Below are 110,425 nucleotides of genomic sequence, written 5' to 3' on the forward strand. Positions count from 1 at the left end.
ACTAGCTGAGGTAGAGATGGGGAAGGGCCAGCAGTATGAGTCTGGATCTCACAGTGCCCAATTCCAGTTCCATGGAGCCCACAAAGGAGATGACCCCGTATACTTTTGGCAAGGTTCCAGGCTAAAAGCAAAGTGTTGGAGTCAGGAAATGAGAGGTGAGGGGTGTACTGTGTGGAAGCAAGTGTCTGAGCCCTCCCACCACCGCCAGTCCATCTGCTGACGTAATTCCCTTGTGAGGGAGAGGTCCATTTCAGAAGAGAGCTCCTGGATGCCTCAGCCCCTAGACTAAGAGAAGCTGGGGCCAGGATACTGGGTCCTTCAAGAAAGGGGAACTTGCCGAGGTGCCAGCTATGCCTTAGCTGCTCACTCTCCTAGGTCAACCTCTTCCAGCTCAGGATTGCCCTGCTCAGGGTGCTTCAAGTCCCATCTTGTCCTGCCGACTCAGTACTCCTAGTGCCCACAGGTGTCTGTCCAAAAAGACCTGCCCCGTGTCCTCTACACCCATCTCTTGCACTGGCCCAACTTGCAGGGTAGTGAACTAAGACCAGGTTGGGGCTGCTGTTTCTAGCACCTGTGTGATCTTTACTAACTACAAAAATGTCAAGCAGATCTAGTGGTCAGGGGACCCTGAAGCATCCTTGGGGGGTGGGGGGGCGTTACTTTGTGGGTCCCAGTAAAGATGGGCAGTGAGGCAACCACTGGAGCTTAAGACCCCTTCCCTTTCTGCCTCCTCTATATCCCTCCTACCAGTTGAAGAATTCCTCCCCAACAGTGGGCAAAGGAACTTCCCTACCAGCCATGGACCCTCCAGCTCCACTCACTGCTCACTGGAGTTCCCAGAGTCTCCTTGAGGCCTGTGTCCACCCCTGCCATCCTCGATCTTTCGTGAGTGTCCCGGGTAGAGCAGAGTGGGACAAAGAGAGTCAGCCTGGCTCCGGGTCAGCCTTTCACTCATTCAGCCACCATATGCCAAGGGCTTGCCATACAGACACGAACAAGGCATTGTTAGGCATTGGGAGTACAGAGAAGAGGTTGATGAGCTAGAATATGAAAGTCAAGGGAAAGTTTAACAGAGAAGGGGGGAAGAATATTCGAAGGAGAGGGAACGAATAAAAAGGTGCAGGGAAAGTGTGTTCAGTGGTCCTTCAAAGTAGGGTGGGAGACACAACTGATAAGATTGGGTAGCCTGGAGCCTGTCTGCTAAAGACCTTGGGCATTATGCTCTGGGTAGTGGGGAGTGATTGAGGACTTTAAGTAGGAGAGTACCATGGATGATTTATTCAGAAGGGTGGTAGGAAGTGAAAACGGGCTAGAGGGAGGACCATGGAGACTGGGAAACTATTAGGTTAGTCTAAAACAAAACAGAGTTGGCCTGAACCTGGGCAGGCCACACCCTCAGCCGTTTCCTAGCTATCTGAAGTCTGGGATGCCTGTCAGCACAAGAGACAGGAGTCAGGGGTGGCCTGAGCAACCCCAGTGGAGAAAGCACATGGCATATGCCTCTCCCTGGCCTGCTCTTGTTTGTCTCCCTAGTGTCCCCGTGTGGTGGCCCCATGATGCCTGATCTGCCACCCAACCCAGCCTCCACCACAGCTACCCACTCCCTATGACCTCATACCCTGGAGAGAGCTAAGCTTCCAGGCAAGGGGCTGGCAGAGGACAGGCCTCCAGCCCCCATAAGTCCAAATGACAGCACTTTCCTCCCCTCCTCCAGGCCCCCTGCGGCCTTGTCAGGTAGTTTCAGCTAATACCCACCCACCAGCAGTGAACAGCACCCAGACCAGCACTGTAAATGGGGCAGGCCTAAGGGTTGGCTCCTAGAAGGGAGGCAAAGGGCCCAGAGGGGCTGGGACCTGGGAGGAGACCTGGCCTGGCCTCTGTGTCCCCTCTCCTCTTCCCGTGGGCTGTCCTGTCCGTCCCACTGCAACCTCAGCCCTCCCACTACCTCTCGCGCTGATTCTGCAGGCAATGTTGTTAACGAAAGCTCGGTCTCTCTGTACACCGGTGCCAAATCCAATCTCGGAGACAGAGTTTTGGGTGAAATTAAAAAGACAGCTTTACTACTTTGCTAGGCAAAGGGGACACACTGGAATTCTGCCTCAAAAAACTATGTGTCCCAACCCGGGAGGATTTTATTAGGGTCTTATATGGTTCAGAGGGGGGAGTCTCTGCCAAGATTAGGGTGTGAGCAGGACTGGCACTCCCTTAATCTCCTCTCAGGTGGTCGGTCTCCTAATATTGATGAGCTTCTCTGGTCCCTTTAATCTTGCCTCAGGTGATTTCTTGGCAGCCCCCCCCCCCCCCTTGATTAGCAACTGTTCAAATCTGGAACTCAGGGAAGGACATGGAGGCTGAAGTCTTTTTTTTTTTTTTTTTTTTTTTTTTGCGGTACGCGGGCCTCTCACTGTTGTGGCCTCTCCCGTTGCCTGGCACAGGCTCCGGACGTGCAGGCTCAGCGGCCATGGCTCACGGGTCTAGCCGCTCCGCGGCATGTGGGATCTTCCCAGACCGGGGCACGAACCCGTGTCCCCTGCATCGGCAGGCGGACTCTCAACCACTGCGCCACCAGGGAAGCCCGAGGCTGAAGTCTTGCCTACAAGAAATGGGGGACGAAAGGGCCTCCGTGGCTGGGAGCCCCACAGGGCCCCACTCGGTTTCAATGTGAGAAGGGCAAGGGTGCCCAAGCCTCCAGTTCCCTGGGTTCCGGGCACCTTTAAAGACTCACCTCCAGCTCTCTCCCTCCCCACAAATACACATATAGACACAGTTGTCACAGTGGAGGCATGAGAAATGGAATATTTCCTGCCATATCAGTAAACAAATGATGTCACAGTCGTCAGCTTGCAGCCCTCCAACGTGAGCTGGTGAGCCCTGAGGAAACTCAGAGCTGAAAAGAATACCTGCCATCTAGCAGCCATCAGACTGCAGCCACTCCCTACGGTGAGCACGGAGGAAACTCAGGATGCGAAAATACAGGATACTGGCCCCAGATAGCTGAGGTGCATATCAAAGGAATGATTTCAGTGAGCCCAGAACTCTTGCATCTTCCCATACATAGAAAAGCACTAAACTCCTTAACTTGGGTTATCTGGTTTTCTTTAACCATAATCTTTTGATGTTCCTAGCTACCTGCCCTTTGTTGCAAAATATCTGTATAACCTGGCTCCCCCCTTCGCCTCCACTGAGCAGTTCTCTCAGGGTTACTTGAGATGTTGCCTCTCAGGCTTGAAGTCCTAAAAATTCCCGCTGAATAAAACATAACTCTCAACTTTTAGGTTGTGAATAATTTTTTAAATCCACAGGCATATCATCTCGTTTCTGACCCTGGACCTTCCCCAGGCACCACCTCCAGCCTCTTATCAGGAAATCACATCTCCAGACTCCTTATGTTCTGTCTCGAAGTTTTAGCTGGTAGTGTTAGGGTTAGAGTAGGATAATCAAACAGTTAGCTCAGAAACCCCATTAGGGGATTGTAGATAGAGAGAAAACTTCAGGGGGCTTTGGCAGACCACAGAAAGATTAATGATCACTCAAGAAATGAATGGGAAAATCTTGCAACAATGTGGGCTTACTTGACTCATAAACCAGAGCAAATCATTTAGCATCAAAGCCAGATTGGCTCGCTTAACAAAACCAAGCTAACTTGATTAGCAACAAAAGCATACAACAGGAGAATGTCAAAACAATTAAACAATGGTGACATGAGACCCACATCCTTCCCAGTGAGCTCAGTAAGTTAATGACCCACAAGACATGCTCTTTGGCCCCTAGGACATGCTCTTTGCACACAAAAAAGCAATCATGGAAAGGGAAAGACCCTCATTGTACTGAGACCTGAAATAATTTTTCCAAAGTGCCATGGCAGTCCTGGCCTGACCATGTAGGGACAAAACTCCCCTGCCCAAACTGGAGGAGGAGCTGATGATGGAAGCATGACACCTACTCAAGAAAGACAAAGAAGGTCTTCTCCCCCTCCCCTCTCTTCCTTTGATTAATTAGAAAAATGTAACCCACTAAGTACTTGGGCAGCACAACGCTCGCCTGCCTGCTTGTTAGCCTCACAGGCATCCTATTCTAATAAATCACTTCTTATCACTTTGCCTCTCACTGAATTCTTTCTGCATTGAGACATAAAGGACCGGACCTCTTCAGAGCCCCCTGAAACACCACCTATCTGTTTCAGTAGTGCCAGTGGGAGAGGTGTTGCAGGTGACCTCTGGCTGCCCTATTCTCCTGCCTGGGTGGGCTCTCTGACCTTACCACACCCCTTCTAGTGACTTGGCCAGGCAGGATGACGGCCAAGGGTGGAGGCTGAGGCCCAGGATGGCTCTGGAACCTGTGATGGTGGCAGCAGTCTACCACCACTAATCCCCAGACAAGGGCCTCTTACTGTGTAGGGTAGGCAGGCCAGTAGACCTGGGGCAGCTATGGCTCCATGAGCCCTCTTTAAAGGATTCTCTTAATTCTCCATTTAGGCTTGATTTATTTAATTTCTTTACCCTTTAGTGTAAGGTGATTATCAATTTAAGATTTAAACACATCTTTGGTGTGATATTATGAGGTATAAGAAATATATATTAGGGGCTTCCCTGGTGGTGCAGTGGATAAGAATCCGCCTGCCATTGCAGGGGACACAGGTTCGATCCCTGGTCCGGGAAGACACCACATGCCGCGGAGCAACTAAGCCTGTGCGCCACAACTACTGAGCCTTCGCTCTAGAGCCCGCGAGCCACAACTACTGAAGCCCACGTGCCTAGAGCCCGTGCTCCGCAACAAGAGAAGCCACCACCCGCACACCACAACAAAGAGTAGCCCCCCCTCGCTGCAACTAGAGAAAGCCCATGCGCAGCAACAAAGACCCAACACAACCAAAAATAAATAAATTAAAAAAAAATTTTTTTTTTTAATTTATTATTTATTTTATTTATTTATTTTTGGCTGCATTGCATTCCCGTTGCTGCGCGCGGGCTCTCTCCAGCTGCGGCTCGTGGGCTGTAGGCACGCAGGCTTCAGTAGCTGTGGCGCACGGGCTTCGTTGCTCCGCGGCACGTGGGATCCTCCCGGACCAGGGCTTGAACCCGTGTCCCCTGCACTGGCAGGCGGACTCCCAACCACTGCGCCACCAGGGAAGCCCTAAAAAAATTTTTTAAAAAGGAAATATATATATTTGGTCGTCAGCCCCAGTTCCTGGCACAGAACTCCTAAAACCCTTAGAATTTCCTGTGATAAGAGCAATAAAGGTGTCTTTTGTTACATTAATAAGGTGACTTTTGGAAAGCTCCAGGTAACCTAAGGGGGGAGGGGGGGTAGTTGTCAGGGGAATCAAGTGGTAGAGGGGCTGGAGATAGAGTTATGTTAATGCGGTGGTTTGGACCTCACCAAAGGATGGGAGCTGCCGGGAGAGCCAACCTTGTGATTAGACGGATGGAATTTTCAATCCCACCCCCAATCTCCATGGAGGGGAGAGGGGCTGGAGGTTGAGTTCAATCGATGGCCAATGATTCATGCCTATGTAATGAAGACCTCACAAAACCCCAAAAGTGTTGCAGGAAGGGGGACCCCTTTCAGGGCAAGACAAGGGTGGGCTCTTGTCTTACACTGAGAAATGAATTGTCCAAGGAGACACAGGTGCTGACAAAGCAAGAGACTTTATAGAGAAAGGGTGCCCGGGCAGAGAGCAGCAGGGTAAGGGAACCCAGGAGAACTGCTCTGCCACGTGGTTCGCAGTCTCAGGTTTTATGGTGATGCGGTTAGTTTCCGGGTTGTCTCCGGCCAATCATTCTGACTCAGGGTCCTTCCTGGTGAGGCACGTATCTCTCAGCCAAGATGGATTCCAGCGAGAAGGATTTTGAGAGGTTGGTAGGACATCTGAACTGGAGTCTCCTCTCTCCTTTTGACCTTTCCTGAATTCTTCCCGTTGGTGGGTAGCTTGTTAGTTCCGCATTCCTTACCAGGACCTCCTGTTTAAGATAATTCATGCAAGTGGTTACTACAGTGCCTGGCCAGGGCGGGCGGTTTCAGTCAGTCGTTCCCCTAACAAAAGGACTGAGAGCTTACAGAGCCTCCTTGACCTTCCCTGAGTTCCAAAGTGTAGATTCAAACAGTTGCTTATCAAGGAAGGGAGGGAATGCAGAAATGAAGAAGCAGTCAAAAAACAATAGTGCAGCCATAGGGCAGGATTCTGGTTCCTCCTCAAGGGATATACACAACAAAATACCTTTGAGTTCTTCTGCTGGAACAAGGCCCCCACCCAGGTGGAGGATGGCGACTTCAGGCTGAACACAAGACTCCTGGAGCACCACCCTATCACCTCACCACCAACCAATCAGAAGAGAGTCTGCACACAGCAGAAGATAACAAAGACTCTGGACCCCTCCCCAGATGATTCTCCCTTTAAAAACTTCATGGTCAAAGCAGAATCCTCGGAGTTAATCTTTGGACGTGAGTCGACCATTTCCTCAGGTTGCCGGCCTCCTGAATAAAGCAAGCTTTCCATTCCTACCAGCACTTGTCTCTCCAGTATTGGCTTTGGAGTGGCGAGCAGCCGAACCTGCGTTCAGTAACGCTAGGAGGGTGTCGTGGGAACCTCTGACTTATATCCAGTCTGTCAAAAGTACAGGTAACAACCTGGGCTAGTGATAGAGACTGGTGTCTGAAGTGGAAAGAGTGGGGGGGTGGAGGGGCACTGGTGGGCAGTCATAGGACGATCTTTAACCTGCTGTGGACAAAGAATGTCCTGCCTTTTCAGTAAACAAAGGATGTTGAGGCCATCAAGCCCTTAGCCACTGCAGCTGTGCGAGGGTGCACCCTGAGGGGATTCAGGATGGAGGAAAACAGGATACTGGCCCTATCCTTTGATAGTTAAGGGGTATATCAAAGGAATAATTTCAGTAAGCCCAGACTCTTTCATCTTCCCATACATAGAAGAGCTCTAAATTCATTAACCTGAGATGTCTGTTTCTTTAGTTAGCCATAATCTTTTTCGGGAGCACAGGCTCCAGACGCACAGGCTCAGCAGCCATGGCTCACGGGCCCAGCCGCTCCGCGGCACGTGGGATCTTCCCAGACTGGGGCACGAACCCGTGTCCCCTGCATCGGCAGGCGGACTCTCAACCCCTGTGCCACCAGGGAAGCCCAGCCATAATCTTTTGATGTTCCACTAAGTAGGGGTTTTTTGTTTGTTTGTTTTTGCAGAAACTCCTATATAGCCTGGTTCCTCCCTTACCTCTTCAGAACAGTCCCTCAGAGTTATCTGAGGAAGCTGTACCTACCTCGGGCTTTGGGCTTAAGTCCTCAGTAATGCCCCAAATAAAACGTAATTCTCAACTTTTAGGTTGTGCTTTTTGTTTCTCAGTCAACACTGGAATCTGACGCAATCTCTAGTAGTGTCAGAATTGAGTTAAATTCTCGGACACCCTGCTGGTGTCTGAGAATCGCTTGTTGAAAGTGTGGGGAAACCCACACAGACATTGGCATTGGGTCAAAGAAACCGAAAGACGTGGGGATAAGAGACACACACAGTGAAAAAACTTATCTGGAAGTCTTGGGTGAAATGAGTTCCCCCAAAATGTTCTGAAGATTTCTTTGGATTTTGTGTGTGAAAGCACATCCGCTAAGGGAATTTCATTTCAGGGGGGACACCAGGTCAGCAAATGGAGAAGAGAGAGGAGATGACGGAAAGCTAGACAAGAAAGATTCAAGAGGGGGACAGTCCTCCTCAGCCTCCACCTTCTAACCCCTTTGGGATAAGCAGGTGTCCTGGGGTCTGACCTGATCCTGGTCTGAGGATGAAAGATGTGGAGGTGGTGGATCCCAAGCACCAGTTAATAAAACAGCAGGGGGCTTCCCTGGTGGCGCAGTGGTTAAGACTCCACGCTCCCAATGCAGGGGACACAGGTACAATCCCTGGTTAGGGAACTAGATCCCACATGCATGCCGCAACTAAAAGTTTGCATGCCACAACTAAGGAGCCCGCGAGCCACAACGAAGGAGCACACCTGCCGAAACTAAGACCCAGTGCAACCAAATAAATTAAATTAATTAATTAAATAAATATTAACCAAAAAATACAGCAGGAATCTCAGGCCTCCTGGCTGCCTGCCCCTTCCCCACTCCCACCCCTACTGCTGCCCTTTCAGCTCTGCCATTGAAGCATTGTAGGGCTCCCCAGACAAAGTTCTTACCTCCCAGAAATCAGGGTAGACCAGGCAATCCCCATCCCTTAACCTGGACCTGACAGGCCCGAAGAAGTCTGACTCTCAGGTCCCCCTCCATAGTTAAAGCCGTCACCAGACACCATTCTGTGCCCCACTCCAAACGGGAAGGACCCTCTGACAACCCTGAGCACCCTCCTGCCACACTCGGGCTCCACGTGGGATGTCGGGGTGCTGCTAGCCTGCCAGGCAGAGGGCACAGTGTGGCTGTGCAATGGATGTGTGCCTTCCCGCAACAGACCCCTCCCCCATGTCCTCTGCCTGCCTCCTCTTTTTTTTTTTAAGTTTTTTTTTTTTTTAATTTATTTTATTTTTGGCTGGGTTGGGTCTTCATGCTGCATGCCGGCTTCCTCTAGTTGCGGCGAGCGGGGGCTACTCTTCGTTGCGGTGTGCGGGCTTCTCATTGCGGTGGCTTCTCTTGTTGCGGAACACGGGCACTAGCCACGTGGACTTCAGTGGTTGTGGAACGCAGGCTCAGTAGTTGTGGCTTGCGAGCTCTAGAGCACAGGCTCAGTAGTTGTGGTGCACGGGCTCATGTGGGATCTTCCCGGACCAGGGCTCGAACCCGTGTCCCCTGCCTTCACAGGCAGATTCTTAACCACTGCACCACCAGGGAAGCCCCTGCCTCTTCTTTATGAAAGTTGTAGTCTCCCAGGCCTCCCCTGGGTCACAAAATCCTAGCTCAAGAATTTATGAGTGAGGGAATTCCCTGGCGGTCCAGTGGTTAGAGCTCTGCTTTCACTGCCGAAGGCACGGGTTCAATCCCTGTTGGGGGAACTGAGATCCCACAAGCCGCGTGGCAAGGCCAAAATAAATAAACAGTACAACTTTAAACATTAAAAAAAAAAGAAGAATAATTAGTGAGTGAAAGGATGTGAACATGTAGGGACAAAAATAGCAGTTGGGGGCTTCCCTGGTGGCGCAGCGGTTGAGAGTCCGCCTGCCGATGCAGGGACACGGGTTCGTGTCCTGGTCCGGGAAGATCCCACATGCTGCAGAGCAGCTGGGCCCGTGAGCCATGGCCTCTGAGCCTGCGCGTCCGGAGCCTGTGCTCCGCAATGGGAGAGGCCACAACAGTGAGAGGCCCGCGTACCGCAAAAAAAAAAAAAAAAAAAAAAAAAAAAAATAGCAGTTGGGCCAGGAGAACTGGTAAGAATTTATACAGTAAATCAGCCATATGCTGGTCACAGAATCTTTAGTTCCTCCCTGAAGTACCTAGATAAAAGTATCTGATGCACATTTCCTGAGCTGTTTTACAGATGCTAAAACCCCCACCAAATAGAAGAAGTTAACTACTTGCTGACCATGAGCTTGCAGTCCCCAGACCAGCTGGCGCACGAGGATTGATAATGTTAACCCCTGTGACACCACCCTATTACCTCACCATCAACCAATCAGAGAGTTGTGCGCATTCTGATCACATACCCTGTGACTCCCCTCCCTCACCTTTCCCTTAAAAACTCTTCCCTGAGACCCTTCGGGGAGTTAGGGTCTTTTGAGCATGAGCCACCCTGTTCTCCTTGCATGGCCCTTGCACTAAACCTCTCGCCGCTCCAAACAATGATGTTTCAGTTTGTTTGGCCTCACTGTGCATCAGGCACACAAACCTGGGTTTGACAACAGCTGTACTGCCTGAGCCAGTGCGGCGCTCAGCACAGCACAATGCAGAGGTTTCTCGTGGACATACTCCCAGACCCACCTTCAGGTAGCCAGCAAGGCGGGGGCAAGTCAACCTAAGCACTTAGAGTCGGTTGAATCGGCAGATGCAGAACCCGTGGATACGGAGGGCCTACTGTAAAAGCGATTCCTTAATAGTTTGGACAGTAATTGCAGTGGAGCAAGAAAACCTTCTTGTTTGGTTTTTCTCCCAAGATAAAAACCTGTGCAGATTTGGAGGCACTTTTGCCAGTGTTACACAGATGGTTCAAAGTTTTTAAGACTCTCAGAGTCAAGGTTTCTTTTCATTGCAAGTATGTGAATATATCTCTGTAGCTACAGTCTGTATTCAAACTACTGGAATAAAATATCTGCCAGTCAAAAAAAAAGGGGGGGACCAAACTTCCCTGGTGGTCCAGTGGTTAAGAATCTGCCTTCCGGTGCAGGGAACACGGGTTCGATTCCTGGTCAGGGAACTAAGATCCCACATGCAGCAGGGCAACTAAGGCCGCGCACTGCAACTAGAGAGAAGCCTGCATGCCACAACTACTGAGCCCGTGTGCCACAACTAGAAAAACCCTTGCACTGAAACTAGAGAGAAGCCCGTGCGTCGCAATGAAGACCCAGGGCAGCCAAAAAAAAAAACAGGTTGGGGAGCTCAGAGACAGAAGAGAGGGGGAGTTTTTATGACTTACATCTCCTTCAGCCTCTGTGGAAAAGCTGAGGACCAGAGGACTACTGCTATGTGATACTGGCACAAGCAGGGAGGAGGGGGGGTTTGCACTGAGTACCTTGTGCCATGATGCCTGGAATTTGATAAGTGTTTAGAGAATGAATAATTGAACCAGCACTGGCCTTCAACCTGTTATCCAACTTCAGGGTTTCTGGAAGAGCCTTGCCCAGTCTCCCTCACCGAGGTGTCCAAGGAATCAAGAAAAGATGGATTCTAGAGTCCCTTTCAGCACTTATTTTCTCTGAGCAGGGTTATTATGTAATCTGACTGATACGTTAGTGTGCAGGCTGACCTGGAGGGTACAGAGACTAGAGGCAAGAAGATCAGTCAGGAGGCTGATACAATGCCCTCTTGAGATATAAGAGCTAACTCAAAAAAAAAGCTAAGTCAATGTGATAAGGAGTGAAAAGGAAAGCATAAAAACAAAACACAGAGTGATTTTCTTCAGAGAATCAGCCTTTGAAGTAGGATTACTAGATAATATACTAAAAAATTATTTGCTGTTTATCTGAAATTCAAATTTACCTAGTGTCCCAGAGTTTTTCGTTTGCTCTGTTTTCTAAATTTGGCAACCCTACTTCAAACAGTTACCTGAAAGGGCTGTGGCCTAACTTGGGGGCTTCCTGTCTAGACACAGATCATAAACCTCTTTTCCAGCCAAGGCCAGCCCCTGTTCTCTGTCCCTGGCACAGGCCTCAAGGACTTGGCCCTTTTTCCTTTCCTCTTCAACATTCACACCGCTTTGTCCCGGGCTTCCTCTTCTGAAAGCCTGATTATGAAGCAGGCTGCCGTTGCCCTAACTACCCCCATTCCTTGCCACTTACTCCCCAAATAAGCCCCCAGCCTCTCCTGAGAGTTTTACCTCTAATCACTAGAGGGAAAGATAGAGGGAAACAAACACAGTAAACAACAAAAACTGTACAAGGCTTTAAAAGTTGCCACAGTTGGGGTCTCAGGTTTGCAGCTGCTGACCACCACTCTCCCACAGTGATTTAAACACCTTTATTCCTGAGGACGAAACTGTCAGTGAAAAAATTAATCAATAGTCAATCTAAGAATGGAAAAAGAAATAAAATGGAAAATTTTATTCAAACCAACCTGAGGAGATATATATATATATATATATATATATATATATATATACATTTTTTAAACATTTATATATTTATTTGGCTGCACCGGGTCTTCACTGCAGCACACAGGCTCTTAGTTGCGGTATGTGGGATCTGTTTCCCTGACCAGGGATTGAACCCAGGTCCCCTGCATTGGGACCGTGGAGTCTTAACCACTGGACCACCAGGGAAGTCTCCAACCTGAGCATTATAAGCTGGAGACAGTCTTTCAGAAACTCTGAGGACTGTTCCAAAGAGCTAAGGTGGGAGGCTAGGACTTAACCTGATTTTGACGAAGGGGTATGTGCAATCAAGCTCACGTCTTGGTAGACGGTGACTGCTGTTCTCCAGAAATAGAGACCTTAGTTAATGGTTTAGTGCTTTTCTGAGAATGGGAAGATGCAACAAACTGAGATCATAACATTTTCTCCTGAAAACACATAACTGAGGGCCAGTTCTGCCAGTTTTCCCAGAGCACAAAGTGCCTCATCCTGATTCTAAACTCCTTTCAGGGTGTACATTGACCACAGTGACTAATGACTTGATTCTTATAGAACTGGCTAGGGGGCAACATTATTTTACAATCCTCTACCTTTCAGTCTTTATTTCAACCAAGGTTTGGGAGGCATTTCATGGCCAGCTTGTTTCATGGTGCTAGGAATGCTCATTCCCATGTCAGGAAAGGATTTCATTGATAGGCCAATGTGCTATTACTGGACTAGGCCCTGTCAACAGTAACCAAAAGCCTCTGGACTGTCTGTCTTACTTGTCTGTTACGGTCTGGATAATGATTCGCTCTTGTTGTTTCTTCCTGTATCTAGAGTTACACTATTACAATCATTGATCTTATAGAACTACATTTGGTCAATTGTTTCAAGTTGCCTAGTCATCATTATTTTTATTGGAGGCTCAGTCACACATTTGGTAATGCAAGAAACAATAATCTTGTAAAATACGCAGAATACAAGTAACATAGTTAGTAAGCCATTAATGAGGTAATAAGTAAATATTTAAGCTAAGAAATTCCATTAGGTATCTTCCCCAGGTCATTTGACCTAGTCTGTCCTGCAAGCAATCTCTGTCATTAAGGGAAATGATATATTGGTATTGTACATAAAGTTTACCAAAGATATCTGCACGTACGAGGTGAGTGGTGGGTCATCCTGATGCCTTACAGGATTGAGAAAGGAATGTTATCTTCTAAGGAGTTACATGGTTGGCGTCAGAAGAAGAAAAATTTATCTTTATGGTTGAGCTGGTATTTCTGACATTGGAGAGATCTGGTTAACGCATAATGCAGACGCACACTGCACACTAGAGGGAAGAAAAGAGGCCCAAACAGGGAGAACTTTTTTTTTTTTTTTTACTAGACCAGCAGGGAATTCCCAAGCAGAGAACATTTTCATGTTTAAATTTTTCTTGTTTGCCTTAATATAGGAGCTTTATTTCATCAAAGCTCAAGGCTGAACATTCTGGTGCCCATTTATTGTGAATCACTGGAACACATTAGGGCTTAAAGGACAGAGGGCTGTGCCTCTTGTTGAGAATTCAACAAGAGATGTAAACTCTCTGGAAAGCCATGAAAAACAAAAGAAAAGTAGGGAAACTTATGTTGGTTTTTTTTTGCGATACGCGGTCCTCACACTGTTGTGGCCTCTGTCGTCACGGAGCACAGGCTCTGGACGCGCAGACTCAGTGGCCATGGCTCACGGGTCCAGCCGTTTCGCGGCATGTGGGATCTTGCAGGTCCGGGCCACGAACCCGTGTGCTCTACGTCAGCAAGCGGACTCTCAACCACTGCACCACCAGGGAAGCCCCAACTTTAACCATTTTTAAGTGTACAGTTCAGTGGCATTAAGTAAACTCACATTATATAACTATCACCACTACTAGTCTCTAGAACTTTTAAATCATCCCATACTGAAACTCTGTATCCATTAAGCAACAAGTCCCCGTTCCCCTCCCCCCCAGCTGCTGGCAACACTGTTTTTTTTTTTTTTTTTTTCTGGAAAAGTTTTATTGTGCACAGAGGGGAAGGGCTCAGTCCTTCTTGGCTGCCGTCTTCCTCATGGCGGCCAGGACATTGCTCAGCTCCTCTCTCTTCCTCTTGGCACGGATGTGTGTCCCCACCCTTTTATTGATGAACTTGAGGGCCCGCTTGTCCTTGGAAACCTTGAGCAGCTCCATGGCCTGCCGCTCATAAAGGGCAAAGCTGCACACCTCCCGGATCACGTCCCGCACGAACTTGGTGTGCTTGGTGAGGCGCCCGCGGCGGCGGCTGTGCCTCGGCTTGCTCACGCTCTTGGTCACCTTGTGGCCCTTGCTGAGGCCCACGGCCATGGGGTATCGCAGAGGCATGGCTGCCGCTCCTCAATGGCTGCCGCGGCGGAAGGGCCAACACTGTTCTGATCAGGAGGTAGAACTACATTTTATCTCCATGAATTTGACTGTTCTACAAACCTCATACAAGCAGAATCATTAAATATTTGTCCTTCTGTGTCTGGCTTATTTCATTTAGCATAATGTTGTCACGTTTAACTCATAGCATGTACCAGAATTTCATTCCTTCTTAAGGCTGAATAGTATTCAGATGCAGTTTTGCACATACTTTAGTGCCATTATGAAATACATTTGGGATTCCCTGGTGGCGCAGTGGTTGAGAGTCCGCCTGCCGATGCAGGGGACACGGGTTCGTGCCCCGGTCTGGGAAGATCCCACGTGCCGCGGAGCGGCTGGGCCCGTGACGCATGGCTGCTGAGCCTGCGCGTCTGGAGCCTGTGCTCCGCAACGGGAGAGGCCACAACAGTGAGAGGCCCGTGTACCGGAAAAAAAAAAAAAATACACTTAAATTTAGAAATATACTATACTATGAGTATCATCTGGCTTTCCCACAAAATTAACATGGGAAAGCTATGGACAACTGGGGACATAAGCATTTATTTTTCACCCTCGGAGAAAACAAAACGTACGCATCCCCAAAATGGTTCCTTCTAGTCCTTGAAGTCTGGAGACTTTCAAAACCCGCCACTTCATGGCCTACAAAGAACTACAACTCCCGGTAGCTCTAGGGCCCGGCCCTTCGCCCCGCCCTGCTGGCTCCAGAAACTGCGTTTCCCAGAAATCCCAGGCCGGGGTCGGAGCTGGCACTCCCCGGGCGCCCCCTAGCGGCGCACTTCGGCGGGGTTTCAGTTCCCGGCGGCCCTCGCGGCAGGTTCCGGCCGTAAGGGCAGTTCGTGATGTCGGGAGCTGGTTCCGCCGCTGTGTCCGGGGCAGGAACCCCCGTGGCGGGGCCCGCAGGCCGTGACCTCTTCGCCGAGGGGCTCCTCGAGTTCCTGCGACCGGCTGTGCAGCAGCTTGACTCTCACGTCCACGCCGTCAGGTGCCCTAGAGGGAAGGTTGGGGCGGGGCCTCTTCTCGATTTGGTTTTTGTAGGGGCGGGGCCAAGAAAGGGCGGAGATAAGACGAGTTCGGCGTTCGGATGGGACCAAGAATTTGGGGAAACTGATTGGAGGCGGGGCAGACCGGCGGAGGGCCTGCCGGTGGGGTCAGAGGCTGGCTTTTCTGAGCACTTAAGAAACACATAGGGGACTAGGTTTTTGAGTTCCATTAGCTGACCGTGTAGGCCTTGTACCTCTTTGCAGAGAGAGCCAAGTAGAGCTCCGGGAACAAATTGACAACCTAGCTACCGGTGAGTAAGCATCCCTGTATACCCGGGATCCTACAACTCACTACAGGACCTTATGTTTTGCCAACCTCTGGGGCTGGGTTTCTGTCACTTGCTTCCAGGGCTGCCGATGGACTCCTCTTAAGTTTCTAGTGACTGTGCCCATGTGGCACAAGAGTGCTTTCCATAGCATTTACTAGCTTACTTGTTACAAGAACGATAAGGCCATTAGGTGTTTAGTTGCATCTTCCTTCCATTTCCCAGAACTGTGCCGTATCAATGAGGATCAGAAAGTGGCCCTGGATCTCGACCCCTATGTGAAGAAGCTCCTTAATGCCCGGCGACGAGTCGTCTTGGTTAATAACATCCTACAGAATGCCCAGGTAAAGGAATTTCCTACCAACAGTAATTCTTTGTTCTTCTGAGTCCTTAAGGTATTCTCCGATTTTCAAGGGGTATCATGAAGTCCCCAACACAGCGAAAGTCACCGTAATTTTTAGTCTTTTTGGGGAAAGGGAGTTGTCAACTAATGCCAGCCAAAATAGAACTTACTGTTCTTATTCTTAACCCCCAGTTGCTCTCATTTATGTTCTTCTTACATACCTTAGAAGACGTAACGTTGAGATGAAGCAAGCCTAAGATATTTTCCAGCCTAGTTGACAGCAAGCTCTAAATCCTTTCACAGAGCAGTTAATTTGATTCCAAATCTTGTTTTGTAGGAACGGCTGAGGCGGCTAAACCACAGTGTTGCCAAGGAAACAGCCCGAAGGAGGGCAATGCTGGATTCAGGAGTTTACCCCCCTGGTTCCCCAAGCAAGTAACAGGCCAGAAGATGGGCCCATGGCCACAGAATAGCACAAATACCATTCCCCGGCTGCCTGTTTCCTCCAGGACTCCCTGTAGGTGTTGGGACATCAAAAGGGCAGCCCTGTGGTTTGTTTGAAGCACTTCAGTCTTACCCATTTATGTGGGGCCCAAAGAAACCTGTGTAGAGCAGGACTCAGGATCCCAAAGGATTTATTATGGCTCTTGCTTCCAAGAATGAGCTGAGGCCTCTACATTTTTTTTTTTTAAGCTCCATACTCAAGGCCCACCTCCTCTACCATCTCCTGGCCTCATTAACAAGGGAGGGGCTTCCTCTGTGCGAGGTTGTTGGACCTGGGCAGAATGTCCTCTACCTGTGACTTCCAATATTCCTTTGTTTACAGTACAAAGGGCAGGCAAAGTCAAGGTGAATGACCACCTACCCTCTTTTGTTGACTGCACTGGCTTGACCACTGTAGCAGTGTTACTAAAACCATTTAATTCAATAAATGCTTAAATGGTATTCCAGTTTACTCTGGTATATGGAAAGGTTCCAAAGAGTCTTCTGCATTAATTCAAATATAGATTCAAATTGAGATCTAGTGTTCACAATGAAAAGACTCAAGTATCATTTTCAATGAAGAGTTCATAAAGCAAAAAAAAGGAAGCAAAACAGCTTGCCAGATACCAAGGAAAAACAAGACCAAGAGCCCTACCAGGAAGTACTTTAATCTTTTTTCTTAGTAAAAAAAAAATTGCAAACACTAACAGTTCACAACATTTCAACAACAAAGTACTGGTTGAGAGAGGTTTCCAGAAGCTCTGGATTCTAGAGTATTAGGAATAAAAGTTGGTACCCTGCTTCACTATAGATGGATGGCATAGGTCATAAATGGGAGACTTCTGGCTACTAAGCCAGTTTCAGAATGCAGTGGAATGACAATTCCTTCTATAGTGTCCTCTTAATCTTCCTTCCTGTCTCCCCTATCCCTCAGAAATGCCACCACATAAAGCCCAGCAGCAGTTAGCTTAGGCTCCAGTCTTCTCCTTGGGTAAGAAAGGGGGTGAAGAGACAGGGAGGTCATTCCTGAGTCTCCATGCTTTCCTCTTCCTCTCCTTGAGGTGGCTCTTCTGTATTCTCCTCCTCTTCCTCTCCTTCCTTCTTCTCTGGTGGCTTCTCATAAGCCTTTTCTGAAGGTGTCACTATCACTCCATCCCAGGTAGATATTTCAGAAGCAAGATCTAGAAGAGAAAAGAGGTGACTTCAGACAAGTAGCTCAACATACAAGTCATGACCCACACAGTGGAAACAGTAAGACATGAGTAGTGTAGAGTTTCTTTGTAGATCACAGAGTACCGTAAAGAACCCCTGTCCCACAGTGGTCACTCACAGCTGGCATCACCCTCCTGGCCAAGGATCTTCCTAAAGCCACCATGTGAGAGGATTCGGACCAGAGTCTGAGCTGTGTAGCAGACCATATCCTGAGGGAGAGCACAGTAAGGGTAAATTAGCAATGAAAATCAAAATACCTTATTTGACTAACATTCTCATGAAAAGTGAGATAAAAACAACTTCTAATTTCAAGACCAAAGTCTGTGAGAACCCCCAAATCCCTGACCACTAAAAACCACATTCCCTTTGCCTTCTGACCAGATATTCAAGAGTGGGGCACAACAGACCATTTCAGAGCTGTCCCAATACCTGCTGTTCCAGAGTCATGACTGTGTGTACTCTGAAGTTGCCACTCTCACAGGGGTCAGTGATACCCACCGACCCTGGCAGGAAGAGTCCTGCAGCCAGAATCTGCAAGCATCGTCTGAAACATGGAGAGGTATTAGAAGAACACACAAGACAGCTTACATCCAGCCCCAAACCCAAAGCAGCATGCTATACCTGTAGGCCACATTTAGGGCCAAAGGCTGTCTGGTGGGGTTGTTCATCACAGCATAGTGCCCCTAGAAGAAAGTGAATCTGGTAGGTATGCCATAAAGTGGCAATTCTATCTTCAAACAAAACTTTAAAACCATCAAGAAGAAAACTGGTTAATGTCTAGCTGAAATTTTAACGTTGAGAAGCAGTTCTGAAATGACTGCTCATTCTGTAATTTCTCTGCATTACCACATTAATGAAATGACAGCAGTAATGAGAAAAACAAAGGTGCAGTAATAACTACTCATTTAACTGAATACTCCAAAAGCCCAAAGAAATAATAAACATTGAATCTTTATTGGATTACTTGTCCACTAATGAGATTTCTTTGTTTTTCTTTCCCTTTTCCGTCCCTCCCCCCCATTTCTTTTTAATCTGTACCAAATTTCATATTCTGGTAGGTTTCAGAGGAACTACTGTAACATAGGAAGGATCAGGAATTCCAATTGCCCTTCATTACTTACAAGTAGGTCAAGTATCCAGGGAGTGAGGGGCTCAAAGCCAGGGAAACGAATCCTCAGGTCCTTCAGCAGCCTGATGAGAACTTTAACTCTGAAGGTAAGAGGAACCAGGATTAAAAGTAATAACGGATCATGAAACAAACTAGTGAATATAACAAAAAGGAAACAAACTCACAGATACAGAGAACAAACTAGTGGTTACCAGTGGGGAGAGGGAAGAGGGGAGGGGCAATATAAGAATAGGGGATTAAGAGGTACAAACTATTATGTATAAAATAAGCTACAAGGATATACTGTACAACATGGGGGATACAGCCAACATTTTATAATAACTATAGATGGAGTATAACCTTTAAAAATTGTGAATTACTATGTCGTATACCTGTAACATAATACTGTACGTCAACTATAGCTAAAAAAGAAATAAAGTAATAAGATTATTTACTTCCACACCTAAGGTACAGAGATGAAGCTATTTCCAGAACTATACATTCCCTTCCCTCAACCTAAGTTTGCTTACTTAAGGTAAAAATCAAAATCCAGACAGAAGATCACAGCCAAAAATGTTCTGTGAGAGGAAGTATTGGGGTGGGGTATCCTGCTGTTCAATGTAGTTAGAAGGATTAGGATATATCTTCACTCAAACAGGGAGGGACTCACGTGGACTGAGAAGCATTTTCCTCAAACCAGCGGGCATGTCGGATGGCTGCTAAGGCACTCTGCAACACCTTGATATCCACTAGAAGACAAGCATGACATCCACCAAGATGAAACATTCCCATTACTGAGCAAGCAATTCAATCCCACTGCCACAGTCCCAAGAATGTGGAAGGAGGACAGGATAACATAGTAATTCCTTAAACCACCCCCGTGTTCCCCAGATCAGCAAGTCACCTGTCCAAAAATCACTATTCCTCCCCCAAACCAAATCTGGAAGCATGAAAGAGCCCCAATTTTCTCTGAAAGCCTACCCCCTCCATAAATATTTCCTCAGTCCTTTTTCTTAAATCGTCAAACTGCTTTCTTGGCCATGCTGGCTTTGACAATTTCACTAGCAAGCTGGTAAAACTGTTTCCAAATTACAGAGGAAGACAGCAAAGTTTGGGGGTAAACCTAGTTTGTTGCTATTCCATATGTGACCTTTTGGGACCTAAGTAAACTCAACAGCACTTTATACCATGTTTTGAATTTCCCCAAATTTAACAGCAACAGAATAAAAGGACTAACAGTGGAGTTCTGGGTCCAGTTTTCGGAGATTGGGTGGCACTGTTGTAATGAGAATCTTCACTGTAGCATCAGAAGAACTGATTTCAAAGCCAGTTTCATTGGTCAGCATGGTCAAAACTGCAAAAAGAAAAATCAAAAGCTGAAACTCATATTTCCATTAGATGACCAAAGGTAAATCCAGGATGAGGGTGGGGGAACAGATAGGGTTTTTTAAAGTTATTTACTTATTTATCTTTTTGGCCACACTGTGCGGTATGTGGGATCTTAATTCCCCGACCAAGGATAGAACCCATGCCCCCTGCATTGGGAGCTGGGTGTCTTAACCACTAGACCACCAGGGAAGTCCCCTAGATCGATTTTTAAAAACACCAACAGTCCAGAATCAGAAGTGAGAATACAGAGTTTAAAAGTAAAGGACGTCAACTGGATTTTGAACGCTGGTGAACTCTGCCCAAAACTTCCCCAACCTAAAACTCTGCATTTGCTCTTCCTTCTAGCCTGACCTGACTTTGTTAAAATGACATTATAATCATAGAACTGGCTCCTGTGACCACTAAATTACATGTTTAGCAACAAACTCAAACCTTCAGAAGGATCCTGTGCCCTTAGGCTCTCCACGACCTTGTTCCCTAGTGCAGCAACGGCTTCCACTAGATTGAAACAACAAGAGATAATGAAGATTACAATTACTTATGTAGATTTTTCTATACATCTCTGCACTCTGATTTCTGCTGGAGCAAGGACAAGCAGCTGAATGAACACTTTTACAGGGGAAGCTAACACCTGGACAGAGAAATTGGAAGGCTCAGGGAACAGGACACCTCCTCCTATATACACACACCTTTTTCCACAGCAGGGTTTCTTGTCAGTGGGACTAATGCCATATTGGCCTGGATAATTCTTTGTTTGGGGTTGGGAGGTAGGGTCTGTCTTGTGTACTGCAGAATGCTTAGCAGCAACCCTGGCCTCTACCCAAAAACATTAGCCCCCAAACATCTCCAGACAATGCCAAATATCCCCTGGGGAGCAAAATCACCCCCAGTTGAGAAACACTGCCTTCTAGTAACTGGCCATATTCTTTCAGATACAACACATATTAAAAAACTAAATTTCCCATTTGTCTTCCAAACAGCCTTTCTCACAAGAAATTTGGGCTTTAAAGATCCCTATGCCTCAAATCCAACTGCTATGTTCTGCTCCTAAGGCCAGAGAGAGGTACACTCACATGTTGGCAAAATCTTCAGGATCACCACCAGGTCAGCCACATTGTGTCCTGTAGTCATCGTTCCCTTTTTATACGATCCGACTTGTCGGACTTCTTCAATTTGCTGTTGGAAAAGGGATTTCAAGAAGAAAACTCAGAAGTGAGAAGACTGCCGAGTTCCCCTCAGAACTCAGTTACAACACAGCCTATTACCCCGATTTGGAAGTAGCAGAGTTCAAATCATATCCTCAAATAAGCACATGAAAAGCCTGGTTCATCATGCTTAGCTGACAGTAACGATATAAGTCTGGTCCCCAAGATCAGCACTACAAAGGAATTCCACTGTACTTTCCTATTTTAAGAGTGGCTTTGAATAGGCATCTGCAGAATTAAGAGACAGGAGCCAAGGAAACTTCCACAAGGCTCCCCTTTCCTAGGACTAAATCATCAAAAACTCACCACTTCAAATGTCCCTGGAGCCACAATCAAATTGTCAATCACATTGTTAATTTTTGTCACCAGAGAAAGGATAGAGGCCTGAAAGACAGCAGGAAACAAAAATACCCTCAGGTGAGACACTGTAAGCAACTTCTCACCAAGCTTGAATATCTTCCCCTAATCCCTTCAACAGGGGATGAAGCAATACCTTCTCGGGCTCTGAGAACATCCTGACCCTTCCAGCCTTGAATACTTTTTGATCCCAAAGATAGATTCCCCAGTAAAAATATGAATGCACATGTAATTTGTTTATATATTCACCTGGCGCTCTCCCTCTACCCACAAAGAGAAATAAGGAGAACGATTAAACTTTCTGTGGAGTTTAGGCTCTGATAACAGTAACCTCACCACTAGTTATTTACTTCTTTAGCTTTCTTTGAGGAATCTCAGGAAGGAAGCCAAAATATACCTGTTCAGCAGAGTTAGGAGCAAGGTCCTGATTCCTCTTCAGCAAGGCCTCACTGAAGGAAGTTTCATCAGGCGCTGGCTTGACCCGGGGAAAGGCCATTTCACACTAAACCAGAAATAAACAACTACATACTACTTACCAAAAATAATATACAATAGAGATTTTCTTTCTGTTGCCACAACACAAAAAAACTGAAAACAGAAAATTCTACAGCACTTATTTTTACTCCTTAAGATGTTCAAACAAGGACAGAAGCTGGAGGGAATATCCATAAGTTAAGCTCCTACTACTGTTACACTAACAGATAAGCCAGAGATACCATTAACTGTTCAGAACCAAGATTATAACCATGTTACTGCCCACTGTGGCCGAGGGACTGTCTTCCCCTTCCAGCTTACACTGTTTATGTATGTAAAGCGACACACGGCTGACTCAAACCCACCCCCAACTCCACTCACTAATCCCTTTCTCTGCTCCAACTACCACCTGACTTCATTAATAGGGAGACGCTGGGCTCAACCACAGTTGAACAGTGGCCAAGGTACTCACCAAATAGAAATCAAATGGGATATGTGGCACAAAGGGCCTGAACCTAAAATATGAAAAACAATCCAAATTACTCACCACAGAAATCAAACTGATCGCGCATAATGGGGCCAACCTCATTTACCAGGAGAGCATGCAAAGAATGCTTCTAACCCACAGCTGGATCTCACAAAGGCAGGTAAGATTAGTCCACTCCAAACTCCTATTTAGATGACTGAAATGGAAACTAACGGCTGCAGAGATGCTAAAAACTGGCACTCACCCTCCTCCGGGGCCTCCTCTGGAACCAAAGCGCCCGCCGCGACCGCGGCCTCTGTCACCCCTAGAAATGCATGAATAGATTTTAACTTTGTTTTGACCTCGTTGAAGCAATCTCCACCATACCGGCCACAAGATTTCGAGTTAGCCTACCTCTATCGCTCTGCACTTCCCTTTGGAAGCCAAGCCATCCCATTCCCACTTACACTTCTCCCCCCAATTCCAAGTGCCCAGCCTCATCCCCCATGACCTCCGCCTTCTGGATAAATTAATCACATCAAACCTCACATTGAATAATGACGGGGCTCAGTGAGCCCTACAAGAAATGCCCCATAATTGCTGGGACATTCCAACCCTAAGACTTCAGAGACTAACGTGACTGCTCATTTATTCGTTCACGTGGTAAAAGCATCAGGCATATCCTATATGTCAAGCACTTGGCACTGAGGATGCATGAGGCGCGTTCCAGCCTTCTCAGTCTAGATCGGGGGGGGGTGGGGAGTGCTCCTCCTGGGACCTGAGGACACCCCCTCATCTGAACACCCCAGAGACCGAAGTGTCGAACCCGCCTACCCACTCCTGGGCCCCACCCCCATCCCCGGCCCGAGTTTCCCCGCCTCCTCGGGCCCCGACCTCCCCTACTCTCCCAGCCCAGGAGCTCTCAGGTTTCCGTGCAGCCCCTAGATACACGGCCCTTTCAAGTCCTCCGACTCCTTTCAACCCAACTTCCCACAGTTTTCGGTTGAATACCCGAAACCTCTCTAGAGAACCCCACAGCCCTTACCTCATGGCGTCCTAGAGCCCGAACAATGGAGGCCACACCAACCGCCCCTTTCCTCCGAGGAGCAGACAACTGGAGAGGCGGCCTGCCGGCGTGTCCCAACAAACTCCCGCGCGATTGGCTCCCGCCGTACTCCGCCGCTTGTGCCTATTGGTTTACTTTGGTAAACCGGTTTATGAACCAATGAAAAGCGCCTACTGTATCAGGAACTAGCCAATAAGAACGGACTTGACAGTAACGACTTTTGCAGACACTAGGGGGTGCTGTGTAAATAAATCAGGATGGGTAGCATTCAGAGAACTTTCTGTACAGTTCATGGAAAAGGGTGTTTCGAGGTAGCAGAGTGGCGCAGCGGAAGCGTGCTGGGCCCATAACCCAGAGGTCGATGGATCGAAACCATCCTCTGCTATCGGTGTGCTTCCTTGTTTTCCCTCCCTAGCAGTTTTAATTTTAAATTTCTTCAATAAATGTAACCGCCATACTCCTACTTTTTCCTCTCTCAAAAATGCAGGCTTTAGAAGCTGTTTTTTGCCATCAGCAAGCGAAATGGAACAGGAAGGGACTTTAGGTGACTGTGAACACTACACGTTTGGATGTGGTTCACAGAGGCTAGAAACTTTAGGCAGGAGAAGCGGATTTGAGTATGTATATTGATTAAATCAGAGGGGGAAAATACTGATGGTGAGGGACTAGCAGGGAAACTGAGACAGCCTTTGCAAAGAGAGCTCAGAAAAAGAGCGCAAGGGAAGTGACAAGAGAGAAGGACCAGACCCCCTGCCATTTGCCCAGTTTCCCCTCATTTCTCTTTTCCTCACTCTACAACCTCTCTGGCGGATTTCACCCTTATACGGTTTCACAGCCACAGATATGGATATACTATGGTTGCATTTACATCAAGCATATTACTATGTGCTTTTCGTGCTTCTATAATCCTGTTTCTCCCCTTTCTTGTCTTGTTTTGCATTGATTACTATTTATTCTTCCTTCCCTGCCTCTGTCAATTGGAAGTTACACACTCTTTTTCTACTCTTTTAGTGGTTACCCTAAAAATTACAACGTGCCTCCTTGAACTGGCAAGGTCTAATTTTATGTAATACTTTTACCCTCCTCGTGAAAAATGAAGGAATACTTTAATTCCATCTACCACCGTCACTCCCTCCAGAACTATATATATTGTTGTGTAACTTCTTTAAGTACTATATTGATACTGATATACTAATTGTAGTATTATTTACTACAGCAAAATGTACAGATCTTAAGTCCACAGATCGATTAATTTTGAGTAATGTATTCTGCCCATCACACAGCTTAACATAAAGAACATTTTTATCACCTCAAAAAATTCACTCATACCCCTTTGCCCTTCCCTTAGAGACAATCACTATTCCAATTTCTATTATCATAGATTAGTTTCGTCTGTTCTTCCCATAAATGGACTCACATCCTATGTACTCTTTTTTGTCTAGCTTCTTTTGCTTGACACATTTCAAGATTCTTCCATGTTTTTGCATTTATCAGCAATTTGTTCCTTTTTATTTATGAGTAGCATACCATTGCATAAATATTCCACAGTTTGTTTACTCACTCTCCTGTTGATGAATTCAGGACCTCCAACTGGCTGAGACACAGGCGAGCACATCTGGGCTCTTTCCAGTTTGGAGCCATTATGTATAAAGCAGCTATGACCATTTTTGTACAAGGTTCTTGCAGTGAGATGCAATTGTTCCTCTTGGGTAAGTGTAGGTGTATACGTTTACAGAATTTAAATTCCGTATATATGTTCAATCCCACAAGACATTAATGCTTATTAATTAAAGCAGTGGTCATTGAGATTTGCCATTTTTAATGCTCTTTATTCCTTCCTGTATACCCAACACTCATCTGGAGTAATATTCCTTCCGCTTGAGAATTAGTGCCCTTCTGCTTGTGGCTAACTTTCTTGGTTTTGGTTTTTCTGAATACATCTTTATTTCACCTTTGTTTTTGAAGGACATTTTCTCTAGATATGTAATTCTAAATTGGAAGTCATTTTCTTTCAGCACATTTATAATATTATTTTACTATTTTATGGCTTCCATTTTTGCTGTGAAAAAAATGTTGTTAATCAAATGGTTGCTCCTCTGAAGGTAACCAATCCTCTTTTTTCTGCCTATTTTTTTTTTTTTTTTTTTTTTTTTTTTGCTTTACGCAGGCCTCTCACTGTTGTAGCCTCTCCCATTGCGGAGCACAGGCTCCGGATGCGCAGGCTCAGCAGCCGTGGCTCACGGGCCCAGCCACTCCGCGGCACGTGGGATCCTCCCGGACCGGGGCACGAACCTGTGTCCCCTGCATCGGCAGGCGGGCTCTCAACCACTGCGCCATCAGGGAAGCCCTTCTGCCTATTTTTAAGATTTTATATTTGGTTTAATTTCCTGCAGCTTCACTCTGATGGCTCCAGGTATGGATTTTTTTTTTCTTTAATCTTGAGATCTGTTGAACTTCTTGAATCTGTGGCTTGATGTATTTCATTTATTTTTTTAAGTTTCTCAGGCATTATCTCTTTAAATATTGCTTCTACCCTATTATTTCCCCCCCTCCTGGGCTCCAAATAAAGGTGTGTCAGACTTTCTCATGGTATCCTTTATATCTCCAACCCCCCCTTTTATATTTTTCATTCCTTTGTATCTATGCTTCATTCTGAGTGGTTTCTTCTGTCCTTTCTTCCAATTCATTACTTACTCCTCAGTTGAGTCCAACTTGCTCTTAAACTCATTAATTTGTTCTTAATTTTGGCTTTTGACTATTTCAGGTCTGGATTTTCTGTTTACTTCTGGTTTATCCTACTCCTAGGTTTCCCCTAGGAGTGCAGCCTTTCAGGATCCTAACCCTAAATAGGAAGGTGGTTTACCTAAGTAATTACCTCTGGGGACATTTGGACTCCAAATTTTATCTCACTTGCCCCACACAGCCTATTTTCTGCCACCAATTTTGGATCAGCAAATGACTCTAGGGTAAAAGCTCTCCTATTGCTGGTCTGCTTTTCTGTCCTTTCATGCTCTCACTGTCTTTTAGTTCGTTTATTTTATAAAGCATTTCATCTAACATTTTTAGTTGTCTGCAGCTCAGCTTGAGGATTGGACAAATTATTTAAGCCACCATTGTTGAAAGAGAAGCTCAATTATTAAGTTGGATTTCTAGTCTAGTTCTCCTGAGCTCCAGTTCCACTAATCCAATGGTCTATTGGACACCTCCACTTGGATATCTACAGGCACTTCAAAAGCAATAAACTAAAATTGTTATCTTCCCCCCGAAACATTTCAGCTTCTTTTAGCTTCTCAACTAATGAGTCAATGTCACCTAGATTTCAGTTATTTGTATGTTCTTCCTGAATTCCAGTTGATTCTACTTAAAAAGCATCTCCCTATAGTGAACAAGACCGTATTATACATTTAAAAATTTGTTAAGAGGGTAGATCTCATGCTAGGTGTTCTTAACACACACACACACGCACACACACACACACACAAAAGGACACAAGGAAATGTTTGGAGGTGATGGAAATGTTTATTACCTTGTTGTTGTGGTGATGTGTTTCATGGGCATATGCATATGTCCAAACTCATCAAATTGTATACATTAAATATGTACAGCTTATGGTATAACAATCATACCTCAATAAAACTTAAAATTTTTTTTTCCAATCTCCTATCTACCTCTATAGCCTCTGGAGCCCTCGTTATAGAACAAAGACATTATGCCTGTCCCACAAAAGCTTGCATGATCTGCCCTCTGCTGCCTTTTCTTGCCTCTCCTCCTCAGTCATTCTTACACCCATAAACCTTACATCCTAGATCAGGGTTGGAAACATGCACTGCTAATGAAGCCAGTAACGCAAATGAGTGAACAGGGTGAATAGGAACCGTGATGAGCTAGACTCACCTCAAAGAAGTAATGGATACTTGGTTCCAGATTATTGTTCATGGAGAGATGCAGGACCTAGATTACCAGCTCTCCAATATTTCAAGACAAGTCAGAATTCCAAATATTCATGTGCCATCTGCTGATTTTAAAATGTGGGCAATTAAATTTTATATATATATATATAATATACATATATAATATATAACATATATATATTTGAGAGAGAGAATACATGCCAGACAAAACATGCCTCATCCTCCTACCCTTGTTGAATTATTTCTCGTTGGAGATTTTCCTGGCCCTAATGCAAGCAAAATAGCCCTTATCTGGGCCTTTTAGCGATTTACCTATCTCTCTGCTGTAGTATTTAACTATATTACATTATGGCTATTTGTCCCAAATAGAGCTCCTCAAATGTATGGACCATATATACATGATATATATGAGATACATATATATATACACACACACACATATATATATAGTCTTAATCTTTATACCTTCAGCCGGTGCTTAACACGTACTAGGTCCTCTGGAAATCTGCAGTACGGAAGAAATTTCCTGATCTTTGGTCTTGCCTAGGTACAGGCTTGCAGAGGTTGGCAGCGCAATACGGTCAACGACTTCTGCTGGCCATTAGAGGGCAGACTGATTCCGCAGCTCTCCGGCCCCCAGCCCAGCCGTCAAGGGCCCCAAAATACTCTCCCCAATTTACCCCTCCGCTTGTCATTTCCAACACTGTCTCCCACCGCCCCGACAAATCCCATTTTAATAATCCTCCTCAAGACAAACACACACTCACACGCCGGCAGTGACCCTGAGATCACACCTGTTCGCTCTTCCAGCCACCCGCAAGCTCTCCCTCCCCGTTCCTACAGCCATTGGGGAACTAAAGAGTTAACTCCGCCCTTCTACCTGGTCCTTTTTCTCCGCTAATCCGCTCAATCTGTAAACCGGAGGTGGGGGGGGGGTAGATCCTAGATGGACTGGTTACGGGGACCCTGGATTCACCTACTTTAACGCCTTTTCCAGAAACCGTCACCCTCCCGCACCACCCCGACACACATCCAAACACACACTTTTTCCTACCAAGATCCCAAACCAGCACCTCTTTCTCTCTTCCCCAGACGGAACCAGGTAGGAGGGGAGGGAAAGGTGGGGCGCAAGAGGCCCTCTGTTGTTCCCACAGACTTCTCTATTCCGTTCTTCCCGACCCGGCAACAGAGCCCCTTCTACCCGTGCCACTCCTCGGAGGAGGAAGAAGTTTGTCCGCCGAGAAGCGCGAAGAGGCTCTAAAGGAAAGTGCGCGGGCTGAGAGACTCGGAAGAGCCCGCGACTTCGGGGCGGGGACGAAGGAGTTAAAGATCCAGGATTGGTTCTAAGGTCACGGAGTCTGGGAGGGGAAGCGGCCGGGAGGGAGGGTTCGGAGCTTGGCTTGGGTCCTCCCCAGCACCCCCCCGGACTGCCGGAGACTTGGGCCGGCCGGACGCCCCTTCTGGCACACTCTCTGGGCCAGGCGCTCACGCACACATACAAACACTCACACTCCCCTTTCCCTCCCTGGCGCCCTCTCCCATCCTTCTCCACGGAGCGCTCGCTCGCGCTCTCGTTTTCTCTCTCCTAACACACACATACACACACACACACACACACGCTCTCGCTCACACTCGCGTCCTCTCGGCCCCCGCTCTCTCCTCGCACCCACCTGCTCTGCAGCGCCCTGGGCGCACCCCTCGGTCGCGCGCCCCTGGCGCTCCTGGCGCAGACTGTCACAGCTAGAAGGGGCAGCGTGCCTCGGGGTGAGCGCCCCCGCCCCGCTCGTCCTCCCTCCCACAGGGGCGCTCCTGGTGCCCAGCATGGGCCGCTGAGCCGGAGGGGACGCCAGAGGCCATGGTGGGAGCGCTTGTCCGCCTCGGTGCCCGCTGAGGCCATGCCGCGCCCCGGCTGCCCCTCCGGCGCCCGCCTGCGCCTGCTTCTGCTCCTGCCGCTGCTGCTGCTGCTCCCAGGCAGCTACGCGGGCAACCTGACGGTGGCCGTGGTGCTACCTCTGGCCAACACCTCGTACCCGTGGTCGTGGGCGCGCGTGGGACCGGCGGTGGAGCTGGCCCTGGCCCGGGTGAAGGCGCGGCCGGACCTGCTGCCGGGCTGGACAGTCCGCACGGTGCTGGGCAGCAGCGAGAGCGCGCTGGGCGTCTGCTCCGACACCGCCGCGCCCCTGGCCGCCGTGGACCTCAAGTGGGAGCACAACCCCGCGGTGTTCCTGGGCCCCGGCTGCGTGTACGCCGCCGCCCCCGTGGGCCGCTTCACTGCGCACTGGCGGGTGCCGCTGCTGACCGCCGGCGCCCCGGCTGTGGGGTTCGGGGCCAAGGACGAGTACGCGCTGACCACCCGCGCCGGGCCCAGCCATGCCAAGCTGGGCGACTTCGTGGCGGCTCTGCACCGACGGCTGGGCTGGGAGCGCCAGGCTCTAGTGCTCTACGCCTACCAGCCCCGCGACGACCAGCCCTGCTTCTTCGTGGTGGAGGGGCTGTACATGCAGGTCCGCGACCGCCTCAACATCACGGTGGACCACCTGGAGTTCGCCGAGGGCGACCGCGACCACTACACCATGCTGCTGCGCACCGTGCGACGCAAAGGCCGAGGTGAGACACGGGCACACCCATCCGGCCGCTTTGCCTCCGGGCCTTCCCCGGGACATCCTCTCTCTTCTCCGGGCCAGACTTCTCCTCCCCGCGGCTCCTCATTCCTGTCTCAGCCTCCTCAGCCCTTTCCACCTCTGAGTTTCTATTTCCCTCTCTTTCTCCATGCCCCCCCCCACTTCCAGTTCCTAGGCTCTCCTCTCTTCTCACCTCCACACTCCCCCACCTCCTTCCCGCCGGTTCCTCCGGAGTTAACGGGAGGGAGAAAATGCCTCCGGCCACCATGACACTTAGTAGGGCCCCAGCTTAGTTCCTATCCCTCATCTCTCCCCCATTTTCCTTCTCTTCCCAGCAGGCTTCTTCCCTCCTCCAGCTTCTCCTCTCCGTGCTCCCACACGCCCTCTCCTCTTCCAGTCCCCTCTCCAGCTGGCCCTTCTCTGCTCTCCCCCGCTCCTGACCTCACCTTGCCCACCTTTGGCTCCATTATTCCCTCTCTCCCTATCTGGGCTCCTTCCTCCTCCCCCTCCCACCGCCTCCTCCCTCCCTTCACCTTCCTCAGGCCACAGCCCAGACTGAGCCAGGAGTTCCACTTAACTACCTCAGGGTCTCTGAATTTCCTCCCCTGGGTGCCCCGGCTTCAGTTCCCCCTCCACTCCCTGACACTTAGGCTCTTCTCTCTCTCTCTGACCCCCCTTCCTCCACAGTTGTCTACATCTGCAGCTCCCCAGACACCTTCAGAACCCTGATGCTTCTGGCCCTGGAAGCTGGCCTGAGTGGGGAGGACTATGTTTTCTTCCACCTGGACCTCTTTGGGCAAAGCCTGCAAGGAGCACATGGCCTTGCTCCCCACAGGCCCTGGGAGAGAGGAGATGGGCAGGATGTCAGTGCCCACCAGGCCTTTCAGGTGAGTGTTCAGATTGGAAGCCCAGGCTGTGGGGCTCTGGGCTGGTGGCACACTGTGTCTGGGTCCTGGGTCCCTCAGTGTCTGAAAGGATTCCAGAAAAGAGGTTCTGGATGCTCATAGAGAGTTAGGTGACAAAGGGCAGGGGGCTGGGGCAAGGGGTATATAGAGGGCCAGGGGACTTCAGAACCAGGAGGCTAAAAAGATGAGAGAATGCCCTTGAGGTGGGATAATGTTCACATCTCACAGACCATCTGGACTTGGAAAAGCCATCCCAGTTCATCCCCTGCTTTGAAGCAGGCAGCACCTCGCGCAGGACATAGGATCCAATTTGACCTTGAGCAAGTAGAGATGCAGCTCTGGGAGGTGGGCACCCAGGGTACTGGCAGGACTGGAGTCAGCACCCAGCTCTCCCCTCTCCACTGACCCCTTCCTCAGGCTGCCAAAATCATTACATATAAAGAGCCGGATAATCCTGAGTACTTGGAATTCCTACAGAAGCTAAAACACTTGGCCCATGAGCAGTTCAACTTCACCATGGAGGATGGCCTGGTAGGAGGGGTTCCTGGGACCCTGCAGCGTGGACCTCCAGCCCCCAGTTCACAGCCCTCTGCCAGTCGCCGCCCTGCTCTCTCAGCCATCCCCGTATTCCCAAGTGTCCCCTTCTTTCCCTTCCCACTGTTCCCGTATCTCTCCTGATGATGGAGGGGGGCATTGACAAGTCGTTCAACCTCTGAAACTCAAATCCTTATCAGTAAAATGAGGATGCTACGTCCTGCCCTATCTGCCTAGCAGGATTCAGAAGCAGTGATATACGCGGAGGCGTCTTACAAGTAGTAAAATCTCTCTGTGCTGTGAGCGTGTTTTCTCCCATCCTCTTCCAAGTTCCCAGTGCCTCCCATTCCCCACCCCACAGCGCCCCACTCTGTGCCCTTCATACATCCCACCCCAGCCCAGCTCTGCCTGCCCCTGCAGGTGAACACCATCCCAGCGTCCTTCCACGACGGGCTCCTGCTCTATGTCCAGGCAGTGTCGGAGACTCTAGCACATGGGGGAACTGTCACCGATGGGGAGGGCATCACTCAGCGGATGTGGAACCGAAGCTTCCAAGGTCAGGCACTGGAGGTGGCAGGAATGGGCTACCTTGGGGTGCCCCAGGCAGGAAGCAGTGAGAAGCCCCTAGCCCTGTAGTGCAGGTAGTCACTTGCCCACACCAGTCTCTTCTACCTCTCTTCTTCTTTAGGCTCTTTTCCCCATGTCCCTAGTGCCATCAAGAAGTCTTCCTAAGTGCCCAGATCAAAAGATCAACAGACGGAGATGAGGTGTGGGACCCATGAAATTCCACCCTGTCAAAACACAGCCATCTTCCTCCATACCCCCAGGTGTGACAGGATACCTGAAAATGGACAGCAATGGAGATCGGGAGACTGACTTCTCCCTCTGGGATATGGATCCTGACACTGGCGCCTTCAGGGTAAGGCTGTGCCCCCAGAAGACAGTGCCAACTGGGAATGACATTTCACCCTCCCACCGCCCCGGATAAGACAGAGCCCTGGATAAAAGAGATCCAGCCAATCTGGAGGAGCAACCAGAACGATAGGGACTCACAGGTGTTGTCCTTGGGGAACCCCACGTCTGAGGAGGGAGCACAGTGCTGCCCTCAGGAAACTCCTTGTCTCCAAAGGCAGGCAGGATCCCCTCCCAGTGGAGACAGACTGACTCAGGGCCAAGATGAATGCACATCCTATTGCCCTATAAGTGCAACAGGAACAGGAAGGGGTTGAGACCACAGGCACCAAGGAGCAGATCATCCAGGGAAGGCTTCCAGGACGAGGGGTGCCTGGATTAGGCCTGGGAATGTGGACCGAGAACACTGCATTTTCCTATCTCCTGTGTGCTTCAATTCAAGATTATAAACTCCCTGAGTGTAGGGCTGTGATTCTATATAGAGTTTTCTTTATAAAGCCTTTAAGTCATTTTCAAGTTTGTCCACTCTGATAACATGGGGCATGGGTATGAGGCTCTCTGTATCCAGTCACGGCAGGGACTCGTTGAATAGTTGACAGTGCAGACACAGTCCCTGGCAGCAGAGATGGGGTAGGTGGGGGGCAGGATTTCTCCCTTGGACGGGAGGCCTCACCAAGGGCCCTTGCCCACCGACCGCTCCTGCCCTCCCATAGGTTGTTCTGAACTTCAATGGAACCTCCCAAGAGCTGGTGACCGTGTCAGGGTGCAAACTGAACTGGCCTCTGGGGTATCCACCTCCTGATGTGCCCAAATGTGGTTTTGACAATGAGGACCCAGCCTGCAACCAAGGTGACTGCCCCTTGCCTCAAGCCTCCATTATGGAGATGCTGCATCCTTCCTGCTCAGGGAATCAAATACGTGCTCCTCTCCCACACTGAGGGGTTCCTGGAGAGACTCCTCCTGCCTTTTTCTTCCCTTCATCCATCATCCCAGTTCACTGATTGAATATTTTTTAAAACATTTTATTTCATTATTATATTACTTTTATTTATTTATTTATTGGCTGTGTTGGGTCTTCGTTGCTGTGCATGGGCTTCGTCTAGTTGTGGCAAGCGGGAGCTACTCTTTGTTGCAGTGTGGGGGCTTCTCATTGCGGTGGCTTGTCTTGTTGCGGAGCACGGGCTCTAGAGCGCAGGCTCAGTAGTTGTGGCCCACGGGCTCAACTGCTCCACGGCACGTGGGATCTTCCTGGATCAGGGATCAAACCTGTGTCGCCCGCATTGGCAGGCGGATTCTTAACCACTGCGCCACCAGGGAAGTCCCTAATTGAATATTAAAAGGTTCTTCGGGGAATTCCCTGGTGGTCCAGTGGTTCGGACTCCACGCTTCCACTTCAGGGGGCCTGGGTTCGATCCCTGGTCAGGAAACTAAAGATCCCACATGCCTGTGCGGTGCAGCCAAAAAAATTTAAAAATAAAAAAAATAAAGGTTCTTCCTCCTGCTGTCCAATGTCTAACCCAAATCTCTCTTGCTGCAACTTGGACTCTCCCCTACAGACCACTTTTCCACCCTGGAGGTGCTGGCTTTGGTGGGCAGCCTCTCCCTGCTCAGCATTCTGATCATCTCCTTCTTCATATACAGGTAAGCCTTGGAATGAGGGCGGTGATTGAGGCTGGGAGACCTAAAGAACCAATAGCAGAGGAGGTGGCAGGGACCCAGAGGGAAGAGGGAGGGGTAAAGGGACAGCACAGCAAGGCCCAGGGAGATGGGGGAGAAAAGAGACTAAAAAGCCTCAGGACACCTGGAAGAGAGAAGGAGGAGGGGACAGAGGTGGAGTGGCCAGGGAGGATCTGGGAGATCCAAGAAGGAGCAGATCTGTTGGGGGCATCATAGGGTGTGGATTCCGTTTATCCTCCCTTCCTGCTTGTACAGACCAGATGGGAAGCAGTGGACCAACACCTGTGGGGTTGGGCCTATATTCGTTGAGCAGGGATGAAGGCTCTGCTGTGTACCAAGTGCTGAACCCAGAGTGGAGGAGAGAGAGAAGGAAGCCCCACTCCTGCCTTCCAGTGGGAGGCTGACAGGAAAATGCAGGAAAAGTTAAAGACAGAGGGAAGCAAGGAGGGAGAGAAGGAAATCGATGCTGGTCAAGCATATACTGTGTGCCAGGCACTTCCACACACAGTTTTTCTTTTCATTTTTGTAACAATGCTTTGAAATAAATGTCGAGGTCCCCAATTTCCAAATGAGGACATTTAGACATGAACCTGAGACTCAGAGAAGTGGAATGACTACCCCAAGGTCCCCAGTGAGGCAGAATTTCACCCAAGCCTCCTGACTCTCAGCCAAGAGGATGTTAATTGCCCCACCCATCTCTTAGCAACTGCAGTGGTCCCAGGGCTCTGAGGAGAGGCTGCTGAGCACCCCCCAACCCTGGGTCAGGGGCTCAGACATGGACTTAGGTGCACATTTCATGCCTCAGAAAGATGCAGCTGGAGAAGGAACTGGCCTCAGAGCTGTGGCGGGTGCGTTGGGAGGACCTGCAGCCCAGCAGCCTAGAGAGGCACCTCCGGAGTGCAGGCAGCCGGCTGACCCTGAGCGGGGTAAGAACTCCGGTACTGGGGGGAGGGGGCAGAGTTGGGAATGGGCGTGTGGGTAGTGCCTGATGGGTAGGGTAGAGAGCAGGCTTCTAGTCCCAGCCCTGCCTTCACTCGCTGTATGACCTTGGGCAAGTCACATTCCCTCTCTGAGACTACCGCAGGTAATGATTACATCTACAGAGCTCCCTCACAGGGCTCTTTCAAAAGTTAGAGATAGCATATGTGAAAATACGTTTTATTTTATTTGTTTGTTTTTTTGTATAATCATCTGAAAGTTTCCGCATACTTTTTTTTTTTAATTGGGGTATAGTTGTTTTACAACGTTGTGTTAGTTTCCACTGTACAGCGAAGTAGTAGAGTTCCCTGTGCTATACAGCATGTTCTTATTAGTTATCTATTTTATACATATCAGTGTATATATGTCAATCCCAGTCTCCCAGTTCATCTCACCCCCACGCCCCACCCCCCTGAAAATACTTTTTTTTTTTTTTTCCGGTACTTGGGCCTCTCACTGTTGTGGCCTCTCCCGTTGCGGAGCACAGGCTCCGGACGCGCAGGCTCAGAGGCCATGGCTTACGGGCCCAGCCGCTCCGCAGCATGTGGGATCTTCCCGGTCTGGGGCACGAACCCATGTCCCCTGCGTTGGCAGGCGGACTCTCAGCGACTGCGCCACCAGGGAAGCCCCTGAAGATACATTTTTACAAAGTAAATAAATGAGGAAAGGATTTTATGATGTGAAATGAGAGGCAGGGCAACACACAGATAAGGCAGGGTAGTGAAGACCAGAACTCAAGCAACCGGGATGGAGAGCCGGGCCCATGGGCTGACCACCCCTCCTGCACTCCGTCCCTTCAGAGAGGCTCCAATTACGGCTCCCTGCTGACCACAGAGGGCCAGTTCCAAATCTTTGCCAAGACAGCATATTATAAGGTGGGTCTGGGGAAAGACCACTGGTCCTCAGGACTGGGGCAGGGCTTTCCTATAATGGAGGACTGGAGACGGTCTTAGCACAGGGGTGGGCTGTCAGGGCTGGGCCATCCCCTTACAGTGACAATCTCCACGCCTCACTCAGGGTAACCTCGTGGCTGTGAAACGTGTGAACCGTAAACGCATTGAGCTGACGCGGGAAGTCCTGTTTGAGCTGAAGCATGTAATGTGGGGAGGGAGGCAATGGCCTAGGGAAGAATCTAGGGACACAGGGGAGGTTGGCCAACAGAATGGGTATGGAGGGACTGCAGGGTATCCTAGGAAGGGATGAGCACTGTAGCCCTGGGATGGGCCCCTGTGTGTTGTGGGTACGAGTGGCTCCATTGGATAGGCTTAGGAAGCAGAGGGAGTAGGGAGCAGGTTCTGGGGAAGGGTTCTTTAGAACAGGAGTGGGAATCACCGGGGAAGGTCCTAGAATGTCTGCAGAGAATGCATAGGGACTTAAGGAGAGTGAGGGGTCCCCAAGGGTGGGGGCAACTTGGCAAGGAGTGAGGTCTCTGTCAGGTTCTGATGCTGGCTCTCACCTGCAGATGCGGGATGTGCAGAACGAACACCTGACCAGGTTTGTGGGGGCCTGCACTGACCCCCCCAATATCTGTATCCTCACAGAGTACTGTCCCCGTGGGAGCTTGCAGGTGAGGCAACAAGGGAGTGTCAGGACAACTAGGCCTAGCCCCGGCTCTGCCCCTGACTCAACATAAGGCCCTGGGCAAGCCTCTCCTTCTTTCTGACCTTTATTTTCCCCATCTGTAAAATGGGAGCGGGGGGAGGGTGGTGGCACTGGAGTAGATCCAAAGCTTTGTCCCGTTCTGCCAGTTTATGTCAGTGGAACCCCTGCACTCCTCCTCCTGGGGGCATGTGCAGGGTACAGGGCTGACTCTCACTGCCCAGCAGGATATCCTGGAGAATGAGAGCATCACCCTGGACTGGATGTTCCGGTACTCGCTCACCCATGACATCGTCAAGGTAGGCCCAGAAGGGCCCACTGGGTGTTGGGGGAGGGGCCAGGCAGTCTTCTCCCCTGGCTGTGGTTGGTTGGAGGTCTCACTCATGCCCAAGACCCCTGCCTCCCCAAATTTCCCAGGGTATGCTGTTCCTGCACAACGGGGCCATTTGCTCCCATGGGAACCTCAAGTCATCCAACTGCGTGGTAGACGGGCGCTTCGTGCTCAAGATCACTGACTACGGGCTGGAGAGCTTCAGGGACCCGGAGCCCGAGCAAGGACACACCCTCTATGCCAGTGAGCCCCGACCTGACTCTGACCCCTACCACCACCCCCAGCACAGCCCAGTGGGGATGCTGATGCCTGGCCTACGGTGGGCTCGGGCCCACCTTTCCTGACTCCCTGCTCAGTTCATCATCAGTAGAAAGCGGAGTCAGACGAAATGGTCTCAAGGCCCCTTCTAGCCCTAGCAACCCCTGTGATGTCTCCAGATCAGTCCCAGCCACATCCCCTGGGACCTTGTTTCCCCTCATCCCTTAGCTTTGGGGCCCTTCACCCTGTGACTCCTGACCTCTGACCTGCAGAAAAGTTGTGGACAGCCCCTGAGCTCCTGCGAATGGCCTCACCCCCTGCCCGGGGCTCCCAGGCTGGTGACGTGTACAGCTTTGGGATCATCCTTCAGGAGATTGCCCTGAGGAGTGGTGTCTTCCATGTGGAAGGTTTGGATCTCAGTCCCAAAGGTGAGAGGACCATGCTTTCCCCTAATGCTGCCACAGTCAACTAACCCCAGCTCCAGAGAGAGGGAACCCTGGAAATGCCACCACCCTTTGCTCCACTGCTGCCAATGACCCTGAGCATGACTAGCCCAGTTCCCTGCAGGGCTCCCCTGCCCCATGCCCTGGTCCTGGACCTCCCCACCCCATTTCTCAACAGGCCCCGGGCTGAACCTACCCCTCGGCCTCTCTTCCCCCACCACACAGAGATCATCGAGCGTGTGACTCGGGGCGAGCAGCCCCCCTTCCGGCCCTCCCTGGCCCTGCAGAGTCACCTGGAGGAACTGGGGCAGCTGATGCAGCGCTGCTGGGCCGAGGACCCGCAGGAGCGGCCACCCTTCCAACAGATCCGCCTGATGCTGCGCAAATCTAACAGGTCGCTGGCATTAGTCCTGGATCCTCCCAGCCTCCTCTACCCCCCACAGCGACCGCGTGCCTCACACTTAAGTCTTATCCCTGTGGTGGCAGAGCCCACGCACAGCCCCCCGCATACACAGCCTGCTCCAGCCCGCCACAGCCTCGCAGCCCCCTCTGTGAATACTGTAGGACCCAGCTGGTCCCACAGTCCCCTACCTCTCATACCCCGCTCCTCCAGCGGCCCCTACTCCATCAGCCTTCAGTGGCCGCAGAGTAAATGGCCTCCCACCTTCTCCCTACACCTCTCTGCCCTCCGTGGGAGCTCCCACCCGGCCCTTTGATCCCCTTTCCCAGTGTGCCCCTGGGGGTCCTCCAGGCGCACCCCTCTGCCAGCCTGTGTGCCCTCACTCCGTTCTCGAGTGGTCCCTGTCCCCTTCTGCCTCTTCTACCTCCTTCTAAGCCACTTGTGTTCAACAAAGATGTTCAAAATAGCCAATATGTCTGAAGCTTGAAACTTGACCCTGGGGTCTCAGGGATGAATTGGACTTTCCTCCGACCCTTTTCCCCTGCCACCCCGATCCTTCTGTGCCCCCCAACCCTGCCTCTCGCCAGGGACTCCACTGCAGTGGGCTGACATTAAGCCTGGGGAGGGTGAGAGCCTGGGGGAGGCGCTTCAGGGTAGGGCGTGCCCTTCCTCTCTCACCACCACCCCTTCCGCCGCCCCTGTCCCCAGAGAGAACAGCAGCAACATCCTGGATAACCTGCTGTCGCGCATGGAACAGTACGCCAACAACCTGGAAGAGCTGGTGGAGGAGCGGACCCAGGCCTACCTGGAGGAGAAGCGCAAGGCGGAGGCCCTGCTCTACCAGATTCTGCCTCAGTGAGTGCCCGTGCTTGGTGCTCCCACCACCCCTGTCCCAGCCCCACCTCACCTTCTGATCCTGCACCTGTCCCTGACCCCTCAGCTCAGTGGCTGAGCAGCTGAAGCGTGGGGAGACGGTCCAGGCCGAAGCTTTTGACAGCGTCACCATCTACTTCAGCGACATTGTGGGTTTCACAGCCCTGTCGGCGGAGAGCACGCCCATGCAGGTAAGTCAGGCACAGCCCCAGGTGTCGGAGCAGCCAGGTGTGCTTGGCTTGGCACCTGCATCCCATAGGCCTGCCTTCTGGTTCCGCTTTTCCCACCTGAGCCCAGGTGGGGCCCCGGGGCCCCTTACTCCCCACCCCTCTTGGCTTCTCTTTTCTTCCAGGTGGTGACCCTGCTCAACGACCTGTACACTTGCTTTGATGCTGTCATAGACAACTTTGATGTCTACAAGGTGAGTAAAGATGGGAGGGGACAGACAGACGGATGTGGAGGGCAGAATGACATAGTCTTAAGCGGGAAGACCAAGAGACGTGGACAAAGACAGTGTCACAGGGAGGTGTCACAGGGAGACCCAGGAACAGGCAGAAAAACCGCGCGGGGTCTGGGGGATGAGCGAACACAGTGGCTGGTAGATGGGGGGTGGGGACAGGAAGGCGGTGCCCACAGTGTGGGGGCCGCACCGGGAGAAAGTTCCAGTCCTCAGGTCCGGCACCCTCTCGCGGCCCTCACAGGTGGAGACCATTGGTGACGCCTACATGGTGGTGTCCGGGCTCCCAGTGCGGAACGGGAGGCTGCACGCCCGCGAGGTGGCCCGCATGGCCCTGGCGCTGCTGGACGCGGTGCGCTCCTTCCGCATCCGCCACCGGCCCCAGGAGCAGCTGCGCTTGCGCATCGGCATCCACACAGGTGAGGCCGCCGGAGGGGCGGGGAGGGGGCTCCCACAGGCTGGAGCTGCAGATGAGAGACGAGCCGGCCGCGTCGCCACCGCTCCCCGTGCGCGCGTACACCTACACCTCTGGGCTCCCACCGACAGCAGGTCCCACCTGCTGCCTCTCCTGGAGCGCTCTAGCCCCGTCCTATGGCCACCCTCCGTTCCTCCCACCTACTTCCCTAAACTGATGGGTTTCCCTCACTGATGGGCTTCCGCTCCCTCCAGGACCCGTGTGTGCAGGTGTGGTAGGGCTGAAGATGCCCCGTTACTGTCTTTTTGGGGACACAGTAAACACGGCCTCAAGAATGGAGTCTAACGGGGAAGGTATGCTGGGTCCCCGAGGCGGGACAGGGAGGGAAGGGTGGCTGTGGCTGAGGAAGGCTCTCCTGGCAGTGGGTGCCTATCCAATCCATGTTCTGTCTCCTCCCAGGCTCCCTTCTCATAAGGGTTCAACCTGGCCACATCACCTTGAATCTAATCAGAGACTCAGGTCCCAGCTGCGCCCTCTTGGCAAATGATTGAAAAGTCTTTCCAGGCCAATGTCCAGCAGTTCCCAGCTGGGAACTACCTTTAGGACCCTCTTGGGTGTGGTAAAAAGGGCTCCAGAGCAGCCCACTCGGGTGTGAATCTCAGCTCTACAACCGACTCAGCTGTGTCAGTTTGCTACACCTCCCTGAGCCTCTGTTTTCCTCACCTGGAAAATGAGAATTAAATATCTACCTCAGAAGAGTTACGTGAGAAAGTCATATAACACGACTAGCAGATAGTTGTCATTCAACTTTTCTGAGCCTTAGCTGTTTATCTTTTTTTTTAAAAATTAATTTATGGCTGCCTTGGGTCTTCGTTGCTGTGCGCAGGCTTTGTCTAGTTGTGGCGAGTGGAGGCTAGTCTTAGTTGCGGTGCGCGGGCTTCTCATTCTGGTGGCTTCTCTTGTTGCAGAGCAGGGACTCTAGGTGTGCGGGCTTCAGCAGTTGTGGCACGCGGGCTTCAGTAGTTGTGGTTCGCAGCCTCTAGAGTGCAGGCTCAGTAGTTGTGGCGCACAGGCTTCGTTGCTCCGCGGCATGTGGGATCTCCCCAGACCAGGGCTCAAACCCATGTCCCTTGCATTGGCGGGCAGATTCTTAACCACTGCGCCACCAGGGAAGTCCCTGTTTATCTTTAAAATGATGCCTGTCTCAGTGTTCTAAAAAACATAGCCCAACCCCTGGAACACAGTAGGTACCAAATAAATGCTTGCTCCCACCTCTTCCCTTGGGCTTGCTTCCTGTTGATCTTCTGCCTCCTGCTGTAGTCAACACAATTCAATTCAGTAAATATTTATTGAGCAACTACTGAGTACCAGGCCTTGGAATACTAAGACGACCCAGACCAAAGCTTGCTAGGGAGTCCACGTGGACCCCAGCTAAGCCTCGTGGTGGGCAAAGGGCTACTTGGGAGCCCAGAGGGGGTCTGGTTCAGCAGATATTCCCTGAGCACCGTGTTGAGGGCATTGAGGTGGAGAAAGCTTCTCACTGAGGTTCAGTCCTCAAGGAACACATTCTCAGAAATCGTTTAACAGCAGAAAAGGGCCTCTGCGATGCAGACCCCAGGAGTAGTAGGGGCGAGTTCAGAGGGAGGTCAAAGAAGGGCTGTGGGGAACAGCAGTCAGGAGTCAGGAGTCTGGGCAGACCTCAGCAGATTTGGGCAGGTCTCCTCCCCGAGGCCTGGGCTCCCTCAGCCCTGAAATGAGGGTGTTGGGTTGAGGAACGATGATAGCTAGCACTATCAAACACTCGTATAGTGCCTCCTAAGTGCCAGACTCTTTTAAAATGCGTAATGAATAATGTTAAATTTAATCCTCACTAGAAGGCTTTGAGATGGGTCCTGTTGCTATCAGCATTTTGTAGAGTAGGAAACTGAGGCACAGATAGTTTATACTACTTCCCCGAGCAAGTGTCCAAGCTGGGATTCATACTCGGCAGAGCAGGCTCCAATGTCTGAGCTCCTGACCACTACACTCTATTGTCTGTCTAGAGCCTGGTGATGCTCTGGAGTGCTGTCCGATAGAACTTTCTGCAGTAATGGAAATGTTCTATGCTGTGCTGTCCAATATGGTAGCCTCTGAGGCATTGCATTTTTCACTATATTTCAATTACAGTTTAAATAGCCACATGTGACTAACGGCTTTCATGGTGGGCAACACAGTTCTAGAGTTCTTAGGGAGAGGCCCGTGTAGTCAGACACTACATGGAGGGGGTGGGACTTTGAATTAGGACGCTTTCTGGGCCAAAGGAAGGAGGGAGAGCATCTTTCTAGCCCCACAGTCCCTGATCTCCTGCTCCCATCTCTTGCTTCTCTCATCTCCCTTCTCCTACCCAGCCCTGAAGATCCACTTGTCTTCTGAGACCAAGGCTGTCCTGGAGGAGTTTGGTGGTTTCGAGCTGGAGCTTCGAGGGGATGTAGAAATGAAGGTAGGAAAGGAAGTCCCTACCCTTACCACCCCTTAGGGTCTCCGAAGGGCTTACCCTCCCCCAGGGCCCTTCTCAAGCAGCCAACCCCACTCCCAACATTTGGGAAAGTGGATGAGTCACTCCCCACCCCAAACTCCTCTTTTTCCCTCCAGGGCAAAGGCAAAGTTCGGACCTACTGGCTACTGGGGGAGCGGGCGAGTAGCACCCGAGGCTGACCTGGCTCCCCTCCTGGCCTTCCACACCTCCTTTCCCTGTGCCAGAGGTGACAGAGAGGTGCCAGGCCTCAGCCTCGCCTGCAGTATCCCCACCATTGCCAAAGAAGTAGTTTGAACAGCTCAGATGTGCAGACCCCAGTGGAGACACCAGACATTACCTCTGAAAGTGGACTGGTATTGGGGGAGAACTTGGAGCTCACAGGACTGGACCAAAACTCACAGCCATGCCCAGGGACACACACACACACACACACACACACACACACACACACACGTAGGCACACGCACCCACTCTCCACCCTGACTCAGGCCAGGCCAGGCTGGGACATGGATTCCTGGATCCTCCTGCCCCTCCCTGTGCTCTCTTCCCTCAACCGTGCTACACTGTGACTTTTATGGGGAGGAGGAAAAGGCAAAGGGATTATAGGTGAATCAAGGGGCTGGGGGGAGTCCACATCTGGGCCTAGCCCAGATGGGCCACAAACACCACCACCCCCGTCCCCCACCACCCAACCTAGAATGCAATGCACAGGGGAGAAAGGGAAGGACAGAGGGCTGTGGGCTTGTGTGCCTTGCTTCTCCTGTGAGTGGAGACCATTAAAATCTTTATTCCAGTGACAGTGTCTTTTCTTGAGGGAGAGCGGGTTGCCAGAAAACACAGTCATATTCTCCATCCTGTGCTTCAAATAAGGTGTTTCTCAAGTTGGAATGCAGTATCTGAAAAAGGCTGCAGTGCCCCTTCCGTTTTGAGGAGCCAGTGTAACAGCCTGCGAATGACCCCAGCAGTGCTGGTGCTGTTGGTCTCAGGACCCATTTACTCCCTTAAAAGCTACTGAGGGCCCCAAAGAGCTTTTGTTTATGTGGGTCCTATCTATCAGTATATTCTGTATTAGAAATTAAAACAAGTCTTTATTAACTCATTTAAAATAGCTATAATAAACCCATCACATGTTCAGTTTTTACGGCTTTATCAAAGACAGTCTTAAGAGAAACTGGCTTTTTTCGAAGACCACAGTGACTAGTTTGGTGCTACTGCCTTGATTTATGCGAAGACACCAGAAAGTTTTAACCCCACTGTTTTTGCACCATCAGTGCAAATATCAACACAGTCAATAAGGCAAATAACATAATTAGTAGGAGTGTGAAAATCTCATGTGTGTGTGTGTGTGTGTGTGTGTGTGTGTGTGTGGCTTGAGGGATCTTAGTTCCCCGACCAGGGATTGAACCCGGGGCCCCTGGCAGTGAAAGCACCGAGTCCTAACCACTGGACTACCAGGGAATTCCCATGAACATCATTTTGACCTCATCCATCCCCTGAAAGGATCTTGGGGACCCACAGAATCTGTGGACTGCACTTTGAGAACTGCTCTATTACCCAATGCCCAGCATACAGTAGGATTATAAGGAGTGTGGACTGAGTGGGGGAGTCCTGGCATCTGTCCCAGGAGGCCTGGGAGCCAAGAAGGAGGGGTGAGGTGGGGACATATGGATCCCTTTTGACCTCAGTTGAAATGTGGGAATTGTCCACCTGCCCATCCACCCCCACACCAGTGTAGACAAATGTGAGTGATAGTTTACAACATGACTCTCAGCTGGGCTAAGGGCCCTCCTTTCCTTGCTCTAGCCACGCACCCCACCCCCTTCCTGAGCAGGCAGGCAGGAATGCGAATGCGGGGGAGAGGTGGCTGCAGCTTCACCTCCCCCATGGGGAAAGAAAGTGCCAGACATTTCTTCAGTACCATCCATCAAGTGCAGACAGGCCCCTCCTCCGACCTCCCCAAACCTCTTACTGGAGTCCACGCCCAGCGCCCAGCGGGACTGGAGGTCGGTGTGGGCTATGGAGAGCTTGGACGTCTGCCTTCAGGACAGGGCGCCCTGACACACAAATGGTGGTCTGGAGGTGAAGAAAGGATAAGTCGTTCTCCCTTTGTCTAATGACCCTTCCTGATGTCCCGTGCTCTCTTCCCACCCTTTCTGGCCTCAGTCAGATTTGATTTATTGGGAGAAGGAGCTAACACAGTCAAGTCCTCAGCTGGGGATGAATAGCTCTGGGAGGGCCTAACAGAAGGGTGGTTGCCTTGGTAACCACAGCACACCCACCTTCCCGGTGGGCCCTGGTGGCCATGTTGACTCCCAAGCCCCCATTCCTCCTCGCAGGTAGTGGCAGTCCCAGAAGGGAGTAGAAATACTAGAGAACTGTGGGACCTAAGAAGTCAGATCAGGGACTTCCCTGGTGGCGCAGTGGTTAAGAATCTGCCTGCCAATGCAGGGGACAGGGGTTCCAGCCCTCGTCCAGGAAGATCCCACATGCCGCGGAGCAACTAAGCCCGTGCGCCACAACTACTGAGCCTGCGCTCTAGAGCCCACAAGCCATAACTACTGAGCCCGCGTACCATAACTACTGAAGCCTGCACACCTAAAGTCCATGCTCCACAACAAGAGAAGCCCGCGCACCGCAACAAAGAGTAGCCCCCCTCGCCGCAAGTAGAGAAAGCCCGGTCCTGGCAACGAAGACCCAATGCAGCCAAATATACATTTAAAAATAATAATAAAAAAAAAAAGATCAGGCTGGAAGCTGGGATATCTAGAGAGACTGGGGTTTGGGGAGGGGAGACTGTAAGAGATGAGGTGGGGAAGGTGGGGAAGGTGGGGAAGGAGGGGCGGGTAGCTGATTGAGGAGCCCCAGTAAGACAATTGTAGGAAATTGCCGGTCAGATCCTTCCGGGGCAGCCTGGCTCCACTGCGGGCACTTGGAGGGGAGGGGGCTGAGGGAGTGGGCGTGAGGAGAGGCCCAAGGAGTCGATGACTTCAGCAGCTCAAGAACTTTCACTGGAACTGAAGAGATTTCCTTCCGGAGGAAGGCTCCCGAAGCCAGGAAGGACTGGGAAAGCCATTACTGGGGGGAGGTGCGGGGGACTGGGGTGGGGGGCGGCGTTCTGAGGGTAGCAGTAGCGCCCCTCCTGCTAGCCAGGGAGACGGATTTGCGCCAGAACCTCCGCCCACGTGGGAGGGGCTGTCTAGCCTCGCTGAGTGTCCCAGGCTGTCCTGCGTAGGTCTGGGAGGGTGGGGGGCAACAGGGTTTCCCTGGAGTATGATAAGAATAATAACAACAGTAATCATTGGCATTCGATTGTGCCTTGCAGTTGACAAAGGCTTTCACATACATTATCTCATCAGCCCACATGACACCATTGGAAGGGAAGGGCAGGGAGTGCAGCTGAGGTAGGAGGGCCCAGCTGTGGTCCAGCTGTGGGTAGGAGGGCCCACTGTAGAGAGTGTGCAGAGGGAACCAGCCCTGTGCAAGGCTGGAACCCAGAAGAAAAAAAAAAAAGCTGATAGAAGGACACAAATAACCTCCCCCTACCCCCTCTTTTCTCTATATCAAAGAGCTTGGGTAATTTATTTATCATAACAGTACATTTAGTGATAATTTTTTTTTAATGATTTATACCTTTCAGGACAGATCCATGGAATCTAATTAGTAGTGGAGGCCAGTTTGGCATCCTGAAAGTCATTTTTTCATTAAATTGCAAGAGCTGTAAAAATACAAAAATAAGTAAATTAACCATAAAGAAAAACCCTAATGCTGTCCAGGGAGATTTAATCTCATTGAGCTGGAACACAAGAAAAATTCCAGGTGAGGTGTTTACCATCAAGATGCTGATGAATTTGGGTACTGGTGAGGATGATGAGGCCATAGGAAGAGAGGAGGTGCGGGGGCAGGAACCCTGATAGTGCTAACTCCAGGTTTAGTGAGTGGGACCAGATAGGGAAAAAACCCACCCACCCAGTTCCCTATCACACATGTTGTACCAGTGAGTGGGTAGGTGGGCTGATTGCCCTTTAAGAACCTTTCCATAGCAAAGATTCCATAACCAAATACATCTGTTAATCACTGTGGTACCCCTTCTGGACTTGATGCAGCCATCCCACTGTTACTCTCTGCCTTTGGCTTTCAAATGTGGACTGCATATGGCATACCTTCACTGCTGATAATGTCCTATGATCAGGTTGGCTTATGTTTTCTTAGCCCACCAAACTCCCAGCAGGCCAGAACCAGGCCAAAATTCCACATCTCAGTATTCAGACCTGGAGTAATTTCAAACGTCTATCAAGTGAGAGGCAGTGTGATGCTGGGTAAGAGACTAACTCTGGATTCAAACCCAGCTCTGCCACCTATAATCCATGTGGCTTTGGGCAAATTTCTCAACTTCTCTAAGCCTCAGTTTTCTGCTCTAACACGGGAATGGTCATAATAAGACCTACCCCACAGGGTTGCCTGGAGGATTATAAGAGGTTTTTCCGGGCTTCCCTGGTGGCGCAGTGGTTGACAGTCTGCCTGCCAATGCAGGGGACACGGGTTCAAGCCCTGGTCTGGGAAGATCCCACGTGCCACGGAGCAGCTGGGCCCGTGAGCTACAAATACTGAGCTCTGCGCGTCTGGAGCCTGTGCTCCGCAGCAAAGAGAGGCCGCGACAGTGAGAGGCCCGCGCACCGCGATGAAGAGTGGCCCCCGCTTGCCACAACTAGAGAAAAGCCCTCGCACAGAAACGAAGACCCAACACAGCCAAAAATAAATAAATGAATAAATAAATTTATAAAAAAAAAAAAAAAAAAAAAAGAGGTTTTTCCCACTACATCCTTAGAACACTGAAGGGCAGGTAGTAAGAACTAGTTGTTTACTAGTGTTATTAAGAGTCTACATTATGCAAACCATTATGCTAGATGTAAGGAGTTCCTGAAGTCCAGGGAACAGTTGGAAGCAAAAGGCAGCACATGATTAGACCCCTCAATGAGAGGTAAGATCTAAAAATCTTAGAAGAAAAACTAGGGGTTATGCACTCCAACCGCTTATCCAGGGCTGAAATCCTTTTAAAAACATCTGTGTAACTTCCATGTTCTATTGGAAAACTTTCAGGGGCTTGGAACTAAGACCATTCTATTTTTGAACAGCTGTGATTAGAATGTTCTTCCTGATATAAGCAGATGGAGATATTTCTATCATCAGAATTGCTTTTGAGGAAATCATCTTTGTTTATGGACAAGGAAGTGTGTCATGCTCCTTCAGCTGCCACCTAAGGAAGGCACATCTTGTTGGATGAAGGGTCCTTTGTTTTGTTTTTTAAAATTTATTTTTATTTATTTATCCTTGGCTGCATTGGGTCTTCGTTGCCGTGTGCGTGCTTTCTCTAGTTATGGCGAGCGGGGGCTGCTCAGCAGTTGTGGCACAGGGGCTCAGCTGCTCCGCAGCATGTGGGATCTTCTGGGGCCAGGGCTCGAACCCGTGTCCCCCGCATTGGCGGGCAGATTCTTAACCACTGCACCACCAGGGAAGTCCCAGGTCCTTTGTTTTGCTGAGCCTGGAGCTGAGTTTTTATATAAATTGTGAAGCTCAGGATGAGCTTGTCTGATAAATCCACTTGTGTGACAGTTGAAAGAAGAAGCAAGGGTAGAGGTATTCCAGTAGCTGAATTGAGACTTTGCAGACCACCTATAGCTAATAGAGACTTAAAAAAAAAAAAAAAGACTAGTGTGAGGGGAATTCCCTGGCCGTCCAGTGGTTAGGACTTGGCTTCCCTGGTCCGTCGGAGAACTAGGATCCCACAAGCGCCGCCAAAAAAACCCAAAAAACAAAAACTTGTGACTTTATTGTTTTCTAGAAATGACACACACTTCTATAAAGAGGTACAGAGAAGATTGTGCCTTGTCATATGAAAAAGCCATCATGGTTAAGTGGTTTAAGCATCCGCCTGACAGTTAGAATTCTGCCATTGAATAGTTATTGTTAACATTTGATGAACATCATTCCAATGTGAATTAAAAATTGTTTGGGGGGCGTCCCTGGTGGCTCAGTGGTTGAGAGTCCGCCTGCCAGTGCAGGGGACACGGGTTCGTCCCCCGGTCCGGGAAGGTCCCGCATGCCGTGGAGCGGCTGGGCCCGTGAGCCATGGCCACTGAGCCTGCGCGTCCGGAGCCTGTGCTCCGCAATGGGAGAGGCCACAGCAGTGAGAGGCCGCGTATCGCAAAAAAAAAAAAAAAATTGTTTGATATTGGGTATTTAATACAAATTCCCTTTATGTTTATGGAAAGGCCAATCTGCCTCTTACTACCTCTTCCACTGGCCTTACCACTGCCATTCCTAGCTCTGTAAAGTCTCCTCTCTCTTCCAACAACAGCTCACCCCTCCACCGCCTCCCCCCATTTCCCCGACTCCCACCCCCGCCCCATATTGGAGCCTTAGCCATATAACATCACTAGTTTCTTTAGAGATTTCTCTAAGATCTGACTGCAAACTCTGTACCATTCTGGGTGAGCTCCTGTGGGTTCACCTGGTTCGTCAACCTCCCTTCGACAGCCTGCCTCCCTGTCAGGAGCAGAATCATCCAGGTGCAGTCTGAGGAGTACAGAGATCAGGCAACTCTCACCTCCTTGCCTCTGTCACACAATGGGCTATTATGGAACTTGTGGTCACACATACCTCTCCCTTCCCCCACCTCCACAGTATTTCTCACATTGCTGCTGTTAATCCAAGTCTCTCCCACCTTGTACTCTGTTAAATTTTAAAGTGAAAAATACCCATTTTACTAAAGATTTCATATAAGAGATGAAGAAGAGGAGGGTTATGTCACTAAGAGCACAGTGTTTCTACCTAAATACTCATTAGACAGGCTTACTGTCTCCTCAGAGTCCCTCTCCAGCTGGCCCCCAGCCAGGATGGATCCAGGTTTTGTGGGGCTTGAAGTTTACACAATCTGGTAGGTCCTCTTTGAGAAAGAGAGTACAGGGCTTCCCTGGTGGTGCAGTGGTTAAGAATCCGCCTGCCATGCAGGGGACACAGGTTCGAGCCCTGGCCCGGGAAGATCCCACATGCCGTGGAGCAGCTAAGCCCACGCACCACAGCTACTGAGCCTGTGCTCTAGAGCCCTCGAAGCCTGTGCGCCTAGAGCCCATACTCTGCAACAAAAGAAGCCCCTGTGCACCGCAACGAAGAGTAGCCCCCGACTCACCTCAACTAGAGAAAGCCTGCGCGCAGCAACAAAGACCCAATGCAGCCAAAAAAAAAAATCAATAAAATAAATAAATTAAAAATTTTAAAAAGAGAATACAAAATTAGGTATGAAATATTTAATTAGAATGTGAAGATAAATTACAACAAATTTAAAATTTTGAAAAGCTTCCAAACATACCAAAACCTAGAAAAATAACAATATCTTTTTTTTCCATTATGCTTTATTACAAGATATTGAATATAGTTCCCTGTGCTATACAGTAGAACCTTGTTATTTATCTTTTTTTTCTTTTTTTTTTTCGGTACTTGGGCCTCTCACTGTTGTGGCCTCTCCCATTATGGAGCATAGGCTCCGGACGCGCAGGCTCAGAGGCCATGGCTCACGGGCCTAGCCGCTCCGCGGCATGTGGGATCTTCCCGGTCCGGGGCACGAACCCGTGTTCCCTGCATTGTCAGGCAGACTCTCAACCACTGCGCCACCAGGGAAGCCCTTTTTGTTTTTTTGACTGAAGCATAGTTGACTGACAATGTTGTGTTAGTTAAGGTGTGATTTCAGCAAAGTGATTCATATATATATGAATATATATATAATATATATTATTCCTTTCTATATCCTTTCTATTGTTGATGGACTTTTGGATTATTTCTAGTTTTTTTAAAAAAGACTATTTTTTAGAGTAGTTTTAGGTTCACAATTGTTTCTAATTTTTTACTGTAATAAATAATGCTACTGGCCACACCACTTGGCATGTGGAACTTCCCTGATCAGGGATCAAACACGGCCCCCCACCCCCCCGCAGTGGAAGCGGAGAGTCTTAACCACTGGACCACCAGGGAAGTCCTATGAACTTTCTTATACATGCCTTTTAGTGGACACATACACTAATTTCTCTTGGCTGTAAACTTAGAGTGGAACTATTATGTCCTGGGACAGGCAACTGTTTAACTTTGGTAGATACTGTTCAATGGTTTACTAAAGTAATTAGACTAATTTCCACACCATCCAGCAGTGTATGATAGTGCCAATCACTGGACATCCTCACCAACACTTGGTATTGTCAGTCTTTTCATTCTCGTAAGTGTTTAGTGGTATCTCATAAGTTTCTTTTTGAAATTTTAAAAAATTGAAGTAATTTTTAATTTACAGAACTGTTACAAGAAGGGTACAAAGAACTTCTGTACACCCTTCAACTAGATTTACCCATTAACATTTTACCACATTTTCTTTATCATTCTCTTTCTCTCCCTTTCTATCTACCTATCTCTATACATCTATATATCTATATCTATAACATAAAGGGATAGGATTTTATATATATAAGTATAAATATACATATTAATATATTATTTTATATATGTATAAATTATATATGACATTCTCTTACATAACCGTTAGTTATTTGTCAAAATCAGGAAATGTACTTCTATCTAGTCTATAGCATGTTTTCAAATTTCCAATTGTTCCAATAATGTACATTATAGAAAACATTTTTTTTTTCAGTCCAAGATCCAGTCCAAGATCACACATTACATATAGTTGTCATGTCTCGGTATTTTTTAATCTAGAAGAGTCCTTCAGTCTTAGGTCTAAATGACCTTAACATTTTGGACAGGGCAGTTATGTTTTAGAATGTCTCTCAATTTGGGTTTCTCTAATTCTTGCTTAAATCATTATTACTATAATTTTTGTCAAATGGTGATTTTTTTCATTGTAGTTTTTTAAAATTATTTTTTACTCTGGTAAAATACATGCAACACAAAATTTGCCATTTTAACCATTTTTAAGTGTGTAAGTCAGTGACATTAATTACATTCACAATGTTGTATAACCATCAACATTATTCCCAAAATGTATTCATCACCTCAAAAAGAAAGTCTATAACCACTAAAAAATGATTTCCCATTCCCACCTCCCCTAACCCCTGGTAACCTCTAATCTACTTTCTATTTTTATGAATTTGTCTATTGTAGATATTTATTTAACTGGAATCATGCAATAGTTATCCTTTCCTGTCTGGATTATTTCACTTAACATATTGTTTTTAAGGTTCATCCATGTTGTAACATGCATTTGCTTTGTATTTCCCTTATTACTAATGATGTTGACCATCTTTGCATGTGCTTATTGGCCATTTGTATATCTTCTTTGGGCAAACATCTATTCAAGTCCTCTGCCCATTTTCTAATTGGGTGGTTTGTTTTTTTGTTTTTGAGTTTTAGGAGTTCTTTATATATTCTGGATATTAAACCCTCATATGACATGAAAATATTTTCTCCCTTTCTATGGGTTGTCTTTTAACTTTCTCGATAATATCCTTTGATGTACAAAAGTTTTAAATTTTAATGAAGCCCAGTTTATTTCTTTTTACTTTTTTTGTTCATGTTTTTGGTATTATATCTAAGAATCCATTGCCAAATCCAATGTCATAATCCTTTTTTTTTCTATTTTTGCTGGGGGGCGGTACGCGGGCCTCTCACTGTTGTGGCCTCTCCCGTTGCGGAGCACAGGCTCCGGATGAGCAGGCTCAGTGGCCATGGCTCATGGGCCCAGCCGCTCCGCGGCATGTGGGATCTTCCCGGACCGGGGCACGAACCCGTGTCCCCTGCATCGGCAGGAGGACTCTCAACCACTGCGCCACCAGGGAAGCCCTTCACTAATTTTTAAATATTAATTTCAGGAACTCACATTTATCCTTGTTTGTTTTAAATCCTTTCTATTGGGTTGGCCAAAAGGCTCATTCCATTTTTTCCGTAAGATGGCTCTAGTAGCACTTAGTTGTCTTTAACTTCATTCGAAACAATTTTGTTAGATGGTATGTGACAGCTGTCATATCAGTCTGCATTTAAAATAAGACTTACCAAAATTGGTGAATTTTTATGTAGCTATTTTAATATTGAAGATGGAAGAACAAAAGCAACATTTTCGGCATATTATGCTTTATTATTTCAAGAAAGGTAGAAACACAACTGAAATGCAAAAAGATGTGTGCAGTATATGGAGAAGGTGCTGTGACTGATCGAACGTGTCAAAAGTGGTTTGCAAAGTTTCGTGCTGGAGAGTTCTCGCTGGACGATGCTCCACAATCGGGTAGACCAGTTGAAGTTGATAGCGCTCAGATCGAGACATTAATTGACAACAGTCAACGTTATACCACGCGGGAGATAGCCAACATACTCAAAATATCCAAGTCAAGCCTTGAAAATCATTTGCACCGTCTTGGTTATATTCATCACTTTGATGTTTGGGTCAACATAAGTTAAGCAAAAAAAACCTTCTTGACCATATTTCCGCATGCGATTTTCTACTTAAACGTAATGAAAACGTTCCGTTTTTAAAACAAATTGTGACAGGTGATGAAAAGTGGATACTGTACAAGAATGTGAAACAGAAAAGATCGTGGGGCAAGTGAAAGGAACCACCACCAACCACACCAAAGGCTGGTCTTCATCCAAAGAAGGTGATGGTGTGTATATGGTGGGATTGGAAGGGAGTCCTCCGTTATGAGCTCCTTCTGGAAGATCAAACGATTAATTCCAACAAGTACTGCTCCCAATTAGACCAACTGAAAGCAGGACTCGACAAAAAGTGTCCGGAATTAGCCAACAGAAAACGCATACTCTTCCATCAGGATAACACAAGACCGCATGTTTCTTTGATGACCAGGCAAAAACTGTTACAGCTTGGCTGGGAAGTTCTGATTCATCCACCGTATTCACCAGTCATTGCACCTTCAGATTTTCGTTTATTTCAGTCTTTACAAAATTCTCTTAGTGGAAAAAATTTCAATTCCCTGGAAGACTGTAAAAGGCACTTGCAACAGTTCTTTGCTCAAAAAGATAAAAAGTTTTGGGAAGATGGAATTATGAAGCTGCCTGAAAAATGGCACAAGGTAGTGGAACAAAACAGTGAATACGTTGTTCAATAAAGTTCTTGATGAAAAATGAAAAATGTGTCTTTTATTTTTACTTAAAAACCAAAAGCACTTTTTGGCTTTTAACCCAATAGAATAAGGCCTAGGCATGTAAATAAGCACATTTTTCATTATTAAATATCTTCTTGTTATGTTCAGTTCATTCCCTGATCTCATTAACAACCTTTTCAGTGCAATCTGGAAATCCAGTCTATTAGCTAGTAGTCTCAGCTTTATGTTTTTCTGTACATTTTATAAGCATGCCTTTTTAGTCTTTACCTAGATCCTTTCTTTAATTCATCATTCTGTCTGAGGTAGGGAGAAATCCTCCATTATCACAACCCAAAAGCCTCTCAGGATTATTAGGCATTGGGTTGTTTTTCTCCCTGATGGAGGAACTTCCTGTAGCACTGTGAGTCTTTTTATTTTTTCTTGATTCTAGGGCCTTATTATTTGATTCTTATTAATGATAACTATAGTTTCCCCTGCCTCCAAAAAAAAACTTTCTATTTGTAATCTCAGTTACCTTCAACACAGGGTAGATTTTGACAAATGGAAGGTCTTTTGTTCTAGAAATCAACTAGGTGGGGGCAGGATCAGGGAAGAGCTCAATTTCTTCAGAGGAGAGGAGGAGAATATTTTGAGGTTGTTAAATAGAATAAAGTAGATTTCCATGTTTTGATTTTGGGGAAAAAATTGCCAGGATATAAATGTTAATTGAGCAAGAAGCAAGAAATTGTAAAACATGATTTTATTTTTGCTAAAAACCAAATGAAAACAACCAAAGAAATAAACTGTGGATATGTGTTTATGCATGTTTGAAAAAGTAGGGAAAGATATACAACAAATTAGTCACACTGATGACTCAAGAGAAGTAAGACTGGAGGGGTGAAAAGGAAAAAAGAAGGTTCACTTCAACTTTAATATTTGAATTGTTATGAGTTTTTATTATTGACATTGTTTTTTTTTAAATGATAGGAATTTAAGGTCTTGGGAGACTATATTGATTAGGTAGGGATGAGTCAGATAGGTTTACTAAGGATTTGGGAAATTTAGAAAGTGCCTGAGAGGGTAGTTTAGTAAGATTAGAGAAGTGGCAGGATGTTGAATGGATTAGAATCCATTGTAACCCCTAAAGATATACCATATATATATATACATATATAGGCTAGAGAGGAAGAAATTCCAGAGATTTTTTTTTTTTTTTTGGCTGTGTTAGGTCTTTGTTGCTGCGTGTGGGCTTTATCTAGTTGCGTGGAGGGGGGGCTACTCTTCATTGAGGTGCGCGGGCTTATTGCGGTGGCTGCTCTTGTTGCAGAGCACGGGCTGTAGGCATGCGGGCTCCAGTAGTTGTGGCACGCAGGATCAGTAGTTGTGGCTTGTGGGCTCTAGAGCGCAGGCTGGGTAGTTTTGGTGCACTGAGCTGCTCCGCGGGATGTGGGGTCTTCCCAGACCAGGGCTCCAACCCGTGTTCCCTGCATTGGCAGACAGATTCTCAACCACTGCACCACCAGGGAAGCCACCAGTGACATTTCTAAGAAAAAAAATCAAACAGCCTTTAGTGACTGAATACGGGAGGAAAATAATGAATCTCAAAAACAAGCTTCCACACTGGGCTTCTGGGGGCAAATGCTGACACGATCACAGATAAGGCAAGAGGACAATATAGGGCTTCCAGAAGCCTTTCTAATAATGAATCCATGCACGATTCTAATGAATCAGTGCACGATTCTAGTACACAGGTGGGTCCATGAACTTTTTTTTTTTTTTTTTTTTTGGCAACGTCCGGCTGATAACTGCATTTGCATGAACGCATACACTGGCTTGTGTGACGTACTCTTAGCTCCGGGAGCTGGCTGCACACCATCCGATGACACTTGCTCTGGGACTGCTTAAGGGTTAGGGCTCCACTTCCTACGAATTGATAGTGAATGCATTATCAATTCGTAGCTAGCCTTCGGATTTCCCAAAGCTACCTAGGAACTGCGCCGGGTTCCCGTACCCAACCGAGCTTCCGAATAAGGGAGGAAAAGAGGGCGGAGGCCAGCGCCGCGCACGCGCTTTGATACACGCAGGCGCAGCCTCTCTCCTTCCTGATAATCTCTCACAGCTGCCCCACCTCCGGGAAGTAGTTCCGTCCCGCCCCCCAAGTGCAAAGGAGGGATACTATTGGGCACACCGGTTGTCCATCAGGCCGGTCTCTCTTCTGCTCAATACCATTGGCAGCCCGGGAAAAGGCCAGCGGGCCGACGTCGGCCTACCCCTTCGAGACTCAGCGCCACCGCGGAAGCCGCTATTGGCGGAGGCCAGGGACCGCGACTGCTCACTTCCGGCGCGGGCCTCCACGATTCCTCCCCCTCCCCCGCCGTCGCCCTCGGTCTTCCCACCCCCGGCCCTTCCACCATGGCCGCGTCTGTGTGGTGTAGGGAGAAGCTGGTCCTCCTATAGCGCTTACTGCCTCACGCTCACTCCTGGGGGCCGGAACCAAAGGAACCTCGCTCCCCAACCCTTGGGGCACCAGCCAGGAAGGTTTCCTACCCCATGCTTCAGGGGCAGGACTCCTCTTTCCCCCACTTCCTGAGGCAGAAACTTAGGGTTTTCTCTGCTTCTCTTAGGGTCAGAAGCCAGAAAGGGCTCCTCTTCCACTTATTCAGGGACAGAAGCCTCTCCTACCCTTCCTGTACGGGTGCAGACCCTTACCCCAGCATACTTAAGAGCTAACGGTGTTTCCTCAGCACTGCCACTCCAGAGGCAGGACCTGGAGGCCCGTCTGCCTTGCCTCCTGCACGGGAGCGGCCCTTCGGAGAGGAGGGAGGAGTGGAGAGGCCAGGGAACCTTTCCTTCCCCTCCCCCACTTGTCCCTCTTTCCCCCCAGTCCCTGGCAATCCCCAATTCCCCCTTTCTAGGACTTCCCATCCATCCACTCTCTGGCCTTTTCCCGTCTCCCGGCTGCAGCCATGGAGTTACAGAAGGGAAAGGGGGCGGCAGCAGCAGCAGCAGCAGCTGCTTCGGGAGCAGCGGGAGGTGGAGGAGGAGCGGGAGCAGGAGCCCCAGGAGGGGGGAGGCTGCTACTTGCAACCAGTTTGGATGCCAAGGATGAGTTAGAGGAGGTAGGTGTGGGGGGGTGGGGAAGGGAGTTAAGAAATGGGGTTGAGGAGGGAAACTGGAGCGAATACGGGGTGGGGGTGGGGGAGGAGGCCTTCACGTGTTTTCTAAGACAGCACAAACACTGCTACAGACTTCCTGCTTGTGAAGGAGGAAGTGTGGGCCAACTTCCTGGACAGGTCGAAACAGCAGCTACTAGTGTGAAAATGGTGGGGGGGTGTTGATGAGGAAGGGATACAGCATCCAGATCAACTGAATTTATCTTTGACGTTCCTTTCCCATTACAGGCCACAGCTATTATTAATATTTACCCTGTTTCATCTTAGGTCATACATTGAGTTGAGAGGTAACGTATGTATGTGTAGGTGTCTGGGGGGCTGATAGGAGCTTGCAGTAGACCGTGGACCCTCCCGTTAGATAGTATTGACTTCATGTAGACACCATCAATTGCCGGTGATGTTAACTGGGCATTGAGAATGAGTGAGGACTTAAGGAAAAGTGAGTTGTGTTTTGTTAGGTAGTGGGGTGAGGTGCGGGGTGAATGGGACCTAGGGGACTCCTTCAGAACCAGATAGCACACACACAAAGGAGAGAACACATAGATGCTGAGAAAGAGAGTAGGGTGAGGCGATGCAGTGGGCCTGAATGGGGATTTTAGACTACTGAATAATTGACTCGACCCTCCCCGACTTGTTCCTCTTGCCCTGTCCCTGACAATCCAGAGTTGATCATTTATCCCTTTCCACTGCTATACATGAAAAGACATACTTAGAACTATGAGACCCAAAAGTGGGACATGATTGCTGGACTGTTTGTAAGACCTAATGCATTCAATTTAGTAGTTATCCAGGGACAGGATGAGTAAATTATTAGGCTCTGGCTCTTCACTGGCCATTTCCCTGCTTCTGACTTTGTCACTGCTCTGTATCAGATGTTAGAGGGTGGTCAAGCAGATAGGTGGAGTTCATAGTTTAAATTTGAAAAAAATGTTGCCGCAGATACAAGATGGTGGAACATACATGCAAAAAAGCTTTGTGAATCAAGGAGCGGCTGGATAGCAGCTTTGTGAATTATCCATCGCAAGTGTCTGTTCACAGACCAGCTGGCTTCCCATCATGCTTCTCCCCCATAATTCTGTGTGCATTTAGATGAATCAAAGTTTGTTTTCTGCTGTTGTTTTTATCAGCTAAGGTAGATATAATTAGGAACATAAACAATACTTCTAAAAGTAATGTATTCCCAAAATAAATACAAGTGACTTTGCCAGGATTGCCTGGTAATTTAAATTATCTGCGTTTTTAGAAATGGCCACTGTCACTGTCAAAGTATTTATTGAGCCCTGTGTTCTATCTAGCACTGAAACTCTAGAATTGTAGCAAGAAAGTCATTGACTACCTTTGATCCCTACACCAGTTGGGTAGAGGGGAAGAGACCCCAAGGGTGGCGAAACGGTTTATTCCCCACCCTGATTGCTGGAAAGGTCGTCCTGCTCTAATTTGTACCACAGCATCCTGTTCTTCTGAGTAGTGATATGTTTGCTAGTAAGCGAAATGATATGGCAGAAGGGGACCACAAAAGAGAGGAAGCATTTATTTTCTTGCTTTTTTGGACTGTCTTGAGAGTGAACTTTAAACTGTTTCCAGAGAGAAGGGGGAGGGAGGGTCTCCTTTTTTTCCTGATATCCTTTGTGGTGTAGATGTTTCCCAGAATGTGTCGGCCTCCCCTCTTTCCTTCTTTGCCCTTTGTTCTTTGCATTTGAATTTTCCAACAAGTCTTGCCACTGCTTTTATCCCCATGTATGTGGTTGCCACTAGACCAGAGTGTCTCTAAGGTCAAGACTTACTGGTTTCTTCCTCTGGGTCTCCGCACAGATCTCTGCACACGGAAGTTATCAAAACCTGGTGTTGACTGATCTCAGCTTGTTCTGGCTTGGTTATTTTCCAGCATAGGCCCACCTATTGCCCAGGAATACAGAGGCAGTAGCTTCCTGACCAGATATATACTTACTCTGTGCTAAGTCTGATAGGAAAATAGAATGAGGAAGACCCAAGGCCTGCCTTCCAGAGCTTATCATCTGAAGACTGAGTTAATATGCTCACAAGAAAGGTAAAAACAAAACCCCAGGGAGGGTAGTGAAGAGACTGGAGTCATTACAGCTGGGAGTGATGAGGAAAGCCCCTTAGAGGCCTGGAGTATGAAGCACTGGTGAAGAGCATCCCAGGCAGGGACTGTGACTCTTCTACCCAAGGGAGCATTTGTTGTATCCTTTCTTCTCTTTGGCCCTGTTCTTCTCTTTGAATGGGGAATTCTTGCCCACCCCCATCCAGATTTGAGGAATGAGATGAAAATAGTGCCAAAGATTGGAGGGGTTTAAAACATGTAGCTCCTAGTTTCACAAGCCTTCAAAGCTCCCGGTCACTCCTCTGTGGAGAAGGACCCTGTCCACTTTGCAATCAGGCTAAAAGCAGAAGCTGTGGCCCAAACAAGTTAGAACTTCCTCTTAAGCTATGGACAAGTCTCAGGGTTGCATTTGGTTAGAGGTATGTCCCTTCCAGATTTTCTCCAAGGAGTAATTCACGTCCAGTCTGTGAAGATTCTCCAGGGAATGGGCTTTGAGTCATCTCTGATTTTTTTCCCCTTAAATTCTCATTTCACATAAAAGTGACTCTTGGTTGTAGAATACTTGGAACCCAGTTCCTTCAGTAGTTCTTTACTAATGTGGGTCCTTGGGGATTTTGTAGGTCAGATCATATCTTCTTTTCCTTAAGCCTTTGGATTTTAGTCCCTCAAGGCCACTGACTTCCCATAAAGGGGCAGTATTTAATACACAGGTTTTTTTTTTTAATTAATTATTTTTAGCTGCATTGGTCTTCGTTGCTGCGTGCAGGCTTTCTCTAGTTGCGGCGAGCGGGGGCTACTCTTTGTTGCAGTGCGCAGGCTTCTCATTGCAGTGGCTTCTCTTGTTGTGGAGCACAGGCTCTAGGCGTGCGGGATTCAGTAGTTGTGGCTTGCCGGCTCTAGAGCGCAGGCTTCAGTAGTTGTGGCACAAGGGCTTAGTTGCTCCGCGGCATGTGGGATCTTCCTAGACCAGGCCTCAAACCTGTGTCCCCTGCATTGGTAGGCAGATTTTTTTTTTTGGAAGATGTTGGGGGTAGGAGTTTATTAATTAATTAATTTTTGCTGTGTTGGGTCTTCGTTTCTGTGCGAGGCCTTTCTCTAGTTGTGGCAAGCAGGGGCCACTCTTCATCACGGTGCGCGGGCCTCTCACTATCGCAGCCTCTCTTGTTGCGGAGCACAGACTCCATATGCGCAGGCTCAGCAGTTGTGGCTCACGGGCGTAGTTGCTCCGTGGCATGTGGGATCTTCCCAGACCAGGGCTTGAACCAGTATCCCCTGCATTAGCAGGCAGATTCTTAACCACTGAGCCACCAGGGAAGCCCAATATACAGTTTTTAACAAACTGTATGTTCACCTGGCCGAGGGAGGGGAAACTGAGAGGTTAGCAACCCTCAGACTTCAGTCTCCAGCTTCAGGTGTATACTTGCAAACTAGAAGACCTTTCCTCTTTCCACCCCCACTCCATCTACTGCTGCTGTCATGGAAACCATGGTCAGGTAATTTTAGTACTAGAAAAATTATTTTAGAACCTCCTAGAGATGGTAAATATTTACTCAGCTCTGAGGTGCCGTTGTGAAGGGCTTACTCTGAACAGAGTCATTCTGCCAGCATTTGTTGGCAGGTGCGTGTGTGATTCCATCTTTACAAAGGGCCTCTGGAGACTGGGGGGGAGAGGGGTACTGCTGCTTGATTGTAGGGATCTGGCTTCCTGCAGCCCTCTTTGAGGGGATGTGGTCCTTCAGTCATTCTGAATGATTTGTAATTAGTTCTCCCATCTCTGTTTGGAAAAGTAGTTTCTGTAGTTCAGGAAGAGCAGCATCTTTTATATACTTCTATTGCCTAGGAAGGACTGACCCTCACATTTCTTTCCTCATTGCTTTTATCCACACCTCCAAATTCTGGACTCTCCCACTTTCTACATCCTTAGCTGGGCCTCACTGTTCCAAGAGGCCACTTTTATTTCTTGACCGGGCAGTGACCCATAGAGTTGACTCAGGCCTCTGAGTGGAGCTTAGAATATTGAGGAGGGGCCTAGAGAAACCTGGTTTAGTCCAAGGTCTCTGTGTTACATCACAGCTAGAAACTAGGCCAGCCCATAGGGCTGTGTATCCAGCTTTGTGTGAGGACCTTGGTGCAGGGTCCATCCATCAGGCCTCCTCTGCTCTCCCATTACTCTTCTCTCATAGAAGGCAAAAGTAGGAGAGGAAGCTTTGCAGCCTGGTCAGGGACTTACCCACGTCCTATAGTAGGAGGGCTCAGTTTTCAGGGATCTTTGAGGGCATGCCATTAGAAGTAGTGGCAGGGGGCGTTGGGGGGCGGTCTGGTCCTCATGGACTTAGTTGTGTGATCGCTGAGCTTTTTCACAGATGGAATAGAGTCTAATTCAACTGAGGCTACCTGCTAGGTGCTTTCACATATGTTATCTTGTTTAATCCTCAGAGCAACCTTGTGATATAGGCTTTGTCTCTATTTTTCAGGTAAGAAAACCAGGGTATTATAAGTAAAGGATTAAATAAGTCTTGGTAACTTAGGTAACTCACCTAAGATTAGCCTAAGGCTTGCCAGTGGTGGAGGGACCCTCTCTTCCTTGCTTGTCAGTTGGCTCCTCAGCCAGCTGCTCTTTTGACTTCCCTCGCATCTCTGTTGATTCAACAGAGATTTCTTCCTTTTAGTAGGAAGTAATATCTAGGGTTTTAGGATGCTGTGCTGCTGCTTGCTCACCGTCTTCTTCCACTCTGAAACTGTTTGTTAACCCAGGCCGGATAAGCAAGGCCTCCCAGAGCTCCCAGCAAGAACACCCTGGATTTAGCAACTGGAGGAACTGGTCCTCCAGTCATTGATAACTATCTTAGGAGGAGAGGGATAAGATTTAAAAAGAGAAAATACAACCTGAGGTTTTTTTCCTCCCTCCCCCTATCATATAGGAGCTGGGCTAGGTAATGATGGATCTCAGAGTTCGTGGGAGAGGTGGGTTGTGAGATTTACAGCTCAGCTTTCCTGTGATCTCACAGTTCCTTTTCACAAGTACACAGGTGCTGTTGATTAAGGCTCAGCGTGCTTATCTGACCTAATTTGGAGGATAGTCAGACCTGATGCTGGGTAGTGACGTTGTCAAACCTGGGTGGCTTTGGGCCTAATTTAGGTTGAATTTTTGTGGCTATGGGAGCTCCTTGTCTTAACACTCAGTTCTGCTTTGCTCTTAGGTAGGGATGGATGTAGGCAAACTCAGGATGATGGTCAAAGGAGAAACATGGTCTTTCATTCCTAGACCTCTTTCCTGTTGCCCTTATTTGTTGGTTCTCGACAATGTGGTAGTTCTCAACAAGATGTTTTGTGATGACCTTTAGGATTGGGGGAGGTAAATTGTCTGCCTTTGTCCTTGTTTTGCTAGCATCATTATCACTGGGAATTGGTGGTAAGAGGCTTTCTTAAACAGTTTTGGGGTTAATCCTCAAGATAAAATTTTAAGAGACTCAGGAAGTAGTTTAGGTGGTAATAATGGAGAGGCTCACTGACTTAAATGAGATACATTTTGTCAATATTTTCTCAGTGTTTAGTATTAAATGCTTTGGAACAGGATCAGTGACTTAAGATCTCCTTAGAAGGTTGAGCACATGCTGTCTTAGAGTTAGCCTTTGTAATTAAGAACGGTCCTTGGATGGACTTTAATGCAGCTCTCCCCACCTTTGTTTGACTAGAGACCCAGGAAGGTTTTAGTTTGGCCTTTTGTTCTTCATTAGTCCTTTTCTTTCCTACACTCATTTTATTTTAAAGTTTGTTTTTATCTTTTTGGAGGGACATTTCAAACATAAAAAAATAGAATAGTATAATTACCCTGGAGCCATCACTCTGCTTCAGTACTTATCAGTACATGGCAATCTTGTTTTATCTCCCTTTAGTCTCCTCTGGATTATTTTGAAGCAAATCCAAGCTGTATTGTTTCATCTGTAGATATTTCATATGTATGTCTGTGAGAGATGGACTTTTTTCTTTTTAACATAGCCACAGTATCATACCTAAAAATATTAACAATAATTCCTCAATGTAATAATACACTCATTGTTCAAACTGTCTCATAAAATTTTTTTTTAAAGGTTTTTTCCTTAAGTTCCTCAGGTGCTTTATTGTTTTGTTTTGTTTTGTTTTTTTGCCCTGTGACATGGCGGGATCTTAGTTCCCCAACCAGGGATTGAACCTGGGCCCACAACAGTGAAAGTGCAGAGTCCTAACCACTGGACCACCAGGAAATTCCCATAAATTCTTTTTATAATTGGTTTTTCAGATCAGTAATCAAACAAGGATCACACATTTGTTGCATTCAGTTGATATATCCCTTTAATTTTTTAATAAGTATTTTAAAATAATTTCAAGCTTAGAGAAAAATTGTAAGACATAGAACTCTCATATACTCTTCACCCAGATTCACCAATTGTTAACATTTGCTGCATTTACTTTTTCATTATCTCTATATACATGTTATTATTTTAACGTTTTGAGAGTAAGTTGCAGCTGCAGTGCCACTTAAGATTTAAATACTTCCGGGAGTATTTCCTAAGAACAAGGATCCTCTGTTACATAATACCTGTTTTATTTTTGTTTTTGCGGTACGCGGGCCTCTCACTGTTGTGGCCTCTCCTATTGCAGAGCGCAGGCTCAGCGGCCATGGCTCACAGGCCCAGCCGCTCCGCGGCATGTGGGATCTTCCCGGACCGGAGCACGAACCCGTGTCCCCTACATCAGCAGGCGGACTCTCAACCACTGCGCCACCAGGGAAGCCCGATACGTTACTCTTGTAGTACATATTCATATTTTACCAGTTGTCCCAATGATGTCCATTATAGCAGTCCAGGCTCACACATTGCATTTAGGTGTACTGTCTCTTTAATTCTTAGTCCTATCTCTGTCCTTCACCTTAAACACTTTGACAGGCCAGTTATTTTATAAATCTCTCTCAATTTGGGTTGTCAAAATTTCTTCATGATTAGACTGAGATTATTCATTTTGGGCAAGAAAACCATAGAAGTGATGTTTAGCCTTTTCAGTGTACCATATCAGAGGCGCGTATGTCAGCTGTCAGTCTGTCTTGTTATTTGGGATATTAACTCTGATCACTTGGTTAAGGTGGTATCCTTCAGGATTTCCTACAGTTATTTTCTCTTTGTAATTAGTATTTTGAACCTATGTAAATATTCTCTTGTGAAAGTTTTGCCTCTGGTTTTAGCATTCATTGATGATATTTGCCTGAATCAATTATTATTCCTGTCATTCCTTCTGCATTTTTAGTTGGCATTCCACTGTAAGGAAGAGCTTTCCCTTCTTTATTTATCATGTATGTACATATCTATCAGCACAGACTCATGGATTCTTATTTTATTCAATGGGTTGAAATCTTAAGCCTCTTTTTTTTTTTGGCCACACCTCGTGGTTTGTGGGATCTTAGTTCCCCTACCAGGGATCGAACCCAGGCCCCGGCAGTGAAAGCACAGAATCCTAACCACTGGACTGCCAGGGAATTCCCTTAAGCTTCTTTTAATACATGGGGTTCTCCCTCCCTGCTTTTTTCCTTGCAATTTAAATGTTAAAGAAATCAGGAAGCCTGTCATGATTTACACATTCTGGACTTTGCTGATTATATCCTCATGGTGACTTGACTTGTAAACTGCTAGTTAGGTCTAGAGACGTGATGAGATTTAAATTTTTAAAAAGCTTTATTGGGGGCCAGAAATACATCACAGGTGGTGGTATGGAGCATTCTGAATTTTTTCTCACCCCTTCACAGAGGTTGGAAAGATGTATGAGCATTGTGACATCGATGACTACTGGGGTCTCAGAGAGAGAGGCCAATGACGCCCTCAATGCCTACGTGAGTATAATACTCTCCCCGTACCCATTTCTGCTTCTTTGAAAGCTTTCAGACATGATCAAAAAGATGGAAAGAAAAAAAAAAAAAAGATGGAAAGACTTCAGTGGTTAAGAACTAGGAGGTTGAAGTTAAGGTCTTGGTTTCCTGAACCAGGCTTCCCAACTCCTCTCTTTCTTTCTTTTATTTATTTATGTACTTTTTATACAGCAGGTTCTTATTAGTTATCTATTTTATATATATTAGTATATATATGTCAGTCCCAATCTCCCAGTTCATCCCACCACCAGCCCCCTCTCCTCTCTTTCTTTCTTAATGTGGGAATCCCATCTGTTGGAGCCTTAGGTGTCTTTGAATAACAACTTTAAAAAATAACTCATAGTTCTGTGGTGGCTTTTTTCTTTGTAAATCATTCTCACATATTTGATCTTTTACATTTCTTAATCAGTCTGTGAGGTTGAAAGGATTCAAAGTAATACATGTAAAGGATTTAGAGTAGTTTCTAGCACATAGTGAATGTTCAGTAAATATTTCTTACTTATTAGTAGTAATTATTCTTATTATGTCTTCACCTTACAAATATCAGGGGTTCAGTGATTTGCCCAAGGTCTTGACTTGATAGGTGCACTTGTTAATCCATGAGTGACTCTTTGTAGCTCCCTTTCTACCAAAGGCTGTTAAGGTCTGGTAAAGGTGTAGAGTTGGGTTTTGGTTTTTTTTCTCATTTTAAACACTCTTTATTTTCTGCCTCTATCCTTCATCAAGCCTTGGAGAAAGCAGTATGGGTCCATCCTTTCCCTCCACCTCTCTCCTAAAACAGATGCCCCATCACTTTTAGGAGAAGGGAATCATCAGATTTAAGAGTTGATGATTCTCCTTTGCAGGTCACTCAAGAGTCCCAAATTTTCTGGGAGCAGCTGTGCTCAAGAACTTCCCTCCTGGGAGTGACAACTAGTTTTTTTTTCCTCATATCCCAGGTATGCAAAGGCCCCCCACAGCACGAGGAAATCTGCCTGGGCCTCTTCACGCTTGTCCTCACCGAACCTGCCCAAGCCCAGAAGGTAAGACTCCCTTCTCTGGACCCACACTCCCTTCTCAGATATGATCTGAGAATATGGTAGAACTTATGGTTTAACTGGAATAGTACCACACCCTTTGACCAGGGCTAGATCATCTTGTCCTCCAAATATAGTTGCAACTCCCTTTTCACTCAGTAAATTGGTCACTCTGACTAAAGTCCTTTCTCTTTTTCCAGATTCTGAAGCTAAAAGGCAAGAAAAGGCAGTTGTGAGCGTGAAAAAGCATTTAAAGAGTTTTAAATTGTAGACTTAGGGGCTTCCCCGGCGGTCCAGTGATTGAGACTGCACCTTCCAATGCAGGGTGTGTGGGTTGGATCCCTGGGCCGGGAGCTGAGATCCCACATGCCTGGCAGCCAAAAAACCAAAACATAAAACAGAAGCAATATTGTAACAAATTCAATAAAGACTTAAAAAAAAATTGTAGATTTATGAGTCAAGGCTAAAAGAGGTGGGATTTAATCCAGAGAAGAGCACAAATATAAGCAAGTCTGTTGAGAGTTCTTATCCAGAAGAGCGTGACTTGTAGTTTGCAGGTTTTATCAGTGCAGGTGAACAGAAACCAGGTTTAACATTGCAGCAAGTAGGATTTAAATTAGACAGCTTGGGAGTTCCCTGGTGGCCTAGTGGTTAGGATTCCGGGCTTTCACTGCCGTGGCCCAGGTTCCTGAAAGCCACGCAGGGCAGCCAATAGATAAATAGATAGATAGGTAGATAGATAAATAAATAAATAAGTAAGACAGCTTAATGTTAGGTGAGGCAGTAATAATGTAGTGATTAAGAGTACACTGGGAAAAAAAAAAAAAAGAGTACACTGGAGTCAGACTTCCTGAGGAATACCGTATGAAAACTAGTTTGGGGTTCTTCACAAATAGAGGAGTCTCTTTTATGTGGAATGGTTTAAGAGAAGTCCTTCCTGAGGCGAGGGACTGAGCAGGATGATCTCTTTGGATTCCATTCTCTCTATAAGAAAGGAGCAAAATCCTGTCTTTTGCCTCTCTAGATTTCCACTTTCTTTGTCCTTGAATCTTGCATGATGGTTTAGAAACATATGTCTGGTATCTGGCATTAACTGCATGACACTGACAGAGAAGAGCTTGGAGAGGGGGAATTCACTGTTCTCCTTGCCCCTTCCTTGAACAAAAGGAGTGTGGAAGGAAACAAACATGCTCTGTGTCCAGCATTGTGTTCGGCTCTAACCAGACACATTTCATTTATTTATTTGTTTTTTCTTGGCTGTGTCTGGTCTTCATTGCGGCACATGGGATCTTCATTGTGGTGCACGGGCTTCTCTCTAGTTGTGGCATGCGGGTTTTCTCTTCTCTAGTTGAGGCGCTCCAACTCAGTAGTTGTGGCGCGCAGGCTTAGTTGCCCTGCGGCATGTGGGATCTTAGCTCCCGGACCAGGGATTGAACCTGTGTCCCCTGCATTGGAAGGCGGATTTTTTTTTTTTTTTAATATCTTTATTGGAGTATAATTGCTTTACAATGTTGTGTTAGTTTCTGCTGCAGAACAAAGTGAATCAGCTATATGTATACATATATCCCCATATCCCCTACCTCTTGCGCCTCCTTTCCACCCTCACTATCCCACCCTCTAGGTTGTCACAAAGCATCGAGCTGATCTCCCTGTGCTATGCAACAGCTTCCCACTAGCCATCCATTTTACATTTGGTAGTGTATATATGTCAGTACTACTCTCTCACTTTGCCCCAGCTTCCCCTTCCCTCCTGGAAGGTGGATTCTTTATCACTGGACCACCAGGGAAGTCCCAGACACATTTCATATAATCCTCTCAAAAACCCATGTGAAACTGGTGGCTTTGTTCTCTTCCCCCAAACCACTCCCAGTGTACCTGTAAGAAACCTGGAGATCAGACACATTGTCGTTTGTTCAAGGAAAACCAAGGGAAAATCATTCCCAAGGACAAGGATGGATGCCCATGGTCCCCTGGCCTAGCTGTTGGAATTAACCTCAGGGGAAGGACTTAAGGGTGTGGCAACCTGATGTATTTGTACTCCTGATGCCAACTGGAGCAGGATCTGGGGTGAGGGTGGGTGGTAGGGTAGCAAGCATTCACAAGTTGGTGAATGGCCTTGGGAACCAATGCCCTTGGTTTCCCAGGCCATTTCTGGGCTGGGACATTGTTGAGTTAAATTGGCATTTCAGGGACTTCCCTGGTGGTTCAGTGGCTAAGACTTCGCCTTCCAATGCAGGGGGTGCAGGTTCGATCCCTGGTCGGGGAGTGGAGATCCCTCATGCCTCGCGGAAGCAATATTGTAACAAATTCAATAAAGACTTTAAAAATGGTTCACATCAAAAACATCTTTAAAAAAAAATTTAGCATTTCATTTTCATACTGAATTTATCATCGAGATCCTTGAAGACAAATGAATGTTTCCAATCTACTGTTGTTAACCAGTAATGTGATCCAGCCTAGCCCCTCTATTTTAAAGAAAGTGTTGGCAAAGATGGCGGTGAAGGGTTGGGGTTAAGGTTTAGTTTTCTCTCACGTGGTGGGTTTTTATATATACAATTAAAATCTTATTTAGTCATCTTAGTGCAAATTCATCTGGCCCGCTGGTTTTATTTGTGTTTCAGGTGAGATCTGAATCAGCTAGGGTACATCAGTAAACTTCAGTGAAGGGGGCAGGGCCCTGTAGTATTTCTAGCTCTTTGCCTGACCTGGCAGTGAGAGGCCACAGAGCTGTGCGTTATAAATGCTTATTATGTCATGAATTTGGCCATCCAGACTTGACAAGGAACTAGAGTACCCACCTTGTCTTCTTTCTGCTCTACGACAGCCCCATGAGGGTGGCCCCAGGCCCTCACCTTGGGTCTCATAGTTGGTTGATAGCTGCACCAGGATTATGTGCACATGCTGGAGGTTTCCAAGTACATCCCCTACCTAGGAGCCTCCTAGGCTGACAGGCCCCCAGGTCAGGCCTTTTCAGACAAAGCGGGTGGAGACAGGACTTAGGAGGATACAGTTTTTTTGTTGTTGTTTTTTGTTTTTTGCGGTATGCGGGCCTCTCACTGTTGTGGCCTCTCCCGTTGCGGAGCACAGGCTCCGGACGCGCAGGCTCAGCAGCCATGGCTCACGGGCCCAGCTACTCCGCGGCATGTGGGATCTTCCCAGACCGGGGCACGAACCCGTGTCCCCTGCATCGGCAGGCGGACTCTCAACCACTGCGCCACCAGGGAAGCCCAGGAGGATACAGTTTTAGGCAAGTGAGGAACTATCAGGTACTGACTCATTCAGAGGCCTTGAGCCAGGTCAGAGTATGGTGGAAGAATCTGTGACGTCTTACTGCTTTAATCCTTCTCCCTAAAAGGGTGATTATCTTACAAAGTACTTTCTGTACTGCAAAAGTTTTAGGTAGGAGTTACTGATGAGGACTGATCCTAATGCATTGTTTAAGGCTTCAGCTTAAAACAAGGGGAGTGGGAGGTTCCTTAAAAAACTACAAATAAAACTACCATATGACCCAGCAATCCCACTACTGGGCATATACCCTGAGAAAACCATAATTCAAAAAGAGTCATGTCCCAAAATGTTCATTGCAGCTCTATTTACAATAGCCCAGAGATGGAAACAACCTAAGTGTCCATCATCGGATGAATGGATAAAGAAGATGTGGCACATATATACAATGGAATATTACTCACCTATAAAAAGAAACGAAATTGAGCTATTTGTAATGATGTGGATAGACCTAGAGTCTGTCATACAGAGTGAAGTAAGTCAGAAAGAGAGAGACAAATACCATATGCTAACATATATATATGGAATTTAAGGGAAAAAATGTCATGAAGAACCTAGGGGTAAAACAGGAATAAAGACACAGACCTACTAGAGAATGGACTTGACGATATGGGGAGGGGGAAGGGTAAGCTGTGACAAAGCGAGAGAGAGGCATGGACATATATACACTACCAAACTTAAGGTAGATAGCTAGTGGGAAGCAGCTGCATAGCACAGGGAGATCAGCTCAGTGCTTTGTGACCGCCTAGAGGGGTGCGATAGGGAGGGTGGGAGGGAGGGAGACGCAAGAGGGAAGAGATGGGAACATACGTATATATATATAACTGATTCATTTCGTTGTAAAGCAGAAACTAACACACCACTGTAAAGCAATTATACTCCAATAAAGATGTTAAAACAAAAAACAAGGGGAGTGTTTCCTAAGGGTTTATTTGGAGTTAATTCTGTCACTGGAACAGAAACCTCAGGGTGGGTTGGAGATTCTGCTGTTCCTACATCTCCATGGCCTGAGAGGTGGGAGGTGGGGATGCTGGAGAAGGTGGTAGTGGAAACTGAGTCTTGAACACATCAGAAACCTGCTCTGGGAAGGCATGAGCTGAGCAGCCGCTGTCAGTGGTGGCAGGCAGGTTCAAAGAGTTAGGACCAGCTCTCTGGGACTTCTTAGTAGGTGGAGCTAAACACGAGAACTTAGTTAAGGAGAGAGCAGTCAGGTATTGGTGGAGAGTGGAACATGCATGGCGTGGATCTTGTTCCAGTTCTACCTTCTTAACTTGCGTTGGCAGCTCTTGTGTTTATATTCTTTGAGTTTATTTCCTATTTGATGTCTGAACTGAATAGCTGGGAGCAGGCCTGGCTGGGGGACTGCAATGTGGTGGGAGGCTAAGTTGGAGGCCTTAGTTTCTGCGCAGCCTCTCGCTGTCAGTAGATACAGGCGATAGGAAAGGGTTTAACATCGATGCCAAGTTCCCTCTTCATCAAAGGTCAAGTCCAGGCCCTGGCAGTTCTTGGTTCATGCTTCTCTCAGCAGGCAGCTCCAGAAAGAAAGCTGGGGTTTATGAGGGCCTAGGCTGGAATATCACTACTCCCAACACAGGACAGATATGCTACCTCAGCACCATTCTGTCACCTCTCTTTTCTTTTGAGAGAATACCTCTTCTCTGTTTCCCACTGAGTTTTTTTCCCCATCTACTTATCTTCCAAGCCAGGCAGCAAACTGGCACAGAGTTTGGAGGGACAACTGCAGCATCAGGAATATGATACTCCTGGTACCATGAGCTGCCATGTGTTACCAGCAGTTGTGGTTGATAAGGTCCCAGATGGAGCATGGAATTAGGCAGACAGAATCTGCTTGCTTCATCTGACCCTATGTCTCCTGAGGGGCTGTCCTCCTTCCCTGTCCTGGGTCTCTTCTGCATTTCTGGGATTTCTGCTTTTGTTTTGAACAGACAGGGCTCCTCTCTGTTCTCCTCTCTGCTCCTCCACTACTAATTAGTAGTGTCTCTATCTTTGGCCTGACATAGGTTTCCCTTCTGCCTCTGCTTCCCTCAGTCCTCTGCCCATCCTGTCACTCACTCCTCCAGGGGAGGCTCCAGGGCTGAACCACATTTACTGACTGGCACTTGGCAGTAGGTCACTGGGTTCTCTTATCTCTTTCTTGTTCCCTTGCTTGTACTGTTGATCTCCCAGCCCTCCTTCTGCAGATGCATTCAGAGGATAATCAAATTCTCCTTTGGATTTGAAAAGTTTATGGCACATGGGGGAATCTCTAAGTGTTCGTATTTTTATCAGATAGCTTGTTTTGGCTTAAGGACAATAGAGGAAGTGGAAGTAGCAATAGCTAATCTCTTAGGAGTCCCTAGACACACCAAGGCCAGGGAGCAGGGATCTTGAGGAATATCAGCACTTCTCTCTTGAATGCTTAGGATGAACGAGTTTAGAAATGTAGTAGTCAAAAAGCCACTCTAAACACTTACCTACATCCCCAGCAGCGTCGTTTCCTTTTAGTTATTTCTAACGGTGGTATGGGGTGGTTAAGAGCATGGAGTGTAGAGTTGCAGTGCTGGGACTAGAATCTTCCTTTTATCTCTAATGTGACCTGGGGCAAATCACTTTAACCTCTCTGTGCCTGTTTCCTCATCTGTAAAAACAGAGATGTTAATAAATAGGGTGATTATGTGATTCAAATGCAATAAAGAGAGTATAAAGTTTGTGCACAATGCCAATGCATGTTCCCTATTATAATTACTATTATTGTTGATGCTGTCCTTGCTACTGGCCTTCTAAGGTTGTGGGATACTGCCTATCTAAATTTTACCCTTTGTGCTGAGACCCGGACAGCGTAGAACTCAGCAGGCTAAGGAGCTTGCTAATGAGGTCCCCTAAGATGGTCCTCCAGGAGTCTGGTCTCTGTAGAGAGACAGGGTGAGAAAAGCTCTAGCGGGAAGAGAAACAAGAGCTCTCAGAGGAAATTGGCATGCCTTCCCTCACCTCCCCCAGAGTTGGGTGTGCTTAAAACCCCTCCTTTTTTAATACTTGGCAGAAGCAAAGGGCAGCCCAGAGAAAAGTAGAAAGGTGTTTAGTTAAGGAAGTTTGGTTTGGTTCTGCCCTTTCTTTCCGGGGTCATGGTCTCTGAAGCCTCTTTCCTTAATACTCCTAGCCTTTTACTTCATCTGGCTGTGTCAATACAAGTCTAAAAATCTCTTTGAGATCCTTTCCAAGCTATTCAACCAAACCCATTCTGCAGTGACCTTTTACTGGCAGATGAAAAGCAGATGGCCTCCACCTGTTTTGCTCAGCTGGTGGCATCAAACAGTGTGACGCTTCCTAAGAAGGGAGGTAGGGGACAGGGAGCCTTTCTTAGCAGGCTTTTCTGCCTTATTAGAATAGGTCAGTCCCTTTTCCCCACCCTATGTGAAGGAGCAGGGGGTAGGCTTGGGTGGAAGGATGGCATCCAGAGTGGAAAGTCTTTGCGTTGGTGGTACAGTGGTGAACATAGCTGCCTTCCAGAGTGGAAAGTCTTTCATTGCCACTCATATCGCATTGGTGGTATTCAAGTTGGAGAGGCCAGGGGGCAGGGGGCCCACAATGAGTGGGATCAGGAGCCTGTCCTCAGCTTGCTGGCTGCTCACAAACCTCACTTCTCACAGTGTTACCGGGACTTGGCTCTGGTGAGTCGTGACGGCATGAATATTGTCCTGAATAAAATCAACCAGATACTTATGGAGAAGTACTTGAAGTTGCAGGATACCTGCCGTACTCAGGTAAGGCCAGAAAGAAAAGAGAGATCCAGCTCAGAGACTTAACAGAATGGATCCTCTCCTAAGGGGAAGGGAAGGAGGAATCGGGGGTAACATACCACTACCTTTGTACACCTAAATTCTAATGTGATTGGATTAGCCCCTTTCTCAAATTCACAGGACTTTCTCTTCATCTGTCTTTTCCTCTCTCCTTTAGTTGGTGTGGTTGGTACGGGAACTAGTGAAGAGTGGGGTTCTGGGAGCCGATGGTGTTTGCATGACATTCATGAAGCAGATTGCCGGTGAGTTGGATGGCAAGAACGTAAAGAAGAAAGGAGAGCAGCCCAGAGCGTAAATCCAGGCAATGGAGAATGATTAAGTACCTGAGGGACTTGATTCCTGGATTGCTTAGACTCTTTCCTTTTGACCCAGGCATCTTCTGGCCACGTATGTTGCAGAAAGAAATTGAAAAATTACTGGGGGCCTTTTGAAGCAATAAGTCTTGCCTCCTTTTCCTTCCTGCCAAACTCGAGGCCTGGTATAAAATAGTTGACCTATTGTAACCAGTCCTCATTCTGGGGTTTCGTGGCATATTGGATCAGGAAGAATCTGGAAGGAATGGGGAGAGAAGTAAGGGCAAAATAATTGGTTCTCATCACACTGTACTTTCAGAAACCCAGGCATCTTCTCTGGCTCCATCTCAATGTTCTGAACACTTGGGGCCAGTTTGAGGGACGAACTGTGTCACAGAACAGACCCTGACATTTAGGTTTTGTTATCTTCTTGGCATCAGTGACATCTGTCTGAGCCACTGAATATCCAAGAGGCCTGCCCCTGCTACTTCTATTCCCAAAATTACATGTGTTTGTTTAAAAATGACCCTGCCTCTCTATCTCACCATTGCCCCTTGGTTCTTTGCTTCCTCTTCAGGATTTTGTACAACACTGATGCTCCTGTTGTGATGTGTATAAACCTTAATCTATGTGATGTGTGACTCTGTGAACATGGAATTTTTAAATTAGGACCTGGGGCAAGGCATAGCATTGTTGTGCTGGCTGTTTTTATCCACTCTGCTGGTACTTTCTTCCCTGTTTGGCTTCTCCCAAATAGGGAGTCCCCACTTCTCATCCTAAGACTTTGGTCTGGCATTACTGAATGTTTAATTCAGCCCCAGGAAGTTTCATAGCAAGCACTCAAGACTGTGATACCTGGAAGCAAGAAACCCTTGGCCTGTTATGAGCCTGACACAGGATTTGGGACATCCAGTGGCTGGACCGCAGCTCTTGCTAGCCACCTGCACTTCTCAGGCCCTGTCTGAAATACCATCCTTTCTTTCCAAGCATGGGCTTTTCATATCTCCTTCCCAGACATTCCCTTTCAGGGGTCAAAGTATTCCCATTCCAACCCCCTGTCTATGGAAAAGTAGCAGTTTTGGTTTCTGGAAAAATTCCAAACCTTCCCTTCCCTTCTCTCTGGAGTCAAAGGGGGAAACTTTAAAGTGTTGCAGAACAGAAGACAGTCTTTCCAGCACTCAGAACATCAGTAATGGGATAACAGTTAGGGATGGACCAGTAGGATGGTGAAGAAGTGTACTGGATTAGCTGAGTCACTAATCAGAGCCATTCTGATTCTCTGTTTTCTCCCCCTTTGATCAGGTGGGGATGTTACGGCAAAAAATATCTGGTTGGCAGAGAGTGTTCTGGATATCCTGATGGAGCAGAGGTAGAGTCTATCGTGAAGGGTGGGGCAAGAGCCAGATATGGCCTCAGTGGGTGTGAGTGTGGGGAATGGGGATGCAAGGGTTGTGTGAGGACTGTTAGTGGCCCAAGAACACCTTAGGTTAGAGGGGATGAGGTGGGGGAGGGAGAGACCAGTGTATTGGTGGCAAGTGAAGGAATTAATGCCATGGTATGGCCCAGGAATGAAGGAGTGGGAAAGAAGGTCTTTGCTAAAATCTCTCGGAGCCCAGGAAAAACTCGTTTCATCTGATAAGGGTTTATTTTTGATCCAGACCTCCATGGAATGTTTATCTTTTGGGGGGAGGTGGGGGAGAATGAGCTCAGCAGAGTAGGGCCAGCCAGCCACCCAGGCCTGGCAGGTACCCCTTTTCTCCCTTCCAAGACTATCCATCCTACCCATGCCCCCCTTTTGTTGAAGTGGCACAGGCGGTGGTGGGAGTGAGGAGGCCACTGAGACCAGTGGTGCAGAGGGCATGAGGCTTTCCAGCTGATTCTTTCCCTTCCCCATCAAAGTAAAGGACCAGAAAATATGAGGGCTGTTCAATATATGAACTTGTTTGGGGGTGAGGCCTACCTCTGAGTCCTGTGGCCTCAGTCTTCCTGTTGCTCGATTTCAGAGTCTATTCTGGGAGAGGACACCAGAGTAGTCACGTGATTGAGAGGGCTGATAACCTCCATATTTCCGATGGTTTAGAAGAATGGACCTCCTCCCTTATTCACACTTGTGAAAGAGGTGGCTGTGTTCTGTGCTCTGCCGGAGCTTGAAAGCTGTGCCAGGTCTGCCGAGCAGTGCCACCTAGTGCCCTGGGCCTGGATGCGCAGCTGCAGGTGCGGCTGGCGGCACTTCTTCCGTCTTTGGTACCAGCACACAGCACATGAGATCCTAGTGGTTTCTTACCAGGTCTCTGCTTTTCTTAGGTCGCTGTACCTTCCTAACGCCCTGGGTCAGAGGGTTTCACTTTCATCTCTCTTTCTGTTCATTATCCCATCCCAGGATTCAGTTACATTCATCACTAGCAAACCTTCCTAAAAAGTGATTTTTCTCATTTTGTCCCTGGTGCCAGATACCTCCTGTTCCCATACCTTAAAGCAGAATTCCGCTCATTTGGGCAGTTAGAGTGCAGTCTTAGTGTACCGGTGTCAGATAACTGCCCTCCCTTTTCTCCTGCCCTCCAAAAAACTCACATCCTTTGATGCAAGTGAGTCCCTCGAAGTTTAAAACTGTCCTCTTCCACACCTTCCCTGTCACTCCTTCCCAAGTGTTTCTAGGGCTATGGAATTAAAAGATAGCAGGTGTGGGAGGGAGACCCATCCCTGTGTCCTTGGCTGCTGCTTTCATTCTGTGAAAGGAAAAGGCCAGAGTCTCTTAATTAGGTGGCTTGAGCACTTTTCCGGAATCAGGATGTTGCCTGGTTGGATTAATTAAACTCCCTGTCTTCTTCCTCTGGTTCCCTGCCTTCCAGCAGGGGTGCTAAAGCCCTTAAAAACTACTTGCTTGGGGGAGACAGCTCCCCAGTTTTGGTGCTTTGAGCCAGCATTGGAGTCTTTGTAATCTCCCCACTGTGTCTTAACACCCCTTTTCAAGCAGCAGGGAACGCACAACTCTTTCATTTCCCCCTTTCCTCAGGGAACGTCTAAAACTCGCGAGAAAACAGGTTTGCTATCCAAAATCTCGTTCTTCTTTTCAGGTTATGATTTAAGGCAGGTGACTCATTGACTGGGAGTGTGGGATCAGTGGCTAGAGAGCAAGCCAGGGGAAGGTTTGTGACATGGTGGGCTGCTAATGACAAGCTGACGCAGTGTGTTCTGAAATCTCCAGGGTCCTGAAAGGGTCTTGGTAATCCCCAGAGGTCCTTGGGCCACACTTTACGGACCACTGACTGAGGGACACTTCCGAACCTCTTTCTTTGTAGTCTGAGCCAGGCAGAAGCTCTGACTTATCTCTGTCCCTTGTACCTCGACAGTGCTTGGCACACGATAGGCACTCAGTTAATGTTTGAGTGACGGAGTCAACAAAAACAAAATTATTTTATTGGAAGCTAAGTTCTTACGTGGTAGAGAGATTGCTTTTATTTAGCACTTAACCTTTATCGGGCACTTGGTAGAGTGGGAGGAAGTTGTCCCTACCTTAGCCAGTTAATAGTCCAAGATAGTTAACGACAGCAGGAGCGGCCAATTAAGGAACCAAAAACTTACTCCCAGTGCTAGTCATCAAACATCTGTGAGGCACTGGAGCCAAGTGTGGGGGTGAATTGGGAGGGTCTAGACGGAGTACAGGTGCCAGTGTCTTCCCTCCCTGCAGGGAATGGGTATTGAAGAGCAGCATCCTCATTGCCATGGCTGTTTACACATACCTCCGCCTCATCGTGGACCACCATGGGACCGCCCAGCTGCAGGCCCTGCGGCAGAAGGAGGTGGACTTCTGCATCTCACTGCTTCGGGAGCGGGTGAGGACAAAAACAGTGTGGGGAAGTGAAACCCAGGATGGGACACCTCTTTCTGTTCTGTGTGGTGACCTGGGGTCAGAGGTGTTGTGTTGGAGAGATGGAGGTGGTTCAAGGTCGGTTGTTTTTTCATCAGTCTAAGACAGATGAGGATAGAAGGATGGAGAAATTAGTGTGGAGTAGCCCTGGTTCCTAGAATGCTGCCGGTTACGCTGGCATCCGAGGGATTTTCCTAGTCAGCTTCATGAACACTGTTGCACAGCACACCACAGACAGAAGCTGTCTTGTGTTCCCACTGTTAGGTTGTCTCCCCCACCTACCCACCTGGGTAATTGCCAGGATCACGTGGAATTGAGAATTGTCCACTGTCAGATCTCCCAAGGGAGACAGATGCTAGAGTTAAGCTGTCTAATGCAGTGGCCGCTAGCCACATGTGGCAATATAAATTAAAATGAATTGAAATTAGGGCCTTCCCTGGCGGTCCAGTGGCTAAGACTCTGTTCTCCCAATGCAGGGGGCGTAGTTCATTCCCTGGTCAGGGAACTAAGATCCCGCATGCCACACAGCATGGCCTAAAAAAAGAAAATTAATTGAAATTAGATAAAAATTTTAAATTGAGTTCCTTAGTTGAATTAGCCACATTTCAAGTGCTCATTAGCTATCTGTGGTTAATGGGTATCCTTTTGGACAGCACAGATAGAAATCATTTCCATTACCATAGAATGTTCTGTTGGACCAAGCAAGTTCTGGGGTAAGATGTCTGGGGTTCAGCTTGCCAGCCCTAGCCTTTTTGAGTCTTAGTATCCCTTGACCCGGAGTAAAACAATTCTCGGAGGACAGGGCAACGGATTAATGTGAAAACCAGCAGGGCTTCCGCAGTTTCCAGTAACCTCTCATCCTTGATATCAGTCCCCCACTTCAGCTGTCTTCCCCTGAACAGCTTGGAGCCAACCCTTGGTTCCAGAAAAAATCATATAACCCCTTCGACCCTCTTTCCTCCCCTGCCTAGAACGTGTTGTTCCTTCCTCCTTGCAACAGGTAAACAATCCATGTTTCTATTCTCTTTCCTGTTTCCTGCCATCCCCCCCATGTAGTTCATGGAATGTTTGATGATTGGCCGAGACCTCGTAAGACTACTTCAGAATGTTGCCAGGATACCAGAATTTGAACTGCTTTGGAAAGATATTATCCATAACCCTCAGGCCTTGAGTCCTCAGTTCACAGGTAAGCAAGGGTTGGGGCAGCCTGTCCTTGAGAGGTGGCGTCAAGAGGGCAGAGGTTGGTGGATAGGAGAGCGTTGGCAGTCAGATTGAGGAAGCTTGGGACTGGGCAGTCTCTGCCAAGCACAGCTGGGTGTAGGAACGGCAGGGCACACAGACAGTTCAGGTGCTTCCCTCCCAGACAGCCCCTACTTGGCAGGCTCCAGCTGTCATTTAAGAGAAAGTGAGACAGAGAGCTGTGATCCTCCTCCTCCTCCTGTCCCGGCAGCTCTTTGGCTCAAGAGGGGAGCTGATGACCGGTTTCCAGCTTCACTGAGTCTGTCAGGGGTGTCAGAGGTCAGCTTGTGAGACTGAGTCAGCAGAGGGGCTGGAATTTGTCCTGTAAGCTAAGGCCTCTCCCCAGGAGCAGTCATGCCTCTGAATTCCAAGGATCCAGCTTGGCCAAAATCCTCTTCGGGGGAGGAAAAGGGTCTCTGTGTGCCTCTGCCAGCAAGGCCCTTTACATTTCCCTTACCCTTCCCAGGGTCCTCATGGTCGAAACAGTGACTGTGCAGCTTTGCCCACCCCGCGTCCAGCACGCACTTGTGTGCGCGTACATGTGCACGCATAACATTAGTGCAGTAGTCAGGAAAGCAGAAGAAAGCCCTGGTTTTACCTTATGTTGTACTGCTCTTATATTGAACGTGTATTGAGTTGTTTTGAGTGCCTACTGTGTGCTGGGCTCATGTATGTTAACTCATTTAATCCTCAGGACACCCCTGTAAGATGGATATTTTACTTTCCATGTTTACATGTAAAGAAAATGAGGTTCAAGGAGATTAAGTAATTTGCCCAAGGCCACACAGCTAGTAAGTGTCAGAGGCAGGATTTGGATCCAGGTCTGTCTGACTCCAGAGCTCGTGCTTATGCCACAACCCACATTGATCCCAGGACCCAGTGATGGGACGGTCAGGAGCAGGAAGAGAGGCTAGGGCTCCCCGTATTTTTCCCTAACTTTCCCACATGTTGCCACCTGGAGTGAAGTGAGTAGGGGGCTCTGGATGGCCAGTAGAAGAAAAGAATGAATATATCTTGGTCCTGGGGATGGTGGTTGGTTGGAGCAGATCATTCAGGTGCTGGTTAGAACCCCAACTTATACCTGTGCTTGACCTCTTGGTCATGTCTTAGAATTTCCCCATGAGCAAGACCACTGGCCATCAGTACCTGGCTCAGGTTGCCCACCTGCTTTCTATTCCTTCTGATCCTCAGCCTTCTCTTTTCTCTTCCCTTGCACCCTTGGTTCAGGTATCCTACAGCTTCTTCAGTCAAGAACATCTCGAAAATTCCTAGCATGTCGTTTAACCCCAGACATGGAGACTAAGCTCCTCTTCATGACATCCCGGGTAAGCTAACCTACTGCAGCAGGAAGAGAAGCTGCAGGTGCCGGCCTAGGCTTCTTCCTTCAGCCTGTAGATGTCTTACGCTTGGTTACTGCCGGGTGGAGGGATGGTCAAGTGTGTGATTGGGCATGGAGCTAAGAACTGGCGATACAGTGTTGAGCAAGGCTTACAATTCCAGTTCTTGTGAAGCTTTCAGTCTACCTAAAGCAGTCATTAAACCAATACTTGTATACAAATAATGTAATTTACAAGTGGGAAATGTGCTGTGAAAGGGTAGAGTGAGGGTGCTCATTCTGGGAAATTAAACTCACGGTTCCTCTGGGTGAACCATGACCTCTCAGGAAGAGAGCTACGGCCTTTTGGTTTCCAAACATGGCTGAATTATGGCAGCATTGCTTGAGGAGCATGTTAAAAATACATCTTCCTGGGCTTCCCTGGTGGCGCAGTGGTTGAGAGTCCGCCTGCCGATGCAAGGGACGCGGGTTCGTGCCCCGGTCCGGGAAGATCCCACATGCCGCGGAGCGGCTGGGCCCGTGAGCCATGGCCGCTGAGCCTGCGCGTCCGGAGCCTGTGCTCCGCAACGGGAGAGGCCACAGCATTGAGAGGCCCGTGTACTGCAAAAAAAAAAAAAAAAAAAAAAAAATACACCTTCCTGGGTCTTACTCTCCCAGAGAATCTACTTGTGGAATCTGTATTTGTAACAGACTTTCCAGGCAGCAATCCCTCTGCAGCCAGTCTGGTGTTAGGGAACCACTGCTCTAGCCAACTTACGGTTTCCCAAGTCATATAGGAGAACTGTGTAGATCTGGGCTGTCGCATGTGGTAGCCACTAGGCACATGTTGCAGTTTAAATTAGTTAAATATAATTTAAAATTCAATACCTCAGTTGGAGTAGCTACATTTTAAGTGCTCAGTAGCCACCATCTAGAAAGTTGTATTGCAGAAAGTTCTATTGGACGGTGTTGGTTTAGTGTTTTTTTTGCTTTTTTTAACCTTTCTGCTCTCTGTTTTGGTTGAATTGGGAATAGAAGAGGAAATCTAGATCTTTCCCCTTAGGGTTGCTATTTGTATCCACTTAGAGTCTGTTTAGGGGAAGGACTTGATGCAAGGTTTGGAGAGTCTGTATGCTTTGGATAATGATCCTGTTAGGTCATTCAGCCTCAGGAAGCTTTCAGTCAGTGCTGCGGAGACCACATTTTTTTTTTTAAATCAAGGAAGATTTAAATCAGGATGTCTTCCCAAAGGCAGGGAGACTTGAGAGACAATACGAATTAATGAATAAGTTGTGGGAAGAAATTGAGGTCTAGGTCAAGCCTAGAGTTGAATGGTGCTCATTTCCCTCTGTCCAGAGACCCCACCCTCCCTTCCCAGTTTTCTTTCTAACGTCCTCTTCCCCCAGGTGCGGTTTGGTCAACAAAAGCGATACCAGGATTGGTTCCAGCGCCAGTACCTGTCAACCCCAGACAGTCAGTCTCTGCGCTGTGACCTCATTCGCTACATCTGTGGGGTTGTCCACCCTTCTAATGAAGTGCTGAGTTCAGATATCTTGCCCCGGTGGGCCATCATTGGCTGGCTTCTGACAACATGCACGGTGAGGGGCTGGGCATGGGGTGGAGGCTGTTGGGTGGTGAAGGGCCCCTCTTTCCCTTGTGTCTCACACTTCCATGCTTCTTCCTGACCCTCTGGGCCACCCGACCGCTAAGGACCCTTCTTTCGCTCTCTTCTTCCTGAGTGCCTCAGCCTTTGCCCCGCCTCCCTTAGTGTCTCTAGAAGTTTACTTACACTTTTTATTTCCCATGTGGGTTTAGGGTTGAACAGGTTCATCTATACCTTTACTGCCAATCTCCAAGCCTGGGTTTCTGAGGCATCCCTGTCTTTCCTATCAGCTTCCAGAAACCACATGTGATTATTCCTCTGAATTGTTCCTGACTCAGATTCAGGTCTTGTGTTCCTTAGACCCTCACTTCCATGCCTTTTGGCATCAGCTCTGGATACTTCCCTTCTCCAAACATAGTGAATCCGCAGTGGAGCCATTTCCTTCCCAGCGTTTCCTCCCTGTGCCCGGGGTGGGAAACTTGTTCTCTGGCATCTAGCTGCCCTCTGACCTCTTCTGACAGAGTTCCCCCTCCCCCATCTGACTGGGTCCTTGGAATGTGCTGATTCAGATATAACAACAAGCTATGCCTAAGGGTCTTTCCTTCAGGAATGTGCCTGGGGAGCTCAGCACAGGCAGCTGCGGGGCTAGTCTTGAGTGTCTCAGCTCAGGGGTGATCAGGGGACCGCCCCACTAGGCCCAGCTGTTCTCCCTGTGGGATCAAGGATGTGTTCTACTGAATGCGTGAGAACCCAGGCCGTTGGTTGGTGAGACCACAGGGTACTCACACTCATATACAGATTTGGGTGCCTTCAACCCTGCGGGGTGTTCTACCCTGTCTCACTAGAAACTGAATTTCATGGATGGAGCAGTCACGTGGGCCCTGGAATCTGCCTTGGGCTTCTGAAGGAAAGGGAGCTGGTTGATGAAACTAGCCCTCTTTTTTCTTCTTTTTTTTCCAGTCAAACGTCGCTGCCTCTAATGCCAAGCTGGCTTTGTTTTACGACTGGCTGTTCTTTAGCCCAGACAAGGATAGCATTATGAACATAGGTATGTGACCAAGACCCGGCAGCAGCACTCCCCATCCCCCAAGCCCTGCTGCCTTGTCTCAGTGATAGTGGCCATAAATCTGAGGGCAGCGTGGTGTGGAGGCAGCTTATCTGGGAGCAGTTCCGTTGTTCCTCATCACTGCTCCCTTGACCTAAAAGGAAAATTGCTTTGATGAGGCTAAGCAATCATTCCACCCCCTTCGGCCCATAGCCTTAGGCTTGGGCTTGAGTGGGGAGGGCCCAGGCAGAGGAAAAGGCTGTGCTAGCTCCTGCTTCTCTTCTACTACTACCTCCCTCCTCCAAGCTGAATGCTGGGGACAAGAAGGGAGACGAGGGCTATGAGCTGTTTTGGGGGTTGTCTGCTTTTGGGTCTGCTCAGCAGGACGAGGGGGACGGGGATAGACATAGCTTTCTCTGGAGCCATTCATACATATTGATACCTCATTGTATGGAGCTGGAAATAGACTGTCTGATGTGGGGGGCCCTTTAATCCCACATTCTCCAGAGCCAGCCATCCTGGTCATGCATCACTCTATGAAGCCCCACCCCGCCATCACCGCCACACTCCTGGACTTCATGTGCCGCGTAAGTGCCACAGCCCTCGTTCTCTCCCCATGCTACCTGAGCAGAGTTAAGTGTGTGTCCCTTCTAACCTTGTAGGTCAGTGCATAGGTCTTCCCAGTGCCCCTTGACTGTGGGAGCAGAAGTGGGTCATGGCCATGGGTCCTATCTCCCAAGTTAGTGAATGCTTCTTTTCCTCATTACCACTGTCTCCAGTTGAATCTCTCCATGTCTCCACTGGGTTTCTCAGCTTCAAGGATGATGACTCAAGGTAAAATCTGGTCTCCTTGAGGAGCAGCCAGGTTGAGTAGGAGTTTCCCATTTTAGCAGCACAGGACAATCGGGAACATTCCAGTCCTTTCTGCAGCCATACTTCCCAGTGTCTCCTGATTAAAACCAAAGCAGCTTTTTAGATCTAGTTCAGCAGAACACTCTGGATGGAAAGTCCTGTGCTCATTCGCTCCTCCTCTTCTTCCCTTTCAGATCATTCCCAACTTCTATCCACCATTGGAGGGCCATGTGCGGCAGGGTGTCTTTTCCTCCCTCAATCACATTGTGGAGAAACGGGTCCTGGCGTAAGGACTTTATGTGTCTGTGGGGCAGGGAAATGGGTTGTTTTCTCATTTTTCACTAGGTCGGGCACATCCAGATACTGCTGTACCACTGCTGACCCTTTCCCTCAAGAGGTATAAAAAGTACTGGCTCCACCGCAGACTGCTAGGCATATGTCCTCTTGACTCTTAGAGGAATTTCTCTCTTGCAGAGGGCACCAAATGCCTTCCCTGTGCCCTGGTGACCCTTCCCAAGGATCTGAGTATGGCCCAATTGTTCCAGTTGGGCTTAAACCTATTTGCTTATCTCCATGTTGCGTTAGAAGTGAGGCGCTCTGATACTGACCGTCATTCATGTTCCCCATTAGGCATTTGGCTCCCCTATTTGACAACCCTAAATTGGATAAGGAGCTGCGGGCCATGCTGAGGGAGAAGTTTCCTGAGTTCTGCAGTTCTCCCAGCCCACCTGTGGAAGGTACAGACCCATCCATTCCATCACCTGTTTCAAAAGAGGGATGGAGACATCCAGGGCGCCCAGACTAGAACCCTTGCTTAGGATGTCATCCCTGTGTAGTGCTCTACCCTGTGACACTGTCCCATTCAATTTTTCTTTCCCTAGTTTTTTCTTTTATTCATATTTGTGTCATCTTCCTTGGTTCTCCCTCTCCATCTAATCTTATCTGCTTTTCACTAAGCTCTCTTGCTCTCTTAACTCCAATTTTTTTCTCTTACTAACCTCTCCTCAGTAGGTAGAAGGCCTTCATGGAATGTGCGTTTATCTCACTTAAGCTTTGCCCATCTCTTCTCTCTTCCCAGCCCCAGATCCTGGCCTCTGATGAGAGACTGTCATATTGGGTCTCAAATCTTGCTTCCAGTTCCAGACACACACGCACACACACACACACACACACACAAACACACATCCCCTTCCTTTTTTGTTCTGGGGTAAGGGCTTAAGCCAAGCAGAGCTTCCCAACTTAGTTTTAAATTAAAGAGCACTTGGGACTGTACCTGGTCTTATCTACTTGCTGATCCTCAGCTGAGCATAGAGGAGGCAGGTTCTGTGCTGCTCTCATTCCTAGCAAAATCCCCACCAAAAGCCCTGGAGGGTTAAGGACAAGACGCCTGTCCTTCCAGAATTCATATTCCATTTAGGTCATGAACTCCTTTTCCTCCCACTTGTCCTTTAGTCTCCCTTTCCCAGGAGCATGGGACAGAGGAGGCCATCAAATAATGCCTTGTCTTTCTTTACTCCCAAGTCAAAATTGAGGAGCCAGTTTCCATGGAGATGGACAACCACATGTCAGACAAGGATGAGAGTTGCTATGACAACGCAGAGGCAGCCTTTAGTGACGATGAGGAGGATCTCAACAGCAAAGGTGAGGCTGGCAGCAGAGGTAGTTCAGCCTTGTGTCAATCCCGAGAGCACTGGTTGGCAGGAGCAGCCTCTCTGCAGTCTCTCTGTCATCTTTGCCTCTCTGAGTTAGTTTTGTTAACAGGATTCCTGGATGAGACTCCAAGGTGCAGAACCCTGCACTTGGCACTGAAGCAGGAGGGTAAAAAGGAGAAGTGATCCCTGCCCTCTCTTGCTTCCTGAGGCTAGAACACGCACACGCTCAGGGAAGTGCTTCAGGCACTCACAGCTCTGGGTCAACGGTGCACACGAGGCGCATGTCAGGAGGGCCAAACTGTTCAGGGGGCTGTCTCTGCTTCTCGTGTCTGGGCCAAGTGAATTCTTTCCTAAATCACTCTCTTCAGGAAAGAAGAGAGAGTTTCGCTTCCACCCAATCAAGGAGACAGTGGTGGAAGAGCCAGTCGATATCACCCCTTACCTTGACCAGCTGGATGAGTCCCTGAGGGACAAAGTGCTCCAGCTTCAGAAGGGGAGGTGGGTGCCGGCCCTGCTCTCAAACTCCGGAGGTCCAGCCCTGGACTTCTACCTGGAGCTTAGTGGGGTGGCAGAGTGGTGGGTTTGGAGGGGACGTGGTAGGGGTGTGTGGAGAGGTGGTTGAAGCTGCAAGGGAGATGCCTTCTGCAGTTTTGGTTGGAGGGTGTGGGCTGGGAGGGGGCAGCCATGTTCCCCAGCATCCCAGGCTCTCACTCCAAGGTTCTGAGTAGAAGAGCCTCTGAGATCCGAAGCGCAGGACTATGGGGATTTCCCGTGTCTTTGGCCTCTGCCCAGAGAGCAGCAGATTCTGCCCTGAGGCCTCCTCAGCCACAGCCCTGATTCCCACAGAGCTCCTTTGTTTTCTCTGTGCACGGGAGTGTGCTTGAGCACGCCCGTTCTGGGTGTGTGTCCTACCCTCTGCTATCATTTACGTCCCTGAGATTTCCTCTCCCTTCTGCACTGCAGTGATACAGAGGCCCAGTGTGAGGTCATGCAGGAAATCGTGGACCAGGTCCTGGAGGTGAGGAGGAACCCACCCCCTAAGGGAGGAAGCAGCCCAGCCTGCCCAGCTTAAAGCCCCACAGGCATCTGACTGCCTCCTTCCCCTACTCTAGATGGGTCCCCCTCTGATGGGGGAGGGGCCGGCTGATCCTGGAGGGAGAAGCCAACGAGTTCAGAGGCTCTGGGTAGTGGGGGCAGTGAGGCTTGGGCCTGGGTGGTGATAGTCCCTCCTTGTCTTACCACCCAGGAAGACTTTGACTCGGAGCAGCTGTCTGTCCTCGCTTCCTGCCTACAGGAGCTCTTCAAGGGCCACTTTCGAGGGGAGGTGCTGCCTGAGGAGATCACTGAGGAGTAAGGCTCATCTTTCCTGACTACTCCCCCACCCCACCCCACCCCCACCCCTCGGCCTCAGGGAGCTAGAAGGATGACCCAAGTCCTAGAGGCACCTTGCTGAGGACTTGGGAAAAATCATCTCTTCATTTGTTTTTATTCTCACACATACTGATTAATTTAAACAAGGATTTATTTTTTGCCTGCCGAACAGCGAGCGTACTGGAGCAGTGCACTAGCACCCCTCCTGTGCGTCCTGCCCCTGCTGCTGCACCCAGCAGCCCCAGCCTTTGCTGCTTCAGGTGGGATTGGACCCTTGCCTGGAACCGCCCTGAAGGGCAAGAATCTCACTTGCAATGACAACAACTAGATTTTGGCTCAGTGTTAGGAACCTGGTTTCTCTGTAAGCAAGCCTCCGGGGCAATGGGAAGTTTAACGTTGGTTAGGAAAGGAGCAGGCTGGCATCTAGCCTCAGGCTGGTTCTCCATAATATCTGCCTGCAAGCCACCCTTCCACCCCTCACATGGACTCTCATATATCACCCTCTTCTTGTAGGTCCCTGGAGGAATCTGTGGGGAAGCCTCTCTACCTAATATTTAGGTAAGCCTCTCTACCTCATGTTTAGGTCCAGCTGTAGGAGATGCTGCTCTGCCATCCATCCTCCCTATCAGCACACTTATGCTTCTGTCCTGGGGTAATGGGGCTCCCTCTCCAGGAGGAGGGGTATGCAGTGGGCACAGACAGCCATGCCCCCTGAAGTGCCATAGGAGAGTCTCCCCTAGGTAAAGCTGTCCTCCGTACTCCCATCTCCCACTCCAGGAACCTATGCCAGATGCAGGAAGACAACAGCAGCTTCTCTCTGCTTCTGGACCTTCTCTCTGAGCTGTATCAGAAGCAGCCCAAGATTGGCTACCACCTGCTTTACTACCTAAGGGCCAGGTGGGTGTGGTCCCCACGTTTAAGAAGGTGCCGGGAAGCATCCTAGAGAGCCTCTGTCCTACCATACCTGAGTCCCCATCCCCCTTTGCTGTCATCACCAGGGCCTTCTGTGTGTGTGTGTTAATAACAGCTTTAACGTGTATAATTCAGTGGTTTTTAGTATATTGACAAAGATGCACAACTGTTACTACTGTCTAATTTAGATCGTTGTCATCACCACAAGAAGAAACCCCACACCCATTAGCAGTCACTTTCCCATTCTCCCTTTCACCCAGCCCATGCAACACTGATCTGCTTTTCTGTTTCTATAGATTTACTTATTCTGGATAGTTCATATAAATGGAATCATACAGTGTTTGATTTTTCATGACTGGCTTTTTTCACTTAGCCTAACGTTTTCAAGGTTTATCCCTGTTGGTAGTGTGTATCCGTACTTCATTCCTTCTTATGGTTAAATAATCCACTGTATGGATATATACCACAATTTATTTACCCATTCACTTGTTGACGGACATTTGGGTTGTTTCCACTTTTTTGTCTGTTGTGAACAGAGCTGCTGTGAACATTCATGTACAACTTTTTGCATGAACAGATGTCTTCAGTTTTCCTGAGTATATAGAATTTTTGAGTCCAATGGTAACTGTTTTTAAATTTGTGAGAAACTGCCAAACTGTTTTGCAAAGTGATGCGACCATTTTATGTTCCCACCAGCAGAGTGTGAGCATTCTAATTTCTCCACATGCACCCCAACACTTGTTGGCTTTTGACTATAGCCAGCCTAATAGGTATGAAGTGCTATCTCATCGTTTTGATTTGCATTTCCCTGATGGCTAATAATGTTGAGTATCTTTTCATGCGCTTATTGGCCATTTGCATATTTTCTTTGGAAAAATTTCTGTTCGAATCTCTATTTTTTAATCGGGTATTTGTCTTTTTCTTGTGGATTTTTTTTTTTTTTTTTTTTTTTTTTTTTTTTTTAATTTTGCGGTACGCGGGCCTCTCACTGTTGTGGCCTCTCCCACTGCGGAGCACAGGCTCGGGACACGCAGGCTCAGCGGCCATGGCTCACAGGCCCAGCCGCTCCGCGGCATGTGGGATCTTCCCGGACCGGGGCACGAACCTGTGTCCTCTGCATCGGCAGGCGGACTCTTAACCACTGTGCCACCAGGGAAGCCCTTTCTTGTGGATTTTTAAGAGTTCTTCAAATATTCTGGATATATGTCCCTTATCAGATGTATGGTTCGCAAATATTTTCTCCCATTCCGTGGGTTGTCTGTTCAGTTTCTTGATGGTGTCCTTTGAAACAGAAAAGTTTTAAATGTTGATCAAGTCCACTTTATTTTTTCTTTTGTCACTTGTGCTTTACTCCTATGTGTTTTTCTAAGAGTTGTGTAGTTTCAGTTCTTACATTTAGGCCTGTGACCCATTTTGAGTTAAGTTTTTTGTATATCGTGTGAGGTAGGAGTCTCGGGGTCTCTATGTGTTATTGCCCTCATTGCTCACAGCCCAAAGAGCAGGAGAGAAAGTTTTCTCTAACCTGACCTGAGCCCTCTCTCTCTCTTGTTCTTTACTGTCACCAGATAGTAGCTTCTTCACTAATTGTGGTCTGAGCCCTGTCTGGAACACTGGGGAAAGATGGGGAGAAAGAAGAGTGTCTCCTAATTCCCATAAGTCACCAAGTCCTTGGAGGGAAGGCAGTGGGGGGGCCATGAGAGAGATTAGCCCAGGGCATCTTGGGCAGCAAAGGGATTCTAGAGTGAGGGTCTACTTAGGAGATGTTTGAGACTGTGGGCTGGGGTCAGGCTGCTGGTTGAGGCCCAACTGGTCTTGCAGCAAAGCCGCCGCAGGGAAGATGAACCTGTACGAGTCATTTGCCCAGGCCACCCAGCTGGGCGACCTGCACACCTGCTTAATGATGGACATGAAGGCCTGCCAGGAGGACGACGTGCGGCTGCTGTGCCACCTCACACCCTCCATCTACACAGAGGTCAGCACCTCTATCTGTGTCCACGGGGATGGGGCAGCAGTGCCGGCGGGCTCACGGGAGACTGCATTATCTCATGGCACACAACCCTGACCCTCCTCTCCCCATCCCTGCTGGCCTCGGTAGGCCCTTTCCTCCCACACCACAGCCGTCCCCTCCTTCTACCTCTCTTTATCAACTTGAAAAATCTCTAAAACCCCCAGAATTCTTGTTGTGTGAGTTGGGGTCTGGGCCTATACACTTGTCTCCTGTGCTTTGGCCCCATCCTCTGGACCCAGGACAGGGCCCCCGACCAGATCCGTGTTCACGTATCCAAAGCCCTCTTGCCATCTGATGGCTCACCCTCCGATCTCTCTAATGGTTCTCAAAGACCGGGGCCTCTGTAGTGGAGACTCACCTTTCATTTCCCTGGTTCACTAAGAGTCTCCTCTAGGAACTGGGACATAGGAGGAGGTATCAGCTCTTCCTCCTCTTGATGAAAGTTACCAGGAACAGGGAAATCAGGGCATAACAGGAGGAAGAGTGATGTCAGCCAAAAACTGGAGGGAGGAGGGATGCAGATGCCCAGCTCCCTCCCTGGTGAACTGGCCTCTCCAGAAGGGACCCTGCCTACCCCATACCCTGCACACTCCCCAAATATATACACTCTCTACACCTTCTCGTCTTTGGCAAGAGTTAGTATAGACTGGATTTCTTTGCTGCCAGAGATGCAAATGCTAATTCTGTCACCACTCCACAGAGAGCTAACTAACCACCATGTCCAGTCCCTTTCAGCTCTAGCTTTGTCTCTAGATGGCTCCTCATTCCTTTCCTTACACATGCATGTGCACACACACACACACACACACACACACTGTGTGCACACACAGATTTAAAAACTTGGGTTCTTTAAGGATTAAATTCCCAGCTTCATAACTCTTGGATCTTTGTTTAGGGATTTATATTAGGACCCCATGTCTGGCTAGCCCAGCATCCCCTGAGCACGTGGTAGGGAGAGGCGATGAATTATGAGGTGAAAGCTGAGGCGTGCATTTTGGACTTAGGCCCTACTTTCCCTCTTTTTCCTCCAGTTTCCAGATGAGACCTTGCGGAGTGGGGAGCTGCTGAACATGATTGTGGCCGTTATTGACTCAGCACAGGTGAACATAGAGCTGTCATCCCGAGAGGCCTGGGGAAACGGGCTTCTGCCTCCCCCTCGGCCTGCAGACAGGGAGCCTGTGTTCTCAGGCACCCTGCTCCTGGCTGCAGCTCTGTGCACCTTAGGCCCTGGGGGCTGGGAAGGAAAGCAGAGCCCCTGGGAGGCGAGCTGGGGCCATGCCAGTCCTGCTTGGAGTTCCCCTTATTGTCCACATTTTGGGGGCACTCCCGTTCTTCCGGGAAGCCGAGGGGATTGCGTTTTTAAGCTCTCAGTCTATCTTCCCCTTGGCTCAGAATGAAAATGGTCAGACCATCTCTATTTGACCTTTCTATCATGCATAGGTCCCTACGAGGCTGTAGCTTGGCCTGTGTCCCTTCTCAGGCCTCAACTGGGGTCCCGTTTCTGCTCCTTCTCTCCGCTCATTTGCCCCATTCATAGATGGGGAAGCGTAGCACTCAAGAGCCCTTCCTCCTTTGCTTTTTTCCTACCCACACCTGTAATTCCGCCCCCCGTGGCCCTTCCCTCAGCACAGGCTGGGATGGCTCAGAGGCCCAGACTACATCCAAGTAGAGAAGCTGCCTGTTCTCCCTCCGCCATCAGGACACAAGGGGTAGTTTTTCTTAACTATTTTTGCTCCGAATAGGCCTGTGTTTACCACTGAAGCCAGTTGCCCCTTTGCCAATCCCCTTCATCCTTCAAAGCCCCTGGCATCCGTCATGTGCCATTTCCTCCCCATTCCTTTAAGACCAGGTTTTCACTTCCTCTGTTTTTTTCCCTGAATGAGCCCTCCTGCTGCTTCCATACTAGCTTCCTGGCCTCTTTTAGAACCAAATGGGTTCTGCCTTCTTCCTCTTCTCCCCCTTAGCTCCAGGAGCTGGTCTGCCATGTGATGATGGGGAACCTGGTCATGTTTCGAAAAGACTCAGTCCTCAATATACTCAGTAAGTGAGCAAAGCCCTGAGGTGCCCAGGGAGAAGAGAGAGGGGTGGCAGCCCTGTGTATTTTCTAGTAACAGGAAAGCTGGTTCCGGGGCTGAGAATGAGATAGAATGTCATTCCACCCTGCCGTGTGGCCTCAGGCAATGTCTGTCTGGATCTGTTTTTTGCTCTGTGAAAGTCCCTTGGCCCTCCAGCCTCAAGGCTGATGGGACTACAGAAGCTGTATGAAGGCTTCGGAACTATGCTTTGTGTGAAAGGGAAAGTTGCTGTAGTCTTAGGATCACTGTCTCCACCCCTATACCATCCCTGCCTGGGGTGCTGATAGTCAGTGGATTAGCCTTGTCTGTGTGTGTGTGTATGTGTGAGAGAGAGAGAGAGAGAGAGAGAAAGAGAGAGGGAGATTGAGAATATGAATGAGGGTATCTCTTCTCTGTCTCCTCAGTCCAGAGCCTGGACTGGGAAACCTTTGAGCAGTACTGTGCCTGGCAGCTCTTCCTGGCCCACAACATCCCCCTGGAGACCATAATCCCCATCCTGCAGCACCTCAAGTACAAAGGTGAGTCGGGTTGTGGGTGTGGAACATGGCAGGGAGAGGGCACTCCCAGTCCAGCTGCTGCAAGGCTTAGGCCGCTGAGCTTCTTTCTAAATGAGCCCAGATCCACTGTCCCCTTTCCCACCAAAGTGCCAAGTGCGAAAAGGCAGGCTCCTTGTCAGTCGCTTCTGCCCCTTAGGTGTATCCTGCAGGCCTCCTCTGAGCCAGGTGCTAGACTGGGGCTCAGGTGGCTTGGGATTTTAGAGGAGTGGGTTAGGGGCTTGTTCTTCCTGGTTTCTTGCTGATTATCTTTGCTCTTTGCAGTGGCTGTTGGTTGGGGGATGGGAGAGGTGCCAGGATTTCTTCCTGGAATTTTGCATTCCTCTGAACAGCCTCTCCCCTCCCCCACAGAGCACCCAGAGGCCCTGTCCTGCCTACTGCTTCAGCTCCGAAGAGAGAAGTGAGTTCCACCCTCGGGGGCTCTTTAGTCCTCAATCTCAACATACCAAGAGATACCTCAATCTCAACAACATATAAAGGGCTCCTGTCCTGCTCCTTTGGCCGTGTTTTTTCCTATTGTTGACATCTGCTTATTCTACCCTTCCCCCAAAGTGATTTACAAATAAGCAGCTCCTTTGGGATCTGGGCTTCCTCTCGACTTTACCCCCCTGCCCACCAGGAGCTGCCCTCAGAGGTGGGGGCCGGACATCCCCGTTTCCTGCTGCCACAGCAGTTCTAATCCCCGGTGGCTTCTGCTCCCCTCCCCCGTGCTCCTGAGGCCACCATGCGGCTAATCCAAGAGGAGGAAGGGTCAGAGTAGGGGGGCCAGACACCATCCCCTCGCTCAAACTGCGGAAAGCAAGGCCAGCTGGACCCCTGTGCTCCCTGCCAGGGGTGGGGCGGAGAGGGCGAGAAGGCAGAGGCCCCTCCCTCCATCACAGGCACTTTTCCAAAAGCCCCAGATAAATGGGGCCACAGCTGTATATCTTTTCCTTCCTACCTTCTTGCCTTCCTTCCACCTTTTCTCCTCTCTTGGCTGGGAGAGTAGACACGGTCCAGCACTTCCTAAAGGAGGCGGGAAGGTTGGAGGGCTGCGTGGGGGCTGTGGCTTCCCGCCACCTCCCCTGTACCTTCCTAGGGCTAGACACCAGGGTGGCCCACCCACCCAGTGGGGCAGGGGTTGGGGAGCACGCACACACCACACACTTGTCCTCCTACCTGCCTGGCCCACTTCCTGACTGTCCTGGGCAAAGTGCGGGAGACTTAGTGGGCCTCCCTGCCAACACATGCACGCGCACACACGCACCTTCTACTGTCACAGAAGCTGAAGAGTCTCACTTCTTGTCTCCTGGCTTCCGCAGAGGATGAAACCAGGCATTCCTTGGCCCAAAGAGAAGAAGGAGAGGGATGTGAGAGTAGGAAGCTGCCGCAAGTTGGGGGTGGCGCAGGGATGGGGAGGCCGAGGTCTGGGGAAAAAGCCAGTGGGAGAGCTCCAGGGGCTCCTGTGGCCAGCTGTGTGAGCAGGGCGCCCGGCTCCCCGCGCCCCCAGGCCCAGCGAGGAGATGGTGAAGATGGTGCTGAGCCGGCCCTGCCACCCCGACGACCAGTTCACCACCAGCATCCTGAGGCACTGGTGCATGAAGCACGACGAGCTGCTGGCTGAGCACATCAAGTCCCTGCTCATCAAGAACAACAGCCTCCCGCGCAAGAGGCAGAGGTGGGACCCTCCACGCCAGGGCTGCCCGCTGGCCACAGGCCGGCACCAGGGCCCTGCAGTTCGGTCCCTGCCTGGCTTGTGGGCGACATCTAGTGGTGTGAAGCTACCTGGCGTGCAGGACCACTGTGGCCCCTTCCCCTCCTTTCCTAGTGCCTTGTCTTTGGTCCCTGTTCCAGGCACACCTCCCTTACCCTGCCTGGCCCTCCCAGCCCTCCTGTCCCCTTCTCCGTATGGGCTGCCTCTGCCTTAAGGAGGGACCTCAGTGGGGGAGGGTGTCTCATTCTCCTGGAGCCATCACCCCAAGCTCAGACTCTGGCTCTTGTGACTTCCCTGCAGCCTGAGGAGTTCCAGCAGCAAGCTGGCCCAGCTGACTCTGGAGCAGATCCTAGAGCACTTGGACAACCTGCGTCTCAACCTGACCAACACCAAGCAGAACTGTATGCTTTCTGCCCTCTCCGAGTGCATGGCACTGCCCTGGCTCACACCATCCGTGGACCCGGGCGGGGCAGCTCTCAGACTCCTCACTGTTCCTCCTTCCCTGTTCTCCCTCCCTCTAGTTTTCAGCCAGACCCCGATTCTGCAGGCTCTGCAGCACGTCCAGGCGAGCTGTGACGAAGCCCACAAGATGAAGTGAGGCTCCTTGCACTTTGGGCCTTGGGAAGTAGTGGGAGAAGGCCTGGGTGAGGGTGGCCTGCTGGGGACACAAACTTAGTGACCAGCAAGACCATGGAGTTGAGAACAAATGGAGACCCTGGCATGGGGTCAGAGAAAAGGATGGGAGGATGGCCATGGGGCCAGGACCCCCACCCTCTGAGAGCCTGTTCTCTCCCTTAGGTTCAGCGATCTCTTCTCCCTGGCCGAGGAATACGAGGACTCTTCCACCAAGCCACCCAAGAGCCGGCGAAAAGCAGCTCTGTCCAGCCCCCGAAGTCGAAAGAATGCCACACAGCCCCCCAATGCTGAGGAAGAGTCAGGCTCCAGCAGTGCCTCGGTGAGACCCCTGGCCGTGCAAGCCATGCACAGGAGGAAAAGGAGAGTTGGGGTGCAGGTAGAGTTGGGGCCAGCCGCTGCCCAGGCTAGTGATTCCCTCCCCTCCATCTCTTCCAGGAGGAAGAAGACACAAAACCAAAGCCCACCAAGCGGAAACGGAAGGGGTCCTCTGCAGTGGGGTCTGACAGTGACTGAGGCCCTGTGTTCCCCATTCCACCCCCAGTTGGACTGCCCTCCCCTCCTTGGTGAATCAGAGGTTAATAGGGGCTGGGGAGATCGTAGGGGCAACACCCTGTCCCCATCCCAGAGCTCACCCTGGGAGAAGGACGAGCTGCCTCCTTCAGCGCAGCCTGAGAAGCTGCCGTGCAGCCCCCAGTCCCTCCTCCCTCCTCTCTGGGGCCTCCAGCCGCATCACACTGCTGCTCCCACTGATACTGGGGTTCCCACTGAAACCAGAGGCTGTACAAAACCTGGACTGTGGTGGAAGTCTTCAGCCTCCTGCCCCCTCCCCCAGCTTCCCCCAAAAGTGTTTCAGTAGAGAAGAGAAATGGCAGAGGGGCAGCTGGCCAGAGAGGCTAGGATGAGAGTGAAGACTGTGTGGGTGCCCCTTCCAACTTCCCCCTTCAGGTCTTGATTTGCTCTGAACAGGCATTATATAGTTGCCCTCCATACACCAGTATGAAGTGGGCATTTAATCTGTGACATGGTCAAGTCGCCTTTTCCTCTCCATGGGCCAGATGCCACAAGTGTTTGGGAAGGAACCTGCGAGGGAGGCCACAGCCCCACCTGGAGGCTTGTGCTGGCCTGAAGCTGGCACCTCAAGTCGGGCCAGAGCCCAGGGAGTCCCAGAGACATGTTCCACAGAACTGTCAAATGGTCACATTTCCTTGGTTCTGTCTTTGTTTTCTTTCTTTTTTTTGGCAGAGATAATCGCATTTTAAAAGTTGTTTTTAAATGACAATAAAACAAGCCAGAACCTCTTTTGTGCCAGAGTTGCTGCCCCCACTTACCCTGTGCACGTACAGGTGGTCTTGATTTAATGGACACCCCCCCCCCTTCACAGCTTCCCCTTCTCTCTTCCTGCCCACCTCCTTCTGTGTCTGGAGCAGAAGGCTTGGCTTTACCCCCTGCCCCCATCCTTCTTGCTTCTATGCCCCCATCCTTGCTGCCACTGGCTGTGCAGGCCAGGCACTGACCTGGCGAGGCAGGAATTGATGCTGGCACCACCTCCCAAAAGGCTGTTTGTCTTTACCCATCTCTCAAGAAACCAGAGGCTTCCAAAAGCCGGTATTTGTCATACTCTGTGCTTACCAACTACTGGAGGATTAAATGCTTGGGGGTGAGGGAGAGAGTTCAGATACCTGGGAAAAAGAACTCTCTTCCACAGTCTGGCCACTTGCCCATCCATGTGTACCGGCAGAAAAGAGCTCCTTGGCTATGCTTTTGTTCCCCTGCTGTCCTGGGAGGTTGTGAGGGGCAGGCTGAGGAGAGAGGAGTGCAGTTGGGCCGACTGCAGACAGCTCCTCCTGTTCAGCCTGCAAATTTGTCTTTTACAGAATCCAGGTTCTCCCTTCCCTCAAAGCTGCTACTCCTTCCTTTGAACGTTTCAACTCCCGGAGGCCTCCTTTTTTCCTTCCTCGCTCGTTCCCCAGTTTTCTCTGCCGCAATTAAAACTAGGATGGAAAGCATTAGCTGGCTGGCCCCAGTTATTGTACCTTTGCCCAAGGGGAGGGGCTTCCGCCGTGGCCCCTCCAGAAATCTGACTGTCTGGGCCTCCACCTTTCCCCTACTTCACTCTCGGCTACCACCCCTCTGGGGTTGCTGCTGCTCCTGGCGGCTGGAGGGAGGGCATAGCTCCGGCTTTCGTGCGGGGACTTGGAGCACCATGTGGGCAAGGGGCCGAGTTCTTCAGTCTCTTTTGGGAGAGCAGTGCCACCCTCCTGTCACGGGTGAAAACGGGAAGAAAGGGAAAGATGGACTTGGATCCTAGTGCCCTGGCTCTCTGGCCGGGGGTCCAAAGTCCAGCCAGATGTCTAGACCTCCCTTGAGGAGAAAACCTAAAACGGACCCGATCCTGGGATTAAGGGAAGGCGTGAGCACCGCCCAGGACCTGGTAGGGTGCGGGCTGCGAGTCGTCCGGGAGGGAGCGCGCCTAGGGCGGAGCGTAGCTGTGGGGAGGGCCGGGCGTGCGGGCCGCCCCCCACTAGTACTCCTCCCGGGCCTCTGCTCTCCGCCCGTGGGGAGGGAGGTGGGGGGCTGGGTGGGAAGAGGCGTGTGCCAGCGCGCGCGCTCCCGGGAAGGAGAGGTCTCAGCACTAGAACCAGCGGCCCCAGGTTTTCAGAAGGGAGTATCTGGGCAGTCTGCGAGCGGCTGGGGCCAGACGGGGCTGAGTCGAGGAAGCGGGCACGATGGCCGCCCTCCTGCTGCTACCCCTGCTGCTGCTGCTGCCGCTGCTGCTGCTGAAGCTGCGCCTGTGGCCGCAGTTGCGCTGGCTCGCGGCAGACTTGGCCTTCTCGGTGCGCGCCCTACGCTGCAAACGGGCCCTTCGAGCGCGCGCCCTGGCCGCGGCTGCCGCAGACCCGGAAGGTCCAGAGGGGGGCTGCAGCCTGGCCTGGCGCCTCGCGCAGCTGGCCCGGCAGCGCCCCGCGCACACCTTTCTCATTCACGGCGCGCAACGCTTTAGCTACGCGGAGGCCGAGCGGCAGAGCAACCGGGCTGCGCGCGCCTTCCTGCGCGCGCGAGGCTGGGACGGGGGGCCCGGCGGCGGCGACAGCGGCGCGGGGGGCGCCGGGGAAGGCGAGCGGGCGGTGCACGGCGTACGAGACGCGGCGGCCGGAAGCGGAGCTGCGCGGCCCGTGCGGGAAGGCGATGGCGCGGCCCCTCTGGCACCTGGGGACATCGTGGCGCTGTTGCTCCCCGCTTGCCCGGAGTTCCTGTGGCTCTGGTTCGGGCTGGCCAAGGCCGGCCTGCGTGTGGCCTTTGTGCCCACCGCTCTGCGCCGGGGTCCCCTACTGCACTGTCTCCGCAGCTGCGGCGCCCGCGCGCTCGTGCTGGCGCCAGGTAAGGCTGGAGCGCTCGACCGACGGGGGCGGGGCCAGCCACAGAAAGGGGCGTGTCGGAGGGGCGCAAAGAAGGAGTGGGCTGGGAAGGAGGCCAGGGGTTCCGAAAGGGTGAGGAGGCCGGTCTCTGGGTTCGCAAAGGGATAAAGCTGGGTCTCTGGTTTCCCAAGGATTTCCAAAGACTTGGGCTCCAGGTCCCAGACCCATTATGGCACGTCCGTACCATACTCTTCAGCCTCACTCGGGAGCTCTGCGAGGTGGGGGTGGGGGAACAAATGGGGTAAAGTGTGGGGAAGGCTTCTGGGTAGCGGTAGAGCTGTGGAGCTATGCTTTCCCGCCCCATCCAGAGTTCCTGGAGTCCCTGGAGCCTGACCTGCCAGCCCTGAGAGCCATGGGGCTCCACCTGTGGGCTGCAGGCTCTGAAACCCATCCTGCTGGAATCACCGATTTTCTGGCTGAGGCCTCCGCTGAAGTGGATGGGCCAGTGCCCGGGTACCTGTCTGCCCCCCAGAACATAATGGACACGTGCCTATATATCTTCACCTCTGGCACCACAGGTGAGGGCTGGACACGATATTTACCTCCAAGAAACTGAAGACAAGGAAGGCACGGGCCTGGGAACAGGAACTGTGACCTCCTCAGCTCGTAGTCCACTTCTCCAAAGCCCCCAGAGAGGAGGCTGATTCCAGCGGCCATATTTCCTGTCTCGCCAACCCTCCCACCCCTCTTCATTTCTCCACCTCTCCGAACTTAACCACATTTCTAGGACGGCCTGGCCTGCCTTCTTCTTAGTTTCAGCCTTGCCTCTGCCGCTTTCTGTGGGAAACCCAACAGGGCCAAAGGGGGAGACAAGGCTTGGAGCTCAGACCCTTCCCCTGATCTCCCCCTCCCCCCAGGCCTCCCCAAGGCCGCTCGGATCAGTCATCTGAAGGTCCTGCAATGCCAAGGATTCTACCAGCTGTGCGGCGCCCACCAGGAGGATGTGATCTACCTTGCCCTCCCACTCTACCACATGTCTGGCTCCCTGTTGGGCATCGTGGGATGCTTGGGCATTGGTCAGTCTCCCCCACCCCAACCCCCCATTCAGCCCTCCGGCAGATGTTTATGCCAGCAGACATTTATTAAGTACCTACTGTGGTGTGCTCACTTGGGGATGCTTCCTGAGTCCTTCAGGGTAGAGAATCCAGAGGAAGGAGGCAGGGCCTCCTCTCCAGGAGCTCCTGGTTCAATGCAGAAGCGTCACCTGCATAGACCTACAGGCTGAGCAACTAGGGCGGCCATGCAGTTCACAGAACTCCAGGCGCCAGGGGAGGGGAGGGCCGTGAGTGTCAGCCCAGGAAGAGGCAAATGGAGAAGAGGGTTGTGGCTTGGGGGCAGGGTTCAGACGATGGACTGCTTGGGGATGGGAAGTAGGGAGAGGGCATTAACGGTGGGAAAGGATGAGGGCCAACTTGGCCTTTGGAAAGTGTGAATGTCACAGCCAGGCCTTTCCGGGGAACTACAGTACAGTGAAGGCTGATGCCTGAGAAGGAGGGGGTCAGGACTCCTCACCCCCCCCACCCCCCAGCTCTTAACCTCACCTCCTTCCTTCCTCCTCACCCTCTCTGATTCTGGCAGGGGCCACAGTGGTGCTGAAGTCCAAGTTCTCAGCTGGTCAGTTCTGGGAGGACTGCCAGCAGCACGGGGTGACGGTGTTCCAGTACATCGGGGAATTATGTCGATACCTTGTGAACCAGCCCCCGGTGCGTGGGCACAGATCCTGGGCAGAGCCACGAAGGCAGGGAGATGGGCACTTGGCAGGGGACACTGAAACGGTTGTCTGGGAGTTGGAGGGAGAGGAAGCAAGAAGAAAATGGAAAGGGAGGGTAAGGAGCCTGGGCTGGTAGGATTCTGGTGCTTAGGGCACCTCAAGGAGGTCACAGTGGAAGTGGTGCAAGGAGAGTGGGAGACAGGGCTGCACCTGGGGGAGCTGGCATCTTGGTGTTGAAGCTCCTGCCCCTCCCCCCACTTGTCTCAGAGCAAGGCAGAACATGGACATAAGGTCCGGCTGGTGGTGGGCAGCGGGCTGCGACCAGACACCTGGGAGCGCTTTGTGAGGCGCTTCGGGCCCCTGCAGGTGCTGGAGACGTATGGACTGACAGAGGGCAACGTGGCCACTTTCAACTACACAGGACAGCAGGGTGCTGTGGGGCGCGCCTCCTGGCTTTACAAGGTGAGTTACAGGAGGAAACTGGAGAACCTGTGGAACGTCGGGGGGCTGCTGGGGAGGGGGCTCGTGCAACTGAAATGACCCAGTGCCTGGGTCTCCCTTCCCCCAGCATGTCTTCCCCTTCTCTTTGATTCGCTATGATGTCACCACAGGGGAGCCGATTCGGAACACCCAGGGGCTCTGTGTGGCCACATCTCCAGGTTTGTGTCCAGGCGGGGTGGGTAGGGGTGGTGGAGCTGGCTGGCAGAGGAGGACTGGACTTGGAGAGTGTGGTGGGCGGCGGCCCCCTGACCCCAGTGACTCTACCAGGTGAGCCAGGGCTGCTGGTGGCCCCCGTGAACCAGCAGTCACCGTTCCTGGGCTATGCTGGGGGGCCAGAGCTGGCCCGGGGAAAGCTGCTGAAGGATGTCTTCCAGCCTGGGGATGTTTTCTTCAACACTGGGGACCTGTTGGTCTGCGACGACCAGGGCTTTCTTCGCTTTCACGATCGTACTGGAGACACCTTCAGGTATCTGCCCCTAACTCTCTGATTTCTGTCCTGGGCATCCCATCTCTGTGACCCAAACCCTCTAAACCTCCACTCCCTAATCTGCCCCAACCCAGCTTCTCACCTAAGCTCTCATCTCCAACCTCCTAAACACGTCTTCCCCAAGACCTTCTGGCACCTCGCCCTCATCCCTGACCTCTTTCTCTCCCCACCAATTTCATTAGGCCCAGACCCCTGACTCCCAGTTTCCAATCTTTGCTCTCTGGCAGGTGGAAGGGGGAGAATGTGGCCACGACCGAGGTGGCTGAGGCCTTGGAGGCCCTGGATTTTCTTCAGGAGGTGAACGTCTACGGAGTCACTGTGCCAGGTGCCCAGCCATGGGGCGGCGGGGACCCGGCCCACCACCCTGAAGTGGTATTACTTGGGCGCAGGGAGCATGAGGCCTTGTGGTGGTCAGCTACCATGGCTGACCCTGCCCCCCACGCCCACCAGGGCACGAAGGCAGGGCTGGGATGGCAGCCCTGGTTCTGCGTCCCCCCCACTCTTTGGACCTTGTGCAGCTCTACGTCCGTGTTTCCGAGAACTTGCCACCTTATGCCCGGCCTCGATTCCTAAGGCTTCAGGTAACCAGCCACTCCTGCCCTGACCCTTTACCTCACCCCGTATATCTGCAGCAGTCAGTGGCTCCCAAACCCCACAAAGGGACCCCCACGTAATACATTCTGTGAAGAGAAGAAACAGTTCCTTTCCAGACACATGCTTTTCACCCCCTCCATCCTCCAGGCCTGGCCCCTTCTCTTCCCTGTCACCCCCTCCCCTAAACCCTGACCTCATCCCCCCCTTCCCCCAGACCTGCCCCTTAACGAAACTCAGGCGATTTCCCTGAGCCACTGGGGCAGAATACCCCTTCCTTCAGCCCCCTTTGACCCCTCCCCCTCCCCAGGAGTCACTGGCCACCACAGAGACCTTCAAGCAGCAGAAGGTTCGGATGGCAAAGGAGGGCTTTGACCCAAGCGCACTGTCCGACCCCCTCTACATTCTGGACCAGGCTGGGGGCGCCTACCTGCCCCTCACACCTGCCCGGTACAGTGCCCTCCTGGCTGGGGACCTTCGCATCTGAGAGCCTCCACACCAGTGTGCCTGAGGGAGGGACTTTGTGGGGTGGGGTTATTGCAGGTGTATCAGCCGCCGTCAGGGATCTCTTCTATACCAGGTTTGTAATCTTTATCTTGTAATAAATGTGGCCAGAGCCCATCTGGCTCTGTCTTTCTCATCTACAATATTCGCTTCCCTGTCTGTCTGTGGAACTGCTTTTCCCACAGACATTTTCACCCGCCCGGAGCCACAGGCGCTCCTGCCCTGACCATGTGGCCTGAGCTCAGTGTCTGGACCTCAGTGTTTTTCCTCTCAGGTGACCCCGTGTGATCCTTGTCCTTGGAAAACCCCTGATGACTGATGTCTGTCTGTGCTTGTGGATATCCTGTCCCAGTTTCACTCCCTGAGTGCAGGGCCCCCACTGCTCTCTCTGGGGAGCCGGAGGACCCAAGGGATTGGTTCAAATGGCCGAAGTAGACAGAGGCACAAATGCTACCCCTGTGGACAGCCAAAACATCTCCACAGACTCACGTGTGGTTGGGGCCTGGGGAAGGGTCTCAACCGGGCAAAACAGAGGTTTGATTTTGAGTTAAAGGAAACTCCCTCTCCCCTCACTGGCTGGCTTTGATAAGCCAGCCAGTGAGGGGGAAGGGTGCGGCCACTCAGCCCCCCAACTCAAATGTTCCCGATTTTACCCACTCTTAGCTCTATATTCCCAGAAGTAGCAGCCCAGGGTGGGGCCCCTCAGGTTCTGGGGAGATTTTGCCTGAGGCCCGTTTTGGAGCTGGACTCAGAGTGCATGTATGCACGTGGTGGCAGAGGGATGGGGGAATCAAAAGGGAAAAGTCCTGTCCTTGGCCCCTAAAGGAGGCGTCAAAAAAGTTAGTCAGGGGCTTCCCTGGTGGCGCATTGGTTGAGAGTCTGCCTGCCAATGCAGGGGACGCGGGTTCATGCCCTGGTCCAGGAGGATCCCACATGCTGCGGAGTGGCTGGGCCCGTGAGCCATGGCCGCTGGGCCTGCGCGTCCGGAAAAAAAAAAAAAAAAAAGTTAATCATCAGGGAGTTTCCTGGTGGTCTAGTGGTTAGGACTTGCGCTTTCACTGCTGTGGCCTGGGTTCAATCCCTGGTTGGGGAACTGAGATCCCGAAAGCTGTGTGGCCAAAAAGAAAAAGAAAAAAAAATTTTTAATAAATAAATAAAACTATGATTCAAGATAGGTTAAAAAAAAAAAGTTAATCATCTAAAAGCTTGCAATGCTGAAACTGCTGCTTGTCTTAGAACTAAAACCCCCTCCCCCTGTTTTAAGCTGTGAGTCCTCAAAAAATTCTACTACGTTCCCTTGGGTTATCTTTCCCCTTCCAACCCCTCTCCCCAACCTGAGAGGTCTGGGGACGCACCCCATCACCAATTTTGGGTCCTTATGGCTAACCCTTCTGTTCCAAAACATACACCTTGTCCCACCCTCCACCAACAAACCCAGTTCGGCGTCACCAACAGACTAGAGGCACACACAATCCCTGTTTCATTTGGTCGAAATCTGTGCTGTACAATATGGTAGCCGCCAGCTGCATGTGCCCAGTGAGCACTTGAAATGTGGCTGGTCTGCAGCGAGATGTGCCGTGAGTGTGAAATGCACACCGGGTTTTAAAGACTTAGCATCAAAAATGAAATAAATTTCAGGGAATTCCCTGGCGGTCCAGTGGTTAGGACTCGGCACTTTCACTGCTGGGGCCCAGGTTCTCAATCCCTGGTTGGGGAACTAAGTTCCCGCAAGCCACTCAGCCAAAAAATAAAAGAAAAAAATATTTCGTTAATAATTGTTTATATTGCTTACATGTTGAACTACTATTTTGGACGTATTGGGTTAAATAAAATATATTAAGATGAATATACTTCTGTAAATTGGGCTACTAGAAAATGCAGAATTACATATCAGCCACGTTATATTTCTACTGAAAAGCGCTGGCCTAAGTCCTGTCCCCACGTCTCCCTCTGCAAACACACAAATACTGGGTATAATATGTCAGCTGTCCCTGTTTGATGCCTGCTTTTGTGCAGCTGCACTTTAGCAAGGACAGTGAGAGGAGGGGCTTCTGTTCCAATAGGCCGATCCAGGTGGCTGGGCCTGGCACGCTGCCCTCCAGACAGAGTCGTAGCTCTTTGAACCAGCTTTGTCACAGAGGCTATATAACTAGTGCTAGAAATTGAGAGCTGGAAGAACACACAGTCTGGATCCGAAAGAATTCGGTTTTCCGTTTACCACAATTAAAAATAAAGTAAAATGCACTTTAAAAGAATTGTTTTCCTACCCCACCCAAAAAAAATGCAGTGAAATAAAATAAAATGGAATTATGAGAAATTTGCCGAGATCAAATGGGTTGGTCCTCAGGTGGTGAGTTCCCTTTCTGAGGAGTCTTGTCCCTGAGACTTTGGACGCTGGAGTGGGAGGGTGGTGGAATCAGAGAACTGTCTCACCCCATCCTCAGACCAAGGCAATGGTCTCAGCTTTGCATCTGTGGATTCCCCGGGCTACTTAGGCCACGTGTCCTTGACAAATACCGGGCACTGTGTTTTACCAGTGTAAAAGGGCACTGACGTAGGCAAACCACGCTGTCTTTTTACAGCCTGTGGCTAAGAATAGTTTTTATATTTTTACATGGCTGAAGAAATCAAAAGAAGACTATTTCATGACATGTATGGGATTCAGACTTCAGAGTCCATGAGTAGTTCTATTGGAACAGGCCACGGGCATTCCTTTACATACTGTCTATGGCTGCTTCTGTACTACAGAAACAGAGTTGAGTAGTTGTGACAGAGACCATATGGCCTGAAAAGCATAAAATATTTACCATGCGGCCCTTGACAGAAAGACTGCCCACGCCTGTTCTAGGGCCTCATTCCCTACCCCGCCGCCGGGCTGCAGTTTTCCCCGCGCGCAGGGACAGGGAGTGTCAGGAGAAGCCCCCCGGCGATGCTTGGTGACCGCTCCCTGTAGGGCTTGGCAGAAAGCTCCCAGGACGCGGTGCTGCCTGAACTGATTATGTGGGGAAAGGCTGTAACGCGCCCCTAGTCCTGCTCATTCCTGAGCGCCCACGCGCTGGCAGGCTCCAGGTGGCCTGTAAGCACACTTGCGGAAACCTAAGCTGGGCCGCAAGCAGGGATTGGCGCCGGCTGACTCGCCGCAGCCCACGTCCCCGCGCGCGAGGGAGGCGGGGCAAGCCGGGGAATGGGAGGAGTCATCCTGCATGGGCGGGGCGAAGCCCCTCCGCGCCTTCCGACGCAGAAAGACGCCTGCGCACTGCCGCCGCCCCGAGCTCCCGGTAAAATTAAGAGAAGAACGGAGGGGCAGGGTCAAGGTAACTGAAGTTCTCCGCTTTGGGCCTCTAGGGAACAAATGCGGAAACTTTTTTTTTTTAATTGGGCTATAATGCAAGTGCCATAAAATTCACCCTTTTAAAGAGTAAAGTTGTATTCATAGAACGTAGCCACTATCTAATTTAGAACATTTTCATAACCTCCGAAGAAATCCCTACCCATTAGCATTCCTCCGTCACCCAGTTTCTGGCAACCACCAGTCTGCATTCTGTCTCTATGGATTTATCTATTCGGAACATTTCATATAAACGGAGTCATATATGTGACCTTTTGTGTACTAGTGGCTTTCACTTAGCGTAATATTTTCGAGGTAGGTTCATCCCCGTTGTGGTGTGTATCAGTACTTCTTTGCTTCTTATGGCCTAATAATATTCTCTTGGATGTATATACCACAGTTTGTTTATCTGTTCATTAGCTGATGGAATTTGGGCTGTTTCCACTTTTTGGCTATTTGAACAGTACTGCTGTAAACATTTGTGTACAAGTTTTTGTGTGGACAAAATATTTTCAATTCTTTTGTGTGTATACCTAGAAATGGAATTGCTGGGTTTTATAGAAACTCTGTGTTTGACTTTGAGAGGAGCTACCAAACTATTTTCCACAGTGGCTGCACAATTTTACATTCCCACCAGCAATGTATGAGGGTTCCAATTTTTCTTTTTTTTTTTCAATTTTTCTACATTAAAAAAAAATATTTATTTACTTATATATTTTGGCTGTGCCGGGTCTCAGTTGTGGCATGCGGACTCTCAGTTGCAGCATGCATGTGGGATCCAGTTCCCCGACCAGGGATGGAACCCGGGCCCCCTGCGTTGGGAGCACGGAGTCCCACTCACTGGACCACCAGGGAAGTCCCTCTACATATTCACTAACACTTTTTATTGTCTTTTGACTGTAGCAGTCATGGTGGGTGTGATATGGTATCTTGTTGTGGTTTTGATTTGCATTTCCCTGATGGCTAATAATGTTGAACATCTTTTCATGTGCTTATTGGCCATTTGAATATTTTCTTTGGAGAAATGTCTTTCCAAATTATTTCCTTGTTTTTTAATCGTGTTATTTGCCTTTTTACTGTTGAGTTGTGAGAGGGTTTTGTTTTGTTTTTTGTTTTGTTTTTATAATGTACTGGACTCAAATTCCCTATCTCATATAAGATTTGCAAATATTTTCTCTCATTCTGTGGTTTGTTTTTTTGCTTCCTTGATAGTGTCCTTTGAAACACAAAGATTTTACATTTTGATGAAGTACAGTTTGTCTACTTTTTTATACAGGGAGAATATTGCAAGAGTTAGTTTTTCCCTAAGGACAAATAAAGATATAAAGATATGTTACATTTCATTTGGTAGTGTACATGTTAGAATTGGTATTATTTGAAACTATGGCATATTGTATAATAATAAACGTTAGGAGTCATTGTTTCCAGAGCAAGAGAAAAGAAGATATAAGTATAAAAAAAATAAGTGAAGTAAAAATCTTATAATGTCACTGAAAAAGCCTAGAAGCAACGGACAGTTTGACAACAGTGAGATCTCCCAGCACCCAGGTCCTTGGAGGAAAGGTTGGTTCCAGGTCAGCAGGAAATACTCAGGATGAGCATTGGGGCATCTTGTGCTGGAAAGCAAAGATATCAAGAAATGGGGTAACAGCAAAAGGACACCGAGCTCCCATTGCCTAGGATAGGGCGATCTGAACTGTCAAAAAGATTAATGGAGGCCCTTGAAACATTGAACATACAAAATGTAGCCATTCAGAGTGATACTAAAAGGGGCTAGGAGGATAAAGGGCTAGAGGGGGAGAGAAACATGTGGGGTAGGACACCAACTCCTTACTCTGAATACTGGCAATTAAAGGAAAGAACTAAGCGTTTGTCCCTCCTTTCCTGCATGAATTGTATTTCAGGGTTACCAAATTGTCCTAGTTGATGAGGGAAAGTTCTTCACAAAAGAACTCCAGTTAATGAGTGAGAAAGGAATTATAGAACTGGAAAATTACCATTTTGCAACCCCTAATGAAATTGAGGCAGGAGATTATCATCAATGAATAAAACTATCAGATGAAAGGCTGATGGGGAATTTTACAAGGGAGCGATCAGGTTGTCACCACCTGAAGCCACCACTCAATCTTATTTATTTATTTATTCATTCATTCATTCTTGGCTGCGTTGGGTCTCCGCTGCTGCGTGTGGGCTCTCTCCAGTTGCGGCAAGCGGGGGGCCCCTCCTCGTAGCAGTGCACATGCTTCTCGTTGTGGTGGCTTCTCTCATTGCAGAGCATGGGCTCCAGGCACATGGGCTTCAGTAGTTGTGGCATGCTGGCTCAGTCGTTGTGGCTCACAGGCTCTAGAGCGCAGGCTCAGTAGTTGTGGTGCACGGGCTTAGTTGCTCCACGGCATGTGGGATCTTCCCGGACCAGGGCTCAAACCTGTGTTCCCTACACTGGCAGGCGGATTCCCAACCACTTCACCACCAGGGAAGTCCCACCACCACTCAATCTTAGAATTACTAAAAGTGGAACCACAAGGCATTGCTTGCCTCCTGAAGAGATGCAGTATGCAGCACACAGCACTGCCTATAAGGTTTTCTTTCTTAAAAATGGAGCCTGAAGCTAACCAAGCCTCTAGGGCCAATATCCATTTACAGAGGAACATACATAATAACACCAAAGAAATCAAACAGATCCAGAATACAGGTACTTCTACTGGAAATTTTAAACAGTCTCTTCAACAACTCAATGATATATGAGAGAGGCGGAGTGGGGGCAGGGCTTGCCTCAATTAGATCCTTCAGACAACCAAATGTAGCGTAGTGTTACGAGTGAAAAAAAAAAAAGTAAAAAGACACTTTTGAGACAATTAGGGAAATTTGATTATGGACTAGTTATTAGGTGATATTAAGAAATTATTGTTACTATAATAGGGAAGAAACTGTATTCTGTTACAAGTTAACCACTAAAGGGATGTTGCCTATAAGCTTAGATTATACATAATGGCCCATCTCTGGGAACCCTGCCTTCCAGGAAAAGATAATTAAGCTAAAATACCTTTGATTAGCTCACAGAAAACATCCTGACCAGGCCCACCTGGGAATGGCTTCAAGAAGAGAGAAATTAACACATCCTGGAACCAGGACTTTACTCCCTCCCCCTTAGTATAAAAGAATCCTGAATTCTAATTCGGGCAAGGTGGTGCTTTGGGAAGTTAAGCCGCCATCTTCTCGGTCTGCTGGCTTTCCGAATAAAGTCACTGTTCCTTGTCCCAGCAACATATCTCTCAATTGATTGGCCTGTCGTTCGGCAAGCAGTATGAGCTTGGACTCGGTAAAAAATTTTGGTGAAACCATCTAGGACTTTTGCTGCTAGGGGCTAGCCAACGCAGTTGGGGAAGGCCCTAGCAGCTACCAGGACCACTTGTCCTGAGGATCTTCCCCACAAAGTTCCCCAAAATGGCACTGGCTGCCCCAGAACTTGGCAGTTGGAGCAAGGAATCAACATCCGGGAGGCGACGGGCTCAATACAGTAGGGTAAGTCGCTCGCTCTGGTGTGCAGCTGGAACTTGATTACCTCTGTTTGGGGCTTTTTTTTCTCTCTGGAATAAGCCAGTTTGTTTTGTATTCGAGTGGGGTACCCTGTTAGAGGAAATAATTGCTGTTTTTTTTACCCAATTTGGAACTGGTTCGTTTGTTTCTTTGGATGCTAGCACGTGTGTGCGCCATTTGGTTTTTTTTGTTTGTTGTTTTTTGGCTGCATTGGGTCTTCGTTGCTGAGCACAGGCTTTCTCTAGTTGTGGCACACGGGCTTAGTTGCTCCGTGGCATGGGGGATCTTCCTGGAACAGGGCTTGAACCCGTGTCCCCTGCATTGGCAGGCGGATTCTTAACCACTGCACCACCAGGGAAGTCCTGCCACTTGGGTTTTCTTTGTCTTGTATTTCTGTCTTTAAAAATTGGGGAATGTTTCAAGTCTCCATAAAGAAAGTCCTCTGGGGCGCATTTTGGATAAGTGACCTGATGACAGCTATGAAGCCATGACCGAGAGGAAGATGATATTTTATTGCAACAGTGTAGCCGTAGTACCTGTTAGGATCTCCACAAGGGGTTTAGGCAGGTTTACTTTGGGACCCTGTGCACCATGTACCCTCACCTTTGCTGTGTTAATTACGTTGTTTGTGGTCTCCTGTGTTGTTGGTCTGGATCCAACAGCTCTCCGAGGCGTCACAGCCACATTACGTGGGGGTTGAGTTGATGGTTCTTGTGATATGTAAAAAACCCCAAGACCAAACTTGAGGGTTTACTTAGGGTTTTCTGTTCTTTGGGGTTTTCATTTCATTTTGTTTTGGTACCATTTCTCCACTTACAGACTGATGTCATTGGAGGAAAGGACATTCCCAGGGAGAAGAGAAAGGTTCCACTTGGTTTCTAAAATCACCAAAAGCCCCACCCCAGAACCCAGTCCGGCTGGTGGATGCCAAGGCAAAAGGTATCCTTCTAATGGTTAGAGATGATCGATTGCTATTTATGGTTTTACGGTGGCCTTTGAATGGCTCTGTACCTATTCTGTGAAGAAGTGGGGAAGAATAATGAAATCTTCTTTGTGCAAGCATTTGTGCTGTTACATCAGGGTGAGAAAAAGTCAGACAGTTGTCACTTTATGGTAAAAGAAACCCAAGGGAAAATCTGTCATGCAGGAAGAAAAGAAAGGGAATGAGGGTGAGGGTATGTTGTTCCAACCTCCGGCCCAGCTGGCTGTCCAGCTGCTCCAGCTGTTATGCCAATATGTCCACCCCTTCCACCGCCTCCCATTCCTATCCAGCCCCAATTCCCAACGCTGGGACTCAGGAAGCGGTCAGACTGTCTCCCCATCCTCACAGGGCTCAATTAGAAAATCCTGTGTTTAGTTCCTGGGGCACAGGGACCTGGTTTGGTAACACCATCTAAGACCCGACCGGACACCCAGTTTGGGCCAAGAGCCACTCCCAGAGCAGGACAATTTTCCTTACGCAGTTATTTTAGGGGATCTAAATGCAAATGGCCAGCCGGCTATGTTTCTACAGGCTTTCTCCACCTCAGACTTGTCTAATTGGTGACCCCTCTTATAGGGAGAATCCTCTAGATGAAAGGAGAATGGTCACTGGTAAGGCCAGGTAAGAAGCATACCAGCTCCACCTAACAGACCCAAATGGTACACCTGAAGCCCACTTGGCAGTACCCACAGCTGAACCAAACTGGGACCCCAATGAGGGAGGAATGCCCTTATTAGAGCACTGCCTTAAATGCATCTTGGCAGGACTTTGAAAGGGGAACCAAAGCAAAAGAGTTTGAACAAAATTCAAGAAATTCAGCAAAAAACAAATGAATAGTTACCAGCTCTACAGACGTTACACTCTTGTAGATCCTGAGACCGCTGAAAACACTAGAATGGTAAATTCATCCTTTTCTGGGCAAAGCACCTCAGATATCAGGAGAAAGTTGCAAAAATTAGGTGGTGCTTTTTTTTTTTTTTTTCTATTTTTCGGCCGTGTGGCCATGTGGGATCTCAGTTTCCTGACCGGGGATCAAACCTATGCCCCCTGCAGTGGAAGAGCAGTGTCTTAACCACTAGACTGCCAGGGAAGTCCCTAGATGGGTTCGTTCCCAATGTACCTTCTCAGTTGGTAGCATCGACAGGGAACAATGACAGAAGAAAGAAGACGCAAAATGTAACACCGCTTTTCTGACAGCAAACATTGGATTCCTGGAAGGCGAGTAACCCAAAGAGAGGTGAGCCACCACTGGGGAACGAACAATATGCTTACTGTAAGGAGGAAGGACATTGGAAAAAAGATTGCCCTAGGCTAAAACATAAGAAAAACAATTAAAAGTCTGGAGCCTCTCATATTGTTAGGGAACCATTGACCAAAGCTGCCTGCCTTGGTCAGGCATGATGGACGATAACAACTTGTCTCACAACAGGAGGTTCCCATAAGGAACACGGTGCGGCCCCTAAAAACTAACTGGGAGAATTCAGTAGGGGCCAAAAGTAGGGAAGAGATGCCAGTCCATAATATTGTCCTACCAACGTCCCAGGATACTTCTCACTGGAATCCATCTTGGCTGAGGGACGCGTG

General features: G+C 49.2%; 6 protein-coding genes and 1 non-coding gene across 15 annotated transcripts; 5 read left to right on the top strand and 2 right to left on the bottom strand.

Annotated features, from left to right (window-relative positions):
* Positions 1-13,700: 13,700 nt before the first annotated feature.
* On the bottom strand, positions 13,701-14,105 carry LOC116762783 (60S ribosomal protein L36-like). Its single transcript, XM_032650194.1, has one exon. It carries the CDS (start codon positions 14,070-14,072, stop codon positions 13,755-13,757), a length of 318 nt encoding a protein of 105 aa, XP_032506085.1. The 5' UTR covers positions 14,073-14,105; the 3' UTR covers positions 13,701-13,754.
* A 792-nt stretch (positions 14,106-14,897) lies between these two features.
* On the top strand, positions 14,898-16,705 carry SNAPIN (SNAP associated protein). The gene is made up of 4 exons (XM_032606723.1): positions 14,898-15,093; positions 15,356-15,402; positions 15,643-15,761; positions 16,098-16,705. Exons 1-4 carry the CDS (start codon positions 14,951-14,953, stop codon positions 16,197-16,199), a joined length of 411 nt encoding a protein of 136 aa, XP_032462614.1. The 5' UTR covers positions 14,898-14,950; the 3' UTR covers positions 16,200-16,705.
* Positions 16,706-16,891: 186 nt separating this feature from the next.
* ILF2 (interleukin enhancer binding factor 2) lies at positions 16,892-23,603 on the bottom strand. Its single transcript, XM_032606710.1, has 14 exons — positions 23,500-23,603; positions 22,720-22,779; positions 22,461-22,503; positions 21,912-22,016; positions 21,464-21,541; positions 21,026-21,128; positions 20,385-20,450; positions 19,801-19,917; positions 19,234-19,312; positions 18,577-18,664; positions 18,077-18,138; positions 17,885-17,999; positions 17,574-17,664; positions 16,892-17,424 (listed from the first exon to the last, which is right to left on the bottom strand). The coding sequence occupies exons 1-14, from the start codon at positions 23,502-23,504 to the stop codon at positions 17,264-17,266; spliced, it is 1,173 nt and encodes a 390-aa protein (XP_032462601.1). The 5' UTR covers positions 23,505-23,603; the 3' UTR covers positions 16,892-17,263.
* A 230-nt stretch (positions 23,604-23,833) lies between these two features.
* On the top strand, positions 23,834-23,905 carry TRNAM-CAU. Its single transcript has one exon. It is a non-coding gene; the product is annotated as a tRNA-Met (tRNA).
* Positions 23,906-27,784: 3,879 nt separating this feature from the next.
* Positions 27,785-43,146, top strand: NPR1 (natriuretic peptide receptor 1). Of its 4 annotated transcripts, XM_032652215.1 has the most exons (23): positions 27,787-28,533; positions 28,621-30,038; positions 30,740-30,939; positions 31,375-31,488; positions 31,912-32,047; positions 32,319-32,410; positions 33,117-33,252; positions 33,960-34,044; positions 34,886-35,006; positions 35,859-35,933; positions 36,076-36,153; positions 36,521-36,625; positions 36,882-36,956; positions 37,075-37,231; positions 37,519-37,674; positions 37,915-38,083; positions 38,798-38,944; positions 39,030-39,153; positions 39,315-39,383; positions 39,664-39,838; positions 40,089-40,187; positions 42,222-42,313; positions 42,466-43,146. In XM_032652215.1, exons 2-23 carry the CDS (start codon positions 29,327-29,329, stop codon positions 42,526-42,528), a joined length of 3,180 nt encoding a protein of 1,059 aa, XP_032508106.1. In that variant the 5' UTR covers positions 27,787-28,533; positions 28,621-29,326; the 3' UTR covers positions 42,529-43,146. The 4 variants fall into 4 exon arrangements, with proteins under 4 accessions (XP_032508121.1, XP_032508106.1, XP_032508097.1 ...); XM_032652230.1 differs by having other exon boundaries at positions 27,785-30,038; positions 37,519-37,653; XM_032652206.1 differs by having other exon boundaries at positions 27,787-30,038.
* Positions 43,147-55,819: 12,673 nt separating this feature from the next.
* On the top strand, positions 55,820-95,083 carry INTS3 (integrator complex subunit 3). 2 transcript variants are annotated; one of them, XM_032632281.1, is made up of 31 exons: positions 55,820-56,558; positions 64,451-64,534; positions 65,509-65,592; positions 72,519-72,632; positions 72,826-72,910; positions 74,264-74,330; positions 76,650-76,794; positions 77,886-78,015; positions 79,296-79,393; positions 80,790-80,981; positions 81,947-82,034; positions 82,539-82,618; positions 83,078-83,169; positions 83,514-83,620; positions 84,405-84,524; positions 84,904-85,033; positions 85,499-85,553; positions 85,782-85,885; positions 86,420-86,464; positions 86,684-86,803; positions 88,637-88,790; positions 89,858-89,926; positions 90,458-90,535; positions 90,791-90,866; positions 91,306-91,419; positions 91,807-91,855; positions 92,945-93,112; positions 93,449-93,549; positions 93,670-93,742; positions 93,947-94,103; positions 94,220-95,083. In XM_032632281.1, exons 1-31 carry the CDS (start codon positions 56,406-56,408, stop codon positions 94,295-94,297), a joined length of 3,210 nt encoding a protein of 1,069 aa, XP_032488172.1. In that variant the 5' UTR covers positions 55,820-56,405; the 3' UTR covers positions 94,298-95,083. The 2 variants fall into 2 exon arrangements, with proteins under 2 accessions (XP_032488172.1, XP_032488182.1); XM_032632291.1 differs by lacking the exon at positions 90,458-90,535 and having other exon boundaries at positions 55,828-56,558.
* Positions 95,084-95,926: 843 nt separating this feature from the next.
* SLC27A3 (solute carrier family 27 member 3) lies at positions 95,927-101,120 on the top strand. 5 transcript variants are annotated; one of them, XM_032632330.1, is made up of 10 exons: positions 95,927-96,618; positions 97,509-97,718; positions 98,058-98,216; positions 98,779-98,903; positions 99,179-99,373; positions 99,480-99,570; positions 99,680-99,878; positions 100,127-100,224; positions 100,350-100,480; positions 100,801-101,119. In XM_032632330.1, exons 1-10 carry the CDS (start codon positions 96,132-96,134, stop codon positions 100,975-100,977), a joined length of 1,872 nt encoding a protein of 623 aa, XP_032488221.1. In that variant the 5' UTR covers positions 95,927-96,131; the 3' UTR covers positions 100,978-101,119. The 5 variants fall into 5 exon arrangements, with proteins under 5 accessions (XP_032488221.1, XP_032488211.1, XP_032488202.1 ...); XM_032632320.1 differs by having other exon boundaries at positions 96,371-97,162; positions 99,523-99,570; positions 99,787-99,878; positions 100,801-101,120; XM_032632311.1 differs by having other exon boundaries at positions 96,371-97,162; positions 99,278-99,373; positions 100,801-101,120.
* The last annotated feature ends 9,305 nt before the right edge of the window (positions 101,121-110,425 follow it).

Source organism: Phocoena sinus, chromosome 1 (assembly GCF_008692025.1).
Source record: "Phocoena sinus isolate mPhoSin1 chromosome 1, mPhoSin1.pri, whole genome shotgun sequence".
Classification (NCBI taxonomy): domain Eukaryota; kingdom Metazoa; phylum Chordata; class Mammalia; order Artiodactyla; family Phocoenidae; genus Phocoena; species Phocoena sinus.

Bases quoted from the DNA above. Each gene is read 5' to 3' on its own strand.
- LOC116762783 (XM_032650194.1), bottom strand. From the start codon at position 14,072: ATGCCTCTGCGATACCCCATGGCCGTGGGCCTCAGCAAGGGCCACAAG.
- SNAPIN (XM_032606723.1), top strand. From the start codon at position 14,951: ATGTCGGGAGCTGGTTCCGCCGCTGTGTCCGGGGCAGGAACCCCCGTG. The intron at 15,094-15,355 runs GTGCCCTAGAGG...ACCTCTTTGCAG, and splicing joins TCTCACGTCCACGCCGTCAG to AGAGAGCCAAGTAGAGCTCC. The intron at 15,762-16,097 runs GTAAAGGAATTT...CTTGTTTTGTAG, and splicing joins ACATCCTACAGAATGCCCAG to GAACGGCTGAGGCGGCTAAA.
- ILF2 (XM_032606710.1), bottom strand. The intron at 20,451-21,025 runs GTGAGTGTACCT...GTTTCAATCTAG, and splicing joins CCTGAAGATTTTGCCAACAT to TGGAAGCCGTTGCTGCACTA. The intron at 17,665-17,884 runs GTATTGGGACAG...GCTCTCCCTCAG, and splicing joins TCATGACTCTGGAACAGCAG to GATATGGTCTGCTACACAGC.
- NPR1 (XM_032652206.1), top strand. From the start codon at position 29,327: ATGCCGCGCCCCGGCTGCCCCTCCGGCGCCCGCCTGCGCCTGCTTCTG. The intron at 30,039-30,739 runs GTGAGACACGGG...CTTCCTCCACAG, and splicing joins CGTGCGACGCAAAGGCCGAG to TTGTCTACATCTGCAGCTCC. The intron at 36,626-36,881 runs GTGAGGCAACAA...CTCACTGCCCAG, and splicing joins GTCCCCGTGGGAGCTTGCAG to CAGGATATCCTGGAGAATGA.
- INTS3 (XM_032632281.1), top strand. From the start codon at position 56,406: ATGGAGTTACAGAAGGGAAAGGGGGCGGCAGCAGCAGCAGCAGCAGCT. The intron at 56,559-64,450 runs GTAGGTGTGGGG...ACCCCTTCACAG, and splicing joins CCAAGGATGAGTTAGAGGAG to AGGTTGGAAAGATGTATGAG. The intron at 72,911-74,263 runs GTGAGTTGGATG...CCCTTTGATCAG, and splicing joins ATTCATGAAGCAGATTGCCG to GTGGGGATGTTACGGCAAAA.
- SLC27A3 (XM_032632301.1), top strand. From the start codon at position 96,511: ATGGCCGCCCTCCTGCTGCTACCCCTGCTGCTGCTGCTGCCGCTGCTG. The intron at 97,163-97,508 runs GTAAGGCTGGAG...CGCCCCATCCAG, and splicing joins CGCGCTCGTGCTGGCGCCAG to AGTTCCTGGAGTCCCTGGAG. The intron at 99,374-99,479 runs GTGAGTTACAGG...CCCTTCCCCCAG, and splicing joins GCGCCTCCTGGCTTTACAAG to CATGTCTTCCCCTTCTCTTT.